We start from the raw sequence: 107,558 nt of genomic DNA on the forward strand, positions 1-107,558 counted from the left end.
CAGTTGGCCTGACTTACTCCCCAGACCAAAAAATCCCAACCTATATTGCAGGAAAAAAGTCTTCTAAATAATTACTGTCTTTAATTTTGTAGCTAACTTAGAGTTTATGAAATTAATCTGTGTACCTAGTGATATAATTCTGAGTTTACTTTTGACAGTTTTTTAAAGGAACCAATCATTTAACCAGTTTTGAACGTTCAACGTGGACCAAAGAGAGCAGTCCTGATTTTGTGTAAAGTAGCTTTCTGCTTTTGAAGTATACTGTTTCATTGCTCTAATGGCAATAATGTTCCCTCTTCAACATATTGCACATAGAGATTTATTTTGCTTACAAGCTGTATTTGAATTCTGTTGGGGGGAGAGGCGTATATGGTGCCATTTGAGTGGAAGCTCTAATGGAGCTCTAATAAGTGTAAGAAGTGATTTAATTGTTATTTCCTGTTTTAATTTATGTATTTCATGCACTAAGCATACTCTAATAATGCCTTCTCTTCATTAAATTTGAATATTATAAGCGTATTAAGCTGCATGGTTTCATACTCAGCCATTCAACATCACATTTGTGTAATTCCACATAAGCAGACACAATAGTATTCCTGGGTGTAATGAAGTGTGGATGAATCAGGGCCAAAAAAGACCCAGTATGTGACTCTAATAAGGCTTAGAAAAACAATTGTAAACATGAAAATTTTTTTTTCAGCCACTCTTCTGTTTCTAGAAATAAGCTTTTTTTTATCATATGTGTATTTCAGTTAAGGAGAAAAATATGAAGATTAGTTGTTAGGATGACAACCGCAGCCTAATCTAATTCCGACAATTTAAGATGAAATGAGATTCTCAATGTTGTTCATAAATTATAATGGAATGTTACACATATAAATTCTGTAACATAATTTTATTTAGTTAACCAGAATTTACCATAAAACTGCATGAGCCCACTGACAGAATACCTTTTGAATTATTTTTTTTAACTTCTGGACTGGGATCAGCCCATGGTGAAAAGACTTTAAATCCTCAACTGTTGCTTCAGAAGGAATAAGTGTTCTTTGTGTACTGGTGAATTCAATGCAGCTGAAATTTTTTATTGCATTTAAAGTCAGATATTTGGTCATGCCTTGGTTGCCACCACCACAATCTTTAAGGTGAGCAGGAAAACTATTCTGTGCTCTGTTACAGCAGTGAAATCTTCAGCTGGGCTGCGTTAGTTTGTGTCCTACTCATAGGACATGCTCACTTTAACTGCACATTTCTTGGTGAAAATGAAGTTGTTGTAGAAGGTAGACTTTAACATGAGTACATATCATTGGGTACCTTGTAGGTGAAAAAGACAGTGTCCTACCAGCATGCTGTTCCCCACATTTGTTCCTAGACTTATACTTGAAATCAGTTTGGGCATCAGGTTTAAATGTGATCACAGAAATGTCTCTAAATCTGCAAAGGTATGCTACTGCTCAGGGTGTTCTCCCAGTATAGCAGGTATAAAAGCTATTAGACTCTGGAGTAATGTTCTAAAGAAGTATTTTCTTTCAGGAACACATTTTTTTCACTTCTAGTTGTTTATCTTGTAGTTACTGAATGTTTTAGGAAGGTGCTGTATGTTTTAGGAAGGTACTGTGTGAATACCAGTAAGATTTGTCAGTTGTTAAAGGGAATGGATTGCACATCCTTTTGTGCTGCTTCTGTGAATTGGAAAAAAAACCCAAACCACGAAACAATTCTAAGGGAACGTAAATACTCAAGAAATATTTTCAATAAAATACATAATATTTGATTGCTGTAAATAGCATTTTGATTTGAGATCTAACTTTCTCAGTTTAATTCAGGTATTTATCATTACCATTATATAATATATTTCTGGATTATTCATCAATATAAGGTATATATATGAGGCCTTTGGAGCTAAAAGTCTAAAACCTCTTAAAATCAGGTGGCTGGAGATTTTAATAGTTTGAAAAGTGCTAAGCTTTTATACAGACAAAGAAGTTTTGAAGACTAAATATTCTGTGGGTTTAGAGGATAATCAGATATTTATACAACTCAAATTTTGACTGTGGCAATATACAGAATAGAACATAATTCTTCAGAAATGCTTACAGAAACCACTGTAGACAGATAGCTGAATTTACAGTTAGAAAAAGGCTACAGTATTTTACATCTGTATTGATACCTATAATAGTTGTACCATAAGCTTTACAAATACAGTCAGCATTATAACCATTTGGATTTGGCTGAGCAAATAAGGAGGAGAGGAAAAAGGAAATTTGAAAATCTTTAAAAATGATAAAGGTAAAAAGGTTCTCTTAGTCCACTGACAAAATTGGGACCCTCCAGTACTGGCTTTCATCATACGCAGTAGGTCATACACAATGCAGGATAATATCTCTCTATAAAATGTCTTGTGAATAGAATGCATTATGCAAATTTGTATTAGAAATAAATGTTCATATTTTCACTTGAAGTTACCTAAATTAAAAGGTCATGACCTAGGGGTTATTCTGAAACTCAAAGATAGCAAGAACTGTGACAGAGAAGAATGATTTAACATGTAAGTTGATTTATGTTGTTACAGGATTATATTACACTCAAAGGTATTAATTTTGAGTTGTGGATGTATTGCATGTTCATGTAACAGTTTAGCTCCAATTAACAAAACAAAAAGGTTGACATCTAAACTGTAAATACTGTATAGTATTCTTTTTTAGCAACTTTTTTATTTCCCTGTTTGTGTACAGTTCTTTATGTATATATAGAAACAAACAAAAAAAGCAAACTGCAACATTTTGAGACACTTTCATAGTTAACTTTTGCATTTTAATTGCAGTAAAGATCTAAACATGTCCATTGAGCTGTTTGTTTAGTTCTAAGTTTTCCCTGTATGTGTTCAGGTTCTCTGAAAAGCAGCAATAACAGTTGGACATTTATTTAAAGTAAAACTTTCTTCTGTGCAGTTTCCACTTCCATGCTTTTGAATGGAGGCACAATGGAACATTTGTCCAATTGTAAGATTTCCAGAGTCTTTAAGTAGTTTTTATGTCTCTTACTTTTTGTGATAGAAAATGTTTCATAGTAGCTTGTATACAGAATTTACAAATCAAACACAATTCCTTGTGATCTTTTTTTTGATTAAAAATTGCTGTTAAAATATTTTCATGAACTTTCTGTAGCTTACTGCATGTCCTTATAAGTAACCATAAAACTGTGTGTCGACTTCTGTGTGAAATACTCTTGATAACAAGTTTTACATTTTGTGAACCTGATTGAAATGTACAAATGTACACATAAAATAAAGCTAAAATTAGTAATTAAGTGATGCACTTTCTTCTGCAAGCGTCTTATTTCTGCTTTATAGATAGGGAAATAACCCTCAGTGGAACCTGTGTTGGCACAAGACAGAAGTGTGCTGTGGATGAAATTTTAATTTCTCCTTTTTTTCTTACGTTGTTTAAATACCTATGGCCTCTGCCATACCTCTAAATTCTAGCATGTGGAAAAGAAATGCCTGAGCAGGTGAAACATATGCAACTGGCTAGTTACAACAGAAACTGAGGCGGCTGCTTTTGTGGTTATAATAAGGATTTGTTTATGTAACTGTATATGCATAGTTTAGAAAACAAATTGGTTGTAGAAATGGAAGCCAGATTGATTTAGTTCATCAGGTTAATCTCGCTCATAATAGAATGATGTTTGGGGAAAAAGATGCTTAGTCAACACAATGTAAATGTTTTTACCTAGGTGGTGTTTGTTGTTGTTGACCTGCTGAGGTTTCTAGATACTATTTAGTCTGGCTTTATTTTTAAGGAAGTTTAACTCACCATGAGGGTTTTAGTCATTACCTCTTGGAGATGCCATTTTCGACAAAGTAGCATGTAAGCTTTGTATTACTTATTTTTAAATAAAAATACAGTTTTATTTGCTTTATATTTTATTAAGTGAGTCTGAGAACATTCACCAGTAAATCTTTATCTCTTCCATGCAGACTGAAAGTACTGCTTTTAGAGATGGCATCACGATAGCTAATCTCTCATGAAGAGCTTAATGGACTTTTGAGAGTATAAAACCAGGTTGCTATGTCTTGAAATAGTGGTGGAGGGTTTGTTTTGCTTGTTTGTTTGGTTTTTTTTTTTTGTTGGATGCATTTGTTTTGTTTCAGTGTTTTGAGGATTTTTTTGGTTGGTTGGTTGGTTGGTGGTTTTTTTTTGACTTCTAAGTTAAAGCTGTTCTCAAGATGAACTTTTCCTGCAAGAGGTGGAGGCACAAGAAGGGAAATGGATGTAGAGGAAAAGATCCGAATTATCTAATTCTTCTGATTGTAAACTCTGGAGGAACTTGTGCACGCTACAATGCAATATTATGCACAAGTATAAGCTTTCACAGTAACTGCCGGAAGCAAGCAGCTGCCTTAATTTTGTACCCTGAGTGGGCTAACTGCCTCTGCAGAACACCTGGGTACTTTTGGGATCTGCCTTTGACCACAGCAGGGATGCCTCACCACCACAGTGCTTCCTGATTGCCTGCCTTGGACCACTGCAGGAATGCTTGTGAATGAATAACAGAGTTGTGTCCACATCGGGAACCAGGGGGACAGGAGGGTCTGAAAGTGCTCCAAGGTAAGTCATCTCCACTCCCAGACTGGAGCCGTCTCTCTAGGAAGAATGATGTCTAAGTGCCATTTCTACTATGCCACAGCTGCTCATTCAGAACTAGTTTGGGAGCTTCTTGAAAAAATTCCTTCTTGAAAAATAAGATGTGTTTATTTTAAAAGCATATTTTCTCCTGAAGAATAGACTTCCTCGCTTTCTGATCAGTTCATTTTCAGGGAATAATGCTAAGGCACTGCATCTTACATTGCCTCAGAGAAAGGTATTAAAATCAGTTTCAATCATTCTGGCACACAAGAGAAATAGTTTCATCTTTAAAATACCAAAACGAATTTGCCTGGTGAGGTGAATATTAACAGAATAAAACTCCACATTAATATGTTTTATATGTTATAAAATATATGACATGTCTACATACATGTATGTAGATATAAATGTAGATGTATAATACAGAATTTTGTTTGTATGTCTGTGTTTGTTTAAACTGCTCATACTGGGTAGTTGTGTAAATAATTGGGTTTTTTACCCTTTCTTTTAAAAATAATACCTGTTATTTCTCTTTTTAAGTATTTTCTGTAAGCTTGGGCACATAAGTATGGTGTAGGTGGAGCTTATTCAACTGTAAAATAGGATACATTTTTAAATTATTCAGACAGCATAAATACATTTTTTTTCCAAATATATTCTTTTTGTCCAAATAATTATGGCACGTATCAGCCCAACTGTGTTGATGGATTGTAGAACAACACTGATTACTGACATTCCAGGCGTGATAGATATTGGCAGCAGCAGGGGTTTCTGAACTGTTAAAAGCTGAATGAAAATACTGTTGTAGAATAGCAGCTTAAAAATTTATCAGTAGAAAGGGAGCCAGAGTAATCAGCTGTCTGAGCATATAGCTTCCTATTTACATGCAGTGTATTTCAACTCAACTTTTCTGAAAGCAGACATAGCTATCCTTTTGCACAGCACCTATCAAGCAGTACCTTCATACAGTGACTGCGTTTTACTTTAAAGCTGTGTAAACAGTCTGCAATGCTATTAAAAAAAGTGTTGCCTTAAAAAAGAATAATGCCTGCACTACTTGTTCTTTCTTCAGTGCTGTAGCAGTTGCAGCCAATGCATGCCTTAACTGCTTTTAGTGCAGTTCTAGTGCACTCTCATTGTAGGATTAGATATTATTTGTTGTCCACTACTATTCAGCATGAGGCATTGCTTCATTTTTTGCATTGCTTCATCCATCATCTGGGAAAGGTGTGCAGCATTCCTGGGACTGGGTATCCTAGAGCTTTAGCCTCTGACTGTTCTTCTGTGTGTTAGGATGCACAACCAGGACCTACCCCAGGTAGGTTATAACTAAGTGTAAGACAGTAGGAAAGAGTCATCTAAAGGCAGAATGGGAAATACAAGGCAACAGGCAGCATTATTTGGCATGCTAAAATGAAAAGGTTTGAATAATTATTTTTTAATAGTTAATAGTTGTCACAAAGTTAATACTGTCGTCACAAAACTAAGTAATTTGAGTGATTAGGGATAAAGCATAACAGTGTTTGAGAAGTTAATGGCTGCTGGAGAGTGACATGACATGACAGGTCCATTGGATGTAGGTGAAAATATAGTGTGTAAGATGGCTTGAGTGGCACAAGGTATGGAATACCTTGAAACAAAAGCATGGAATTTAGCTGTGGTGGAGAAGCAGAGCAAGGGATCAGATGGCCAAGACTACGATGCACTGGGGAAAGATCTCTGTAGTGTATGAAAGAAAGACATCAAGGAAAGGTGTATTTCTCAGGACTAGGGGGAAAAGATACTACAATAATGAGAAGGTAGATGGTGTGAGCTTCACTTGAAATGCTCTTCCTCCTACCTGTAGGAGAGATTTATTATTCAGAACAAATCTGTAGATATCCACATCAAAGATCCTGCCTCAAGTTTACTATTTTGAATGATGGCAGTGCTCTATAGGGAATGAAAGAAAAGTAGTGAGATATGAAAGAATAATTTTGGAAGAATTAAAGACATGTTTTAGGGAATCTAAATTTATACTTCACCCAGCACTCCTTCAGTCAGATGCTGCACAAAGGCACACATCCAGGGCTGTTCTCAGGTAGGAGGAATGCTTCCTTTCTCACAGAATTCATGTTCTGTGTTTTTCATGGTTCTGCATCTGTTGAATAATGCCAAAATAATTAATTTTAAAACTATTAAGGTTCAAATAATATTTAACTTATTATCTAATTTGTTAGTTTAGGGAATATTAGAACAGGTGCTTTGCCAAATAAATTTTCCACAAATTTAAGAAAAGATTTTACTTGATGGTTTTTAAAATGAGCAAACAAAAAAACCCTAAACCAAGTTTAAAGTAAATTACTGCACCAGATCATATACTCTGATTTTTTTCCTAATCCTGAAGTAATACAGAATTTCTACAATAGAAGTTTATTATTGTAAAGGAGTGGATTTTTTTTCTTTCTCTGGCACAGTAGTTTATCTAATATTTTGCAAAGTGAAAGTTCTGTCACTAGGTGGAGATCTTGGCCTGTGCATGCTTTCTCCCACCTTTTGTCTCCTCCCACACTGCACTTCCAGATAATGGCCAAAGCAACAATCCTGTTTCAATGCTGGGTTTGAATATTGTATCTACAAAGGTAAAAACTTTTGCCTGATGGCAGGTAGCAAGGGTACAGTTTGGGAATGGGCAACAGACTGAGATGGAAGGGAATCTCTGAGACTTTACTATTATTTGAGCTGCTGCAGCAAGTCCTTTTTTTTCCATGCGGAGCAGCTGTAACTCAGCACCTTTTACAGCCTGACAGAGTGGGCCTGTAGAACTGGGAATCTTTCAGGAATTGAACACTGTGGTTTTGTCTACTATATTTGCTAGTGCAAGTTGGGACTCAGACTCCCATAGGGTAAATTTAGGCGCACCTCTTTTCCAGTGTATATTCTGGAAAGTGAAGTCCCCATTGGCTTTCTGTTTGGTCAAACTACCCTGCTTCTAAAGGTGAAATATATTTTTAAAGCTGAGATTTCGGAAGTATTAAAATGTGAACAAAGCTCAAATTCTAGTTCTTAACCTTCATGTAGATACCATTGTTCATTTTGCTGTACAAGAAAACACTGTGAACAAAAAAAAGTCTGAAAATTAAAAGAAAAGTTTCAAGCTAGAGTTGACCCTTTTCTCTTACTGTTCTTTGAACTGTTTTGTTTTAATGAATTCTCTTCTTAAGTCTTATGTACCCAACCTTTCTAAGTTGGCATCTTTGTCTAGATGACCTGAATAACCTGATGTGTGAAGGTTTTCTTGCAGTTATCTTTTCCCTAGCTGTGGGATGGAGTAATAAAATAGACCTAATCACCCTTCAGCTTGTTATTGTATGCTAACTGTAGTAAAGAAACCCCCTTTTAATGATATCCAACTTTTCTACCATTCTGTAAATAGTAATAGTGATTAGCTTGTGTTACATTAAGCATATTTCCCATTTTGTTGGGAGACACCCCTTTCCCCCCCCCCAATAGAACCCCCAAAAAACAAGCAAACCCCATACAACTTAAAAAACATGGCAGGGGAGGTAGGGGGTGTGTGTTGTGGTGTTGTATAGTTGTGTAGTTGTGGTTTTTATGTGAGTTACAAACTTCTATATATCATTCCTCCCATCTCCAGAACTTTGAGATTCCTTTTTCAGATAGGACATATTCGAGGAAGAAGCACTTCACTGTCAAGACAGGTTCTTACATTTTAACCTTTGCAAAGGATTAACCATGTATTTGGCAGCTGAAGTAATTTCTTTGCAGACAGAGAGGATCTTGGTCAACGAATGCCTTGACTGAAGGGTCTAAGAAGATCAGCAATTGGATCAGTAAAAATTACAGTAAAATCTCAAAGTTAACTGCAAGAGAAACTTACTGTTTCCCACTGGAAGTAGAACTATTTTGCAGAACGTCATGTCCCATGGGAAAGATTCCAAATAGGCCTGTAGTGAACTAGACACTAGCTGTTACAGTGGAGAAAAAATGTGCCTGAAATTCCTGGTATAAGCATTAAAAATCCCATACTTTCACTTATCTTCCTAAACAGTCACATAATCGCAGTGGCTGCATATGCTCGGGGCTGAGCCACTCATTTTCATATTTTGGATTTATGACTTCAAACCTGACTCCACCTCCCAGTAGACCTCTTAAAAATAGATACTCAAACCATTCAGTTAGTGTGAGATGGACTTTATGATCATCAGTTTTCTGCTCGGTATTTTCCAGACTAGGTAATCCTTTTGGCAGAATGTTTTCAGACAAACATAGTGTTTTGAAGATGCAGTGTTGTAGAGTATATTTCTTTATATATACATTTAAAAAACAAACAAACCAGCAATCAAACAAAAAAAACCCAAGCCTTGACACTGTTTCGGAGCAGAGAGATGAATGCTACGTGACTGAATGCAGAAGGGTTTTTTTCTTCAAACATCTTTTTTCTTTACGTGGAGTCTCAGTCTTTACTGAAACTTTGTGCTAATATCACCATAGAAATAACAGCACTTACATTGCCTTCTCTATCTGGCATCTTATAACTTGATTGAGAGGTATTCTATAGTATAGTGTTAACAAACACAGCAGACAAGTTCATGCTATTTTATACTAGTATATTATCCTGTACTATAGAGGGGTGGAGGAAGCCAGGAAGGACTTCAGCTTTTTTTTTTTATCAGACAGGCTAAATAGTCTTTGGAGTGCTTCTGCTACCTGAAGTTACCTGACTGGTTATTTCAACAGGGTGAAATCTGTTAAATCTCAGCTATAGGCGTCTTTGAGATATCCTATGAAAACTTCCAGTTGGAAAAATAAAATTTGAGTCCCTGTTAGAAACTTTCAACAATACAAATAACAGCAATACTTTTTTTCTTTACCATAGATCTGAGGCGTGAGTTTTCCAGCAAGTTTGCAACACAACAGTTGAATGTTCTTGCTTTTGCTGAGAGACATGAACAATGTAGTGTGTGGATTGTGTATTTGAAAGGCACTGTAAATAAACTGGGAGTGATTTATTACATCAATAATTAAACACAAAGAGTAAAACAAGTATTTATTAAATACAGATATTGCATGATGGCCCATTGTCCCTGATGTCAAAATACTGAATTTGAAGTGATAGAAGATTCATTTAATAAGTTCAAACAGTTCCAGTTTTGAAACTGAGACTTGTGGAGCTGTGAATTTTGAAAAAATAATACCTTAATTTTTAAATGAAACAAAAGTCTAAAGAGTCTGACCTATTGCAAAACAAGTCCATACCTAAAGGTTAGATTGAGTTTTGGAAGTGCAGGAGAACGGAGTACTGACAGCCATCTTCTGAGACCAAACAGTCTGGCATACCCCTCTGAAAATCCAGCACCAATTAGCATGCCCTCAGTATGGAAATATGCAGCTGTGACTGGTCAAGAGGTTATTGCCCCCTGAATTTGGATGTCCACGTGAGAGAAGGGGAGGATTTCCTTTAGTGAAGTCTCAGATTTAGTTAAGCAATGAACCCTATCTGACTGTAAAAATGTACATTGAAGGCTTTGCTGTTTGACAAAGTGGCTATTACAAATCTTACACCAAATGTACCAAATGCAAGGTACAGCCTAGTGTTAGGCTTCTTCAGTCTTCTGCTAATCTTTCTGCAGGTGTTTGACAGTGGCCTGCCTTGGTTCATAAAGGTTCAGCCTAATAATTTTACCCTATACCTAAATTAGGGGCTTAGGACTGAACATCTAATAGCCCCATTCCAAAAAGAGCAGAAGCAGATGGTGCTGCACCTGTGTGGAAGTAGTAGTGATTGTAACATTATCTGCCCAATTACTTCCTCTGAATAATAGATGGGTCATGACCAGGTTATATCAATTGATCTTTCTAGTGTCTCTTCAATAACTGTCAGGAAATTTCCCTTTCCAGGCTCAGTTTCACAAACATGTAATTTAATAGGGGCATGGTTGAGTTGCTTGGCTTGTATGGTTATATGAAAATAAAGGCTGAAAGCATAGGAGCATAAAAGCATGCACAGTTTCGGGGGAATAGGGTGGGGAGTCATAACATGCATTTCTAGTCCATAGTAAAAAATAGCCCTGCAAAAAGTTAAATTAGTTTTGGGTGCTTCCTTCTGTGGCAGTGAATACTCTGTGAAATCTCTCCAGAGCCTGCATAGTCTTTGCTTTTCTATAAGCAACATAGGGGTTGATAGTGTGTCCTGAAAGACTAAAGCTTTAGACATGAACATCTTTAAGACTACCTTGCTTCTCAATGCTTCCAATTCACTAATAGATGCTACTCTATTACCTTCTTGTTTCACAGGTTCTTGATGTGGCTTTTGAGGCAGCACTCTTCTGAAAGGCTGTTGCTTCCTGTGCTGGTCCCTGCTCCTTTCCGGTTCCCCTGGCCTCCTGAAGCTCACTCTTTACAGTGAGTATGAGATGAAGTAAAAAGATGGGATGTATTTTTGTCATTACCGTAGTCAGCTGAGGTATTTTGATACAAAGCAAAAATCCTCTAGGTGTGCCCTGTCTCATACCTACATATAATTGTTAGAATAACATAAGCTGGAGTGAAGGAGTAATTCCTGGTGTGTACCAGTCCTGCAATACACCCAATTCAATTGCTCCTAACAGGTTTTTAAGAGTTTCTAAATTTCAGTGGTCTGCCAGGTCATACTCATGCTTGTATGTTTGCTGGCCTGACTATATGCCTCTTTTTCAATGAGGATCATTTTCTTTCACATAGCTTTCAATCCCTGCTGGAGGTTTCTCTCTGTCTTCCCATTTTTTAATTAAGAGGACACTTTTTAAATGGTTTGATTTATGTTCTGATATGTAATTACAGCTGCCTTTGCATGTCCCTGAATCATTCCCCCCTCCCCTTCCAGTTCCAAGATAGCTTGCTTCAAAATACCCAAAATTATTTGTATTGAACTGCCTGGAACAGTTGTTGTTACAAATATGATGTTACACATAAGCACTGTCAAATATTTCTCTTCTCCAGGATTTTTTTTTGGCTGCATCTTAATGGCTGCATTCCTTAAATGAGCTATGGAGAGCAGAACTTTTCCTTCATGCAGATTGAGACAGAAATTAAGCAGCCTAGAAATAGCATTTTAAAATAAAATCTATGAAAACTATTAAGTAAAAGAAACAGCCACTATTATACAAGGGGCAAGCATATCATTGTTTGCTCCCTACTCATCGGAATCTTTTTCCAGGTGCTCTCAAGGACATGCAGTTGCTGTCTGAATGAATGTGTCTATGACTCCTTTTAGCTGTGTAAAAGAAATGTGATAACTGGTTTATGCCAGACAAAAGGGCATCAGTACAGAGAATGTGGTTCTTAGTTTCTAGGAGAAAGGAGAATCACGTGGGAGTACAATACCAAAATCTCTCCTCTTTATTCCTCTAGAATAAAGGTACTCTAGGAAAGGTGAGCTGCTAGGGAGTGATAATGAAATTCAAGCTGAAGATACGCAGGATTTTTGCAAGGGTATCTACTTTATACGGTATGGTTTATTTGCTTTTCTGCCGCGAGTACTCTGTGTTGCAGATAGAGTGCAGAAAGGGGAAAAATGCATTGGTGGAGTCTCATGTTTAATTCTGAGACCTGGGGTTATTTTAAAAAGCAGCAAATCTAGGATAATCGCTTAAGTTAACAGTATTCCTTAGCTAGATGAGCACTACCACAGCTTTAGTTAGCCATATAAAGTGTTTTAATTTACTTTTCATAAGGTGCATATTCTAAAATCTCCAGTACGTTTTTCCTAAGCCAAAAGACAGATACTGAGTTGCTGGAGTGGGTCCAGAGAAGGACAACAAAGCTGATGGAGGGTCTGGAGCACAAGGTCTTAAGAGGAGCAGCTGAGGGAACTCGGTTGTTTAGTCTGGGGAAGAGAAGGCTCAGAGGAGGCCTTATTGCTCTCTACAACTACCTGACAGGAGGTTGTAGTGAGGTGGGTGTTGGTCTCTTCGCCCGGGCAACAAGCATTTGTACAGGGGGAAATGGCCTCAAGTTGCACCAGGAGTGGTTTAGATTGGATATTAGGAAAAATTTGGTCACCAAAAGGGTTGTCAGGCATTGGAACAGGCTGCCCAGGGAGGTGGTTGAGTCATCATCCCTGGAGTTATTTAAAAGATGTGTAGATGTGGCACTTCGTGGCATGGTTCAGTGGTGGACTTGGCAGTCCTGGGGTAATGGTTTGACTTGGTTCTATGATTCTATGAAAAAATAGAAATAAACAAACACCACTGCCTCAAAAAAAAAAAAAACCAAGCACAAACCCCACCAAACTGCAGACACTCAAACCATTTCAAAACTTCCCAACGATTCAGGATGTATCGTGAAATATATTGATGATTTTATCCTTTGTAGATAACTGTTCATACTGCAATTACTACCAGAATAATCTATTTAGTATGTTGTGGAAGTTGATGTGTATTGAATGGACTTGGCAGTAGAACAGTTTTCTTCCTGTAAGCATTCATCATTTTCTGGGGGCAGTGGTACCATGAGAGAAAGGTTGAAGGGGTAGGGAAGGAGAATATGAAGAAGTCCTATTGATATTTTCTGTGGCATCTTGATTTATGGGTAGAGAGGATGTCCCTGTCTCAGTACTGAAGAGTATTTGTAAGCCCTTCAGGAGAACTACTGTTATTTCAAACATGCTTTGATTTATTTTCATAGAAAAACTTTGGGTAGATGTTTCATACTATTGATTCTGTAAGGGTAAGGAAGCACTCCATGTTTCGCTGAAGCAGCAGTAAAGGCAAACCATAAATTAGTAAATGCATTTCAACCATAATTCTTTCTTGCTGTACTCTTCATGGGTGCATTGATCTGCTATCAAAATAAGGGATCAATTTAGTTTTAAATCCTTACTCTTGTGATAACAGTTCAGGCTCTGATGAAGGATAAAACATATCATGTGCAATGGCTATATAAACAAATTGCATATAGATAATTGAGTTACAATCTCAATCACTTCAGAAAACAGAAGGGCTTGCAAGGTAAGATGTGTAGGGCCTACCTTCCTGTGGATGTTTTCCGTAATATGAAATTAAGGTGACAAAGTAATTAATTCTGAAGTAAGAGGGTCCACACATTTATGTGGGAACATTAACCTAGATTGTGTTGCTAAAACCAGCCTCTAAAATTGGTGTGTTTGAGGTCAGCATGCGGAAGGCTTAATTGATGGGTCCTATATGGTGCTGACAGAAATATCTAAAGACCCAGATGACTTCCAAAAAGTGTTTGATCACACTAATGACTGGCTAAAGTGGTGCTGACAAAGTCCTAGTGTTTTTTACCTTTTTTGTTCCCCCCATGATCACAGTATTTAGTGAATCCAGAGAAAATGAAGTAGTAGTTGTACAGCATCCTACCTACCTGTGCCTGCAGTGTGGTGGCATGTTGTACATGCCCACTCCCCTTTACCTACATGAAGCAGCACCTTCTATTTCTCCAGAAATGTTTTCTGCTGTCAGCAGCAGTATGCTATGTCGATATCTGAAGAGAAAAAAAGCTCAATGTGTCCATTAGGATATGTTTTCTTATGGGCAAATGAACAACTGGTGAGAGGAAATGTCCTGTGGAAAAAGTTGCTGAGTGATGTAGGATGGTGAAAGGAAGCAAATGAGCAGTAGGTAGTCTAGAGAGAGAGCAAGAAAGATGTTATAGGTCAGTTCTGGCAGTGAGAAACAAGGTATTTCAAACTAATTAGCTGAAAAAAAAAATTGGCATGTTTTAATTTCCTGAATAATTAGGATGAATAGAAATGTCTTCTGCTTTCTTTGGACAACATTTTTTAAAGCACATCATATTAGGAAAATAATTAAGGATCTGCAATAACAGAAATGGGAAGTCTAATAATCAGCTAATTAAACCAAGACAATAGATCCAGCTCTCATAAATAAGATCACTGTCTTCTTGTCGGCACTGAATGAACTCAAGCCTTTTGCAAAACATGTTTTGTATGGAGGCTAAGTGTCTTCCATATAGTGGCCACATATTTTCTAAAATAAATAAATAAATAAATCAAAGCACCAGGGCAGTGATTTTGAAAGCTGCAAAGGGAAATGTGAAATTGCAACAGTGAAATTTTTACCAAGTTCTATTGATCCCCAGGGGAGCAGGTCTCCGGCTGGTACAAATAGTCAGAGCTTCGTTACTCGACTTCCCTCTGTAGGTGGCTTTACAGAAGCTGCAGGTTTCCCCCCAGGCAGCCTAGATGCCTTGTCGAATTGTTTCACAAATTGTATAAATGGAGAAAATCTTTAGCTGTGTGTTGAGGCTGTGTGGGAGGGAAGCATAACATCCGTTCATGACTGAATGGCTCACCCCTTTTTTTGTTCTCAAACCCCACAGCACCCTTGTGGCAACCTCATTATTACTTGCCTGGAAGTTAAGCATGAATGTATATTTTTAACTTCCTTGAATGTGATCAGCTTTCTGTACTTGCAGGACTGCCAGCTCTATCACTGTAAAGCAAGTAGAAAGAAGGGTGATGCATGTACCTCTCTGTACTGTATCATGGCTACCGGCCCTGCTTGGAGGTGCCTGTACTGGGCTGTTTCATTTTTCTAATATTAATCAGTTCAGGTTAAGTTTTGCCAGAGTGAGTTCCTGGGATAGATTTTGTTTTTCACCTTTGAACAATAATAAAACTGGGACACTACCAGGAAGGGCCGTGGCTGGGGAGGGTAGGAAGGAAAGAATCAAATAGGAAATAATTGTGTAGGAGGTTTTTTAGTATGAGGAAGTAGAAACCAAGAGTTGAGTCTATAATAGATTTATGATGAATACATATATTCATCTATCAGTAATGTCTGCACAGAAAATTGACTTTTGTTTTCAGGGTTTGTATCTCTGCTGTAATGTGCTATTCTTGTTTTTCCCAAATGTGTTAAACTCTGCAGCTGAGTCTGAATTGAAAAATTCAATGTGAGCAGTTTCGAATGCCATGGAAAACTCAGGCTGCCCAAGACTCATACTCATCTTTGGTGTGTGGTGCTCTGAAAGAAAGACTAACCTGGAGGTTTGACCTCTGTTTGAAAACCAACTGACTGCGCAGGAGTTGAGGAGTGGGCATGGGATGGAGGAAAGGAGACCTGTCATTCTTGCACTGCTCAGGTACTCACAGGGACTGCATTTTTTCTTGTTACGGAAACAAGACTGTCCCAACTTCCCAAACCATGTAGTGCTCTAAAGTTTCCATTGGATTGACAGCTTTGTCTGTCCATCCAGAGTGAGCACACTCTGTGAACAGACGCTATTTGGGAGGAAGGGAAGGGACAATCTATGGAAGTGAACGACTGACCTTACAACTTTTCTTTATTTCTATGGCTCTGTATTTCTTCAAAAGAACAGATGGGGGGCAGAGGAAAAGGGGGAAGCTTTGTTAGCATGTGGATTATCAGGGAATCAAAGGCCTGATTGTCTTAATTGCACTTCTTAAAACAGAAAGTAAAATCAATGGCAAACTTTGTTGGTTTAATTTTTCCAGGAGACAGGTTATGTTTTCTTATGCAGGAAAATTGTACTTGTTAAATAGCTTTTTAGCACTTTCTCTGATCAAGTTGACACTTTCTATGTTCTTAATTAGAAGCTTCTGGAGTGCTTGGGGATAATTTTTGGTCCTTGCAAGATGAGAAGGATTAGTTACTTGTTAATCTTTATTTAAATTCTTTTAAATACAATGGTCTAACCAGTGCCTTCTGAGGTCTGTGAGAGGTTGTTGAGTAACTGTAGATAGAAATATGGTACTATATAAACAGCTAATACTGACAACCAGACAAAAAGATGCCTTAAAAAACAGTGCCAGAAGTGGAAGTTATTGTACAGGACACCTATGTGCATTTGAACCTTGATGGTTTTCTTTTCCTATGGTGTTACAGCCTTGCACAGCAGATCCTTTCCTAGAGGATCACTTTGTAGCTAGTTTCTGCTGTGGATGTGTGTTTCATGCTCACCCATGTGTAAATTCTGGATGCCTTTGAGAAATAAGGATGCAGCACCTACCTTAGCCTGACTTAATAGCTCTACTGATTCTTGGGGTCCCTGTGAAAGGCATAGTCTTAATACAGATAGCTGCCCTGTTGCCCTGGTAGTCTTTTCAGGATTTCTTTTTTTTTAGTATACAGCTTTCTTAGCAAGAATGGAATAATTTGGATGCTTTTTTTCCAAACTGTTTCTCCTGCTCTTACACTTTGCTTTTGGGGTTGTTTTTGTTGGTGGTTGTTTGTTACCATTCAACTAATCATCTTCAGCCTTAGGCCTTGGCTCAAAAGGCCTTTATCCCGCTGTTGAAGTGATGTGTTGTGAGGTGCACTGTGATAGTCTGCTAGGGAGAAGTGATCTTTGATGACATCAAAGAATTTTACAAAGCAACACCATAAAGATTTGTGTTCTTTATACTGCTATTGGCAGGAATATCTGGAACAGAGAAGTGAATGAGCTCTTGGGTGCTTCAGATCTGAAAGAGAAGCAGAAAACCTCAAGGTTCAAAACAGGGTGTGTTAGTAAGCTTGATCTGATTCACAAAAGTGCAGTGTAGTAGCTTTCTGAATTCTGGGGCACTCCTGATCTTTCCTTCCTTGGTTCTTAGAAGCACACTGTGAGTTATGCTTCTCTTGTGAAATCTCATGCTGCATCACATACTTCATACGTGCATGGCAGAATTTTGTCTGTCACCTTAGCAAGGATGTTTTGCTCCATCTCTCATTCCTTCCCTCCCTCTATGGGACTTGGCCAGTCAGCCAACATCAATAGTTAGTAGTGAATAACAAATACCCACTGCAGTTATTTCACAATCTGTTTGTTTGCAGAGATCTAGTCACTGAACAATGGCAAGTAGAAGTAGTAGGTATCTTGGACTGCTTATGCTCAATTTATGAGCAGTGATGAAATGACTACTTATCTATGAAAGTAATACAATGCTTAAAAGAAAGGGTGAGAAAGCCAGTTAGAAGAGATGGCTTTAATCTTCCTAGCTGGTGTCTAACACTCCGTCCAGAGAGGCAGTTATTTGTAATATACTGTAGAAATATCCATTTACTACCTTCTTATTGTGGCATTTACTTTATTTTCAATATGCTGTGGGTGCAAATGCGTGTTTAGTTTTTTAGCCTGTTAAAGATTCTTAAAACTGCTTTCTGCTGTCACTTACTTAGGGGTTTTGAGATGGACTGATCCTAAACTGTTCTGTTTTGTTTTCAGAAAATAGCCAGAATGACAAAACTTGCCAAACCTTTCCTTTTCCTTGAAAGCGCAGATGTCTAAGGGAACACTGCTTTGCAAAGACTTTTGCAACCTTTGTTTTTGACTCCTCTGGAATGTGACACATTGTTATCGCAATTGCCTAAGAAGGCTTTGCTTGCAGTTTTATCATGTACTCCAGGCTCATGAACTATTTCCCTGGGGACCACACTGCATTCTTGATTTGCATGGCGTCTCGTGGCCAGCCAGCACCATTCAATTCCTGTCCTCTTGGCATCCTGTCTTAGAAAATGGCCTTCTATTCTCCCTCAGTATCTCCAAGTTGCTATTGAAAAAGTGCCTGCTGTTCAGGAAGACCCACAGGGGTGTCTGGCAAGAGAAAACAGCATTTGAGTCTAGGAAGTTTCAGTGATGCATACACACATACACACACACACACACACACACAGAGTCATCTCAGGAAAAGCTGAGATGTTTGTGTTCCTGTCTTTGAAATGATAAAGAATACAGAAAAATTCCAAATATGTACAGTATGAAACAGGTGCCGAGGAGCCCAGCGACACACAAAGGACAACACATAAAGTCCCAGCTTCCAAAACATGGGCTGAATCTGCTCTTTGCAAAGTGCAAATTCGTAATTTATTTCCAACATACAGTTGGGCAGATGCCAGGGCTGGTTTTATGCCTTTTTTGTTTCAGTTCTTTAAAGAATTCAGTTTTGAGAGGAAGAAAATAAATCCCTTTTTAGGAATTCATTACCAAGCCATCTTGCAGCTCTTGAATGGTGACACTATAGACATTGAGACATTTCTAAGCTTGACAGGATCCCTATAGAATAACATTTTAAATCCAGTACACACTTGATCGATTATCTCAATCGAGGACACAAGCAAAGCTGTTACAGTTTTGGGAACAGGTGCCCACTATCTCCTCTACATAGAGGAATGACCCTGTAAAAATGACAATTTGCTGATAGGAAAAAATCCTTATTTCCTTAACCATCTCAGAAAAGATGTCAATTGTTTGGTTTTTTTTTTAGGGCATGAGAATTTTCATAATGGCACAGGAAAATATTTCTTTCATTTTATATTCATTAAACTGTCATTCCATACTTTAACTGTGCATTCCCAATTGAGAAAGCAGAACAGTAAGGTCCTGTTTATTTTGTAGCAGTTCCTTGCAAATCTTAGTTTCCAGTTTAGCAAGATGGATAAATGCATGTTCAGCTGCATGCATGTCATTTTGAATGAGTTAAAGGTGGGGTGTGTGCTTAAATTCTTTGCTGATACGCATCTATCTGGTGTAGCCTTCTCAGTTTGATATTTTTAAGAAACACAGTCTCTGTATTTTAGAAGGGCATTTGCTTGTATGGAAACACAGTCTGTAGGGACCATATGCATGTGTATGGTGATTTTTAGGATACTAACATATATGAGTGTGCACATGAAGTCTCTGCAGCATACAGACCTACAATGACTTTAGGGAAAAATAATTAAAAATCACGCGTTTAGTGGGCATAGGCTGGCCAATGTAAAACATATGCTCCAGATCTTAGCTGTCAACGGTCTCTTAAAGTAAACAGAAGAAAGGAGCCATTTATCCCCCCTACTGCCCTCCTACTTGGGCTGCATATATGGGATTAGAGGCACTACTAAGTAGTTAGTGACCCTGAAAGAGCATCTTTGCCTAGGTCTCTGAACGCAGCCCTTTCACTCTCCTGGAGGGCAAGGAGTGTCCTGAGGCACAGAAACAGGGTGCCTCTGGCGGGGTTATGTTTCCTTTGCACGGTGACAAAGCTGTGCAACTCCTAGTGCTTGATTTGGGGATGCCATGCCTGCTTTCAGCTGCAAATGTGCATCTCCCCCTTAAGTGTGGTTCAGCCTTATCGAGGAGTGTTGGACTGCAGATAACAGTGTAGATTGCTTCAGAAAAAAAAGAAAAAAGAAAAGAAAAGTTAAAGCCAATTTTTTTTCTTTTTTTAAGTGTTTTTCTAGAACGTTTGAAATCCCAGCTAAGGAGCAGTGCCCTAGGAAACCTTGGCTCTCTACCCAAGCATTTTTCACTCATGTTTCGGTTTCAAAAATAGCTCTTGTTGTTAAGGCCAATCTCAAGACAATAACAAAGTAATGATGATGATGATAATAAAAAATTTCCACCTCCCTCAAAGATTGGGTAGAAGTTCATACCCTGATCTTTCTTTCAAATGTAGCCTTTCCCCATGACAGCTTTTGAGGCAAGTTGAATGTTATTAGTGACATTAAAATAAAAAAGACATCACTGCGAAGCACCAAGCAGGAGTTTTCTTTCCCTGATCATTTCAATACCAGAAAAATCCCACACTGTAATTTTTGTTCTCTTCAGATATTTATCTTCTGCACTGACAAAGCTGATTGCAAGGGCCAGAGGCTTATGTCCTCAGGTATGTACTTTTCCAGACCTCTCAGTCTCGGCAAGTTTTAGGGCTGAACGCCACCTTGATGGCATTGGGCAGGATTTGGGGTGGGAAAGACCTTAAACTCACAAAATCTTTCCCTGATTTCAGACTTACAGGGCATCCTGTTGCTGTTCCATGGCAAGCTGAGGCCAGGGACGTCTCCTTACCTTTCTCTTTAACTCCCTTCTCTTTAACCTTCCAAGGTCTTTCCCTTGGGTACTAAAAGTCAGTGATGTAAAGGCTTGTGGTCTGACATGGCTGTATGTTCCCATGCTAATTTTGATGTTAATCCTTTGATTTGGTGTAACCATGTAGGTTTACATTGATTATACAATAAGCTGTTCAGGTAGAAACACTGAATCTAATTGCAGTCAACTATCACCACTTTAGTACTTAGTAACATTTGTTCTGACAAGTCCTCAGAACTTGCTATTGAAACGAAGTGGTTATGTTTTCTGCTTAGAAACAAAACAATAAAAATGTCAGTAATTCTTTTTCCCTCTCAGGAAATGTTTAATGGGTGGGGTTTGAAGTTTGTTGTTGTTTTTTTTAGTCTCTTACGACATTTTTATGTGCCTGTTGAATAGAAAGCTATAAACAAAAAGCTTACATATAATTTTTCTGGAAATCCTTGGTAATAATTTTACATTTTTTAGACAGAAATTATTTTTTGAAAACCAAGCAAAAATTGAAATATTTTTTCCAGACACTTTTTTTTTTTTTAGCTAATAATTTAGCAGCAGACAGCGTATAAATATTTATAATGCTGCTTGAGAATTTCTTTTTCGACTTAAGTAGCATTAACAATAGGAGTTCAATCAGCCCTAATTATTACTACAGTCATTGATTTTTCGAAGGGGTACTTGGTGAAAAGAATATCTGAAACGTGCTCCAATTTCTTTCCAAAACAAACTTTTGCGTATTTGGTAATGATACAATTTTTAAAAATTTTATTATAAAATGCTGCTGAATTAAACTGCTGGTCCAAACTTTTAAGAGATGCGAAATCTGGAAGGTTCTCTACTAACAGGGTTAGAAAGCTTACATGAAATCCATCACCTGGATTACATTGGGAGGCGGCTGATGGTGATTTGAAATTAAAAAAGAAGGAAGAAATTGCCCAACTGGGTTAGCACTGGCTCTGTGTACAATATCTTTCATTCCTGACTAGTTAGATGATGTTTCTTTGCTGAAGCAGTTATGTATTCGTCTCCCCAGGGGCCCATGTCCTCATATAAGTGTTAACACACATTCTTATTTAAAAGTTTTTGGGCATGTCCAGCTGAGGTCATGGTAATAAGAGACAGAAAAGACCCTTTGGATCATCATGTCTTTCTCCCTGTTGATGCTATTCTAGGGTTTTTAGGAGGTGTATTTACAATTGATTTAACAAAGCTTTGGAAAAGTGACTCAAGATGAAGGAAATGCTCCTCACTAGGGAGACAGTTCCACATCCAATGGACCATAGAAATAGTAATTTTTTTTTTTTTCTGATGGTTTCTTTTATTTTTCTTTCCAATTATTTTTATACCTGATAGGCACCTGAGAATACCCAGTAACAATTCAATTTGGAGCTTGTCTGCCATTAGCAGCTTCCTACTTCATGCTGTGCATTAGCTCACTCCCTGGGTAGACATTTAGTTCAGAACTCAGCACATGATGGGACTTTCTTAGCTTTTTATTACTTTGTTTTTGAGCCACTTTCTTCACTGGGAATTCTTAAGCTCTCCTGGGCTTAGAGTCGAGTTTGATACATGTGTACAGAAGCATATCAAACAAAGTCAGACCTTCAAGTAAAGATATTTTGGGTTGCAGGAGAAATATTTGCTTACTGGGTTCTTCTGCTACTTCTTGTTCATAATATCGTCTCAGCTAAATTATAATTACTGGTTAACACTGCCACTCCCCAACACCTCTTTTGACAGATTTAAAAGACTGATTATGAGCTCACTTAGTCTTACATCATTGTAACTCTGTTGAAGGCAATAGCAGTTTTTACCTGTTTTCCCTGGAGTTAACTGGGACAAGTCAGATGTAGACATTCCTATTGTCACCACATGCCCTCTGTTGTATGCGCTAATGTGTCTATTTACTGAGAGATTTTTCTTTCCCTGCCTTCTTCACTGGGTACTGGATCATGGGAAAAGTTCATGTTCTCTCATCTTTAAACACATAGCCCTGTATTTTAGAAAGGGAAATAAAATAAGTTCTAATTGTTTTCAAAAGCTTGATGAGAAGGAGGCTGCTGTCTAGTTGTAAGTAGTTTTAAGACATAAACAAGGACAAATGGGAGATTCGTTTTTTAAAACCCCCATGTTCGTAGCAACCTCTGCTTTAGCAGGAGTTTGGGCTGGATGATCTCCATAGGTTCTTTCCAACCCAGGTTAACCCATGATCATATGAACTGGTTTGAGGTGACAGTGGATCATCTAGATACATTGCTTGAGGGAGTTTCGGTAAAAAATTATTTGGTAGAAATTCATTGTTGGCTTCTCCCTGGCACAGCTGTGTTTTCACAAAGAGACACAGGATTTTAGAATTAAGGCTTTTTATAATACTCAGAATTTATCTCTCTATTTTCTTTGCCCTTTTCTGATATCAGACATTGGAGGGGCCACAGTTTTGTCACTGGTAAGCTAAATCACCTGCCAAGGTCTGCTTCAAAGTCAAACTGTTGCTTTTACAGAGAAGATAAAAGCTCAAAAAAAGAAAATAATACAAAGCCACAGCAGCTTTCAAATAGCACAAAGGCAGCAGGGTGCTTTACAGACACCCATGCTTACACACTCACCTTTTGCATGACCAGCAGTTATACTGCATGAGACACTAGTGCTACTCATATGCCAGTTGTCGCCTTTTAAAAGATGCCTGTTAGTTATATTTCTTCCCCGTGAGATGCCATGAAGTTACTTAGCATTTTGAATAAGCAGGCATGTCTCCCAAAACAAATATCCCTTAAAAAAACACACACACACAACCGAACAAGTTGGTATATTCAAATGGCATAGGATATCCATGGTGTAAATAAAACTCACTTTGTGTTGCAGAGGAAGGCTGGTGTCTGTACTGCCTCTGAAACCTCACCACTGGAAGAATAACATGTATATGTAGGACACGTGGGAGATCGTGGGGGAAGAAAGAAAAGGCAAGTTATGGAATGAAAGGTACGCTCCACTGTTAAAAAATTTTTGTAGCCATTATGCAGAGTTCTGATTCCTGTACCTACACCACTGCAGGTTTTTTAAGCATTTCTTAAAATTTCTAACAAAAAAATGCTCTTCTGGGTTCATTGAACAAAACCAACCAAACGAAGGCCTTTCCAGAATATCAGCCACGGCTTTAAATTGTTGTTCCTATTTTCTGCTTGCTAAGTGTGTAACAGCATGACAGTTAAACAGAAAATGAACAGGACCTAGGTTCATTGCCGGAAGGGGCAGAAGGTGGACATGATCCTTTACCGTCTGTATTTCAGCTGTAGAGTAACCTTGCATTAACTAGCTGGTGCAGTGATAACATCCTACCTCCTCCATCACCTTCCTCTGTGTTACACAGCCTTGCGATGGGTGGATGCCTCATGTGAGGACAGGCTGAACCAGTCTAGATTCATTAAATAACTAGTACTTGAGCAGTAACATACTCTTGTCATAGTTTATTGAGAAGCAGAAGAAGCCTGAAACAGGAGTACCTGCTGTTCCGGCCTGTCTCAGGAACTCTATGTTATGCGAGCCTAATGTTAAGTAATTTCTTGTCAGATTTAATTACAAGCATTTTCAGAGCGTAGGAATGAAATAGCTAGTGAAAAGTCTCCAGTGCAAAACTAATCTGGGCCACTCATTTTTCGTTGCAATACGAATTTGATAGCGATGGACAAATTGTATTAGAAATCATGTTCAATGAGTAACACTCATTTCTTTCTATTAGTGGCACTAGTTTTAACAAAATGCAAATTGTTTTGTGGTCTAAAAGAAGCACATAAGGTTGCTTAGGACAGGCAAACTAGGGGCTTTTCTTATATGGAGTCAAATGGAATATGATTGGTATTTACCACTGTAACTTGGTTCTGAATGAACTTTTGTGTCTCCATCAGCTGCAGATACCTGCAGCCTTTATTAGTATGAAAGTTGGGGAGGGGATTAAAAAAGCAGACATAATAAAAGGCGTATCTAAATTTGAATTTATTGAGAAAAATAATATTTTTCCTTTTAATTTCTGAACTGTTATGTCCCAGGTACAAGTCAACATATAATTTGATACCTACTGCTCTAAAAAGTTATATTGCTGGAGGTAAAATCTTTGTTATGTGTCAGTAGTCACAGGAAAACTTGCAATAACTCAAAGCTAATCAATACTGTGCTTAAAAATACATTGCCTGGGAAAGCAAAACATATGCTTGAGAAGAGGGATGGTAATTACCATTCTGTTTCCAAAGTAAGTTGGTTCTTGAATTTTTTATTGTTTTTTTTTTGAGGAATCCTGACCAGATTGTCCCCCTTATTTTTCGAGAAGGAATAAAAATTGTCCTTTTGCTCTACCATATCAAACCTCTCTTATTAGAGAATTACCTGCATCTTTTTTCCTTAATGTTTTTGGGGGATTCCAAGAACAGTTGTCTCTAAGGACTTGGCTTCATTTGTTCTGAGATCTAGAAACGTCTGGTTTTGCCACCATATTTAAAATACCTTTCATTCTTGAGAAATGGGTAAATAGTGCCATTTAATTGAACTGAATGTGACTTTTCTGTGGTTGCATTTATGAAAAAGAAGGTAACCACTCTTCTACAGGCATCAAGTGTTTTGCAAATACTAGACCTGTGTGGTCCAGAAATAAACCTTGTGTTAGAGGTTTTGCTGGTGGCATCACTGCTGGATTTGCGGGTCCTGGCATCCTTTTCTCTCAAGCTGAAGAGCTCAAGAAGAGCTACTTAAGGCTTCTTTTTATGGAGAAGCTGTTGAAGAATAAACTAGTGGGGGATGTTAAAGAACAAAAGCTGGAATGTGGGAAGAGGCTGTTGTTCCAGGAAGACACTAGCGCTCTGCTGGGTTTGATTCCCTTCCAGAGGTGCTAAAGGGCTTTAACAGCTGCCCTGTGTCACCTGAGTGTGTAGTCTTAGCCTGCCATTAAAACTAAAGGTGCATAGACTTGGACTGCCACTAAACTAAGGTTAAACATGGGCTTACACATCCTTGACTGTGCAAACATGAGAGCTGATTGTGGGCTCTGTACCAGACTGGTTTTGCGGAGTACAATAGCTGTGTTGCAAGCCCCTGCACATTTTTTGCTGTGAATCATGGTGGCAGCTTGGTTTTAGGCTCCACTGTTTTTGTGTCAATTATGAAAAAATCTGATTTTTCATAGAGAACAAAAGGCAGAAAAAGAAATTCTAGTCTTCATTTTGTTAATGAGAAAAGCATAGGATTTCATGGGTTGCTGGGGAGAATACAAACAAAATGAACTCTAGCTGAAGTACTCTTGATATCATGTTTTTTCAACACAGCATTTAAAGACAGTGAAAAGCAGAGTGGGGTGGCAAACTACACTAAACAATAAGCTGAATCTGCAAAAGGCATAATTGAACTGAACCAAACAAGGCTTAAATAGGTAAGACTATCCATATTAGAGTTTCTACGTATTGAATTATATCAATTAATAATTCCTGATAACCAAAAAATTACAGGTTGAGTATAAAAATAAAAAGGACTTCCTCAATGACACAGTCCAAGATGGGTGAAATGTAAGTAAGAAAACAGCCATATGGAGTGATGTATCAGGTATTAATCACTTTATATAGATAATCAGATGCAACATTTTTACCAATAGAAAATGAAAGTTCTGTTAAACTGCAGTGCCCAAAATTTTTACATAGTTCACACATGATTATTGCCAGTACAACCAAGAACAGATTTTTTTTTTTTTCCCACAATTTCAGTCTCCCATGTGAACTTCTATTTCAAGGAAACCTGATTGCATGCATGTGTGATGAAGCTGTTTGTTGCTTTAGAGTCTGGATGAAAGGAAAGGGGAAGAACGTCCAAATCCTTTTTTATCTGTCATTATTGTTTCGGCACAAAGGAAGAACTCTCAATCAATTATGGTATTTGAATCCACTGGCTAAGGGCAGCCTGGCTTGAGGTTGAACTCAATGCAGCACAGCTACAAACAATGCGCTTTGTCCATTCAGATGGTGTCTCTTTGCTGTAACATCATTTACTGCCATGTCGTTGCCAAGGCACACCCGTGTCGCCCCTGTCAAAATGTCAGTTTAGATCGGTACAGCGATAGGACTTAATTCAGCTGTCTACATGATGCAGGGTCACTGCTCAGAACAAAGAAACAATTTGGTTGCTGGTAAGCTGGCAGTAGGGCTTGGGAGGAGGGGAGGGCAGGAGAGGAAGGTTGAGTGTGTGTGAATAAAACAAATGGGGAGCTATAATTGCAAGAAATGTGCTTAGTTTGATTACTTGATAACCTCAGTTTTCAGCTCAGTATAACCATGTGAACTTGGTGGCCAAAACTTTACTAGAACAATAGATATAGCTGTGTAACCTTTACTAATTAAAACCATAATAATAACATGTGACTGCAAGGGAATGCATAGTTAAGTGGATGGCCGAAGTTAAAGCCCAGTGGAAACATTTTTTGCATGCATTGATCCAAAGCCCAGGGAAGACAAAGGGAATGAAATGAGGGTCTTGTGCCAAGAACCAAAAGACCCAGAGCCTATCTGATAACCCTGGAGAGTTCTGGCTAGAACTTTTAGCTTCATGGGTTTTAAAAGTAAGTTTTAGTTTATGTGTTTTTCTGTTTGAGGGTAATCCAGTATGAGACCCCTTTGACCTGGCCATCAAAAATACTGTCAGGCAACCATTTCCCCTGACTTCTGTTGTGCTGAGCCATACCGAAAATCCGGTCTAGATGACTTTTCATGCACACCCATCCAGAAGCAGTGGATATCATGGATTACCTGGGTCTTGTCTTCTTAAGACTCAGTCTCCGTGCTTGTAAATACCTGTGGTATTGAATGATTATCCTATTATTAGACTTAATTAATATTTTTGTGATACTTAGATTTTCTTACATAAAAAGGCCACAATACAGAGTTACACTATGCTAGGTCAGCAACTCCTATTTAAATTGATATGATCCTGCTAACATCAGATAGAGTTATGCTGACACCCAACTGAAGTTCCTACCCAAAGTATGTGGAGAGCTGTTCAAACAAAACATTGTTTAATATTCTCTTAGGAGGAAGGTCAATCATTGAAACAGAATTTCTGATTATGATCCTCTGACATTCACTCTTGCTTAAAGCTACAAGGAAGCCGTGGCCCTGGGATACCAAAAACTCTATTAATATATAGCAGACTATGGACCTTTTCCTGAATAACACTTCATTAGCTAGAGTTAATAATGTTTTATAAAGTTTTCATGTCTGCCTCAGAGCAGAAGTTTGGAACAGGAGAACAAAGAGGAACAGTGCTTCTGGGAGGTCCTGAGGGGAAGGAGGAGGGAAATTTTGAGAGGGAATATGTCTTTTTGCAGAGGGTGGGTGATTGGCGTCTGCTAGGGAGTCAAGTCTGGGGTAGAGGAGGAGGAATGGAAAGAAAAAAAGAGATAGTAAGGCTTCCTGTTAACTCGATCTGTTTAAGACAGGAATGGAAAGGTTGAATGGCAGGAGAGAAGACAGGTTGTTCTAATGTTTCCAACCCCTACAGGGGATAAGGGGGATGCCCTGCAGTAGGAATTGAGAGCCAGTTACACAGGCAAAACTTGGATTCAAATTTAAGTGAATTCAGTTTTTGGCTTTAGAAATTGAGAAATACCTTCATGAAAGTCAGAGGGATAGTTTGGGTGATAGAGGATGGTAGAGGTAGGTGGCAGTGACCTGTTCGTGGACATCAGCAGCCCTTTTATGGAATAAATTGTGAAGTCTCTCTTGTAGGAAGGCTGGGGAAATAGAATGGAGAACAACAAAGTGGAGCAGCTGGAAGCAGATTGTAGGAATAATTGATTTTTCTGTGTTATATGACATGTCATACATTTTGAGGTCTACTAAGGTAAAGAGCATTGTATCCACACATGTAACAAATATGAGGGGAAAAACAGATGGAGAGATAAAAGCAGCAGCCATCCTTAGGGTGGCTATACTCATCAAATCGCAAGGCAAAGATCAGTCTGATGTACTCTTGTGGTGCAGAACTGGAGCATCATCTGAGATGTCAGATGCTCAGTGGCAGTGAACTGTTATGAATATCATCCTATGGATGGAAAATACTAAAAAAAAACTCAAAACAACCTGCTCTCCTGCAAGGAGAAGGTTTCTCCCAGGCAGAAACCAAGTCCAGTGCTTGCTCAGGGGACTGATGTACAGAATCAATTTAAAGTATGTGCAGAAATAAAAGCTATATGCAAGCATGGCAAGGCGTTACGGCAGACTGATAGTTGCACTGTAGGAAAGTACAATGCATTTCAGACTTGGAAATTTGAAATAATAACAGCAAGGGGCATAAATGGCACCTAAATTTCTTTTGTGAAGATAGGTGAAGAACTGCATCTTTTGCTTAATTTCCTCTCCCACTTAGCAGTTGCTGGTGGTGGAACACACCCGAGGGTCACAGATCTGCTCCCCATCAGATGGGTGAACTGTTGTTCCTCAAAGCCACGTGCCCAGGCAGTGTCACTTTGGCACGGATGGAGCAAGCCGTTCTCCTTCCACCTCCACCCCCTTACTCCATCCTCTCCTTGCACAGGAATACCCTAATCAGGGAAGTATGCGCAGGCTGTTTAGCGAGGGGTCAAATCCATTTGGATGAAATTCCAGGGCTGCAGGGATAACAATGGCAGGAAGAGAGGTCCTTGAACTGGCCTGTGATGCGTGCCCATAGCAGCACATTGTTGACAGATGTGGCCTGCTGCCTGCCGCCCCATGCTGCCTGGCCTTGGAAAGCTTTGGCTGCTCACAACACCACGGAGAACTGAAAGCTCACAGCAAGTGGAGTTAAGCAGAGGAACACCTCCACTGATTATGAAATTGTTCTGTGACCGTACCACTTGCCCAAAACACAAATCTCCTCTTCAGCCCCTTGGGAGTTTTAGGTGTTTCATGTGATGGTATGATAGCAAGTGACGAATTCCCCTTCGCCCCTCTCTGTTCCCACAGCAAAACCCTCCCATATGAACCCCAGCATGAGCATGCTTTGCATTACAAGCCCAGGTCTCAGATATTTTCAGTCCATCTGAGGGAAATCATACTTTGCAGAATTTGTCTTTGAAGCATGTGAGGCAACATAGAAATAAGATACAGTGTGTGGGTTTTAAGAGCTTATTGTATGTTTGATACCATGGCTTATTTCTCATTTCTTCAGCTACTGTTTTTTTCCTTCTTCATCAAAACTCCCCATCCGTTAAGGTAGGTGTGCAAACAGACCAAGCCCAGGCCATGAGAGCACATCTGGCATTTGCTGCAGCAGTGGAAGTGCTGTAGCCTGGGAGATGTTTCTCTGCCTAGCTCTGACCCTGAGATGAGGAGGGAAGAAGAACTGGAGGGCTATTCCAAGTTAGAAAGAGTGTAAGCACATATTTTCATTTCTAACGTGCTATGCAGTGCTCCCATTGCCTGATAGCAACTGTATGGGAAAATTCCATCTTATCAATTTGTTAAAAATGTCTTTGTCATCTGGGAATAGGAGACAGCACTTACAGGCACAGACAGAGAATGTAGGAGTGCTCTGTGAGTGCTCTGATAATTGAGAAACTCCAAACCCCTGTAATCAAGCAAAACAAAGCAGAAACTCCTAAAAGGCATCACCACCACTAAAAGGAAATGCATTTTTTCAGTCAGTGTAATGACCAGATCAACCTCATTTCCCTTGTTGATGAGTTTGTTTGGGGTTTTTTTTCCAGCTGATGACAACAGCACACTCATGGAACACCGTCCCCCACAGTTTCCTCCAGGCTGTTTGCTCTCCTTCAGCTATGGAAGCAGCTTGCACTGTATGGACTCAAGTGGTCTGACCGGGACCCATGTGCTTGTTTCTGTAGACATATAGATGCCAGCTCCCCCGAGGAGGAAGTTGCTGCAGCTGTACGTTCAGTGGAACATACTTGTGTGATGAGTATATAGACAGAGCTTGGGGGGATGCATGTGAATGGCAGAGACTTTGCCTACAGACTGTGCTTTATGTTGGTAGTGTTTTTCTCCCTTATAAGGGATGATGATATTTAAAGAGAGCATAACTGAGTCTCTCTCACAGTCGGGTCCACTTGGGGTTTGGGGCTTTTTCCTTTCTTTTTTCCCCACAGTGTTTCTCTACTATTATTCTGTGACCTTCTAACACCACAGATCATTTATCAAATAGCCAGTAATGGCTAAACAGAGGCCCATTATAGCAGGCATCTGCATCATTTTGTTAGCAATGAATATGCTGTGGTTAGTAAATATGTTGTAACTGGAGAGCATTACATGGAAATGTCAGCTCCAGTGTTTGCCAGAAATTTAAACTGCACTTTAAAACAGTTATTTATTTAGTTTTAAATTAGCTTTCATCTGAAATAGCTGAGGTGAGGCCTGTTTGCTATTTCTACACCTATGATTCAGAATTTAGGTCAAAGTTCAACTCTAAACTTGCATCAGACATCTAGAACTGAGAATTATGTTTACTAGATAGATTGACTAGAAATACAAATGTGAATGAAAATTTGGAAGTCAAGCTTTCACACAACGTACAGTGTGAGTGTGAATTTGTCCTTTCTTTCACAGCTTTCTGTATAGATAAGACAAATGCGTTACTGATTGCAGATGATTTATCTTTATTCTCTATCAGGAAATCTACAACACAGGCAACAGCAATATGAAGTTCCTTTGGCTGACCAAGATGCCTTTGCTGTGGTCTGGACTATTGATAGCAGAAAAGCTAAGGTGGTCCTTCACTGGTGCTTTTTGAACTAGTAGGAAACAAACTCACCTATTAGGGAGTCATTTTGAAATAGGTAAATAAGCCCCTTTTTCCCACAAGCTATATATATTTAGCTGTGTGTGATATCTAATTTTTCCAGATATTTCGTCTTCAGACAACTTTTTCCCCTAACCAGGAGGGTTAGCCATTTTATATTCCCTCATGAACAGTCATTCAAATTGATATTTGTGTATTCAGAACCAAACTGAATAACTGTAGTAAAGGTTGAAGAAGGGGGGGAACAGCTAAAAGAGAAAACTACTTCAGCCATCTGTATCTTTTCCGCCTTTGCAACTAGTTTTCTTTTTACAGTCAGAGCCATGTATAAATACCATTTAAGGTATTAGAGAATAATATGCAAATTTTAGTGCTATGAGCACATGGACAGAGTACTCAAATATTCGTGTTTTGTTCTCACTTATGCAACAATATAAAAACAGCTGCTGAGCTTCAACACTTCACTATTTGTTAATATAAACTCTCCCTCATAATGTTTTTTCTCTTCCATCCCCTACCACTTTCTTATTTCTACTCCACCCACTTCCAGTGTTTCTACATGCTTTTCAAGTTGCTCTGCTCCTTTGGGTTTATTTGCGCTGTGTACACCATCCATAAAGTCATCTCTGAAACTTATAAGTACTTCTGCAAAGACAACAGTGGGAAGGCAGTTGCATATCGTATTATTTTTGGCGAGATCTTACAGGAACAATGGCTATTGTTTGGCAGCTAGCAACAAGGAGGCTGCTTTAGCTTAGAGCCTGGGGGTTGTTCCTCAAAAGGTTGTGAGCTATTTTAAGGTATGTGTGATTCAAGGTCAAAATTATTTGGCAACATCTGGTTAAAAAAAAAAAAAAAGGATGAAAGGAAAAACATCCCCAAAACCAAGACTGAGGGTAAAAATAATGTGTTCTGTTAACTTTTGTTTCTTTCCTCTTGTACGTGATTCTTACGTGTGTTGACCAAAATGACTAACTTTATTCTCCCTGTGATTTCTGATTTAAAAAGATGGTGTTGGTTGGTTGTGAGGTGACGCAGTAGGACAGAGCATGGGGTTTTCTATTGGTCTGGTTAGGTCTCACAGATGTGCGAGTGAAACGGTGCCTGTGCCAAAAGCCTCCTCCACCAGTGCTCAAAGAGCAAATGCTAGCACAAACGGGGCAGTTTCAGGTGGCCTTCCTTGTAATGAAGTATTAATTAGCATCGTTTATAACCGACTCCCCCCAGTTGCAGCATCCCTGACGCCTGAACTCATAGGTTGTTGAAATCACGCACAGCTGCAGCTTTTTCCCCCAAAATGCGGCGTTTTCCACAGCTGCGTGTGGAAAAAACTGAGCCGCGGTCCCTCTTGGTGCTTCGGGGCAGGTGGGCACCCTCTGGGCTTGCCGGCAGCTGCCGCTCCGCTCCGTGCCACGGGCAGGAGCCGACGCAGCGCACCAGGTGGCGCTGTGGCGCTTCGGGAGCCGGGACCCGTCGCCCCGCCCGTAGCCCCTTTGCTCCCCTTGGAACAGGGAAAGTGAGAGCAGTCAACGTTCAGAACCTTCCGCGGAACCGAGGTGCTGGATTTCGGTCTATTCTTCCGAATGGAGCGTGAGAGACCAGTGGTAGCTATGTCCCCGCTTCAAAGTGCGTTTCTTCCCTCTCAGAGGCATGCTTCCACATTGGTCCTTCTCTCTGTCAGCATCTAGAAACACTTGATAAAAGAAAGTGCTTAAGCACAGAGCTCCTCTTCTCCTCTCCATTTGCTCCCATGTCCCACTTTAGCACCAATGCTTGGGCACGCTGAAATCTGCTGCAGCCATGCCACGTTTTCACATAGCTGTCGCTTAACTGCAGCGTGTGTGAGCTCTGACTTGGGAGCTGAGGCTGTTCCCACAATTTTGGCAGTTCCCACTGCTAACCAGGGCTGGGAAAGGTGATTTGCTGGATGAGAATAGCCATGTCCTCACAGGCACCTGGGTGTGGGCTCCACCAGTAAAGATGCCCACTTGGTTGCCTCTGCCATGGGAACAGTCACATCTGAGCCTGGGATCAGTCACCTCTGCAGCACAGTCTCTAAAATGGGCGCCTGAACTCTTCACAGGCTGACCCTTTCCCTTCATGTATGCACTGTTCAGTGTGCCCTTGCCCTGTGTCAGAGCCAGGAACACTGCTACTGGAGCTCCTCATCCTCATGTGGGGGAAAAAGTGGTGTTTCCAAACATGGGCAGAACTGGCAGTGTGTTGCAGCACACCAGTGCTATTAGACTATGTGATGAATGTGTTTCACCTGCCAGCTGGCGATGGCATCATCGCGGTGGCTCCCACGTCACAAACTTGAATGAACCTCTCAAAACAAAAAGCAGGTATGTGCTGGTATAAGTAGGTTTCTGGCTCTTCTCCTCAAGGAATACAGTACTTACTGACAGCGAAAATGTGTACTTAGAGGAGGTAGTTCTGTTTGTTTCAGGTATTGGCAAAAAGATATTTCTTTTATATGTGCTTCTTTCTGAGCAGCAGGGGAAATTATCCTCTCAAGGCAAAAGGAACTCAAAAGCTTGCTAAAATGTTTTGGGAGCATTTCATAGAAGGTGATATTTGAAACGCCAAGCACTATTCGTACGTTTTATGGCTGAGAAGTATTATTGGGCCATATCCTGGAGGTTTCACTCAAACCCATGTTTTTAAACACTGATGTCTGGAAGTTAAACTAAAGTGTATTGACATGAAATACCTTAGGTATTTGGTTTGCTTCTCAGAAGCATCAAACTCTTTGCAAGGTAGGGCCTTTGGGGACTTCAAAAAGGCAAACATTTTACTTTGGAGCTCTCTACCACTTGTTACGAAGTCTTGCCTATTGTAATTGTGTTTGGTTTTTACCTGATGTTTTTTCCAAACAGTTAATTTAATTGCAGACAGTTCTTAGCTGAAAGCAGTAGCTTTAGTTCAAGAGCAGAACTTGATGTTGGGGTTATTTATACAAATCCACATAGACAGTAACCTCTTCCTCTGAAGTAATCAGATAATCAGTAAGGTTAAATACTAACAAAAATTATCATGAACCTATATATATGAATGCAATGACTTTTTCCAATAGTTACTGAATAACTTGCCTGGGAAATGGGTCTTAGTTTGGCTCTCATGGTTGATTCTAAGCTTCCTTCTACCAATACCCATGAGACTCTGGTTAATTTTGTGGCATAAAATATTTAAGTATGTGCTCTGCCAAGTGAATACAAGGTCTCAATTTGAATTTCAGCCTCTATGGGCAACTATTTTAGACATTTTGGTAGAACGTAAATGCATATTTTCTACATGCCAGATCCTGGCCCCATATCCATCAAAGTAAATCTTCAGTAGTTCCACTGAAGCTTTAGAACAATCCTAAATTATGTTATTGAGGTCAGATCATGACCCTGAAGCTCTGGCAGAGACCCAGACCAAGAAATTTGTGTGGGAAATTGGGGAGGGAATAAATTATCACTTGCCTATGTTGTTTTGTGGGAGTAAACTTAGAAAGGTGTGAGCTAAGATGAAAACTCCTAATCGTGGTGGATATTGCTTTCCAGCTGTTTCTGCTGGAAATAGCTCTCTGTGTGGCTATGGGAGAAGTTCTTATTTTCTGTCTCAAATAACAACCAATTTTGCTTTTGTTTTCCCTGACTGTCCCTGTCCCACTCTCTCCCTTTGGAGAAAAGTCACTTGATTTTGTAAAAAAACAAAGTCCAGGCGTAGGTTCTAGTTTGAGCGGGGTTTTTTACTCTGGTGAATGTAAACCTTAATTTTCTCTCTCTGCCGAACAAAAGTGGCAGGTCTAAACAGTATTAGGTAATTGTGGCTGTCATATCGTACGTTGTACTGTGGAAAATATTAATTGCTGTTTTTCACTGGAGGGTTTAAACAGCGGTCCTTTCGTCTGACAGGGAGCATGTCGTTCTCCTCCCGATTAAGGCTGTGTACTGTAGAGCAGCATGAAAGGATTCCTGTACAGCTGTGCTGGGAGAGTGGGCGGGCATCTCATTCAGTAATAACATCTAATTTATACAGCCATGAAAATCTACAGCTATAAATAAACAGTTCTGACTGACTTCACATGCTTACTCAAAATAAAACCAGAGAAATGGGCTGGAAGGAGGAATCTAGTGTAAACGTCATAAAGGCCAGATCCTCACTCAGAGTACCGCAGTAAAGTCTTTCTGAAATCAGTGTCAGATTGCAATCAACACAGATGCATGCTTTCTTCCTTACAGGGCTTCATGTGCACCAGAGAAAGGAGCAAAGCAAACCCAAGATCCCATCAGTTGTATTTTGGGAGCAGGCACTCCTGATTGCTTTCCCAAAGAGCATGACTGGGATCCAGCTTCTCCACAGCAAAAAGCAGTGCCTCTTCTGAGTTCTTTTTAAACAAAGAAACACACACACATACGATTCTCCTCAAATCCCTTGTAGTTCAACAGCACAGTCACCTCACTAGATCCAGAAGGTAACCCTGGCACAAGTGGGAGTCAAGGACAAGATCTGCTGTTCAGATCAGACATGGAAAGAACTACCCCTCCATGTCAGGTCCCAGGCTCTACTTTGAGTTTCTGACATTTAAGCTTTTACAGTGGGTTACTTTGAGCAACCTGGTCTAGTGGAAGGTGTCCTTGCCCATGGCAGGGGGTTGGAACCACATGACCTTTTAGGTCCCTTCAACAGTTCTGTGATTCTGTGACCAGTAAAAACCAAAATATTAGAAGAGGTAAAAATACCCAACAAACGTGTTCAGAGTCGCCTCTTCCCTAATTCCCTTGATTTTTTTCTTCACTCTTTGTCTCTGAAATATTTCCTTTGACCAGCATCTTTCAAGTGTATTCCTTCCACATTCTCCTTTAGTTTCAGCAGAAAAAGGGGGGGGGGGGGGGGGTGGGGTGGTGTGCCCACGTAATTGCTTACATTCCCTTTGCAAAGTTAGCTGGAGTGAGTTATCTAGATAAGCTGAGAATTACTGGATGCATGCACATCTTTCATTGAGTTAGCTTACGGTCTAGCCCTAGTCTGTTAACTTCCCAGACTAGAATTTTATCAGGTGCTTAACATGTGAAAAGAACAATCTTATGTATACACATTATCTTTTTATTGCTCACAGGCAGCTTACAATGTGTTTCATTTTTACTAAGCTCCAGCAGCATTTGGAAGATGAAAATAACACCCCGGTGAACTGCACACACAGTAGCTCTAAGCTAAGGGTTTTGGCAATGAAGATGGAGTTAGACATTTAAGTACTGAAACTAGTTTCAAATCCTCTTTTAAATGCAAGGCTAATAACAGAGATCTTTCTTTTTCACATTGACCATTAAGGAACACTTATGCTACTGTTGGTTTTGCCTGTTTATTGGAGTTTGCAAAGCAGATCTCCAGTGTTTTAGATGTTAACAAAATGTTGAGGCTAATAACAGAAATCAACTATATTGAAGTAGATTAGTAAACGTGAATGGAGTGTAATTATATGGCAAGCAGCTTTATGTTAAACAGTGCTTTAAATTAACATGCTTTCTGTCAAAGCAATCATACTCTCAGTATAATTAGGTTACTTCTGCTGCAAGATTAACTGAAACCAAGAAAAAGGAAGAAAGTATTGCATTCAGATTTCCTGTTAAAATGGAAGGGAGATATTATGCATATTAATATCCCAGAAAGTTTCTCGTTAGGAGAACTTGGCTCCATGGTGAACTGAGCAGACATTCCTAATTACAGTCCTTGTTAGCCCAATTTGTTATCTAGCTAGCTTGGAAGTCACAGCACTGTTAAAATTATCCCTCTTCTTAATTTTTTCCAGACTTGATGAAGGGCAATCCAAACAAGAGCTGGCTTGCATTCACAGGTCTTTTAGAGAGTAGTGCCAAGCTCTTGAGGGAGTTCATTTACCAGTGATGAGTTTTAACCATGGACACATCCTCACATACATTGTGCAAGATATGAGAAACTTGTGTAAACAGACAAACACAATTTTCTTTTCATAGAAGTTGCAGAGTTATCATGTAAGAGGCAAACATTTCATATTTTCCACTAGTTTTCCATATGTCTGATGACATAATGGCTTCACCAGAAACTGCAATGAATTGGAGAAAGGATTTATCACAGCTGCATTTATTTTCCTCTACTTCATGGCTTCAGTGTTCATGGAGAGATTGTTTGGCTCTAAGAGGAGGATTCACTTGCCTTTCTGCCTGTAGTCCAGTATTACTATTGAATCTCCTGTTTGGAGGCAGAGGAGAAGAGATTATTATGGGGTGGAAAAAAAAAAAGCACAATAGAGAAGTCCTTTTACAGATCAGACACACTGTTGGGAGGAGGATGTGAACCTGGCCCCAGCCTCCCAACATCCCTGGGAAACCGAACCCATCTGGGAGTGGGAGTAACCTATGGCTTGGACCAGCTGCTGATGTCGAATGAGCCTGAGGCATCCCTAGCAAGTAAAGGATTACTCTGCTACTGAGGGATGATTTGAAATCTAACATGACCACATCCATTGAGAATAATGGTGCTTTGTTAATGGGAAAAAGTATATGCTGCCAAACAAACCTAGCTTGGTGTAAGAATATGTGAAAAACTTTAAAAATAAAGCTTGTTTGGAAAGACAGCTGATCATTAATCCCTGCATCTGAGATGTCTGGAGCATCCTCACATGGCTGGCCAGTACAGTGCAGGACCTACTGCAGGTCCACAGCTTTCAGAAGCACCACCTAGAGACCCAGTATACTGCCATGGGTCACACCAAGTGTACCTAATCTAATACATGGCCTCAGTCTTCCTGTTGACGATCATTTATGCACAGGGAACCCTGTGCTTTCCTTGTCCATAAACCTCAGAGGCTCTGAAACACTAATTGCTGTATTTTATTTATCTCCAGCCTGCCTAGCATTTGTTAATTGACCTGGTATGGAGTAAAATCCTGGCATTTCTTCCTTCCCAAAGGATCCTGTATGTATTTTGCACTGACCACATATATATTTTAAAGATTGGGTAGAAAAAAAAAGACTATCTTATTAGGTCAGGGACAACATATTAGCAAGCACCTGTTAATGTCTGGCCTTCAGTGATGAAACTGTAAGCCCTAGGTTGCCAGGGCTTCCGATCCTGTCTGCCTCCAGTGCATCATCAGATAAACTTGTCAGTAAGAGCAGGGTGTGTGACAGATGGTACAGGTTTCCTTTAAATAGTTAGACTCCTCTACCCGAGGGGTAACTGCAGCTTGGGGGAGTGACAAATATAAAGGATATAAATATGCCATCACAGGTTTGTGGCACAACTAGGATGAATGGATGAGACAAAAGCAGGTATTTGTATTTAGTTTGCAAACTCTGGGCTGTAAATCCTCTTAAATTTGAGTTCCATTTGTTACTGGCAATATACTGAAATTGTAGATATAAACATTATTTGTTCACTGAAAGAAATAGATACACCCTGGACTTTTGTTCTTTGTTTTCAAAGGCACAATAGAACAAATGAAGTTATATTCTTGAAAAGAGGCTCAGTTTAAAGATCCCTTCTGGACGCTGTAATAATAAAGGGTAGAACCTGTATCTGCATTAATAACTACCTGCAGAACATGAGCATTTTTACATTCATGCAAAACCACTGTGCCAGGACAATGGTAAAATATATCTCACACAGTTGCCCTTTGCATCACTTTATTTGCCACTCGAGTTTCTGCAATCTCAACAGCTGCTCAGAAGAATGAGAGCATTGAGAATTCAATCGTATTATAGTATTTGTATTAGACAGATTCATGTGCTGTCAACGTAGGCTGGGTTTCCCAATAGCTGACTACAGGGTATTAAGGGAGCTTGGTTTCAGAGGCACATAAATACAAAAATAAAACCCAGGGAAAAAAATTGGTTCCTAAAACATGTTATACATTTCTGGAAAATTCATTTAATGTAGAAGTGCTCCACAAAGAAGACTGCCATCTAACTTTAGCTCAGCTTTAGGTGAATATGTTTCAGCAGTGGCTTCACAGGCTATTCAAGAGCCTGTAGAAGATATGGAGGAGCACATTCATCTGTGCACTGGGCAAGTGCAATTATTCCACCATAAGTTTTCTCTTTTATCCTGGGAATAATAGCTCTTATTCTTGTTGTACTGCTTTATCCCATGCTTTACAATATCTGTAATTCTGGCTTTGTCCCCAGTGTTTCCTAGCCAGCTGCTGACCAAAGCTTTCTCCTCTGAAGGTCAATGAGCATCAAGGCATGGATCTGTTGGAGCTGCTGCAGGCTCTTAGAGCTAGCCTCCTGTTCTGCCCCATTCCATCACATGGAGATGAGCATTTCTCTGGACTTGGCAGAGGCCTTGTGGATGTAAAATCTTGCAAGAGGTTTGCCCAGTGTCTCTCTGCAGGTATTTAAATCACTGGTGCAGTGGGTATTTGTTGCTAGCTACAGCTCCTATCCAGCTGCATTTCAAACTATTGAGCTGAAACAGCTGCTGAATGTTGTTCTCTGTTGTTCTTTTTTTCCAGGTGAGTTGGATGGAAGACAAATGAATTTACTTTGTCTTCAAATGCTGGTGACAGGGAAGAGACCTCATCTGAAATGTTGCTCTGTCTGATGTGGAGAACTTTGATCCAAATTTCTCCTGAGGATCTGGTTGTCTCACCAGGAATAAAACCCAAGGAAAAACGGCTTTGCTTTATTTGTGAGTGTTCTAGTTTGACTGTAGTAACATGAGATCAGTTGCCTGTATGTTTTTTCTGCCCATTAGGGAACAGGAGAAGCTATCGCACGGTTCCTCTTTGGTACTCAGACCCTGTAGCCAAATTCTTGGCTGAGGTGAATTTATGGCAGTAAAAGAATCAGCCCACTGTTTCAAATTATCCTCTTTGGAGTTTCTGTATTGCTCAACATTGTCTAGTACTCTAGAAACTCTGGGATTTAAAGCAAAAAAAAAGTCATTACTGGTACTATTTTCTGTGCCTCTCAGGCTATGCAGCTGGGTTGCCTTAGTTACCACCAATCCAACTGTGCAAGGGGAGGGAGAGGCACATAAGAGATAATACATTTTTAAAACCTCCAATACTGTATGAAACAATTCATCTATAAATAATAGAAGAAATTTAGGGTCTGGCATTGTTTGGTTATTCTGAAAAGGGAAAACAAGATTATATTATTTGACAGCCTGGATTTTTCAGCTCTCAGAAATGATACTGCATCTTTTTGGTCAAGCACTGGACATACCGCTTTAAAAATTACTTGCTTGAAGTGGAAAGCTGCCATCCATAGACTTTGGAATAAGTTGGAACTGAATATACCTTTAAGGGTGAAAAAGAGTAAATATTTACGTAGCTGTTTTTAGGACAAGTGGTAGTGGCCTGAAGCTATAAAGGAACATGAAAGAGCCCATATAAAGCATGGTATGCTGTGGGACAAGTTTCATTTGTGGCCTGAAGTCTGCCACAGGATGTAAATCCAAAAGGAAACCAGGCTTGCCATTCATGTGGAGCTATATGTGAATCACTTCTCACACCTTTGACTAAACACAACTTACCTGGCCACAAACTCAGCTAGCTTTCTTCCTTCAAGTGGGAAGGAAAGAGAAGTAGCCTCCCCAGAGCCTTTCCCTTTGGGTAGAAGCCTGGTCAGAGCAGCCCAGGTAAGGTGCTCTGCCTGGTAGATGCTGCCAGCAGCAGGTCCAATTGCTTGGTGGCTATGGGTGTTAGTGGAGAAGGTGTTTCCAGATGTGCTATAGGAACCTACTGGACAATTGCATTACTGTAACTCAAACTGTGCCTTTGGGGGACCAAGCAGGAAGCAGAAGAGAGTGCAGAAGTGCCCTTCCACATACCCTTTGTGGTGGACAGGGTGGAGGGTCTAGAGAGATGGAGAGGTTTGTCTTCTACCACCACAAATCGTTTTGCTTTGTGTGGTTTGCTTTTTTCCTTTCTGCAGGGTTGTTTTAACTGCATCATCTCCGTTATTGTGATGGGAAGGTGATACAAGAAAGGGTAGAATGAAAAAAAGTGGAGCCATTTTTGCTGTGAGAAGAAAGGTATGTTGGAATCATGTCTTCATTCAGTTTGCAGCTCTTTTTACTTTGGCAATGCTGAGCCAAAGATTTATCTCAGTCAGGAACTTATTAAGACTCCAGCATACTGTAATTTCGAATAGCTTCCCTCTGGCTGTGATTCAATATTTATTGTGGCCTTGTTATCAATACAGCTTAAGGAGGTCCTACCCTTCTCTTGGGTGGACACAGCTGAGAAATGGGTCAGGAAAAAAAAAAATAATCAGTGTTGAAAACAGCCTCTGCTTGCAAGAAACCTTGCTTGAGCAACCTGGTCTAGTGGGAGGTGTCCCTGCCCATGGCAGGAGGGGTTGGAACTAGATAATCTTAAGGTCCTTTCCAACCCAAACTATTCTATGATTCTATGAAACAGGCGTGCGTCGTAGAATAAGAGGGAGTGAGGGGTAGTAGGCAGGAGCTTATTGAGAAGTTATTGCTGCCAAAGCTCCCATACAATCAAACTATAGCCTCAGATACTGTGGATTGCCAGGTATCAGGGTACAGCTTGAAACTTTTATCAGTGCACAACAAATCCAGGGAATGCTGCTAGTCCTGGGGGTGAAGAGCCGAGGATGCATGTGAAGCAGCACAAACATGGAGAAATGTAACTCAGCGCAGTGTCCCAAACATGGATGAAAACACTGTGTAATTGTTAAGGCCATGATTTCGTGGATCCTTTGAAAAATATAGAGTATTTATGGAGAGGCAGACCCACTACACACAGGAGATCTCCATAGATTGCAAGAGCACACCAGATACCTGTGGAGGATATTGTGTATGCTGTGTTTATATATATTCTCTGAGATAACGTTTGTGCTATCACAACTGGGGGATGCTTTTCAGCCTTTCTCTGTGCACAGAAAAGAAAGCTGAGTGTTTGTCCCAGTTTCTTTAGAAAGCTCTTAAATTAACATCTCTTAAGTGGGCATATTTAGTCAGCTGTTCAAACTGCATCCAATTTGTGCAGTTAATTTGATCTCTGCTTGGCATGACCTTTTGCCCAATTGATTAACACCTTGCAAATCAAATTAATTTCATTCTGATTATCTCCAACTTACGCATCTCCAATTTAGGCATACTCTAGGCCTGAAATTACTATTATGTACTCAGTGATGAAGAAATCTGACACCTAGATGTATAAACTATCAGATCTCATGCAAAGACCTATATTGTCTTGTGATGATGTGGTCTTTGATTAGTAATAGCTACTGTTTATGTGATGCCTCTGAAAACAGAGCTAGTGCAGAATCTGTTTTCATTTACCAGCAATCCTCATCTTGTATCACATTTATGCAAGAATAGAATTCAGCCAAAATTTCCAAACATGGACATGTAGAGCAAGCATCTTATTTGCAAAGGTATCAAGCGGTGAAGCTGGTTATTCAGCACATTTGAAAGTCAATCTGCTGCTTTTAGGTAGCTGAGAGTACGAATGGTGAGAGACTAGCTACAGACGCTCTGCTTTGGCTTGACAGGCATGTGAGACTTCACAAAATGCATCAGGCATTAAATGTTCCCTGAGAACAGAGGGAAGTTGTCTTATTTATTTTCAGAGGTGTTTTTGCAGCATTTTTTCTTTCATCAGAAAGCTAGTGTAAGAAATTGCAAATGTTCACACGTTTGTCCTAAATAAAATACATGCGTTTTCCTGACGGAAACACTTTCATCCTCAAAACCATAATCTTGACTGAGAAGGGAGAGAGGAAACCAGGTGAGAAATAATAATAATAATAATATAACCCTATGCCAAACCACCAAAGCTGCTTCATCAGTTGTTTATTCCTTCCTTTCACTTGTTGAACGTGTCCTCCTAAACTACTTTCTTTTTCTAACTGCCCATTTGTCCAAGGAGGCTGCCTTTCATTTTCTTTAAATCACCACTGATTATGCCACTACCAAAGTAGAAGGCAGATGTTCTCAAGAGTTTGTAAAACTTTCTGAAGTGCTGTTTTACCCACAGAGGTGCTGTGATGCTTTCACTGGGATACACTAATGCCTTCCTATAAATTGTCAGTAAATTGCAATTCCCTTGACAAACACCACATAATGAAGGTGTAAAAGTTTCAGCCAGAGAGATTTAGTACCTCTGGAACCTTGTTTGAGAAGAAATTCAAATTCCAGTGGTTATGCTGTTAAGTGGTGTTTCTTGAGCCACATTTGTGAAACCTGGCCCTGTATCTGGTGGGATTGGGATTCTTGCTCCAATTTGTTGTCTCTTTGTTAGTAACTGTTTAGGACCTATCAATCTCTAGCAGACACCCAAATACCACACCCACAGTGTACAAGGGTCCCCTTCCAGGTTGGACAAGGCTTTGAGCAACCTATTCCAGTGGAAGGTGCCCCTACCTGTGGCAGGGAGTTGGAACTGGATGAGCTTTAAGGTCCCTTCCAACCCAAACCATTCTGAGATTCCTTTCCTACCTGCTTAGGCAATCACAAGAATTCATTTAGATGACATTTTTTCATATAGATAGAAGTGAAAAACAAAACTTGGACTGACCCCATATAATGCTGTTGAGGAACTCCCCGAAGTTGTAGAAAGAGATGATGATGGCAACGCTAACGGCAAAGAAGGCTGCGAGCCCGGCTGGGCTGAACAAAGCAAAGAGCGGATATACCCACTCTCCTGTTACAGAATAAATCCACAGGACCCTAGACAAGGAGAGAAATGACCTTTGGTTAAAACCATTCAGTTAGAAGAACCACTTCATGATTTCTAGCTCCTGAAGGACCAAGTTATCAAAACAATCTTGATACAGAGGAAATTAGCTCCACTGTCAATACATCTCCTTGGCATTTGGGCTATTTGCTGTGAAGCACACTTGAGCTGCTGCTGAATTAGATGGGTTTCATCACAGTTTGAAATGCACACAATGTTCTGCTCTTCACCCTGGTGGCACTGGCTATTAACAGTGGCAAAATAATGGTAAAATAAAAAAATGCTTACAAATAGGGATGGCACGTGACTATTCTAAGGGAAGCTTATTCAAATGAGCTCTCACATATGTGCTTGCTCTTTAGTTACAACAGCTTTTCAGCCCTAGCCATATTTCAAGGATCTGTGAAGGCAAAGCGCTGTTTCTCACTGTCTCTATCCTGCCACTGCTGACCACTGTTTTGGGGAGTGGGAAGAGGTTTTCAGGAGGCTAGAGGCTATGAGAATTCTCCAGCACATTTCCTCTTGGTCTAAGAGGAGGAGGAGAAGAGGAGCAGATAGGTAGGAAACAAAGGTAGCTGCTTTGCTCCTTTGTGCCAGAACCGTTTGCAAAGCACTCTCTGGAAAAGGGAAAGAAGGTTAAGAAAAAGGATAAACATGCCTGCTTTACAGGGCTTCTTTTCTTCTGTTTAGATCCTCTCTTTCTGCCTTTTTCTTCTCTCAGAAAAAACCCACCTTGTAGTGGCTGTCAGTCCACTGATATTATTTTCATTATTTATGTCTCCTAAGTGTGGTCGGTAGCAAATGCCTGGACTTAAGAATATAAAAATGGTCCCTATTTATTAAATAATGGCTGAAATTTAATACGTTTGTAATAAATATGTAAAGAACATAAAAATTAGGATGGGTCTTTAGTGATTGTTATGAGGATGTGTTATTTTAATGATAATTGCCATAAAAAGGACCTTTGGGTCCAAAATGTTCTAAAAGGTTTAATTCTTAATTTAAAAAAAACACATCTGAGAAACATATCATACTTTCCATCACCAGTGCCTACACAGGAATGCAATCCCACTCTCTCTGATGGCACCAAGCCTGTCAGCTTACACTGGGCATCATGCTTCAAAGGGAAATGACAAGCACGCTGCCCCACCAGCCTGAAACTGTCATGAAACTAAGAAATGGGAGAATGATAAGGAAAATACTACTACTACTACTACCAATAATAATAGTGTGAAAAGATGATTTCTCCTTTCTTTAGGTAGAGAAGGAAGGGGTAGGGTATAAAGAGGTGCCTTAAAGAGAGATTCACTAATCCCCATCTAAGGGATAGAGTGAGGAAATGGAGGGGGGTGATAGTGGAGCTGTCCGGGCTGAGCATGGAAATGTTAAGGGTTGAGACTCATTTTCATGATTTAAGGTTCTTTCATCAGGCAAACAAGGCTGTGAAACAGCTAAGTGATTAAAAAGAAAAAGCCTGCACAGAAGGCCACAGAGAGGCTGAGCAGAGGCACTGAAGACTGGGTGCAAGCTGGAGCCCATGCAAATGTCAGCATGTGTTCTTCACTGCACAGGGCTGCTGTTTTCTTAATGTGCCTCTAACAGCAAAACAGAGGGTGATAACTGCCTTTATTTTATATAATGAGGAACTAGATTATCTTGATGCAATTTGGCCAGCTGGTGTGCCTCGAGTGAAGCACTCCAACCCATATTTTCAAACCTAAACAAATGACTACGCAGGAGAGCTAAAGCACTTTCAGATATCTAGCTATCCGGCTTGGTAGAAGCCCTGTGTTTCCAGGTTTTTTATCCTGGGGCATACCTCCAGATATACCTGAACTTACTCATTTGATCACAGAATGGTTGACAGGTTTTGGTTTTATTTTTGTTTTGTTTTGTTTTGGGTTTTGCTAGGGATTTTATAAATCTTGCAAATGCATATTGCTCATTACTCATAGGCATCCAACTATTAAATATACATGCAGGATTTGGAAGCTTATTATTCTGAAGATTTCATTTTACCAAGTTTCATTTTTTCCCAAGATTTTACCTTGAATATCAGTGACTGAAACAGAAGCAGAAAATGCCCAGAATTATTGGGAGGATAGATGGAGATAACAGCCCTGGGCATAGCCAAATTTGCCAAACTGCTATAGGATAGAGAACAGCATTTAGATACTAAGGAGAGGTGATGTGCTGTCATAGTACAGCTGGATAAAACTGGTGAATTTATCCTGTCCTCTCGTTACCTATCCATGAATGTTAGCAGGACCACCACATTCACTGAAGGGGGAAAAAAACGGCATCTCTAGGGAATTATTCAATGGGATGATCCAAAAAGAAGAAAATAACATATTGCTTACATATGATCTCTCTGAGTCTGGTCAATTCTAAATTAAAAAATTGTGTACTGAAAATGAGCATGCAGTGACTGAAAAAGAATTTGATTCCCATCAGAGATGGAATATGGACCTGTTGCAAGAAAGTTATCAGTCTCTAAATTTAAGTGGTGGTGGTTTTTTTTTTTGTATTTTAGTTTTGTATACAAAATGCAACCTATAATGATTTATGTACCCTTGAATATAAAAGTTTGAACTTTTCTCCAAAGACACATGCAAAATTGTGAAAATTAAGGTTTATTTTATACTGATCTGTTATCACTGAAATGATAAACGGAAATCTATTGTTATTTCCTTTTTAAGATTTAAAAATGCCAGTTCTAAAATGTATATATTCTTCACTGTTTTCAGTGTGATGACTCCAGGAGTAAGGCATTACTTAATGCAGCCAGGAGGTGCAAGTTCCATCTTTGCAAGAATTAACTAACATGCCTAAAGGTTCTCTAAACCCTGATGCCCCACAACTGAAAGCCACCTTTCCGTTTTGAGCACTATGGATATTCAAAGCTGCAGTGAAGCCCCACTCAGAGGCAGGTATCTCATGTGAGCCATCACCGGCTGCTTGGTTTCTCTACTGCCTTGCAGGGACCAGTCAGTTCTCAGCCCATCCACACTGGGGAAGGGGAAGCTCAGCAGTGACAGTGACAGTTCAAGGAGAGACTTTTAGGAAGGACTGTTGCTTGTGAAACATAAGGTGCCCAAATGGGGCTATTAATTCACCAGGTTGCAGAACCAACAGTGAACTATTTACATGTGTTAAGATTTCAGTGCACAGGCTAAGAAATTTTTTTGTTAGTTGAACCCTGTTCTCTGTGGTTGCAGTTAACTGAGACAAGGAGGCAAAAAGAAAGCAGACAGCAGGTTCCTTGCTGCTTCAGGAGGAAAGAAAGCAACAGTATTGCAATCCTAATATCTTCAACCCAGTTATCAGGGCTCTGAGACACAGGTGACAAGTGCTCTCACGGACCACCTTCCACTCAGGATCTCAGCAGCACCCATGAGACATCAAGTCATAGAAGATACTGCAAGGACTCAAATGTGTTGATACTTATATTGATCATCACCCTTTGATGAGGATTCAGGTCCCAGCATGAGCTGTGTCTCCTGTGGGGTGGAATTGCTCAGCTGATAGGGGCTTCAGGGGAAAGCATGGCACTCATGACTGCAATAGCTGCCTGGAGAGCTGTCTGGTCTCAAAGACAATAAAAACTAAATGCTGTCAGAAGGCAAGCAAAATTAAGCTGGCTTTAAGCAACTGGGTGAACCAGAACATAGAAAAGAAATTTAGGAAGCCGTGATTGTAATCCTGTTAGGCTGTGGCCTGGATTAGGATAAATGGCTCCTAACTTGGTTACATAACATAGCAGTGAAGTCCACTGCTTCGCCAGCCACTCTGATGGTTTTCGAGTCACAGGAACATTTCATCTGTGCAGTTTATTTTCTATTCCAGATTTTCATTTGGTGGCCTGAAGGCAGTCTCTAGGTAAGAGTGAGAACTGGTAGGTGGGAATTGGAAGAATGGGCACTCTCATAGTCCCAGTAACTTCTCAGAAATCTTTGTGAGAGTAAGTCACCTCCGTGCTGACCAGTTGTTCTGTACCCTCTGCTCTAGGGCCTGGGTGCTTCCTGCACTCTGGAAAGTGATATTGCAGCATACCCTGAGAGTATACGGACTCATTCTTGAGCTGAGTCTCAATGTAAGTCATCTTCAGAGTGGTCTGAAGCTTTGACAGGTGCCCATATTCAGATGGAGCAGGCAGGGCCTCCAGACCACTGCATCCAGGATGCAACAAGCAGGAGTGGATGTAAAACCAGCTCCAGGGGTGCATGACACACACAGGACATGAGGGGGTGGCTGTAGGCTGGGGGGGTGCCTGGTGAGGGATAGTTTATTCTCTCAGGATCACCCTCCAACAGGTTGGAGATCAGCTGAGGTATGTAGCTGGAAATGTAGGCGGTGTCCACCGGTGGAGTGGGAGGTGGAGTGGGGCAGATGCCTCCTTGCTGCCCGTCAGCGTGCACCTGGCTCTGGATATCATTTTCTATCTCAAGTTTCTAAACCCAGCCATGTGTTCCTGCCAAATACCAAACTGGGTTTTACTCCTCTTCTGCTCCCATGACCCCAAGACCTTTGAGATTTGGAGTTTCTGCAGTGAGCAAGACACCGAGCAGAGGTAAACTCGATGGCACTGTTAGATGTACTGGGTTAGAAATAAAAACCCAGCCTGGAGAAATAGTGCACCAGAGTTCATGGCAATTTAATTGCTTTTCTAAAAGAGGCCATATAAGAGCAGGAGATATTATGTATGGTCTCAGGACCAGTATTGTGTTTGAAGAAACCTGCCCTGCCTCTGTCTGGAAATAGTTTTCATGGGTCTCAGCTGAAGTTTAAATGACTTCTCTCCACAGAACAGACTGCTGTCTCCCACGTGCCTGGGAGGGGACCTAAATCTAAGTACAGCATTTGGCCCTATTTTGCAAGCTAGATCACTTAAAGAAAATGTTTTAAAGTATGTAATTCTTACCAGCTGATATACAGAAAGCTGACAAATCCCAATAGGATCAATCCCTTCTTCTTTGCTGGGTAACGGTGGGGCAAGGCAAGGAGTTCCAGGACAGCAAATGGCAATATAGCTGTGTGCTGAGGAGAAAGAAAGTCTGTCAGTGATCAATCACAGTGCCTCTCCTTTGGTGATTGCTGATCACGAAGCTCACGAGTCTGCCCGTGAGCAAAAGATTATTTAACAGCACTGAATGTAACTGTATACAAATGCACATAATTCTTAATTTTTTTACAGTGATGAAGTACCCCTTCAGTAATGAGCATGGAAATTTTCTTGTTAGTGTGCTGTATAAAGTGGGTAAAGATGTGTGCCTGCAGAATGACCTGCATTCCTTCATAATATGTGAGCTTCCCATTTATATTTTATAATACCGTAATTTTTTTTGGTAATTCCCATTAGAGTACAGAAGGTATAGGAGCCTATTGTTACGTACATTTGAGGATGTCAAAAGTGTCCTCCTTGAACTCACTAAGCAATTGTTGAATTGCCTTCATGTTCTCCTCAAGTCATTATTGTATTTTATATATTGAAACATTATTTACTCCATTGAATTGCAGTTTGTTGTGCTTCTCTTTGTAAACTGAAAACATGGAAATAATCATGCAGAGGACTTAAGTTATCTGTGATTTGAGATTGTGAAGGAACTTCAAAGATGCTTAGCCAAGGGTTAGTAAAGTGTCAGCTTTATGGAGAAGGTTTGGGTTTTTTTTCTTCTCTCTTTTTTTTCCAAAGAGTTTATTCATAGAATCATGGAATAGTTAAGGTTGGAAAGGACCTTAAGATCATCTAGTTCTAACCCCCCTGCCATGGGCAGGGACACCTCACGCTAAATTTGAGTTACATTAAGTTTGAACTATATTAAGGGGCTTGACTTTCTAGGGCATTTATGATGACAACTGAGCATGGAGGAATTTTAGCACAGGACAGGACAGACCAGGTGGCACTGCCTGTTTTGTGGTGGGGAGCTGCCTCCAAGAGGGATGCTTCTCACTGTTTGGGAAGTTGGAGGCAGAGCATAAGTCCTTCTGGGCTCAGGTATCAAACAGACAGTGCAGGGGTTTTGTAATGCCTCAACTTGTTGGGTGATTTGTGGTAATTTCAAAAAAATATTTGTTGGGGTGAAACCTCCCCACTAAAAGTTTTGTAATATTCCCTGTGCAAGCAAACGATAGTTTGAAGTTGCAGTACCTAGTACAGAAGGCTTAAACAATGCTAGGAATAACACAGCAAAAACAGTCAATGAGGAGCAGCAAGAGAAAACTATAATAACAACTGTAGCTGACTATTTGGTTAAATTTCTGTTAATTAAGCAAATAATTTAATGAGTAGATGGGGAGGGGAAAGGAGGGAGCACAGCAGAGAAAGACAGACATTTAAACAGAAAAAAAAAAAACAAACCCAAACTAATGACTTTTTGATTTTGTTTTTCCATAAAGGCACAGCCTGCTGAGTATGCTGTATGATACGAAGTTTCCTCTTGTCCGAGGGAAGTGATTTTCGTACCTTAAATGTGCATTTGTCAGAAGTGGTGCTGAGTATCTGATTTGGTGGTATGGTGTCAAAGTTTTGTTGCTGTATATTCATAGTATATGTTGCCACAAATGCATATGAAAATCTTTAAATGTATATTGAGCTACATACAGCATGCATGAAAACATTATTTACCCATTTGTTTAAGAGGCAGACATCCATTTTTGTCTGCCATTGCCAAGCGTCAGCTCTCTGGAAGCTGCGTGTCCTCCCTCAGGCCCTGGAGGAGCTGCTATTCATATCTGGCTGTCCTACTACCAAAATAACCCTTCCATCTCAGTTATCATTTTCCAGAGAAAAGAGATAGAAAAGATTTATTGGATGTTCCAGCTCCTCTCACTCATTGACACTGAGATTTTCCTCTGGTCTGTTTCACAAAGATATTCTCCAGCTTGGTTGATAGCAGAGGTCTCATTGTATCAATACAAGTGATTCCTGGATTCATTTAACCATTAAATGTCTTCGATTCACAGAGTTTTCATACATAATCCCTCTGTCTTTTAGTTAGAAATCTATGTGCTAGGCTGATTTTAGAATGATTTCCATAGGTGTTCAATAGTTTGTCTTTGAATAGGCCAAAATACTCGTGCAAGACAGCAATGATGGAAAACTTGCACTTAGTCGTCACTTTAAGGCTTTAGCCTGTTGCAGTGGATTTGTCCATTATGTGAAATGGATATAAGTTCTGGTTTTCATCTGACATCCAGAGGGCTACAAAGATCCTTCGGAATACATAAAATGTCTTTGCTAGTCTTTTCATTAATTTAAACACTTTCAACTACTCTAAGCTGGTTGTTCCAGCTGCATTATTGCTGTCCTAAGAGGGATTTTGTAGGATTGACCTGGTGAAATAATCCTTTGTTGAAGTGAAGAGTTTTTAGATGGGGGTTATTATACATACTTATTTCCTTAGTTTGGGACTTTTTGTTCTCAGTGAATGTTAAATAAGTGCAAGTCAGCATTATGATGCTGCCTTAATAGAAAAAGTGTGTGGTGTTCTGGGATGGTATTAACAGAAGTATTGTGTGTAAGAAAGATCTGGGAATTAGCTATGCTGCTCTGCTTGAATTGATGAGGTTTTGGCTGGCACTCTGTCTCTGATTTAGGGCACCCCATTTTGACAGAGGCAGACAATGTGGAGCATGCCCAGAAAAGGACAGCACAAACAGCAAGAAATGATGAACAGGAAATCAGTTCAAGGACAGGCATAGAAGTCAGGGCTGAATGTGTTGGTATGTTTAGAGAGAAAACGAAAATGAGGCGTTTTAAATGAGAGAGTTTCAAAGGCTTAAGAGGTTGATACAGTGATGATTGAATGGGTGAGTTTTCCATGGCCATTGCAGATATGACCAAGGGCAATTGGCTCATTTTACCTCAAGAGAGATACAGCTTTATACTGGGAAATACGCAGCAAAGGCAAGTAGGGAAATTATCATACAGGGGAGCTGGGCAAGCCCTTTTACACAAGCTAGAGGAGAAGTTAAGTGTGATTCTGCCAAACCCCTCTGGGCATCTCTGACCCAGCCTCAGTTTTTCTCTACCAAGAGCTGTATGGTCTCCAAAGCTGATCCAAATGTACATGTCCAGAAACAGAGGATGAAAGCATGGAGAAAGGAGGCCTGTCCTCTTCTGACAGGAGCAAACTATCATGGCTAAGACCACTAATGTCTCCACTTGCTTAGCCAACTTCTGTCTCAGTCCATGAATCTTTGAGCTACCTTATAGTGCGTGAACCCCTCAGGAAAGGGGGAAGAGGAATAAAAAGCAGAGCTTTGGACCTTATTTGCAATTTCTCATTTGCCTCACAGGCATGAGTGGCACGCACTGAATGATGGCTGGAGGCACTCTGCAGCAGCACACCAACAACGTATGAACAGCATGGTATGGTCACAGGCAGTAATAAGCTGGGGGTAGCAAGGGGAAACCCACTACTGTAACACACTCATTGGCACCACAAAGAAGAAGCAACTGATAATGGTTACAAAAGACAGTTGGGAGCACTTCTTTTTATTCTGTCTTGACTTAGAAAATGCTGATTTGCTTAACTAGTCATCTTTTGGCGAGCTCCTCCACTTACAGAGGAGCTGGAGAAAACACTCAGGGGCCCATAAATCAAAAGATGTTTGAAAGTTACTGGCAAAGCTGGAAAGTTTGGCTGCTTTTGGAAATAGCCAAGAGTTTATTGGAAGGGGTAGGCTAAAATTTCTGCTCTGCCTGATTCACATGGGCTTGAAGCTGAGCTTGGCACTGCCTACAAGAGTGCTTCCACCTCCAAGAGCAGTGGAAGAGTTCAGGAGTGGCCCTGTCTGCCCCTTGTTTTGTGAACAGTTTGTTAAAGGTCTTGGATCTACTCTGATATGGGGGAAAAAAAAAAAAAGACAAAATTTGTTGTGGCATAGGAAAGGTGTTTTTTTTTCTCAAGTCTAAGATGACACTGGCCCATGAATTATTAAAATCTGTGCCCTGTCTTCTGTACAAATAATTGCATCCTTTAAAATATTTTGCTATATTATACTCCAATTGTATTTATTATTAGAGTTTTAGCATATTCCTACTTAGAGAGAACCACTATGTGTATCAAATCGACATGCCTTTTTGTAGGGCCATTTAAACTTGCCATGCAAATGCTTTCTTGAGGTAGATTTTTACAACAGTTCTCAGCTACTTCATGCACCCTCAGAATGAAAAGTTTTTTGGTTTAGAATTTTTCTCTTCTGGACATAAAGCTTCTTTTCCTCCCACTTCCTTCTCATGTACGCATACATCCCAGGCCCACTAAGTATGTAAGGAAAACTTCCCTTGCATTTCTGCTATCCCTGAGTCTACTGGTGACTTCATGTATTTCTGCCAAGCCCAGTTTGTCCATTAGCAGTAAAATCACAGTGGAATTTCTGCAGAATAGTCAAGCATGTTTATAAGAGCAGATGCGTATTTATACAGCAGACACCAGAGGAACGTGTGGCTGGCTACAGGGTGCAAAGCCTGCCCTTTGCCTATGACATGCAGTTTGCTTTTCAAATGATTTCCTTCTCACAGCCGATAGACGTTGATTTTGGCAGCATTGTTAGTGATAGACCATATGTCATGGCTAATCATAGCTGCTGATAGGCTTTAAAGACTTCTCATATCCTTCTCAATAAAAAAGAAGTATTTTCTCATTCGAGTTATTTTTACCATAGGTCTCTAGTGCATAATCATTAAATATACTTTCAACCCTATTTAGTTGCGTTTTATGTCCTTAAACCGACAATTGTCTAAAGACTGCAGTATTTGTAGAGGCCAAATAAAAATATACAGTTTTCCCTCTTGCTTTAAAGAAAACCTAATAATTAAGCTCAGATTGACACAGATCAAAACACTGGCAAAAATTGCTGGAAACAGTGACTCATTTTTTTTATTTCAATTAACAGTTTCTCAGTTTCACATATAAACAGTGAAACTGTCAAAAGTAATTAACACAGAGGGAGAAAAAAACTATTTCACTCCAAGGTAAGGAAAATGGGCTGAAACAATAGCTGTGTGTGCTGATCAGGCTGTCAGTGAACTGAACTGAATTTGAGAGATTTTTCCTTCTCTTGGCAGGAATCCTATTAGTTCTTATTTTTATGTTCTTTGAAATATTAATATATTTACTTCTCTAATGATGTCTGTTTGTTGAGGAAAGCTTTCAGCTTACAAGTTTTGTAAGGACAGAAGTATCTTAAATGCCTTTTTTAAAAATTATTCATACAATGGAAAGATAAAAGTGATGGGATTTTCAAAATTATCTGAGATGTTTTGTTAACTAATCACATTTATAATCTGAATTCTGATCCCAAACAATCCTTTGTGACTTTTTATTTTTGGCTTTTACTATGATTTTTAACTTGGGTTTGGTTTCTTTGCTTTTTACCTGACAAATTCAGGTGAATCTGAACTAGTTATAAAATTGCAACATTCGCTTTATTGATCATAAACTCTGGCATATAAATACAGTGTGGAGAAAGTTTCTGAAATATATGCTGAACTTTATCTGAAATACTGACATGTTAACTCATCTCCTGTGGAGAATTAAATTATAACATTGTCCCCTTTCTTTATTTTTGTTTCCAACACTATGTTGTATGTTTCCCAGAATCTGTTTCAGGTTCATGAGTTTAAACTGAGATAAGTAGTCCTCTCTGGATATTATATCCACTGTTTGGTAAGTCCATATGGAATTTTTGCTTCCCATATTTTGAGAATTTGTGTATTTATTCAGTTATATCTTCGTTTTGCTGTTGAGAATATAAGTAAAAACAAGTTTCCTGGGGCTTAGAAGACAGGGTTGGGTAGAGGTTGTGTTCAGCTGCAGGCTTCAGTTTAGGCTGAGTTTTAAGCCCATGAATAATCTCCCCAGAGCTGCTGAGATCACTTGTACTCTTAATGAGTGTGTCTCAGTTTGACTTGGTTTGACCCCGTTTGACTCCAGAGTGAAGGAAATGATGCCTCGGTTGACCATAGCTGTTTATTTCTAATTTGTCTGCATTTACATACCCTCTGTGTCTGCTTTCCATTAACATGTGGGACTTTAGCAGGGGATTTTTCACAAACAGCTACCACTGGCCAAACTAAACTCCACTGGGCACAGTTCGACGCCATCAAGTGCTTTTGAAAAACTGCCCATGTTTCTCCTTTCAGACAAATTCCCCACAGAGCTGGTGTGCTGACAACCACTCGTGGCCAATAGTCATGCTTGTATCTTCTCCATCGCTATGTTACTGCAAAGAAAAAGTAAAAACCCACTCCAGCGCTGTCTGAAGAGGCTCATGAAGAGAGTGTTCGTTAGTTGACCCTTGAGGTATTTACTCAGTTATTCAACTCTTTGTTGGGAAATGTCCTCTTGTCTATGGAAATTTCCTTGGGTTGGATGCTTTCATAAACAATTACAGCCTGTGTTATCTGAGCATAATAAAACTAAATGGCTTCCTGTCACCATAACCTCTATTTAGTTTTATACTCCTCACAATTTTCTGAATCTCTGTATGCTCTCTCCTTTCTTGGCTTCATTTTGGAGCAAGTTCCCTCTTTTGATTTATTTTGCTATGATGCTGTCTTCATTCAAATGCCTCTTTTAAAATTTTCTTTTGTAATCTGTTCTTAGACATTTTCTTCCTCACTTCACCTCTTTATTTTTCAGGGTGGGAGGTCTGTAAGTTCATTTCTTTAACTAGTACACTGCCATATTTAGCTAAAGAAATAATTCTCTCTTAGAGTCACTACCTGTCCTTTATATTCTCACCGTTGGTGCATTTTCAAGGATTTATTTTATGGGTAGAGCGGGAGGTACGAGGAGTCCTGTTACTGAGCAGGTGTGACAAATCAGTCAGGAAGCTATTGCTCAGTTTAACTCCAGCAGCACTCCTCTCTGAATGAGCCTGTCTCTGTTTCCATTTCCACTACTGTTTCTACCCTTCCCAGATCCAGATCATGCTGATTGGAAAAGCAACATTTATTTTTTTTCTCTGCTTTTCCTGACACATGTAGTTAGTTTGGGAGCACTATTGTGACAAACATCAGACCAATTGTATGATCAAAGGGGTAAAAAAGCTTCAGAGATAACATTTCCTGCATACACACGTGGATTTTTGGAAACAAGGCCCTGGCTGAATATCCTATTGCTTACTAGCAAATGGTTTATCTCTGTGTCCATGCCAGAATTTTAATTGCATTTCTCCCTGACATTTGATACGTAGTCTAAGAAACTGATGTTGCCCTGCAGCTGGGAGCTGACATAAGACTGAAGTGACACATCCTCTTCTGTGGAATATTCGTCTCCAGCTGTTCCTTCATGGGGTGGGTTGCAGAGACTGCACCTGTGCATGCCGAGGTAGCAGCAGCCTGGGAGGAGTCCCTGCCATAACATGTGTCTGTGAAACACATGGTTTCTCCCTGGGGAAATGGGCTTATGTCAGCAAAAATGGAAACTTCAAAAATATATATCTGTAGCACTGGGAAAAGAGAATTGTCTTTGCTCTTAAATGTGTGGGGTGATTAATTTCATGTGCCATATCCCTCACATACACATTCTTCTTCTTTGCCAAAAAGTGAGTATAATTGGAAGCCTATGAATGTCCATAGTTGCCAGACAGCTTAAAATTGAGATACTGTGAAATGCAAACAAATGGAAATGTTTCTTTCTTGTGTAAACAGGCAAGAATTATTAAGCTTTGAATACCAGTTGCAAGGAGAATCTTTTAAGATGGTCAAGGATGAGCCTGAGGTGGTTCTTGTGTACACTCCTGGAGTAGGAATCCAGATAGAGTAGCCAGGACAATGGGGTTCTGCTCCACACGCTGATTTTGCCACCCTTTTGGTTGGTTAATGGTGCAGCAGCTTCCTAAAGTAGTTGTAGGAGAATATAATCCTTCACACAGATGCCCTCACATAGAGTAATTTGTATTCATATAACTTATTTTCTTTTTCAGATGGAAATAAATCATACTGATTCGAAAGAACATTTCTGTTGATGTAGTTGTGTCCCCACTAAGGAAGGTAAGTAATGCTTTAGCTAGGTGAGACAAACACAAGCAGCTTGTAGATACCAAAAAGCTCCAAGATGAGAGGGGACTTGGTGAGTATTGCTGGTATTTTTGTTGTCCAGGCATCAGTGGCTTGCTTCAGGGAAGGACAATTACTTGTATGCACCTAGCTTGTTCTTTCACTCTTGCATTTTCTTTTTATATTCAGGTACTGCTTAGCTACACTGAGGCAAAGTGCAAAGGAGCTTGGGAGGCTCAGCTGGGATGGCTCCCATGACTGGAGTGTTGGAATGGAAAGTTACAGGCTTTTTAGAAAAGACAGGCCTGACAAGCGGGGAGGGTGAATTGCTATTTATGTTAGGGATAGGCTGGAGAGTATGGAACCGTCTGGGGACAGGTGAGCAGTCAACAGAGAGTTTGTGGGTCAGGGTTAAAGGGAATATAGCTATGGGAGACATTACTGAGGGGATCTGTTGCAGACCACCTGATCAAGAGGAACCTGTGGATGAAGCACTCTATAGACAGATAGGAAAAGCCTCACGCTCACAGGCCCTTGTTCTCATGGGGGACTTCAACCACCCTGACATCTGTTGGAAGGATAGTACGGCCCGGCACAAGCAATCCAGGAGGTTCCTCGATTGTGTGGAAGACAACTTCCTTCTGCAAGTAATAGAGAAGCCGACAAGGAGAGGTGCCATGCTTGACCTCGTGCTCACCAACAGGGAAGGGCTCGTTGGAAATGTGATGCTCCAGGGCAGCCTTGGATGCAGTGATCATGAGATGCTCGAATTTGAGATCCTCAGGGCAGTGAGAAGAGCGTGCAGCAAGCTCCCTGCCCTGGACTTCAAAAGAGCAGACTTTGGCCTCTTCAGGAACCTGCTTAGTAAGGTTCCATGGGATATAGCCCTAGAGGGCAGGGGGCTCAAGACTGTTGGTTGATATTCAAGGATCACCTGCTACAAGCTCAGGAGTGTTGCATCCCAAACAGAAGGAAGTGCAGCAGGAGGGTCAGGAGACCTCCTTGGAAGGATAAGGAGCTCCTGAGGAAAATTCAAATGAAAAAAGAGGCTTATAAAAAGTGGAAGCAAGGACAGGTGGCATGGGAAGAGTACAGGGATGTTGTCCGGGAAGCTAGGGACCAGGTTAGGAAAGCTAAGACCCAGTTAGAATTAAACTTAGCTAGAGGTATTAAAGATAACAGGAAGGGATTCTACAAGCACATAGCAAATAAAAAACAGTCTAGGGAGAATGTAGGCCCCCTCAGGAAGCTCTCAGGAGAGCTGGCTACGCAGGATTTGGAGAAGGCTGAGGTTCTAAATGACTTCTTTGCCTCGCTCTTCACTGGCAAAGGCTCTGACCAAACCACCAGAGTCTTGGAAGGCAGATGCAGGGACTGTGAGAATGAAGACCTTGGGCCCACTGTAGGAGATCTGGTTCAAGACCATCTTAAGAACCTGAACATACACAAGTCCACGGAACCTGATGAAATCCATCCGTGGGTCCTGAAGGAGCTGGCGAATGAAGTTGCGAAGCCGCTGGTCATCATATTTGAGAAATCATGGCAGTCAGGTGGAGTTCCTGATGACTGGAAAACGGGAAATATAACCCCCATTTTCAAGAGGGGGAAAATGGATGACCTGGGGAATTACAGACCAGTCAGTTTCACCTCTGTGCCTAGCAAAATCTTGGAGCAGATTCTTCTGGAAGGCATGCTAAGGCACATGAAAAACAACAAGGTGCTTGGTGACAGCCAGCATGGCTTCACTAAGGGGAAATCCTGCCTGACCAATTTGGTGGCCTTCTATGATGGGGCTACAGAACTGATGGACAGGGGTAGAGCAGTTGATGTCATCTACCTGGACTTGTGTAAAGCGTTCGACACTGTCCCACATGACATCCTTGTCTCTAAATTGGAGAGACATCAATTTGATGGATGGACCACTCGGTGGATAAAGAACTGGCTGGATGGCCACACACAAAGAGTTGTGGTCAATGGCTCAGTGTCCAGCTGGAGACCAGTAACGAGTGGTGTTCCTTGGGGATCGGTGTTGGGACCGGTCTTGTTCAACATCTTTGTCAGCGAGATGGACAGTGGGATTGAGTGTGCCTTCAGCAAGTTTGCCTATCACACCAAGCTGTGTGGTTCGGTTGATACGCTGGAGGGAAGGAATGCCATCCAGAGGCACCTGGACATGCTTGTGAGGTGGGCTGATGCCAACCTCATGAAGTTTAACCATGCCAAGTGCAAGGTCCTGCACCTGGGTCAGAGCAATCCCAGGCACAGCTACAGGTTGGGCAGAGAAGAGATTCAGAGCAGCCCTGTGGAGAAGGACTTGGGGGTGTTGGTTGATGAGAAAATTAACATGGTCCGGCAGTGTGCACTTGCAGCCCAGAAAGCCAACCGTATCCTGGGCTGCATCAAGAGGAGCGTGACCAGCAGGTCAAAGGAGGTGATCCTGCCCCTCTACTCTGCTCTTGTGAGACCTCACCTGGAGTATTGTGTGCAGTTCTGGTGTCCTCAACATAAAAAGGACATGGAACTGTTGGAACAAGTCCAGAGAAGGGCCATGAGGATGATCAGGGGACTGGAGCACCTCCTGTATGAAGACAGGCTGAGAAAGTTGGGGCTGTTCAGCCTGGAGAAGAGAAGGCTGCGTGGAGACCTCATAGCAGCCATCCAGTATCTGAAGGGGGCCTATAGGGATGCTGGGGAGGGACTCAGAGACTCTTCATTAGGGACTGTAGTGATAGGACAAGAGGTAATGGGTTAAAACTTAAACAGGAGAAGTTTAGATTCTTTCCTGTTAGGGTGGTGAGGCACTGGAATAGGTTGCCCAGGGAGGTTGTGAGTGCTCCATCCCTGGCAGTGTTCAAGACCAGGTTGGATGAGGCCTTGGGTGACGTGGTTTAGTGTGAGGTGTCCCTGGCCATGGCAGGGGGGTTGGAACTAGATGATCTTAAGGTCCTTTCCAACCCTAATTATTCTATGATTCTATGATTCTATGGGGGGTCTGTTGCTGTCTATCTGACAGATAAGTAATTTTTTTCCCGTGCCTCCGTTTACCATCCCTCCTTTTTAATCCTCAGTTATTTAGCTTACAAGGTCTTCAGAACACACACAGTTCATAACCATGTGTCAGTAAAGTGCCTGGGACACTAAAACGACGATTTTTGTAAAGCTGAGAGGGTAACACAGCTTCAGAATATATCAGGAAAGGAGACGGCTAAACTAAGCTGCAGCCTGACAATAAAGACAATTGTGCTTTTCACAAGAAAATTTGCCTTTTACGAGAACTGTGCCTTACAGGCTGAAAATATAAACCTCCTTTATATAATATATATGCCATTACCATTTTTGTGAACACATCTGGTCAATGTTGATGTGTATCTTTTCTTTTGTTATAGATTAAAATATTTTTGAGTGATCTCTTCTGACCCACCATTGCCCCTCTTTGTTTACCATTCAGTTCTGTCAGCCCCTTCAAAATGTAGTGCTCCCCTGTACTGCCATTCAGTTGAAAAATACATGCATATTGTTTAACCCAAGTTGTCTCCAGCAGCTAGTTGCTTTCTGGAGAGTATCCAGATGTTGCTTGAAAAGAGATGACTGGGAAAGAAATAAACAATTTCACTTGATGAATTGGCAGGCATATCTTTTGCCTCAGCCGTCTTCCACTTCGAAGATCTTTTTCAAATGCAATAATTGTGCTTGAGACTTAAGTAGGTTTGTTTTTTTTTTCATCCATAAAACACAAAGCTTTGTGTAAAGTTGGTAAAACATAATTATTTCAGGCGAACAGAAGTGGAAAAAAGCCTTTGACTTAAACTCAGTAAAAAGGCAGAGAGAAACTCAGGTAGTCTGGAGTATTTGGCCTCCTTCAAATATCAGCAAGATTCCTTTCTGCGTTAGCCATCCTTTCTGCAAAAACCAGAGAAGGTTTCTGCTCAGAGTGCAAAAACATGCCTAAAATGTAAACCTATCTATATGACTCTGGGCTACCAGGTGAGCACCAACACTTTCCCACTGTAAGAGCAGTAAATGTGAGAAAAATAAATGGCTAGTTCATCTTTGCAAGGAAGGTGCTGCAGCACCACTGAGAACTCAAGGAGCTTGGTATTCCTGAAGTGTTTCTGCACGATTATTTTTTAGGTTCCCTCTTCAGTTACATAAAAACATATGCTTTCCTATTTACAACTTTAAAATAGGCTGAGATAAAAAAAAATACTCCCACTGCAAATGGTGCGGCACTGACGTCTACTACTGGTGCACTGATGTCTTTACCACCAAAGCCAGCGAGATGCTGCCTCAATCTGCCGTAAAATGTCTGTAATCTCGGATCTATAAAGTATAGCATTGTGCAAGGAAATGAACCCAAAGAAGTGTCTGTTTGGCAATCAGAACTTGGAGATTGTCCCTTAAAGTGTCAGTAGCTCTCTGGATTTTCCTAGTATTCCCAGTGGATATTTTGTGTTGGAAGAAATAAATGCCTCAGATAAGCCTGAAGGCACCTGTTGGAAGGTGGCCCTAAATGTGGGACTGTCAATAGTGGAGATTAGTCTATGCTGGTGGCAGATGTTTTACGCTTAATAGTGACTGGAAGGAAAATTTCCAACCCAGGAACTGTCAAGCACAAGATGTCTGCAATGTATTAACAGCTTTAGAAATAAAATACTAGGTTGTGATTGAAGCTTGCTTTATGTGAAGTTTCTCATCAAAATAATTTTGAGGAAGAACTGTTTTCCTTTTTTAACACCTGTTTTTGACATTTCTGAAATGGAAAAGCTTTTTGTTGTTGTCATAATGACTTTACTATGAAATTTAGATGTAGGCAGGGAAGGAAAAAAGTTATAACGAATACATTTGAGCGATTCCTGCGAAGAGCTCTTGCACATGAAATAAAAATGTACATCTTAGTACCTCTCAACCTTTCCATGTCATAAACAAATGTGGAAATGGAAAGGGCAAATTCTCAGCTGTGCGCTGGGATTAAAACAAGCAGCAAAGCCCATCTCCTCTTGGCTCCACCCTGTGCCCTCCCCTTCCCCAGCACCTCCATGACTGTAAAGATTTTAAGCTTCAACCAGTTTCCCATACCAAATGCCGGACCTGAAACCAGCATGATGCTGAGGACTCAAGGAATCTTTCCTTTCGGTGGGTGATGATGTTGAGGGAGTGGTGCCTGTTTGCGTCCATGCGGAAGTTTGGACAGCCATGCAAAGACCCTGGTGGAGATGAACTGGTGGGCAGAGAGCAGGTGATGAGGTTAAAAGTGCATGATGGCTGCAGTTTATCACTCAGATATCAGTAATGCGGACATGCCTATGTGTGTTTAGATTCCAGGCACACGTGTCTGAATATGCCTGTCTAAATCAAGTGGCTGCTCAAAACCTTTATCAAGTGTCCTTGGCCAGAAACCCTGAAGCCTCCCGCATTTACCCTCAACAGGCATTGAGAGCTGCTGCAGTGGGTTGCAAAGTGTTGTACTTAAGAAATGAAGTCTGGAGAGAAATGAGTCTTCTATGTGATTATTTCATACTTCTTGGCTCCTCTGATTCAGTCTAGCGGTGAACCTCTCCCTTCTCTCCCCCTTCCCGCTAGCCCCATGAGGCCTCCCTGACCTTACAATCCACCCACGGTTTCCATGTTACTGTCAGACTCTTTACACTTGACTGATGAGAAATATGTGATTATTCAACACATCATAAAAACGGCCAGAGCAAATGAAGGAGAAATCTGGAAAGTATTTATAGCAAATCTGTAAACAATCATTGCGATTCATCTATTCAAAGCTGTGCACACATTAGCTTATTAGCTGTAGAACTGTCAGATGTTCTTTCACCTTTTTTAACAATTAAGAACTGCTCTGTTATACTCCCAGCTATTTCATATTTCATAGACTTCTCTTTGAAGAAACAATTTATTTTTTGAGCTACAATAATTGAGAAGATATTTTTAGATTCTTTTTTCCTTATTACTACACATTTCATTGACTTTTCTTGCATGCTAAAAGGCTTGTTGAGGTGACTTCAAGCACATGCCTGCTGTATACAGCTCAACATCAGATTCAGATCAGTAGGAAGGAGGAGGTGAGAAAGAAGAAGCTGTGAAACTCTTCTGGGAAGCAACACAATGCAACGGTGGGAAGCGCGTTGCAGAGTCTCTCTTCCCTGCTAGAGGCAGGGGTGTTTCTTACTCACCATAGCGTGATTTAACCAGAGTGGGATGACTCCATCAAGGCTTTTGGGGTAAACCAGCTCTCGATTGTAGCTATACAGTGTCCAAAAGGATATAGACACAAACTGGAACCAAAACACAAAATGAAAGAAATTTCAAAAGGAAAGCCAAACGTAACTGATAAGTTTTGGCTAATGCTTTCATTTCTGAGGAGGCAAAACACCACCTACATGTAAAATGGTGATATTGCCAGATAAACTCATGTATCTCACATGTTACAACATAAAGAAAGGAATTTACTCTGAGGTGCAATGTTCTGTGGTGATACAGCAAGAAAAACCTCCTTTATAAACAGCCAAAACTGATATTTTCTGTGGAATACTGGAATAGCTTTAAACTTTTTTTCTTTTTTCTTTTCCTTTGCAGATGGGATCTTTTGATGGTCCAGAAGTTCTCCTCAAGGGATTGGCTGTCAAGCCAGAGCACTTTTTCTGCTCAGTAACAAAGTAAACCAGATCTTGGTAAAACAGTTCAAATAAAACTTACCCTTATCTTCACAGTTCACGTGCCTAATTCCTAAACTGCAGGTGTAAGCTGCACTGTGGGTACCTACTTCTTTCCCAACAGAGGAGGATTAACAGTGGGAGAATTTAACTACAGGAAATGAACCCTGGTATCAGTTACTGATACCTGGAAGCAGATTTGTACTTTTTTGGCCTTGCTTTGTATTTGAGCACACTTTGTGTTTGAGGTTGGAAATCGGGGATGTGAGATGCTAGAAGAAGGGGACTAGCCTGTGCTTGTCCTGAGGGCACAGTGAGGATGGCTGGTGGTGGTGCAGCAGCAGCAGCACGAATACTGCTATGCAGGGAAGATAAATTAGCCAGTAGCTCTGTAGTCCCTGGCAGGACATTTTAGTGAGCCAGCTGGCTGAGCTGCCTGTAGACCAGATTTAAGCAGTACTTCTCAGCCCTTTGAGATTCAGAGGTAGCTGCAGGCTTTACTCACACAGAGCATACCTATGCGTATAAGTAACCCATCAGTTCCTGTCCAACACACAGTGCCAGATAAACAGCATTTCGATAAACAGCATTGTCTGTGAGGGAGTGGGTGATCCATGGGGAATGCGAGGTAAGCTGTGACTCTAATTATTATACTTTGAATTTGTTTCTCTCCAGTGCTTATTTAAAGCCACAGTGGAGTCAGAGAAGGAGATGTGAGATTTTGCTGCCTCTTAGGTACCTTTCCATGTCTGCCTGGCCCACGCTGCCCTTTAGAGAAATGCCCTAAGCTGATAAATCCACAGCTATTTGGACTGTGAGATTAACGGAGGAGTTGCACCTCATTCACCCTTTGGGGTCAATCTATGTTAGCTTGGGGGCAGCAACCCTAAAGTTTGCGCAAGAAGCTTTGCATTCAACTCTGACAGGCTCAGCACGGTTTCTTCTTCTAAAAGGTCCAAAACCATTTTCAAATGGTAAAAAAAACCCAACTGTTCTTATCTATTGTATACATGTGTGTGTTATGCTTGTACACCGAATCATTTGTGCAGACATTATTTTTACTTACAGAAGTTACTTACTGTGGACAGTGGGAAAGCCAGGACACTGAAAAGAAGGTCTCTGCTGGAAATTACACACTTAGCACATCGCAGTTTCTTAATTAGTCTCAACATATCAGCCAGCAAGGACACCCCATAGAAGACAGCCTGCAAAACCTAAAGTAATTACACTTAATGAGGGAAACTCATCCAGCTTTCATTAGCATGTTCCTCAATGAACTCTGTTCTTGCTCTTCAGGGAGTTGTTTTGTTCGTGAGCTGCAAGCCCACGTGAGCAAAATAGCTGTTGGCTAAATCTTTTTTACTAACTGAAACTGATTAAATAAAGTTGTTGGGGAGATAACTTTAACACTATCTCACTTAATAGAGTAAACAGAGATGTGTGATTTGATTCAGATAGCAGAGGTGGAAGGACATGTTGAAAGCCAGCTCCTTCACACTTTCTAGTAATTGTTACATTCAATGTGTGTGGGCAAGAGCAGGAAAGAACAAAATATGCCAGGAAAGCATAATTCTGTAAAGCAATTGCTAGATAGTTTCTCCCACCATTTTGCCAACACAGGGCTTTCTTTCCAGGGACTCATGGTGCAATTGATCTCAGTGTGAAGTAGCTAAAAATGCTCTAACATGAGAATTAGGTGCAAAAGTTATCAAAACCAGAACTTCTTTTGCTGAACTCAGAGGCCTTTCAGGGAAGGATTTCAAGCTCTTAGAAGCAGAGATCTGGACTTCACTAACTAATACTGAGTAGGTTAAAGTATTTATAAATAATGAATTTGGAGATGGAGGGTTGGGGGGGAGTTGTCTTTTGGTTTTGGTTCTTTCTTTCTTTAAATCATTTACAAGTAATGAGGTGGGCTTGTTTGGGAGGGTGCTGGGAGGATTTGGTTAAGAATTAGGTAAGTGCACAGTGACAAAATAGAATTCCACAAATTGTGTGTGAAATTGTCACAGTATTGTGGTTTAAGCCAATATTGCTTTACCAATTACTTTGTTTTCTGTCCTAATGCTACACAGGAGATCAAGCTGAACCAGGTTTCAGACACACACAGGCAAAGCCTTGCAGAAAACTACTTCTTCCACAACCTTGCATTCAGCACTGAATCTAGTTCAGTTCTGTTAACTTACAGGATGGACTCTTTCAGTCTATGTTCTCCCAGAGTGATGCAATATGGGAAATGCAGCTTACTGCAAACGCTGGACCAGCTAGCAATGCTTAAATGGAAAGAGGCTGTGTCACAGCTTTCAGGATGAGATCTCTTTTGCCATGATCTTACTCTGAATCAGATATTTATTTAGAGCAGTGACTGAAGATGTGGCTGGTTACTTCAGCAGTTCCTGAAGGAGGCAAGAAGGGTGGTGCTTGAGAGGGGACAGAATTAATGCAATGATTTTCCATCAGAAATTACTTTATTATCAAAATATCTCGGGGAAGGAGGGGACTGTGATTTCACCATTCCCATTGTCAAACAAGGGTTTCTGTAAGCTTTAGTTTACAGAGACTAGGTCTTCCTGCGGAGCAAAGTGACCGTAGTTTGCATAACCAAAGTATCCTTGCAGCTATCTGTAACCATCCCCATCCATTTTGTTGCTTCCCAGCAAAAGGAAAAGATACATCCTTCTTTATCCATCCCTTACACAGTTCTGATGGTGCCCACAGTAGACTGCAGCGTGTCCCCCATCTCTGCACAGACCCACAGAGGTGGAGGTGCTGACGCAGGCTGGGTGACTGGCCCAGGGTCTCCCAGGATAAGGTATTGGAGATCATGCACCACTCAGTTCAGCTGCAAAGCCTTGTGTTTCCTCTCAAGAGCATGGGGTGAACAGCCACATTTTTACATTAAAAAAAAAAAAACCAAGCAGTTTCATCAGAACCCACATATGGTTTAGTTCAATTCTGAGGCACCCAAACCAGCTCTTTTAAATGTGGTTTTCTCTCTCCCCATTATCACAATTAGCCTCTGTAGCTGCAGACACAATTTCAGCCCACAGAGATTCAGCCCTCCAAGTCACGAATCTAGTTCAGAAAAGTCCATACTGAGGCACAGTGTACTTAGACCCAAACACATGTCCAACCCAAACATCTGTCCCAGTCCTTAGCCTCACCAAGACACCAGAACCAAGCTCCTGAAGAGCTAAGAAAAGCCTGGTAACAAGCAGACACTCTTATTACACCCTGTAGAGTCAGCAGTAACTTTCTGTGAAAGCATGAAAAATGAACATGAGGGTAGTGACAGACTGGTGACACATGGTGACTAATTGCCAATAAAGCAATTAGGGGGAGGCCTGGTTCCCAGAGGATGGGGCTATTATTATCTTGTTCATGGTCAGCCTTACATTAATCATGGGACAGGGATAGGCTGCTTCTTCCCCCTCCTTCAAAACTGACTAAAACAAACATTGCTGAAAAGAAACAGTCCCAAAATAGCCACATTCTCAGTCTGGTAAATATTCTGTCATATGCAGGGAAAGATAATTTTATCGTCCATATGGAAACTGCTTATCAGAATGTGTAACCTGACCCATTTCTCTGACAGGACATGGAGAACAGCTCCTGAAGAAGTTTGAACTCAGTCTCAGGAGCTTGTTTTGGCACTGCTCACAGTTCTACCCTTGTCCATTTCTGTGAGTCCGTAGGGGGTTCGGTCAGTTTGTGGTCACCCTGTACTTCCAGGAGCAATGGAAGTGTATACAAGTAATTTTCAAGCCAGGAAACCTGAACCTAGTTAGAACCATCCCTAGTAACACTCAGTCTGGCAGGGTACATTGCTCGTAGACTAGAATCAGAGGTCCAAACCTGTGCTTTTCCAGGCTTATTCCTGTAAGAAAGGTGCATCCAAATCTCACAGCCCTTCATTAGTGAGAAAATGTTGACTTTTTTTAAAAAAAAAAGACATGAAAACATCAAATTATTCCAGATGTCCTGTGGATTTCCCAAACAGCAGTGCTGGCGCTCATAAATCCATTGCAGCCGCTTGTGGAATATAAATCCACTGGCTGTAAATAAAGAGCATCCCACAAAGTATTCCCACACGAACAGAAGGAAGACTGGAAGCATTCAGAAAGCTAATGATTACTCCAAAGAGGACAACATGGATATGCTAATCCCTGTTGGAGAGATGCTGCTTTCCTCAAGACCCTGCAGAGCTCCATGGCACTAGGTGCTGTAGAAACACTTAATTTGGCCAGATCGATTTTCCAAACTGAGAGTCATTGTGACAAAGACAAACTCAATTTTTATCCGCTGCAGTGATCAAAAGGGTGTTTCTGTTTAACCGACCTGACATGATTTACTTTCCTATATAAGATCTAGTCATATGTGTACATTGAAATTTCCAACTAGTACAAATAAATTGAAGCTCTGCCCGTAAGGGGGGATAAATCCAATAGTATGAGTAGGCTATTAGATATAACAGTTAACATTGAATATAAACAGACACACATCCATTCACATGATAGTGACCTGGAAAATATGCATGCTAAATACTGTGTCTATTTTGAAATAAAATAAACCCTGCTTTTAGGAGAATTGAAAAGTATTTCAATTATGAGACAAAAATGTAAGACATAAAATAGGGCAGGAATGCAATTAATAGTTTTTAAAGGTGCAGTGTGCTCATTATACAATGATTTGCTAATAGATTTATGGCACTGAGCAGATTTTTATAAACTTGGATATTTCAGGCAACGAATGATTCAGCTTGTCCTGTTTTGTGTCACAGACAAATGAATACAGAACTGTTTTTATCTGTCATTTCTGCTTGTTCAATAATCAGTCAATGAACTCCTTTGATACAAAACCCACTTATCTATTTTTTTTGCCCTACAAAAATATTTCCTTTCTAAATCTTGATTGCTGTGTTCATTAACTAGATAAATGAATCTGAACGTCAGAGCTGTAGCTCTCTTGGGAGAGCCACATGACTACTGAGGAATTGAATGAGGTGCTAAAAGAGGGTCATGTCTATCAAATTCTTTCAGCATCCCTCCAGCAGAGCTAGGAGTCAAGCTGAATTTCCACCACTGGAAAATGCCACGTTTCCCAGTATTTCCATTTTAGATCAGAGTGAGCTGACCACAGCAGCTTTCCACAGAAGGAAATTTTTAAATGCAATTCCAAAGAACTAAGAGGAATTCTGGGGGGGAAATTTCCAAGCAACTCATCCAGCCAGTGCCAGAAGCCAGGCAATCACAGTCTGGCAGGAGACAGGCAGAGAAACTGGACAACGGCTCTGCATGCCTGGCTCTAGGAAAGCCCAGCGTGGCAGCTCAACTGAACCAGCACAGACCAGCAGGAAGCTTTTGCCCGCTCTTCTTCCCCAGGGCGGTATCTCCCATCATCCCAAGGCACCTCCTGGGACTAGGCACTTCCTAAGGTGCAGAAATGTCAAGCATCAGGTGTGCACCTTATGGTCATCTGTGGTTGACAGCCACCAGGTTCCTTCATGTCTCTCAGCAGCAGCAAGAAGTGTTTTAATACCAAACCATAGGGCAATTCTTCTAGGTCTTGTGGAGCTCCACTTCTCTTCCTTTTCCTCTTTTACACACCTGCTCAGGAAACTTTTATCACCTGGAGATACCAACAATCACTGTTCAGATCAGCAGCAGAAGAGGGAATAATGGCATTTCTCTCCCTGGGCCCCTTTCCTTACTGTCAATTCTTTCTTGAAAAAAACCCACATCTCTATAGAAGAAGCACTACAGCCATGGAAGAGTAATTTTGCCCACCCTGCCCCATTGCTACATTTTCTGCATGAGAGATATACAACATCTTCAGCCTAAACCATCTCCCTCCCCCTTGCCTGACAGCTCTGTTTTAGTGTTGGGATCAGATCAGTAAGTGGTTAAAAGATAGGAGACAAAGAACTGGAGAAGTGGAGCAAGGGCCCCTGCTCACAGAGTTTTAATGAGACCTGAGCCGTTCAGCAGATCCATAAATGAGCTGGGGAAGAGAGCAAACACTGAGGGGGTAAAGCTTTGTAAATCTTTTTTTTTTTTTTTTCCTTCTGTCAAAGCAAAGCCTGACTGCAAAATTGCCAAAGAATTTCACAATACCGAGTGCCTGAGAGACCAAATAGCAGGTAAAAATCAGTGCTGGTGAATGCAATGTAATGTATTTCAGGGGAAGGAAAAAAAAAACCATAACAAAACAACAACAAAAAAAGCAGCTTGAATTATATTTTGTCAACAGTGGATTTTAAATTAGCTATCACCATCCAGGAAAGAACTGTTTGACCCACTGTGGATAGCTCTCCCAAATTGCCTTGCTCATCAGTAATCAAAAAACCCAAATACAGAATTAAGAATTGTTAAGAAGAAATAAACAGATAAGGAAGAACCTTTGGGCCACTGTATAAATCCATGCTGTTCTCATAGCTCAACCACTGCAGCCTGCCCTACTTACCCCTTCCTGAAACTAGAAAAACTACTGCAAAAGACAACAAGGATGCTTTAATAAAAGAAGCAGCCCTTTGTGAAGATGGATGAAAAAGGCTCGGACTTCCAGCTTGCAGAAAAGAATAACCGAGGGAAAAATCTGGCAGAGATCTCTAATGAGTGGCAAAGAAAAAGTGAACAGGGACAGATGATTAGATTGTACTACAGAAGTGAAGAGGAATCCAATTCAGTTGTCAGGAAGCAGGTTTACACCAACAAAATGAACAGCTCTTTCACACAAGGCACACTTGCCTCAGAACAGGGAAGGTACCAGAAGTATAAACAGGTATGTTTTTCCTTCAGATAGATGAAAAGAAGGCTTTGAACGGGTATTAGCTGCCTTGGCCTGGATTTATTTTCGGCTGGGTAATTTGGTACACCAGTGTGAAGTCAGAGCCATGGAGGGTTCATTTTACTCTTATACATGTTCTTGTGCAGCCTTTCACTGATCATCCTTAGTGATGGTCACTAAGGGAAGATGGATAGTAATTTCTCAAAATACTAGGAGGTGGGTTACTTGCTTTCTGCTCCTGATCTCATGCTTTAAAGCTGTGTCATATACTGAGTGATCGATCTCATTATAATGCTGCCAGGAGATGGAGATACTGTTTTGCCTGAAAGAATGGATGATATTCTAATGGGGCCAGGAGAGGAAATGGGTACAAAGCCCTTGGCTGGTGGTGTTCTGGGCTACTGACATATGTCCCAGCAGGATGAACTGAATATCTTTAAGGTTGTTGGATCCTGACTATTTGATTGCTGGCTTTTCAGAAAAAAAAATTTTTAAAGCATTGCAAAAAGCCTAGGTTTACTGATACAAAGACAACATAACAACAACCCATAAGTATGCCATCCTGACTGCTGTGACATATGTACCCTCACCCTTCCACAGCCAGCTTGGTCACTGGGAAGGGCTCTGTGCCTCCCTGAAGCCTGTTGTAGCCAACTCATGTGCCATTCACTGCCTCTTGGTTCCAAGTATTTCAGAGTCACAGAATGGTTGACGTTGGAAGGGACCTAAATTTTGTAACACCCTGGAGCTCTCCAAAGGTGCCACTTGGAGCTGGGGAGCCTTTAGGCTTCCATTGAACTCTACCATGGAGTATCTTCTTCTGGAGAGTAAAAGCTGAGACAAGCACACCCTGGGACAGACCTCCCACAGATATTTAACTCTGACAGTAATGAGGAAGGGACAAAAGTCTAGTCATCCTTCAGATTAGCAAGTGTCCCTGAAATTTGCGCCTCCTAGCAGCCCTCTCCACACACCCAATCTTTCCACCCCACTGACACCATTGCCACAAATCACTTATGAACCACATGCACTGTGAACAAGCTTCCCACAGGGTATCTCACGTGCTTTCATTTTGATTTCTGTCTTATGAAACATAAGCATATCAGGAGAATCAGAATACATTATGGTCTGTGTCTTCCTGTATACTTTTTGGAAATGCAGCAAGCAGTTAAAACACTAGCACTGTTAAAACACACGTAGTAATGCCACAAGTACCTCTCTCTACAGGCTGTAATTTCTTTCCCTTGTGCTCTCAACTGGTTGTCAAACTATGCATGTACTCTGAATGGCTAAATCAGCACTGTACTATGCTTTGTTTTACCTTTTCTGTAATTAGAAGGACATAAAAGGCTATTAAAAATTTGACGTAAAATTCCAAGCAGCATTATAATGTGTATTGATTTAAGGGTTAGATAACGTGCATCAAACCTGCATGTCTCGTGGCTGGACATACCCTGCCTTTCTGTACCTCTCTTCACTAATAGCTTGTCTCTTTCACAAGGAGGCAGCTAGCTTCAGAGTACTTTCTGAAAGCCAAGAAGCTCACCAGCCAAGATTCTTTCTGCATAAAACCTGTGAATACACTTCACAGCACAAGCATGGATCCCTATGTAGTTTCCTTTGGGGTATAAACCATTAAAGGAAGCAGTTTAACAGCAGCAAATATACCAGCTGCATATGTCTTGAGGCACAGATGGCAGACAAACAAATAGACATATTGGTATCACTGTACAACACAATTTGCTTACCAGATTGAGGACTGTCAAATATTTCCACTGCCCACCATAAAAGAACACTTCAGATGGCCGCTCTTCTGTTCTTATGTTTGTGATTGAATAGGCAATGAAAGAATACCAGACAAAAGCAAGGCAATGGTACATTGCAAGAGTAGAGATTTCCATGCTTTAGCTAAGAGCAAGTGATAATCAGTCTAAAAGCAGCTTTTCTCTTAAGGTCCTCAGTCACTGTTCATGGGAAATGGCAGGACAGGAGGGTTTACTTCAGAGCTGGCTCAGAACACGTTGCCACTTTGCTCTCGTTGAAAGGAATAATCACAAGGCTGTGAACTTTGCTTCTGTTTGTTTCCCTTTTCACTGTACAGACAGGCTGGGGGAGCAAGGGGGGAGAAGAAGCGGCTTATTCACCAGATTTAAATGCCTTCTCAAGATTAGCAAAGATTAGTTGCAGAGTTACATAAGTTTTGGGTTGTTTTTTTTTTGTCAAAAGTATGGCCAGCTTTGCTGCTGGTTTTGTGTAACAGGCTGTCATGCTTTGGGTAGCAAGTGAGAAAAAGTGTCATTTTCCCCACTCGTATCTGTGGGTGCAGCCATGTCTCCAGCTCAGCTTCTGAAGCCTCTGTGACTGTTTTTCCCTTGTGCCAAAGGAAGAAATGGGAAACAACGGTCTGTGAGAGAAAAAAACAAGTTGATTTGTTGATAGGCTACGAAGGTGGCTAGGAAGTTGAGCGTATTCGTAGGCAAAGGCCCTCTGGATTGAAAATCACTGCAGCTGTTGGATATTTTTTTTTTTTTTTTTTATGGCATAGGTCCTGCTGCCTTTATGCTGCTCCATGGAGCTCGGATCCTTCACAACTGTGCACGCCACATTGGCTAAACCCTGAGTTGCTTCAAAGCTCTGGCAGGGATGGAGACACAGGACAAAAGCCTTGTGTGACAAAGCGTAAGCACTGAGCAGAATATCTCCCGTATCTGCTTCTTTGCTTGCTGCCAAGCACCTTTGACAGCCCCTCTTCCCTGATGTGACATTGTCCCACCATCAGGGCAGGGGTAAAGAAAAGAACCAATATGCACACAATGACACTAAAATGAAGCAGTCAGAAAAGTTCCCATGGAAATTCTCATTTTTCCCTACCCTCCTGCCTCACCAAATAGCCTTAATTAGCGCTGGAAAACACACATGGCATTCCTTATTTGGGCTGGAGTCTGTAATTGCAGTGCTGTCAGCAGTAATGGATGCCTGAGTGTTTCACAGGGGCCTCAGTGGGAAGCAGGTACCATGCCCAAGCCAGTGCCTGGACTTTCCCCATGGAGAATGGGGAGAGGAACTGCTCTTCTTGCCCCTGCAAAGGCTGTCCCCATGGGCAGGGCTAGGCTTTGGACAAGCAGACTGCCTTAAGGGATCTCAGGTTTTTTGTCCTTCTAACTGGCCTGCAGGCCACATTGGGCAATCTGCTGTGTTTTGATTTGGTTTTCCTCTTGCACTTTATTTCCCGCCTGGTACCAGACATAAGGCTTCATGTGGGATGACTTCCTATGAACTCAAACAGCAATGTACATGCATGTTGGGAAACAGCCCTTACAATAAGGCACTTCAATAGTCTCCTGTGTTTCATTGAGTTCTCCTCTAATTCACATTACCCGCATCCAGATTCTCCAGGCATTCCAGCCATCACAATCCCAATGAAATATTTCTGCCTCACTTAGGGAAAATAAAGATGTAGATCCTTTTGTGCCTTTTGCGGTTGGCTGAGGTTGGAGGAGAAAACCCCTTGCCAGAAAAAAAGTTTTTTTGATTCTGACAATGTCATCAGGCTTTTCCTAAGAAAAGGGTTTTCTGGGGAAGTGCTGAGGCAGTGCTGTCATGAGCTGCTTACTTTGCTCCTCCTTGTCAAGACTCATCCCTGTGACTTAAGGTAGAAAGAGAATAGGACTATGACATGGAAGGACCTTTTTTATTAGTGATTTGCATATCAAAGGCACCAGGCAATCAGCACTTTTTCTGAGGCTTTGCTATAGTACAACTTTAAAAATGGGAAGGCATGTGCTTCTGCTTGGGAGGTGCCCAAATGCATGCAAATGAATGTAAATGTATGCAAAATGGCAAGGTATGTTTTTAATTTTCTGGAGGATCTTGGCCAGTATGGCTGGGAAGGTGTCAAGTACGGTGACAGTTTTCTGATGCGGACACCTGTCCCACAGACTGAGACCATCTGCTTTGTTTTCCCATATACAAGAAGCAAGATATATACCCTTCAGGCTAGAAAAGGGATTAAACTTGGATGCAGAAACATCGCAAAGAAAGGATGAGTGCCAGATAGGATCTAAAGTCCAACACACCACACTTCATGGAGTCTTTCTTATTTCACTGCCAGTGTGATGCAGTGAGTGAATACACTGGAAAGGTCAGATCTTACACAGTCTCTCCATCTACTGAAGGTTTAATGGAATAAGAAATTCAGCCCAAAACTTTTTTGCAGGGAGTGGAGAGAAGGAAGAAAGAAGGAGCACATCAGGTACAGCCAGATGTGCTGCTTCAGATCTAGCAGGATGGCTTAGGGAAATCTTCCATCTGCTTGGTACCAGACCCCAGTTCACATCTGCTGCTTCCCTGGAGCTGTGCCACATTTATGCACCCTGCCAATGCTTCCACTCTGCTTCAGGGGCTCATCTGATTCAAGCAGCAATAGCTGACTTTGTACCGAAGCAAACTGAGAGCTCCCAGTTTGTCCAGTAACATGGTTCACTGAAGAATGGTGACAATTAGCTGCAGCTGTAAATCACCTTATATACAAATATCCTCCACTCATGGCCTCTTGTATTATTCATATTCAGGTACAGAGATGACAGCAAACAGCATAAACTGGTAGCATTTTAGACCACCATTGTCTGTTTGCAACATGACTGTGTGTCTCCACTGATGGGCATGGTATTTCCAAGCTATGAAACAGTCTCCTGTACGTCCATCATTACCATACAGTGTTTAGTTACTACCTCAGCCTGTTGCTAACGGGGCAGCTGGTAGAAACACATATTTGTGCTTCCTCTAGGGCTGACAATTCATTTAGAGACCAGTCAGGCACCTTTCAAATACTGTTCAATATTTTTGCACTGGCAAAAATTTCCCCTCTGACAGGGTAGCATTCAATGATGACAAAACAGGCAAGAGCAAGGCAGGAAATTACTGGCAGGTGACAGCAGTTTGAGCCAGGTGGGAGGAAAAGATTCAAAGCCAAGCAAAGCCCTCAGAAAGTATTGGAGACCTAAAAAGTAAAACTGGATTTTTATATTTAGATGCTTTTTCTTGGCACAATCTAAGAAGAAGGGCCTGATACGCAACTGGAACTTGTCTCTGTCAGGGGATTTTACAGGGTAAAGAAAACACAAGGAGTTGGATGAGTAAATTTTTGTTCTAGTTTTCTGACACTTGTTTCTATCGTCAATGCAGTTCTATTCCCTCGTGTGTGGGTTTCATAATTTATTTATTTTTAATTTACTGCTGTTGTAAGCTGGCTTGCATTAAGGGCAGCATTCCTTGAAAGTGGGGCCTAGGGCTGTTCTTGTTCAACATCCTCCATGTGTTATGTGAACGTGTCCAGAGTTAACAGGCTGTCTCTGCTACATTCTGATTTAGTTGCAGGTAATGCAGAAGTCTGCGTGGAAAAAGCATTTTCTGATAAGCATTAGTCAAGAAAGCTTTTCAGCATGTAACACAAGGCTGTCTGAGCTCTGTGTCCCCAAGGACATCTGTAATCATTCATTCTGTGATGGTTCTGATGTATGAAATGAAGCATAATTGACAAAATTGCAAACCTGACATAGTCTGCTCCAGGCATCCTCAAATCCTGAGGCAAACTCCCTCAAATCATGTGGTTAGTGTAATTCACAAGATTTAATTCTCTCTGGTTTTATTTGTCTTGGGCTTTAGCAGCTTCTGGGGGTCTGAGTTTTCCAACTCTTCTTCACAGCTGTGTGAGCGACAAGTATAAAAGCGTTTTAACTACTTAACTACTAATAAAATCCCAGCGATGAGCAGTGATAGTCACAACTTATGAAGACCAACAAAAATATCCTGAGATATTGCATTAAAAATCTCTGAATGGGCAATGCTGCAACAGCTACCTGCTGTGTATGGCAAGCAGGAAAGTTATACAGTTGAAAGACAGCTTCTGCAGTCTCCTGCACGGGCCTCTCCCCTTTGCCTTGTGTGAGAATTTTCTTTTTTTAAATATATGTTTTTTAAGGAGAAGACAGCTTATATCATTTTCCTAAGTTTGCTCTGAACTGTTGTTAAAAAGTTTTTTCCAAAAATGCCAAAATCCAGATGGATTTTTCAATCGCAAAATGATGACTGGTGTACAAGAAGAAACTGGATTCACTAGTTCAAGTACTCATTCAGATTTTGGAGTTTCTCCCTCCCATTGAGTTCCACTGGCTTTTAAACTGTATGTTTATTCAGACTGCTAAATGCAATGTCACTTTGATCCAGAAACAAAGCTTTCTGTGTAACAATGATTTGACATTTCTGACTCTAAAATGAATGCAAATGATGACATGAATCAAAACAAAACCTTTTCAGCTAACAGCTTGGGTGCTTGAAGTAGGTATGCTGAAATTAAAAACCATTTGATTGGATAAATGCTTGCTTAGCTCATCATCTCCAACTTGTAGTGGAAATTAGTTTGCTATATCACCAAACCCCAATAGTGTCTTCTCTCTTGGCAAGATGAATATTTCTTAGAAATAAAAAGCATTATTCTCATGAATTCATAACAGTTTCTAAGAACTTTTATACTGTTTGAAGAGATGTAAAATTGAGAAGCAAAATTATATTTTTCCATTTTCTGTCAGAGTCGCAAAATTAATCTTTGACATCTTAGAAAAATTGCGCATAAAAACCCTGAAGTTCAGATTGAAACACACACTCATGCCACAGTGTGCTAGAGCATAAATGCCGTGGCAGTTTTTAGATATTTAACAGCGAAAGTATGGCTGGTTCTCATTAGATATCTTCTCAATATGTATATCAGTCTATGTATAATCATAAATAACTATTCCAAATTACAGTGGAATCACCCAATAGAAGAATCATCCAACATCACCCCACCAGTCAGTGCTTGCTGAAATGGTGTAGTTTATGTGCAAATCTATCTTAACAGATATTGTTACAAATTGGTATTAGATAATAAGTCCTATCTATTGCCTGTATTGATGTACTACCTAAATCTGTTATCCCAATCTTTGGTACTTAAATTGCAACAAATGTTGGGCAGAGGAAGGAAACTATTATCCCCACAGTGTGCATGGAGAAGTACAACACAAAGCAGTGAAATGGTGTGTCCAAGGTCATGTTGACAGCCTTGGAACTAATAACACCTAAAGCATGTTGAAGTAAAGGATGTAATTCTGCAAGAGATGTTGAAGAGGTAGTGTTTTGCACCCTGTTACTGGTATCATAAAGCATGCCACAACTTCAGGAGCCTCCCAAGCCTTGCGAAGTGCTGGGGTGACAAGTGCTGTGTCAGCTGGATTGGCAAGTACAATGATCTCCTCTCCTTGAGAATACTAAAATCCTTGTACATCAAACCAGTGTCCGGTTCCTGCTCCTTACCAGACACTGAACAACAAAATAATATTTTCAGTCTGTTAAAGACAAAGTTAAAACAAAGATTTCAATGTTTTAACAATGCATGTTTAACAACATGATGTCAACAACATAACAAAGTTTGAACCAGTGGGCTGGTCAGACTGCCTGCCTAGCAATGGGGACTAAGAGCACTGGTGCAGCCTTCACATGAGATATCAGCAGGGTCTGACACAGCTTATGGCTTCAGACCCTACTTGTGTATTGAGCGGTCAGCTGCCAGTGGTTCCTTACTGGAACAGGTGTTGTTACTCAGGGGGCTGTGCAGGCTGAGATGCAGCCCTTGGTGAGGCACTGTTTTGGCAGTCAGGCTCTAATGGAGCGCTGGAAGCAGGCTAGTGTCCAGTTTACCAAGTGAATGCTGCTCTTCGTCTCCTTCTCAAACAAAAAAGCAAATCCTGCAGCAGCAGCTCTATAGCAATAGTATCTCAGTGTCTTGGGCTACTGCTCTTCAGCAGCAATTCTGCTACTGTGAAGAGCTGCTAAACTGCTCCCTATCACCCTGCCCCTTTGCCCTGGGAATATCTTTCTGATTTTTTCTATCTCTTTGTTGAAGATGGGAAGGGGATGTACAGATCAAGCCCTGCCCTGCTTCCCTAACCTGAAGGGGCCTACTGCCTTTTCTCTGTTTCTTCTTATCTTGATCACCAGGATCAACCCCCACATAAAGATGTTCCCCATCACAAGCCTCTTTGTGAGGAGGTCAGCCCACTTCCCCCAGCTTCCTCTTAGCACTCATATGTATACTTACTCACTGTAGTCCTTAATTTCCTCTCTGCATGGCTTTTCCCACCTCCTCAAAGTACTGTGGTAAAGCACGTATTATCAAAAAAGCTGTGCTGAGTAGTACCCAGTTCTGACACACAGCACTTATCTGCAGTTTGCCTGTGCTCCAGCAGTGCTATAGGTGATGGAGGTGGCAGTAAGAGAGTATTTCTATTTGATCCTCACAGAGCTTGATGTAGCATGTCATAGAATCATAGAATAGTTAGGGTTGGAAAGGACCATAAGATCATCTAGTTCCAATCCCCCTGCCATGGGCAGGGACACCTCACACTAAACCATGTCACCCAAGGCTCTGTCCAGCCTGGCCTTGAACACCACCAGGGATGGAGCATTCACAACCTCCCTGGGCAACCTATTCCAGTGCCTCATTGACCTTACAGTAAGAACTTCTTCCTTATATCCAGTCTAAACTTCCCCTGTTTAAGTTTTAACCCATTACCCCTTGTCCTATCACTACAGTCCCTAATGAAGAGTCCATCCCCAGCATCCCTGTAGGCCCCCTTCAGATACTGGAAGGCTGCTATGAGGTCTCCACGCAGCCTTCTCTTCTCCAGGCTGAACAGTCCCCACTTTCTCAGCCTGTCTTCATACGGGAGGTGCTCCAGTCCCCTGATCATCCTCGTGGCCCTCCTCTGGACTTGTTCCAACAGTTCCATGTCCTTTTTATGTTGAGGACACCAGAACTGCACACAATACTCCAGGTGAGGTCTCATGAGAGCAGAGTAGAGGGGCAGGATCACCTCCTTCAACCTGCTGGTCATGCTGCTTTTGATGCAGCCCAGGAAACGGTTGGCTTTCTGGGCTACATGTGCGCACTGCCAGCTCGTGTTAAGTTTCTCATTGACCAATCTCATGGTTTGATTTAGTGGTAGCAGAGCATATTGCTCTGAAGCTGTTTACAAGATGGGCTGTCTTCTATAACAAAAAGTTATTCCTAAAAAATTATTCTACTTAGAAATTAACTTGGATGAGGGGAAGAGAGTGAGGGGGAAACCCCAAAAACAACAGAACAAACCCAAACCCACAAAACACACAACTTTTTTTTTTTTTCATTGCTCTTGTCAAAATCCACCTTAACTTTCTTTCTGCCACTGTTTGTTCCATTACATGATGTACATTGGCACATTTCCTTTCCTTAGAGCTATTTTCAGTGCTGAGGAAAAGTGCCTCCAGCTTCTGCAACATTTCATTTGGTTATTGGTCAGATAATCAGATATATTTGTGAGGAATTTGAGTTTGGAATAAGGCCCCATAGAATCACTTGCTACAAAACTCTTGTGTTGACCTCTTCCTTCTCACTGCCCTCTGAAAATATGCTGTATTTCATTAATTCTATATGAGTTTGAGAGATTTGAACTATTTGGTTATGTGTATTAGTTGCTTAGGGAAAACATAGGTAGTTTGTATATACTTCTGTTTCTGGGATGAGCTGATGGGGAGAAGTGCTCTTTGCTGTTAGCTTCCCTTCTCAAAGGCTTGGAGCTGTCTTGCATTCTTGTCTCCTAAAAGTGGGGCTGGAAAAGAAACCTGTCCTTGCCAAATTCAAGATGCTAGTTATCAGCTGTTTCCACTGTTTACACAGCTAAACAACTGTTTGTGTTTGGCAGTGAGCTTGAGTTCATCTGCGTTATGCAGGACAGAGCTGCCTGCTTGTTTTCATCAGAAGCTTTCTGCTGCTGTTTAACTGTAACACTCAGTGGTGATCTGCAGTACTGCTTTCTATTTGGGCATTTCAAGATGGTTTAAAAGGGGGTAATCATCACTCTTGTTTTGAAGAAGGAAACCTAAGCTACTAGACAAGCTGTGCAGGGGTGCTGGTCCCAATTAATAAGACAGAAGTTAGTGTGAAAAGACAGAGAAAAGTTAGGAGTTAAGAACATCCTGTTTTTTCCCAAAATTTGCCTCATGATAATGGAGTTGCCTGTGCTAATATACTCTGATGCTGAATGGTACTGCTGCAGGTGGCTGTCAGGGGGATTCTGACTTGCAGTGACTCCTTTGGTGCCGGTGATCAGGACAAGAAAATACGTAGGGGGAAAAAAAGAGAAAGTGTAAAAATAATCAAAAGGACTTCAGACCTAGATAAGGCTCTTCCTGGGTGCTCTCAGTCCCAGGTTTGCGTAAGCAGAGCTGGAGTTTTGCTGGGATGTGAAGCTGAAGCTTTTCTTGCAGCCAAGTGTATCCTGGGCTGGGTAGCGCTGCCTTTCAGTAGTGCCGTTCTGACATGGGGAGGAGAGCTGGTGCCACCTAATGAGGTGCCAGCGCTACCTCTCTGCTCCCTTGGCTGCCAAGAGGAAATATCAGCCTCTGCGTCATTAGTGACAGCTTCATTTTGCTGAAAGAGTCTTTGATCCCTTCCTCCTCTGCAAAACTGCACAGTGGGTGGTAAATTAATCCCTGGAGTTCAGCCCAGCATGTATGCAGAAAACACAGGGGAAAAAGTAGGTGATTCTGAGCTGATACTAAGAGCTTGCATGTGCCCTTGGTTTTGGCTTGGTGTTGCTTCACTGACTTTAGTGGCAGAAGTTCATTTGCACAGATGTACATAACCATAGTCTGTGTTTCTTTCCTCATGTCTGCTGATGGGGTCATGCAGTAAGCATGAACCCAAATGGCACTGTTCATCTAACTAAACATTTAGTCACTGTGGACTAAAGTGACCTGGTTCAGGCTACTACAGATGCAACAAAAGGTGATGTTGTCAGCTAAGTGGGCTTAGTGTTAGGAGACTGGACAGTGTTTTATGCATGCTTCAAGATGGAAAAAAGGAGGAGAATCCAAGCTGTCTGTACTAATGAATGAAAACTAAGGAATAATCAAATAGCAAATACAGCTAGTTAAAGGAAGGGACCTAAAGTTCACACCAGAATGGAAGGGACAGAGACTGCCATGTTAAAAGGATGATCATTCCCAGCTTCACTTATTTTGCTCTTACCTTTTTTTCTCTCAGTCTTGCTCTCCTCTTCATTGGGATGTAAATTTCCAGGCTCAGAAGTTAACATCATTTTAGGACACTTTAAAGTGGAAAGAAGCTTTGCTTTATATGTGACTGGGAAGCAACAAAATATACTCTCACCATATAAAGGCCTGTAATTTCTGTGTTCTGGTGGCCAGCTTGGTGTTAGAGCTGAAGCAAGCTGATTCTATGTTAGAAGAAAGGCTTTGTGGAGAATCCCAGTCATTGGCTCAAACTACCATCTGCTGAAAATGTCTAGTTCAATCCCCCTAGCTGTAGCTAGGATGTGGCACATGACTGCAGCACATGCTCAGGACACTTTGAACTGCCCTTTTTGCCTTTCTTGAGAAATAGATCTGTAAAGCATGCAGTTCAGGAAGGCCAAGTATCACGTGTGACTATTGCTGACTGTACAGCACAGCAAAGGTCTGTGCTGAATGAATCTGGGCCTTTGTGGTTCTTTGTAGATATTTACTAACAGCCTCAAGCAGAACATCTTCACTTTCCAGAACAGTTCTTCTAGTTCAACACACCCTCTCTCTCAAAGAGCAATCTATATACTCTGGCAGCTATTTGTGAGTAAAGCTGTATTTCACTTATTAAAGTGTAACATTTATGCAGCATAGGTTTTCAGAGAGCCTTGGGTAAGGCAGAATAGCTACTCTGTAAGACGGCGCCACGGGATAATGACTTCCAGACTGTCCAAAGCTGCATTCCTTCAAGCTTCTCCATCAGTGCACTGCAGTAACAAAGACCCTGTGAACCACCTGGCCTGCATCTGTACTGTGTGGGAGGTAGCAGCCCTGCTCCCCCAGCTAGCCAGATGAAGCTTACTGCTGAACTTCCCTCCTGCCACATGCATGAGTCTCCTTCCAGTGGAGCCAGGAAATGCAGTGTGATGGTGTGTGCGCACACACGCAGAATATGACCGGGGCTGGATCATGCTGGAGATGGTTTCCATGAGCACAGCAAGAGTCGATTAGGAGAGGTACTGCCAGGCACCAGAAGTGCCCTTGGCCAGGACAGCTTGCAGGTTTAGGGCCTGAAGCTAGCAGAGGGCTTTAACAGTGCAGCTTCGTATTGCTTTGCTGGAAGCCTGTTTCAGAGTGAAATTGATGCCTAAAATATTGAACAGATCCGACTTGCACCAAAGATGAGTTGGACCTTCATGAGACAGGAGCTCACTCCCCAGCAACAGAGAAGCTGGCGTATGCAAGGGGCTTTGCTATAGACTATTGAAAACGCCAACTGTGGGGAGTAATCAGTTAATTACAAAAAGAAGAAGAAAAAATGAAAAAGGCTAAGCTGCATGGCATTAAAATCCCAAGTCTGTTTCTTCCATAAAACTAGGTTTTGTGACTCCCTAGTGACTCCACAGAACTCATGGCTATGCTAGACTTGCAGAAGCCGTTCCAATACTGACTCCAGCTTACAGAAGAAAGAAGATAACAGATTTCATCAGGAAGTCTTTTACACTGGGGAGAAGTAGACAAGCTCTGAAACGAAACCTCCTCTTTTGGTCTTCAACAGGAGCCCTGCACTTCAATGTACAGGGACTTGGAATACACACAGGAATACATACAGTCAACAGCAAATGGGATACCTTGTTTACTCTTTGGTGTTTTGTTCTGGATGTATAATAAAAGTATGAAATACAGAGGAACACCATATGGAAACATGTAAGAGAATATAGATTTAAGTGAGTTCTTTGAACTGACTCAGTAGCGCAGTGGTTTGGGCATTTTTAAGTGGTGTGTTCAAGGATTGCTGTTACAGCTAGCCACATAATTCTGCGGCACACGTATGGACTCTTAAAAATTTAATTGAAGCATATTTCTGCAGTGGAGCAAAAAAGCCCTCCATTCTGTGTAATTGGTCTCACTGAGCACACCTTCTCTTTCAATGAGCCTCAATAGTTAGCTTTGCAATTAGGCCATGGAGAAAAGTTTGGCAGGCAAAAAAGGTGAGGTTCAAGAATGAAAAATATGAGAACTACAGGAAGAAAGTAGGAGGGCAAAGGGAAAGTGGCCTAAAGAAATGGAAAGAAGAAACGCCAAACAGTCTCGGAGAAGATGGACTATATTTTTTTCAAATTGTTTTGCTTTTCAAATGTAGAAAAAAAAGCCCAATGAAACAAACCAATATTCAAGTTGGTAACTATATCAGGAGCACAAGTTCAGAGTGGCCTTGTTATCTTTGGGTGTTGATTACTTAAAGGAGGATATACTTCTAAGGTTGTTGCTTTAGAATAAAAAAATGGCTTGGTGGAGTAGGGAGGGGGATTCTGTCTTCTGGATTCCCTATATTTACTTATTTTTATAGGTGGGTGTGCACATTTATATATGTAATGGTTGTGATGACATTTTGAATGGCTTTATGTGGATTCCTTCTTTTCTATTGGAACAGCGTTATGATGGAGGGAGGAGTCTGTCTGTATTGGATTTATGAGACCATGGTGTTAACCACTCCTCAGACAGAAATCACGTTCATCCTGTAGGTTGCTTATTCACTGATTAAGCCTCTACCTAAAGTAGGGTGAACTGAAAGCTTGAATAAGTCCAGCATCTAGGATATTCCCAGTGAGTTGTTTAGTACCTCTAGCTGTAATTAGACTTCAGTGAAAGTGACAAAGCATACACCTATCAACCTCATCCCCAAATCCAGGGCCTTAGGTGACTTCAGCCACTGTTTTAAACTAGGATGAAGGCACACAGAATGAGCTGAGAAGCACTGCACAAGAACTGGGATTGCAGCTGCCACTGTTGAGCTTTTGCTGCCCCCAGCACATTTGTACTTGAAAATCCCCTCAGAGGCTATACGCCTCTTCTAGTCAGGGAGACACATGAACTTGCTCTTGTTTGCCCAAAGTTGTTCTCTCTCTAGGGGTAACACACTAGCCCCATGGAAAAATCAGTCTTCACCACCTGTCCCTCACCCTGTTCCTTTTTTTCCCTCTCCCTCGGCTGACATGGGCTCTCCACCCAGTCAAGCACAGTTATTTCATAGAATCATACAATAGTGAGGGTTGGAAAGGACCTTAAGATCATCTAGTTCCAACCCCCCTGCCATGGGCAGGGACACCTCACACTAAACCATGTCACCCAAGGCCTCGTCCAACCTGGTCTTGAACACTGCCAGGGATGGAGCATTCACAACCTCCCTGGGCAACCTATTCCAGTGCCTCACCACCTTAACAGGAAAGAATTTCCTCCTTATATCCAATCTAAACTTCCCCTGTTTGAGTTTTAACCCGTTACCTCTTGTCCTATCACTACAGTCCCTAATGAAAAGTCCATCCCCAGCATCCCTATAGGCCCCCTTCAGATACTGGATGGTTGCTATGAGGTCTCCACGCAGCCTTCTCTTCTCCAGGCTGAACAGCCCCAACTTCCTCAGCCTGTCCTCATACAGGAGGTGCTCCAGTCCCCTGATCATCCTCGTGGCCCTCCTCTGGACTTGTTCCAACAGTTCCATGTCCTTTTTATGTTGAGGACACCAGAACTGCACACAATACTCCAATTGAGGTCTCACAAGAGCAGAGTAGAAGGGCAGGATCACCTCCTTCAACCTCCTTCAATGAGCACACTGCTGGCTCATGTTCATTTTCTCATCAACCAACACCCCCAAGTCCTTGTCCGCAGGGCTGCTCTGAATCTCTTCTCTGCCCAACCTGTAGCTGTGCCTGGGATTGCTCTGACACAGGTGTAGGACCTTGCACTTGGCATGGTTAAGCTTCATAAGGTTGGCATCAGCCCAAAATTTCTGCCCATTTCATCAACTTTCCTGGAGATGCTTTGAGCTGCACCACAGCTGTGGCCTGGAGAGAACCATCCCCAGGAGACGCCAGCCTGGGGTTAGACTCAGGCTGAGATGTCTGCTTCTCCTCTAGCATCCTGTACCCCATTGCTGGCACCTACTAGAGGAAACTCCTGGGGCTGCCCCAGTTTCCAGGGGTTAGAATAGGCCTGCACAGTTCCCAGGTTGGCAACATGGGTATTGGGATATACTCAGCAGCCTCAAAGCTATTTAAAAAGTTCTCTTGTGCTTTGTTTTCTGTTCCCTACCCACTGGTCCCTGAATATCTGTCTTTATTTTCCCACTATCAGCATTTAAGTGGACAGAGTTCACCTCCCCATGTGCACATGTGGACAGCAAACACAGTTTTATCTGAAGGAGGCAACTGTTGGGTTTGACAGCTCTTAACAACTACAGGTGCTTTATGCCAGTTAAATGGAAGTGATGCGCGTCCTGCCCTTTCGCAGGTAGGTCAGCTTTTTGGCATTACACAATTCTTACAGAAATGGCAAGGAAACCAGAAAACTGATTTTGTACGTCCCTTCTCCACTGGTGCACAGCAGTCCTGCACAGCTGGGTGTCTGCCCATCTTCTTTTTCCCTTGCTCATTTTCCACCCAGTTCATTTTGGGGGATAGGAGGGAGAAGCTTCCTATGCTAGCTGTCTCCTGTGAAGGAATAGAGGCATAGCTCAGCAACTTTAAATTCCAGTGAAACACTGTAAGGAAGGGATCTGGGCTCCTTAGGGGTATCATACAGTATATAGCTCTGCCATGCAAGTCACTAAACTGTCCTGTCACCTTCTGACATGCTCCCAAAATCAGATGATCCTAGCAGCTGCCTGCATGGGCTCTTGCTCTGCATTAAGATGTCAATTGCTTCTCCCTCATCTGCTGTGGTTTTGTCCCAGGGACCTGATGGGAAGCTCTCCTGATGCTACTTCCTGGGATCTGTTAAGGTCTGTGTGTCCTCTCAACAGCAAAACTAACTCATTTCTTCTGGTGTTGTAGCTCAACTGCCGAGGTGAACTAGCAGCTAACAGTAATCATGCTTTTTCTCTCTTTCAATAGAAGTAACTTTATCCCCACTCTCCCCCAGTGAAGGAGGCTTTGTTTTCTCCCTCACCATGTACTCCTCTCTCTCCCCTGCTTCTGGTGGAATCTTCCATCATGGACAAACCTTTTTTTCCCCTCTGTAGTGTGTGGGGAATGCAGAAAGTAGGCATCTACTTCCTGCATTTTTCATACATGCTTTTTCAAAAAAGCCTTTTGTGTTTTTTCACATATGTTTTGCTTCTGTTTTGGTAAGCCTTGTTTCAAAGTCACTTGAAGTTCATTGGCCCAACATGTTTATTTTGAAGATAATATGTTCCCTATTAAGCTACAGTGGTAATTGTATGCAATAGGTATTTTTTTAAGTGAAAATGTTATCCGCAAGTCCCAGATGATGATATGTCTTGCAAAGAAGATGCTGGAGTGGGCCAAGATTGCCTTACAAAGTGAGAATGTGTCATCGGAGGATGAAGAAAATGGAAATGTTTGCTCAGGGGAAAGAAACAACCATCTGACTTTGTGTTCATGCACTTCTTCCTACTTTAGCTTTGAGCCCTGGTCAAGTACTTGTTACAGACTTCACTCTGAGACTTGGATGCATTTGTCTTTCTCACCATTTGTGGTGAGGAGAGTGAGGAAAAGAAAGGTGATGTGACCTGTGTGCAGTGCAGCCAGTGCCTTGCCTGCAGCATCCAGCTACCCATGTGCCAGCTGTGCTGCAGGGTGGTCCCGAGCTTCCCACCCCAGGTATTGCTGAGATGTGCTTTTCAGCCTCTTCTGGGGTGATTGAATTTGGGATGCTTAAATGACGGTTGATTGAAATGGGTGAGGAGCTGTGCTTGGACATGTTGCTGGGGTATGGTGTTAAGTGCCTGCACCATGACGCTGTGCAGCTAGCGAAGGCAGTGACTGCTGCTACCCATTGGGAAAGTGGTTTTTAAAATGGAGAGGGCTGATTCTTCTGGTTGCTTTGTGGCGTTCAGAGTTTGTTTTGTTGTATGAAGAAATACGCAGTTTTGAGAATCTGCATCTGCCTGGAGTCTCTCCAAGCCACCATTTCTCAGGAGTTACCATTTTTATTCTGGGAATGATGGTTGCAGTTCTAATCCTGCTTCTCATCCCTCCCAACTTCCTTGGGGTTTTGGGCTCTGTTACTTCCCTCCCCACCACCTTCTCTTTACCCCTTTTGCACAAATTGCAGTACAGCTTGCCTTGGATAAGAAAAATCGGGCTAGACAGGATTGGGCAAGGCTCCCAACTTGTCACATACAGGGCACTGAAGAGGAAATGTGGCCGCAGTTAAAGTTATTTCGGACACAACCCACTTGTGCCCTGCCCTTTGCCTGGGCCTTGCCGCAGGCTCCAGCTGTGCCAAGGAGACTGGCAGCATTGAGGGGCTGGTCTCTGTGGAGGAAGGAAGAGCCTGGAAATCTCTGGTGCAAAAGAGCAAGTGCATTGTTTTATTTCAACCTGGGAAATGCAAGCTATGTGCTTTTTCACTTTTCCTTCTCTCTTTTTTTTTATTTAGAGCAGAAGAGAATCTACAGATCCAAGTGAAAAAATCCAAACATTTGCATTCCTTTCATTTTCACACATATGTCATGATTTGGATATTCCTGCAGTTCTAAAATAGTGGGTTTGAATGTGCACAAGTTGAGGAAAGCCAGTAACAACTGGGAATGGTTCAGCAGCAGGACTGGGTTTCCCAGAGCTGTACCCTCCCTGGGGTTTTGCTTTTCCTGTTGCCCTCCCCTTGGCACTGTGAAGGGGATGATGCTTCCAAAGGCTGACAATCTTGTGCGACAGCTGCAAATCATCTCTTAAGTCCATCCTCCGGGATGGAGCAGGGGGAGCATGTGGCTTGTTTTTGTTTTGCTTTCCCCAAGGGTTATGCAGGCTGTGGTCTGCTGGCTGAGGCACCGAGGCTTGTGACTCAGGGCACTGGTGATGCTCCAGGGCAGGAGGGGGGCTGCCTGTGGCCCAGCCTGGCTGGGGAACCACGCTCCTACGTAGGCGCTGAGCTTGGGGATGGGGATGTTCCTCCTCCTTCCGCCACAGAGGAGCCAGGAAGATCCCTGTCACCACTGACAGTGGTTAAGCACAAGGCATACGTATTTACAGAGGTCTCTGGGAACACAGCTGAGAAACAAACTGCCTTCCCTTCCCCGGCTTTTTGCTTTTGTTTTTTTTTTCTCCCTTGTTTTTATTTCTGCAACACTTAAAGTCCCCTGGTGCTTCACCCTCCCTCAGAACACTCCCACAGCTCCTCTGCTAGCATCTCCCTTATAAACCACAGCTGAACGATTACCAACACTGCTCCCAGGGTGCTGGCTCCCAAAGGATGGTCCCTGTGAGGGGTCCCGGGGAGACCTCCCTGCTTGCCTGATGGTTAGGTTTAGCAAGGATGCTATGCTGGGAAAATCCCATGTGGCTCCTCTACATGGGTAAACCAGCCAGGCACTCCATCAGCCTTCAGCTGAAAGGCTCTATATGCTCTCTGTGTGTGTGTATATATATATACATGCATGTGTAGAAAAGATACTATTATTTAGCAGCATAAGCCCTCATTAATGGCAATGGGATTTGTATGGTTTGCAGCCCCTAGGAAGCTATTTGATAGCTTACTCCTAATTTGCAAATCTTTGAAGCCAATCGCTGTACCTGGTGATTAAGGGTTTTTTTGCCATAATCCGGTGCAGAGAAAACAGAGGCCTCTTGATAGTTTGCATGAAAAGGCTGCCGAGTGAGTCCTGTGATTCACGGGCCAAAAATAATGTGCTCTGTTTAAACAACGTTAGCTCTGTGATGCAAACTGACAAAAGCCAGTGAAATTTAAAGAGACCCTGTCAAAGTGGGTCTAAAAATAGCTCCAGCCAGCTGTGTTTTGGTGAGTGGGTGCATGTACTCACATGGTTCTCCCTCTGCTCTGTCAGTTTTGTCTTGGGTTGTTGTTTTTTTTCCCCCGAAACAGGCTAGTGCAACACTTGAGCTTTGCCATCTGGTCACTTGCTGTATGAAATTACCCTGTCCTGGGAGAAAAGGGTCTGGCTTTAGTGTGGAAAGGAGCTTCTCATCTCCAGTCTTTTGAGGGAGGTGGGAAGTTGCCTTATGGGGATTTAGCATCTGAAAAGGGTGCTACAGAAACACTGCTGGGTACCATCCCCTAATGCAGGACAATGGTGGCAGCACAGGGTCCCATCCATGCCTGTTCATCCTGAGTGGGTTGTCCTCATCATGCCTGTGTGTTCCCAGGTAAGGGAGGGCTCTCATGACTGGAGTGTGTTGAGGTGTTTCTATGGGGCTGGGAAAAGGCTGGAGTGGAACTGCTTAGCACACTGTACCCTGTCACTAGTGACTCCATGGCAGACCACAGCCTGTGTGCCTGCAGGCACACTCCATGAGTGCAGTATTTTTTAGGAAGCTTCATGATGGAGCGGATGCCCTCTTCTCCTTCCACTATCCTAGGTTTGGAGGCATCGCTCTTCCTGGGGAGTGGTGTGATCTTTCCTTTCCTACAAGAGCCTGTGAGATGGGTTCCTTGTCATAAGGCAGCTCCTGTTTGTAGGACAAGGCTCACTTTGAAACTGGGATTTCCCCCTTGGAGCTGCTAAAAATACCCTGCAGCATAAAAAAAGCACAGCTCTGCTACCTTGCACCTTGTCCAACCTTGACTTGGTCTTCTCTGGAAACAAATCTAGGCTTACTATTTCTATACGATGCATCGAAAGCGTATGTACATGAGATGCAGCTACTTTGAAGAGCAGAAGCAGGCCTCAGTTGCCTCATCTGAAGCAGAAATGGGAGATAAGGAGTTGGGAATTTCTCAGTGCCATTTATCCATGTGCTGAATTTCCCCAGGTCCTGTTTTTTCAGTCAGAAATGGCAACAAATTGCTGGGGAATTCCTCTTGCAGAAACATCAGTAGAACACCTTCCCCCTATCCCCAGAAGCAGTGCTGTTTTGCCCTTCCCTCTCCCACATACCCACCAACTTTCCTGCTACCGTCTGCCCTCTTGAGGTCTGTATTGTGGAAACCTGAGGTTGCTCTGTCTCCTTCCCCCTTGGGCAGAAGCTGCAAAACCCAGAAGATCCTTAGACCTTCCCTGCCAGGCAAAGGAAAGAGCTGGAACATGTGCAGTGCCTGAACAACCATCCCCTCGCTGTCGCACAAGGAGCTAGGGGCAGGATAGAGGTGCTCTTTCACCATCATTTCAATTATCACTTCTGTTTTTTGGGTTCTTCTTTCTAAGTGTGATTTCATTGTGACTCAAAATAATATCCCCAAATTGCACTATTCTTGACCAAAATAATTACAATTAAAGAATGACCCCCAAAACCTCCTCCCAGCACACTTCAGAGCAACTGAAACATGCATTTCCATCCCATTCTTTCCTGAGGGTATAGATAGGTACGATTTGTATCTGTTGACTGATTTTACCTGACTGACTGAAAAATGAAGCAAAGGTGGCTTTGAAATTAAGTTAAACAAATTAATTTTAGCACAGTGAAACTGTAAATACAGCTATCAGATTCCTTTTTGGTATTGTCAACATTTACTTTTTGATGTTATTTCCAAAACATGAAGTCTGTGAAACTTGACATCTTGACATGAATTTGTGCTTCTCTGATTTTGCTAGAAGGCTGTTTTCTGAGGGGATCTTGTGCTCTTTCCATGGTGGTTTACCTTTACAGGATACATACCGCTCCAGTAATCTCCCACACATAGGTGATTAGTGTATTTTGCAGTTGATTACAAATCAGGCTGGTGGTAGGATATTTATACTGATGTTCTAGTAGCAGAGTCTTTTGTTCTAGACCATTCTTCCACTGTACTAGTAAAGGACAACAGTGTCCAAGGATGAAGAGAACATCTGCCACCAGAGGAAATGTGGCATGATAATCAGAATATCAGATGGTCTCTGATATTCTTCCACGTATACACTAAGGGGGGAGGTAAGAAACCCTTCATTTTGATCTCATTGCTGGTGCTGAAGTGACAATGAAGTTCAAAATGGCTTTTCATCTTAAGACAGAGAAAGAAAACTTTCAAGATTTTCCTCTGAAAATAGTTAAGTGGAAGACACCCATTCTGTGGTCTTTCACATCCATTGATCTAGGCAAGGAAGACAGAGGAGGAGAAAGAAAGTTGGTGTCAGCAAGATGCCCACTGTTCATCAGAATCAATTCATTATTTGCCTGAAAAATCAGGGGTCAGAGGAAGTGTTGCAGAAAACTTTTGTAAAAGTAAATTCCAAATTTCTACAAGAATATATTGCAATATATCCACATTTTCTGTCTACTTCCTGCAAATGGGTTTACTGGTGAGAGTGCTGTGGAACTGGGGGGTGAGTGGTGGAAGAAAAGAGGGATAGACTTCCAGCAAATATCAGAGTTGTCCCCAAGAAAGCAGCTTCTGAGTTCATCATAAGTGTTTTTTTCCTCTAAAAAAATGGAGTTAATCATTCAAATACAGAAAGATGCTGGCTGATTCGTGTGTTCAATCAAGACTAATCACCGCAGCTTGAATTTTGAATATTAAATACTTGTGGAGTCTGCTTACAAATTAGCTGCATAATTTTTGTCATATAGATTAAGCTATTTGATGAATTATGTCAGGCAACACATACATCTGAAAGTTGGGACATGTTAGTGGACAGTCGTCAAACAGGGGAAGAGATGGGTGTGAAGGAATACATGATATGATTTCCTATTAATAGTTTATTCATTTGTGAGTTTAATTTCAAGATCTACATGTTTTAGTTTTTCAGCAATATCCATTCTCATACAGCAGAGTTTTTACAGGGTATGATTTATGGGGAGCCATCTCCCTTCAAAGTTATGGCATTAGAAGCTGATATCTGCTGCTGTGCTGCAGAGCTTCTTAGGAGCTGCGTAGCTGCAGCCTATTTGGTCTGCTCATCTTGTATCTCCTTCTTGCGTTGGTGATGACTGCAGCCTAGTGAGGTAGGAAGAGCTAGTAAAAATGCCATTGGAATCTTGAACATACAGGAATAAAGCAAACAGCCTTAACTATATAATACTGATGGTAAATCAATTGCAACTAGGCATTAGAAACTGGCTCGCTGAATTGGAGAGAAGCAATGGCCTGATTAAAGAAATCCAAGTGAGTTGGTAGGTGACAGCCGGTGAAATGCAGGACTTCACCAGCATGAGAAACCAAATCAATGCAGCAGTGAATGATAAGGCGAGTGTGAACATGAAAGCATTATGTAAGTCCTCAGGAAAAAGATCCAAGCAGTATGGTGCTTCACACAAGCTTGGTTGGGTTAAAGGACCACTTCTTTAAAGTGTATCTGAGATGCTTTCACTGCATTGTGCAGATGGGGCAACCTGTGTTTCAGCTGAGTCTTGCTGACTGATGCCCTTTCCTGGGATGTCCTAGCCTTTCCTTGGAGCAAAGCATTTTAGCACCCCTGAGATTTGCTTGTACATAGCATTTGTTCCAGTAGAGGCTGCCCCTTGCTGTGATTCCCTTCTTGGTTACCGTATGCTTATGGCTATTGTCTTGTGTTTGCTCATGACCCTTGGCTGGATAGCGTCACACAGGAGGGATATTTTGTGTGCAGTACCAGCATATCACAGCCTGTGTCCATCTCTGATGTAAGCTAATTTGAAACATGTGAATTCAGACTTTCTAATGCATTTTACAGGGTTAAGGACACGAGTAATGCTGTGTTTTGGGCTTGGGTTGCTCACACAATAGACTGCACGGTTAATTGAGAACTTCACATTTTGGCACAATTTGTGTTTGTGGAAAAAGCCTGAAAGCAACCTGACACAGCAATCAAATGTATATGGTGGGAATGATAACATACACAATATCTTTGCCAAAACATTAATTTGAAGTAGTTTTGTCTAATTTAATTTCACCCTAGATTTTTGTTAAGGACAAATTCTAAAAACACTAGAAATCTCTTTGCAGGGGATCCCAAGTCCTTCCATTGCTATTGACTTCCTGTGACCCCCAGAACAATGAGAGTCTTCTGACACTGTCATCATCTGCATCTGTAGGAATGTGTTTGTGATTGGCCACAAATTAGGCAATGATAGGCAAAGCAATGCAGAAATGTCTCATTAAAAAGAAAATGCAATGTCAACAGCTGGTTTTCATACAGTCCTGTGTCCCCTCCCTGCTTCAGCCTTTGCAATTGAATCCACCAGTAAAAGTTAACTGTAAATAAAACTAAAATAGAGTTGATTAACCAATCTGAGATACAAAACAGAGAGAAAAGTGTGAGCTGACAAGCTAAATGGATCATGGGTTTTTTTCTTTTTATCATTAATATGATTTTCAGCTATCAAGAAATACACTTACTAATAGCCCATTTATTTGGGCTGCTATAGTCACACCATCTTTCTAATGAAGAATCAAGTATGGTAACAGCTGGGATAAACAAACCCAGCTGTTAAACCCTGTTTAAAAGTGCAGGCACTGCAGTACCTTGGTACTGGATCTCCTTGCTAGAGGTAGGGGCAGGAAGCTTCAGTTTTGCCAGAGAAACTTGCAATTTCAACCTCCTGCTGCCCCAACCACCTTCTTGAATAAGTCTCTTGCTTCTGGGCCAGCTCATTGTGGTATGCTATTACAGAAAATCTCACACAGCAAATTGGAGGCTTCATTCTCAGCCTCTTGAAGCCCAGAGATATGGCTCCTAATTATTTCAGTTGGTGCTGGAGCAGGGATATTATTGCACCTAATAGGAAAATGAGAAAGTTCTGGGTAAATCAGTGCTAGCTTCCAAAAAGTACACTGTTGTGCATACAGTGAAGAAGGTCCCTCACATAAGGGACATTTGTCTGCAAAGCTGGTTACCACCACAGGTCAGCAAAGTCTAAAAACCCCACCACCCCCCCAAAAACCAGCCACAGGGTAGTTGCCTGGATGACAGTAATATGCAGAACTCTACTATCATATGTTAGCAAAATTCAGAAATGCATGCATCAGTGGCCGATGAATCCCCAAATACTGAAGACTTGTGAGAGATCTGGTCACGTAGCCTCACATTTAACCACTTCTTTATTCACACAGGAGTTGTTTTTCCCCAGGGGAAGAGTAGCAAGCTAGCTGAACTGAAACTTGCTTAGTCACTGCTTTGCCCACATAACCACCCATCTGACCCACGTAAGATTTCCAGGCTGGTTTGTCACCCCTGCTGTCCCTTGTGATGGAATAAGATGATTAGAAAGTTGGCTGTACATTTCTTGGGTGTCTCGGGGAAAAAAAGGATCCCTCTGTCTCTGTAATCCTCTTTGAAGGCCCAGTACCACAGGCAAAGTTTGGGTGTGTGAAAGGGCAAAAAGATAGAGGTCAGAGGAAAGAGAAAGCAGGATTATTTGTTTCTCATGTAAGCAGTGGAAGGATTGATTGGTGTCATGGGAGAAACTAATGCACACCCCAATCATGCAGCATCTGAAGGCTTGCTTCCATTGCACTGGGACCTATTCATCATTGTGTGATTTGTTTCTTGTTGAAGGATGTTTGGGGTAAAATAAAGCACTCTGCACATTTACATGAGGAAAACAAATGTTTTATGTGCATAATCTCTATAGAGATACTTGAAAGTCTTCTTGAAATGCTCCTGGCGCAACCACCTCTGGGTGACCCTACCTGAACGGGGGGGGGGGGGGTAGCCAGATGATTGCCACAGGTCCCTTCCCACCTCAACCACACTGATGTTGTCCACCTCCAGTATTTTCACTGAAAGCTTGTAAGGAGACTGTGTTTTCATTAGGTAATGGTGGGTGCCAGTTTCCAATAGCTGAATATTGGTGAGAGAGAGAATAAGTGAAGAATGGCAGAGCCTTTCCAATGTCTCAGAGTAATGAAAAGTGAACTCCCTTTGTTTCAGACCATGCTGTAGTAATTGTGTATGTGCCTTCTTTATTGATAAATGTTTCCCTAACTCTGGCTGCAACTTCTCATAACAGGAATATCAGGGAAAAATATTAAATACATGTCTAGCAGCACAACTGAACTAATACAAAAACCCCACCCTCAGTGCAGCCTTTTCCAATCCAAAGCTTGGAACACAAAAGGGGAAAACATGCCAGAATCCACTTTATGCCTTTGAAAGCTGTCCTTTCTCTGCAACTTCACCCACTATGGAGCAACTACAGGAAGAACAGGATTTTGACTTTTTTAAAAGCTCTTTTTCAACATTGAGTACTGTCTGTCTAGGGTTTCTCTGACCCTTGCAATACAGTGCTCATTAAGTATAGAGAAAGATGTGATGTCAGCCCCCATTATATCTGACAGGAGTGATAGCTGAAGTAGGCAATCAATGGGTACCTGCTGGTATTGGCGGCTTCTGTTTGCTGCTGAACAAAATGCCACAGGCCCAGGCGACATTAAAGTAGGCTTTGCCAAACAGTGCAGGGAAGGCACTTTATTTTGGAGAGAGGTGACACAATAAGCTGGGAAGTAGTTGGAGAAAATATCTGAAGCATTCTTGTTTCTTGCTGTTCTGCAAAGAAGTGTTTTTGTCTAGAACTGCAACATCCCAAACTCTTCTGTAACCCTGTTCATGGCCCACTTCCTCCTCAACCCCTACAAGAAAATATAAAAGAAAATGCTTTTAATCTGTCTCTTAAAGGTAGCAGGGAGTTGGGTGCATCTTTGCTTTCTTGCTGGGGAACCATGAGACGTGGCACCAGGGAACAATGCTGTGGAATGACTAATGGAAAGGGAGGTACTATAATTTGGCATCTTCTGTGGCACATGAGCAGTTATTTTAGAGATGCTTTTTTCATAGGGATGAATGTCAGCATTGCTAGCAGGATTTTCTTCTCTGGTTGTAATTGGCACTGTGAACAAGTCCCAGAACTGTATTCACAACTGACTATACATACAGGCATGGCATACAATAGATGTGCAGGCTTGAAAACAAAATAAAAAGAATGAATTGTCTTTGTGATTGTTCCTGTTATAAAACAATTTTATGATGATTTTAGTATTTTACTGAAGGGATGATGTGGTGTTTTCCAAGCTGGAAAAAAAAAAAGTGCTGGAAACTAGTTTTCCACCTGGCAGATCAATAGCTTTTCAACGTCTTCCTTTTTCTTGAGTTTCACAAATGAATGCCTGTTATTTGGAAGCATAACAGAAAAAAGACAGAAAATGACTACAGGAAAATTTGAAGTCTTTCAGTTAAGCAACTGTAATGTATGGAAGAAGCGAAGAAATCTGACTTTTTTTTTGCTTCTTCTTTTCTTTGCAGTCAGCAATGCTGTATTCCTGAACAACAACATTCGTCTGTGGACGCTGGCCTGAGTGGGCCCTTTTCTAAAGGCCTGTGAATTAGCTGGAGTCAGTGGCTTGAGAAGCATGCTCCACAGTGGTATTTTCAAAGCATTTAATGTGTATGTCCCCAGCTTTTGCTAGGTGCCTGGCACTGAATACTTTGGGTGGGTTTTGGTGGTGTTTTTGCATGGACACCTGAGCGCATGCAAAGAGATTACAGTAACACTTAAACATTGCCAAAAAAATACAGGATTTATCCATGGCTGCAGAGAGGTCTCCAGGAAAGTCTGAGTTCTGCTCAGAGGGAGGAAGAGAATTTGGCAGAGTTGTTCATGCAAGAATGCAAGGGCATTTATCATTTTAAAGCTTGAAAATCTGCCAGAGAACTTGTTCCTTTGGGAGGAGCAGAGTTACCTACGTGTTTCTTTCTTTTCCTTCTTTCTACTCATCTATGGCATTGCATCTCTAGCATGAAATATTCCATTGCCTCCTGCAGCCTCTCTGCTTGTGTGCAGCCCTGCTTTGCTGGCGATGCTTAGAAATGTACTGACGTTAGCAGAACAGCCTTGCGCAAAAGTGCATCTGCAGCAACACTGATCAGGGGTGTCAGAGCAGCACAGTGTTTCCAGTTTGTTAACAAGGAAACATGGATGTGTGGTTGAACAGCAGCTGCTACGGATCACTTAATGGGGCTACACAGAATTAGAAATGAATTTAAATTGGCCAAGTCCAATACTCCTGCTCTACCACGTCTTAAGCAGTTATAGCAAGGTGTTTGCTTCTCTGAGCAGATGGGTGGGTTGGATGCTCTGAAAGTTGATTTTGGAGTAAGGAGTCGACCGCCTGGCCTCACCTGGTGGCTAAGGAGATGCTGAAAAGCACTCCCAGTCCCAGTGGTTGTATGCACATAGGATCACCCTGCCCCAATACCCACTGGGCCTTCAGCTGGGGAGTGTTTATGAGGAAGAGGGATCTGGTAGTGGTACAAGGGCAGCACTTTAGCTCTGCTTGTTTCCTGGGGCAAGTGGTTCATTTCTGTATGCAAGCAGGAACCAGTGTCTAAGATGGGGCTGCAAAAAGTTGCCAGGTGCCTGGAAACCCCTAAAATTGTCAGAAAGGCTGTGTCTGTCGCTGCTGCAACAGGGTAAGGATAGGCCAGGGTATTTTTCCCTCTCACTCTCTTTCTTTGGGAGAATGGAGCTGCTACCCCATAGCACCAGGGTCTGCCTTAATGCTCGTGACATGAGTGCTGGGAGAGGACCTGAGGAGAAGAACTGGACAAGTGACCAAGCACCAGTAGGTAACTGTAGCCCTCCCTGGCCAAATCCATTAGAACCATTGCAGAAAGGTGCTGGTCCTGAAGAAGGTCCTTGGTGCAGGAGCAAAAGGAGCTGTTCTCCAGGAAGCACGGCTCTGCAGCCAGCTGCCTAGACACAGTTTGCTTAGGGAATCATGTGCTGCTTGCTAATTCCAGGGGTATATTCATGCCACTTTTCCTCATCACCTGCTCTATGCTGACCCCACTATCAGGAGGGGGAAGGAAAACAAAAAGGCAAGGGCTGGAGAGCAGATTGCATGAGGACGACATCTGGGAAGGATGATAAGCACTGTGCATGGGTGAGCACTGTGGAGTACAGATGGGCTGTGGCAGCATCTTCCAGTGGGCAGGGACTTCTTGCAGGGCCAGGCAAGACTGCTTCATGCAGACCTTACTGCCCCTTCAAGCTCCTTTCATTAGCTCTTCTCCTTAAACTTTCCTCAAGATATGGAGGTATCTGCTTGTGTCTGTGGCAGAAGATGGCTCAGATGGTCTGTCAGTGCACCAATCCTCAACTCACAGCCAGTCAACTAGTATGTATTTGGTATTTGCTATTTGCTCCCCTGCTCTGATTCGATTTGATTTGATTTGCTTTTTTATTTATTTGATTTTTTAATTTATTTTGATTATAACCTCTGAGGAGCAACAAATTTTGCCTGTCTCTGGTGGGTACACTACCAAAGCCACAAAGGAGTGTAAAGAGACTGTTGTGGGGGGAAAGCAATGGGTCTGGATTTCTCAAACATCTGGTGGGTGGTTTTAAGGACTCAAAAGGGAGCTGATTTAATGAGCAATGGTTTTCAGCAGACTCTAGGCCACTTTGGCTATATAAGGCTCATCAGGCAAGACTCGAAGCACTCCAAATCACTGAAGTCTGTATTTACAATCTTGGCTATGTTTTATACTAGCCATCACCCTGAATGCCTTTTATTCAGGACAAGTTGTCTTTTCAGCAGTGTTTAAATGCATTCTTAATGTGAATTATCATGTTTTATGGTACAGTATCTGAAAAAGAAAGGCTTTAAGAAAGCTTTTTGCTGGCAGTAAATTAGATCCAAGTTTCTGTGATAAGCTGTAATAGCTCTTCAGAGCAGATGTATTTTATCAATTTAAGTACACAGACTGAGAAAACATGTACTGCGTTCAGGCTTTTAAAAATGTATTTACATGTTAATGTGTACACAGTCAACAATAAATCTATAGGAGCTATGATTGTCTTTGCTAAACTTGGTGCAGCTTGCACTGTGTCTGTTATTTACATACAGGATGACAAAGGCACTTTTCAAGCCAATGTTGCTTCTTAAGGCAGAGCTGGGTCCTGGTGGAAATGATGGGCTATTGGCCCAGGTTCAGTCAAGGGAAAAGGCATACTCCAAGACAAATAACCCATCCACATACAGTTTTATAGACTCACAGTACATGGGGGAAACCTCTCAGTTATCTGCAATCCAGTTTCCTGGCATGGGAGCCTTCTCAGGTGCTGTGGCTGCTGCTTCACATGGTGTGAGACATGCCGCTGACACCACCTTCCTCTTCCTCCTCCTCCCAGATATCTGTACTCCCGGCCCGCAGGGAGGGATGCTGGCATTAGCTACCAGAATGGGCTATGCTGGACCCTGTAGCAATATTAGCTGGTTCCCTGAAAAGTCAACATAGTCTCACTCTCCCAGGTGCTTCTGTGGCAGCCCACATTTGTTCGAGGTTCTTCTGAGGAAGCAGGTCTGCCTTCTCTGGGTGTTACATGGTAGGTATGGAACATGGGCCCTGTCATCTTCCTCTTTTTCATAACAGTGTCTATCTGTAGGTGAGGTGCTTTTGCTCACCCCAGCTATACAGGTTGACTAACACTTCCAACCAACATTTTTCTTGCTTTTTTCTGGAGAAGAAAGTATTTTGAAGAGAAGGCTGCCCAGTTTTGCATACATTTGTATCTGGTTTTCAACTGTGTTGTGAAAATAGTCAATAGAATTTTCATGACTTACTTTCATCAAAAAAAGTAGTCAGAGGAAGGTTTTGCTAAAGGAAGGATTGATTTCCTCACCCGTAGAACACAGAGAACCTGTAAATTGAGGCAGAGGCTCTAATGACTAGGACCTCACCAATACAGGCTGTGTGGTTTCCATGAACAAAAAGTTTTCCAGTCCTACCAGCAAACTAGTTAACAAGGATTAGAGAATTAAGAGTACAGGAAAAAACAGCTACATTTCTAGTATGTTTTTTCTAAGGAAGCAAGTCTTATGCAATCATGTTGGCTGCCTTGTTTGGATGTCTCAATGTTTGAATCCTTTGGTCATTTTCACATTTTTCAGAGGGGAGAAAGTCTGCTACGTTGTTAAATTCCACCAGTCTTATGAAAACTGCAGCTCCATAAAAGAAGAAACAAGATGTGCTCCCCAGTTCAAGCAATGTCTGCAACATGATCACATATGTTATTACCTATTGGAACACCCCCATGAGAGACAGAGTTTGTGAATGTCCCAACCACAGGAAGTTTCCCTGGGAGCTTGAAATCAACCACATGACACAGATCTGAAAGAAGTCAGATTATGTTAAATTGGGATGTGTGAGGGCGTAGCTTTCAAATGTCTTCATTTCCGCTTGCCAGCACCATCCCTATAGTGTTTGATTTGCTCGGATCTTGAACATCTAAGAGTTTTCTCCAAGCAACGTAATGGATGACAATAGATGTGCAGGTTTGGAGCATGCAAGGAATTTTTCAGAAACCTTGCTGAGCTCGGTTAAGCAGCAGGAACAAACATATTCTTACTTTCTTCATTGTATTATATTATTCTTTTCCCATCCACAGGCAGGCAGACCTGGCTTATAAGGTTTCCAGGCCAACTCCAGTGATGCAACATTAGGCTGGCCATGTCATTTCCTCTTTTAATTGTGTTTGTTTCTGTTCATTCTGCGGTTGGACCAAGAGGTTACCCAGGGTTTGGGATCTCCCCTTTAGTTCCTTATTTCAGCGTGAAGGAAATTCACAGCTTCTTGCAGCATAACATGGTGGAGATCACGGGCATCTCTGTGAAAACCCTTTTCTAGATCTATACCGAATTAGGCTTCATGACAGTGACCAAACCAGATTTATTCCAGCTTAATTATTTGCAGAGTGGAACAGCTCCAGCTGGAAATGCTGAACCCTAAGGCAGAATAGCCAGCAGTCCTGTGGTTTTGGCATCACTCGGAAAGGCCCATGTTAAAATCCCCTGCCTGCCTAATTCAGAATGGGAACTTGAAGTGGGCCTGTCGGGTGCCCCTTTCTGTAAGGGAGAGCAGCTGTCCTCTGTGCTGAGGATGATAAGCTTAGGTCAAGACCAGAGAAGGAGGTAAATGCCTGTATAAAATGTAGGAGAAAGAGGCCATGCCAAAGAAAGCCACAGAAAACACAGCTTCTCTTTACCTTGTCCCTTCCCCATTCATGTCTGATATGGTCACTCTTTGGCTGTTGGGCTGGGTCATCCTGGGCACATTTTCATATCAAGCTGAGCTTCTCTTTTCCTCTCTTTATTTAGGCACTGGTGTTCCTGGGACATGTGTTACCTTTCACTATGAATTGCTGTAGGGCCTGCCACCGTGGGCACTGTTGTGAGACCTCTTAACTTTATTCTAAAATGCAGAAAAACAGCCTCATGGAGTCTTAGTCACCTGTAGAGTTTGGTGGCTGTCTGAATAGGCTTGGGAGGAGATATTGTAGAAGATGCAGAAAAAGCTGATTGCTTCTTCCTGGGCTGAATAGACTTCTGGGTGCCCTGGAGCTTTAATAGCAGGAAAATGTGACATTTGCCTTTTCCTCTTTCCTGGATTTGGCCCCAGGGGTCAAGAGCTGGAGGCTGTGGTTTCTGCAGTTGGTGATTAGATTGCTAAATCACTGACCCTGGCAGACAGGTATGTCCACATATTTACTCTGAAATGTAAAGATGAGATTCTGTTCCATCAAGGTGCTCTTAAGGAGTAAAGATTTGCAAAAATCCATTTTTCATTTGATATTAAGGACCAGGAATTTCATTTCCCCTTAGATACAATCCCTATTTAAAACAAAATCTCCATGTATAAAACAAAACCCTCACTTTATGGTCCAGAAATAAATACATTTAAGAAAGCCCAGTCACATAGGCATAGTTGTACAATAGCATTGGCTCTGTGTTCTGCAACAGCTGAAACTTTCCAAGAGATCTCAGTTGCAGAGCTCAGCCAGATAAACCTTCTTGTTCTGAAGCACTAGATATCTTCTCGACATGTCAGAAAACAGAGTTCAGAGTTGTTGTCCGAGAGGAAGAGAATTAGAAAGAGAATTAGAAGACTTTCTTAGAAAAGCTAAACTTTGTACATTGCTATACACCCCTCCCCACCAGAGAAGGACATTTACTTATTACATACTTCCATCATTGAGTGTGTTACTATTGGTACTAAAAGGCTGAGACTTGCATCAGAGTTTGCATATAAAGCCCTTGACTAGAGCAAGTGAAATGGTAAATTCAAAATGGCCAAACAAAATTCTTGGCAGAGCCACAGGATAGTACTTTGTTTGGGAAAATTCAAGGACACAGGACTTCAGGCCTAAGGGAGCCAGGATTCCTCTTGGAGAAGGGGGCAGACCCTCTAACAGCTCCTGTCACAAGTAAAGATAGCAGATGACTGAACATCAAACAGCAGACATAGTTTTCTGGACATGTTTCTATTCACAAGCACTCCCACGGCTGTTTTTCTAAGTTGAAACATCCTGACAAACCTGGGTTACTTTCTAGTGCTCAGCCTAAAACTGCTCTGCAAGTCCATGTGTGGCGGGTTTGACTCTGCAAGATGGCAGCTTCACACACACAAGGTTTTTCTCCCACCACTGCTCTGCAGACAGAGGATAGAGGAGCCCCAGCCGCTGCTGAGTCACCACCGTCACACAAACAGGTTCTCTGTTCTCACGGGTGGGAAAATACTCGTCCCAGTGGTGTTTGGACTTTCTGTAGCTCCAAGGACGCTTGTGGTGTTATAAATAGTAGCAGTGGGGCTATTAAAGAGCATAGGGCTGTGACTAATGCTCTGTTTGAATAGTGCACTCTCTGAGGTAGATTTATGTTTTCATTTCCAGTGTACGTCCAGCATTTATAATCTTTCCTTCCTGGAGATCGTGATGAATTTGGAAGGGAGACGCTTTGCTTTCTCATTTTGTGAACTGGAATGATCCTGGTACACTGGGCCTGTTACAGACCTCTGCCCAAATGCATGCAGCAGTATAAAGCAGTGTACTTTATCCTCCTTTTTCCCTGGTTGCTTTAAAATGTGCATTTCACCAGAGTAGCCTGAGTGCTGATTCTCTGCCAACTGTCTCTGAATCTCGCCCTCCTACATGTCATCTCTGACAGCATATAGAGGAGTCTTCCCCACTCCTGAGGGCTGGGAGGGAGGGAAACTGAAGGGGAAGTAAGCCTCTGCCTGAGGCTGTAGAAATGGCTGCAGTTAAATCAAGTGGTGTCTGATGTGCAATACCGGGCAGGTCACCCTAGAGCATGGGAGGTTCTGAACCTGGCAAAAGATGTAGTGAAGCTGCTTGGAGTCTCCACAACTAGCAGGATGCAGGCACGGATGCCATTACCCATGTCAGGGAGACCTCTGTGCTGTGGCATGTGGGGCTGCTGCGGGAGAAGGAAGTGAAATGCAGGATTTCCCCAGCATGGCCAGGGTTGCTTGAGGATGCTGGGACCTGGCAGTGGGTGACAACAGCACCCAGTTGACACTGAAGATGTAAAGCACCAGGGATGTGCCACCTCTCTCCCTCCACTTATGGCTAGCGCCCAAGATATCTTTTCTAACCATCAGGTTGCTTGATGAGCAAAACTGGAAAAATCCCTCACAAAATCCATTGTAGAGGAGGTGATGCAGATTAAACCTCAGCATTATGCAAAATATTCAGCAAGAAACCTCCTGCTGGGTTATCTTAAAAGGGGGGAGGGGGGAACAAAAATTAATTGCAAAGGAAAGGATACATGGATTTGAAAGGCCTCCTAAAGTAAGGAGAACTCTGGGGTGATATGTATAGACTAAAATATAATGCAGAATATTGCTCAGGGATATGCAGATATTAAAGCGCCTTTCAGCATTGGATATTTTTTGTAAAAGTTTACTTATTTTTTTTGTAAATAAGTGGAGGTGAGAAGCCCTACTGGCATGGACCTCATCTGGCCAAAACCAGTCTAATGATTCTTGAAGATTTAATGGCTTTTAATTAAGATCTTGAACCTCCATAGTAGGAGTGGAAATAGCCATTGGAAAATGCATTCTTAATACTCTCGAACTAATGTAGAAATCCTCAGTTCTTATTTGGATTGAAGCTGGCCTTTGAAGAATAAATGGAAGTAAATAGGAATATCAGAAGCATCTTTGAAAAAGCCAACAGTGGCATTTTGCCCCAGCTTTTCCCATGTATTTTGGGTAGGCACTGTTTTATTAACACATACAAGTGTTACCAATTGCACCCTAAGAAAGCATATCCAGCCAAGCAGAAATCTAGTTTACATACCTTGCCTTCACCTCTGTGTGATTGTTTTGCTCTCTATTAAATGGTTGGTTGAATTACTAATTAAAAGGAGAAAAAAAAAAGGCTTTCCATCTGCAATTTTTTCAGAGCCTTAATTTCCTCAGAGTTCTAACAGCAAGTACTGTTGACACAGCTCAACCATTCACATCTCAGTTATCCTGAAAAAGCACTGCAAATATGATAATGAACTTAACACGTGTATCAATGTGAGAAGCCAGAGAGGCCAACTCCAACCTGTTGCACTCCTCCAGCAGCAAATGGTGGAGGAACATGCCAGGCACGAGAGCATCTGTGCAAACAAGTCCCATCACCACTTCAGCGCTGCACTTCGTCACAAGGGGCTGTCACCAGCTTTTGTCATGGCCCACAGCCTTGCAGTATGCCTTGCTCTGGGCATGCTTGGTGAGGTGGTAGCTGTCTTTCCATGGATATAATGGAATGGGAGAAGAAAAGAATGCTCTGCAATTACCCTGGGGAAACCAGCAGAAGAGACTGGCAGGCGTGAGACCATATGGCAAATGTGGCAAAGATGCTTCCCCTTGTGTTTATCTTATTTTAGAGTATGTTAGCAGGTCTGCAAATGTGTGCGAGCTCTTACCTTGCTCAGGTCTCCTCTCAGCAAGCAGTCTTTGCTCAAAGCAAACCATCACTGCTGTGGGATATTTAATTTCCATCTGCAGAGACCACGATCCAGTGGCTGTCCCAGCTCTTCAGACAAACATGAGGGACACCCCATCAGGGAAGTCTTGGTGGATAAAACCGGCTGCCATCTAGAGCTCTCAGCTTCTCTGCCAGGTTAAAGGACAGGTTTCGGGGAAGTGAGACAGTGACTGGTAACCTCAAGGGCAGACCCTGGCCTGGGGGATTTCATATAGACACCCACTGGCCTCTGAACCCCTTGTGTCTTTAAATGCTGTGAAGAGCCCTGAAGGGAATGGGGAGTGTCTGCCAGTTACTGATTGCAGTTCTCCCGCCTCCTCAGTGCAACACATGTATCTGACCCTGAGGGCAATAGATGTTTGCTGTCGTGATGCAAGATAGGTGAGATCATTGCTTGGGGATTGCCAGACAGTGCTGTAATAGTCTCAGTGTTCATCTTCTGAATGCGCTAGTTTTGCTCAAGCTTCAGAAGACAACCTTGTTGTCACCTACAAGGCAATTTCTTTCCACAGTAGCTGTTGCAGATGGCAACAAAATTTTGCCTTCCGCTCCCTGCTTTCCAGATAACTGATTCTTGGGTCAGAGCATCACCCTGCAGGCAGCCAAGCACAGCAGTGCTGGACTGTGATTTCTGCCTGCCTGACACAGCCACCAGCTCTGCCCAAGGAGGACTGTGTAGCCCATAAGTAACCCAGCTGCATTCAGAAAACAGTCCAAATCCAAGCTGCTCACATGCCTCCTCCACTCTCCAGCTTTGCAGAAGAGATGGAGGTGGATTACAAACAGGAAGGAACCGTATTCTGCCTGCCAGGCTGCCAGAGCAGTCATCATGCTGCGCGGGGTATTTACTTGTTGGCCTAGAGGTAACAGCGTAAGTGTATTCACTTTTCCTGGAGAAAAATGGCTTATAGTCAATACTCTAGTTAATGTCCCGATATCCAGGTTTCAGAGGGGAAGGCAGAAAGACCCTGGTAATCACACAGGCACCTCTAGGCTCATGGCTGTGGCTTCTTGGTGATGCTCACTTGGGTCCACAAGGACAGTGGAAGCATCCAGGACAGTGGCTAAATGCTCTAAGCCACTATGCAAGCAGGGAGCAAGAATGCTTCTGTGCAATCTTTGAGGCATGGGAAGGAGTAACAGAGAACATGGCATCTGCTGAGGGACTTTTAATTGGGGAGTGTAGTGATAGGACAAGGGGTAATGGGTTAAAACTTAAACAGGACGTTTAGATTGGATATAAAGAAGCAGTTCTTTACTGTGAGGGTGGTGAGGCACTGGAATGGGTTGCCCAGGGAAGTTGTGAATGCTCCATCCCGGGCAGTGTTCAAGGCCAGGCTGGACAGAGCCTTGGGTGACATGGTTTAGTGTGAGGTGTCCCTGCCCGTGGCAGTGGGGTTGAAACTAGATGATCTTAAGGTCCTTTCCAACCCTAACTGTTCTATGATTCTATGAGGGACCACAGTGTCAGTGTGGCCAAGCGTAGCTCAGAGTCCAGCTCTGTGGCTGGGCATCAGGAGTGACAGATGCTCATTTGAGTCCTCTGTGGTATGTGCCTTTATAAACGTACACACTGCTCCCAGGTCATAGTACTGATTTCAACCAAATTTCTGAGAAATGAAAAAGTTTTAGTTGTGCTCAGTTTACCTCACATTGCTCTAGTTCTCTTTAGTATTATTATACTGAGGTAATTTCTTTCGAATCACTTTTGCTTTCCCCAAAAATAAGAGTATCTTGACCAGGTCATACATTATTCTGAACATATTCTCAGTTTTATTACATAATTTATTTAGCATTTTTCTCATGCTGTTCAGCCAGCTCTAAAATTTGCATCAAGGAAATTAATTCCAAGGGCTTTTTTGTTTTTCTTTTTTTCTCCTTGCCTTTTAACTATTGAATGCTAATACAACTGTAGATTTCTGTTTCATAAAAACAGATTAAAGGTAACATGGAGTGTAACTTCCATTATGCCCAGCTAAAAGTTAATGACATTTCATTGTTTCACTCTTCTATGGTTATTAGCATGCTGCTTTATACTGCTGTCTTCAAAAGCATAAATAAGTCTGTGTATTTATACACATAGATGATCACGTAGCTATTTCAGAAGAAAGAATCTTCCAGAATTGCTCTGTCTGGGTACAGGGAAAATGTGTAATGAGTAATGCAAGTTAAAGAGGCAAAATAGCTATTCTAAGTACCCTACTCTAAAATATCAAATGCATGTAGTAATGCAGGCAAGAAAGTAGGGTTTAATTAGTATTTGCTCCAGCATCTTGGCAATGGATAATGTTACAATATCTAAAAATATAATTGCTTTTGTCTCTGTTGGGACATACTTTATCATGGCACAAACGTGAGTAAATAGTGCACTGCAGGTGCCACCTGACCTTGAATTGTTGGTAACAAGCTTTACTGGGTATTTGGCCATATGTGACTTATGTTAGTCCCCGGTCAAGCAAAGGGTAAGCGTAAGAATAA

The 107,558-nt window shown here is 41.7% G+C and overlaps 1 protein-coding gene and 2 long non-coding RNA genes across 4 annotated transcripts; 2 read left to right on the top strand and 1 right to left on the bottom strand.

Annotated features, from left to right (window-relative positions):
- Positions 1–37,296: 37,296 nt before the first annotated feature.
- On the bottom strand, positions 37,297–72,584 carry ADTRP (androgen dependent TFPI regulating protein). 2 transcript variants are annotated; one of them, XM_061449471.1, is made up of 6 exons: positions 72,090–72,519; positions 64,635–64,769; positions 63,076–63,177; positions 48,809–48,924; positions 43,729–43,880; positions 37,297–37,421 (listed from the first exon to the last, which is right to left on the bottom strand). In XM_061449471.1, the coding sequence occupies exons 1-6, from the start codon at positions 72,240–72,242 to the stop codon at positions 37,378–37,380; spliced, it is 702 nt and encodes a 233-aa protein (XP_061305455.1). In that variant the 5' UTR covers positions 72,243–72,519; the 3' UTR covers positions 37,297–37,377. The 2 variants fall into 2 exon arrangements, with proteins under 2 accessions (XP_061305455.1, XP_061305456.1); XM_061449472.1 differs by lacking the exon at positions 63,076–63,177 and having other exon boundaries at positions 72,090–72,584.
- On the top strand, positions 37,608–42,470 carry LOC133267279 (uncharacterized). Its single transcript, XR_009742694.1, has 3 exons — positions 37,608–38,147; positions 39,688–39,863; positions 41,114–42,470. It is a non-coding gene; the product is annotated as an uncharacterized LOC133267279 (long non-coding RNA).
- Positions 63,220–69,127, top strand: LOC133267278 (uncharacterized). Its single transcript, XR_009742693.1, has 3 exons — positions 63,220–63,558; positions 64,624–64,774; positions 65,631–69,127. It is a non-coding gene; the product is annotated as an uncharacterized LOC133267278 (long non-coding RNA).
- Positions 72,585–107,558: the final 34,974 nt, after the last annotated feature.

Source organism: Pezoporus flaviventris, unplaced genomic scaffold, assembly GCF_033815535.1.
Source record: "Pezoporus flaviventris isolate CSIRO_AGI_PZ_B2104156 unplaced genomic scaffold, CSIRO_AGI_Pfla_v1 ptg000007l, whole genome shotgun sequence".
NCBI classification, from domain to species: Eukaryota; Metazoa; Chordata; class Aves; order Psittaciformes; family Psittacidae; genus Pezoporus; species Pezoporus flaviventris.

Excerpts from the sequence above, each read along its gene's own strand:
- ADTRP (XM_061449471.1), bottom strand. The coding sequence starts at position 72,242 with ATGGAAATCTCTACTCTTGCAATGTACCATTGCCTTGCTTTTGTCTGG. Across the intron at positions 43,881-48,808 it reads AGCTTTCTGTATATCAGCTG|GGTCCTGTGGATTTATTCTG; the intron begins GTAAGAATTACA and ends CTCCTTGTCTAG. Across the intron at positions 37,422-43,728 it reads CCTCAACAGCATTATATGGG|GAGATTCAATAGTAATACTG; the intron begins GTCAGTCCAAGT and ends GCCTCCAAACAG.